The sequence below is a fragment of the Helianthus annuus genome, chromosome 9 (assembly GCF_002127325.2).
Source record: "Helianthus annuus cultivar XRQ/B chromosome 9, HanXRQr2.0-SUNRISE, whole genome shotgun sequence".
Lineage (NCBI taxonomy): Eukaryota > Viridiplantae > Streptophyta > Magnoliopsida > Asterales > Asteraceae > Helianthus > Helianthus annuus.
The window spans coordinates 163,170,411-163,314,589 of NC_035441.2; the positions used below are offsets into that span (position 1 = coordinate 163,170,411).

At 35.3% G+C, this 144,179-nt stretch overlaps 12 protein-coding genes and 1 long non-coding RNA gene across 17 annotated transcripts; 9 read left to right on the forward strand and 4 right to left on the reverse strand.

Annotated features, from left to right (window-relative positions):
• The first annotated feature begins 24,568 nt into the window (after nucleotides 1-24,568).
• Nucleotides 24,569-28,658, forward strand: LOC110876666. Its single transcript, XM_022124831.1, has 2 exons — nucleotides 24,569-24,925; nucleotides 28,638-28,658. The coding sequence occupies exons 1-2, from the start codon at nucleotides 24,569-24,571 to the stop codon at nucleotides 28,656-28,658; spliced, it is 378 nt and encodes a 125-aa protein (XP_021980523.1).
• Nucleotides 28,659-29,315: 657 nt separating this feature from the next.
• Nucleotides 29,316-32,095, forward strand: LOC110879364 (protein NRT1/ PTR FAMILY 4.4). Its single transcript, XM_022127812.2, has 5 exons — nucleotides 29,316-29,485; nucleotides 29,584-29,801; nucleotides 30,067-30,498; nucleotides 30,598-30,746; nucleotides 30,883-32,095. Exons 1-5 carry the CDS (start codon nucleotides 29,362-29,364, stop codon nucleotides 31,754-31,756), a joined length of 1,797 nt encoding a protein of 598 aa, XP_021983504.1. The 5' UTR covers nucleotides 29,316-29,361; the 3' UTR covers nucleotides 31,757-32,095.
• Nucleotides 32,096-35,572: 3,477 nt separating this feature from the next.
• Nucleotides 35,573-36,444, forward strand: LOC110876665. The gene is made up of 2 exons (XM_022124830.1): nucleotides 35,573-35,609; nucleotides 35,699-36,444. The coding sequence occupies exons 1-2, from the start codon at nucleotides 35,573-35,575 to the stop codon at nucleotides 36,442-36,444; spliced, it is 783 nt and encodes a 260-aa protein (XP_021980522.1).
• Nucleotides 36,445-50,964: 14,520 nt separating this feature from the next.
• Nucleotides 50,965-53,867, forward strand: LOC110874889 (GDSL esterase/lipase At1g71250). Its single transcript, XM_035977795.1, has 5 exons — nucleotides 50,965-51,211; nucleotides 51,315-51,442; nucleotides 52,875-53,117; nucleotides 53,197-53,455; nucleotides 53,537-53,867. Exons 1-5 carry the CDS (start codon nucleotides 50,965-50,967, stop codon nucleotides 53,761-53,763), a joined length of 1,104 nt encoding a protein of 367 aa, XP_035833688.1. The 3' UTR covers nucleotides 53,764-53,867.
• A 12,129-nt stretch (nucleotides 53,868-65,996) lies between these two features.
• On the forward strand, nucleotides 65,997-69,610 carry LOC110879363 (DNA repair RAD52-like protein 1, mitochondrial). Its single transcript, XM_022127811.2, has 4 exons — nucleotides 65,997-66,359; nucleotides 67,513-67,550; nucleotides 67,646-67,740; nucleotides 69,066-69,610. The coding sequence occupies exons 1-4, from the start codon at nucleotides 66,073-66,075 to the stop codon at nucleotides 69,204-69,206; spliced, it is 561 nt and encodes a 186-aa protein (XP_021983503.1). The 5' UTR covers nucleotides 65,997-66,072; the 3' UTR covers nucleotides 69,207-69,610.
• A 1,412-nt stretch (nucleotides 69,611-71,022) lies between these two features.
• Nucleotides 71,023-72,461, forward strand: LOC110879362 (phytolongin Phyl1.1-like). Its single transcript, XM_022127809.2, has one exon. The coding sequence runs from the start codon at nucleotides 71,357-71,359 to the stop codon at nucleotides 72,185-72,187; it is 831 nt and encodes a 276-aa protein (XP_021983501.1). The 5' UTR covers nucleotides 71,023-71,356; the 3' UTR covers nucleotides 72,188-72,461.
• Nucleotides 72,462-72,966: 505 nt separating this feature from the next.
• LOC110879361 (glycerophosphodiester phosphodiesterase GDPD4) lies at nucleotides 72,967-76,492 on the reverse strand. Its single transcript, XM_022127808.2, has 9 exons — nucleotides 76,002-76,492; nucleotides 74,639-74,725; nucleotides 74,303-74,400; nucleotides 74,108-74,168; nucleotides 73,908-73,967; nucleotides 73,717-73,809; nucleotides 73,525-73,614; nucleotides 73,317-73,444; nucleotides 72,967-73,236 (listed from the first exon to the last, which is right to left on the reverse strand). The coding sequence occupies exons 1-9, from the start codon at nucleotides 76,182-76,184 to the stop codon at nucleotides 73,065-73,067; spliced, it is 972 nt and encodes a 323-aa protein (XP_021983500.1). The 5' UTR covers nucleotides 76,185-76,492; the 3' UTR covers nucleotides 72,967-73,064.
• A 2,179-nt stretch (nucleotides 76,493-78,671) lies between these two features.
• LOC110879360 (eukaryotic translation initiation factor 3 subunit I) lies at nucleotides 78,672-81,786 on the forward strand. Its single transcript, XM_022127807.2, has 8 exons — nucleotides 78,672-78,968; nucleotides 80,062-80,277; nucleotides 80,345-80,472; nucleotides 80,803-80,922; nucleotides 81,025-81,114; nucleotides 81,220-81,306; nucleotides 81,384-81,463; nucleotides 81,553-81,786. The coding sequence occupies exons 1-8, from the start codon at nucleotides 78,785-78,787 to the stop codon at nucleotides 81,629-81,631; spliced, it is 984 nt and encodes a 327-aa protein (XP_021983499.1). The 5' UTR covers nucleotides 78,672-78,784; the 3' UTR covers nucleotides 81,632-81,786.
• A 345-nt stretch (nucleotides 81,787-82,131) lies between these two features.
• LOC110874888 (peptidyl-prolyl cis-trans isomerase FKBP43-like) lies at nucleotides 82,132-85,479 on the reverse strand. Of its 3 annotated transcripts, none has more exons than XM_022123254.2 (8): nucleotides 85,200-85,479; nucleotides 85,028-85,107; nucleotides 83,835-84,070; nucleotides 83,644-83,735; nucleotides 82,987-83,062; nucleotides 82,782-82,877; nucleotides 82,566-82,664; nucleotides 82,132-82,487 (listed from the first exon to the last, which is right to left on the reverse strand). In XM_022123254.2, the coding sequence occupies exons 1-8, from the start codon at nucleotides 85,210-85,212 to the stop codon at nucleotides 82,385-82,387; spliced, it is 795 nt and encodes a 264-aa protein (XP_021978946.1). In that variant the 5' UTR covers nucleotides 85,213-85,479; the 3' UTR covers nucleotides 82,132-82,384. The 3 variants fall into 3 exon arrangements, with proteins under 3 accessions (XP_021978946.1, XP_021978944.1, XP_021978945.1); XM_022123252.2 differs by having other exon boundaries at nucleotides 82,987-83,128; nucleotides 85,200-85,477; XM_022123253.2 differs by having other exon boundaries at nucleotides 82,566-82,661; nucleotides 82,987-83,128; nucleotides 85,200-85,476.
• A 9,416-nt stretch (nucleotides 85,480-94,895) lies between these two features.
• Nucleotides 94,896-97,418, reverse strand: LOC110879358 (endoglucanase 9). The gene is made up of 6 exons (XM_022127806.2): nucleotides 97,170-97,418; nucleotides 96,566-97,069; nucleotides 96,174-96,323; nucleotides 95,978-96,089; nucleotides 95,446-95,609; nucleotides 94,896-95,353 (listed from the first exon to the last, which is right to left on the reverse strand). The coding sequence occupies exons 1-6, from the start codon at nucleotides 97,383-97,385 to the stop codon at nucleotides 95,030-95,032; spliced, it is 1,470 nt and encodes a 489-aa protein (XP_021983498.1). The 5' UTR covers nucleotides 97,386-97,418; the 3' UTR covers nucleotides 94,896-95,029.
• A 3,776-nt stretch (nucleotides 97,419-101,194) lies between these two features.
• Nucleotides 101,195-106,553, forward strand: LOC118482209. The gene is made up of 3 exons (XR_004867722.1): nucleotides 101,195-101,365; nucleotides 106,138-106,227; nucleotides 106,293-106,553. It is a non-coding gene; the product is annotated as an uncharacterized LOC118482209 (long non-coding RNA).
• Nucleotides 106,554-113,692: 7,139 nt separating this feature from the next.
• LOC110874887 (queuine tRNA-ribosyltransferase catalytic subunit 1-like) lies at nucleotides 113,693-118,389 on the forward strand. 3 transcript variants are annotated; one of them, XR_004867724.1, is made up of 8 exons: nucleotides 113,693-113,836; nucleotides 114,398-114,498; nucleotides 115,060-115,251; nucleotides 116,132-116,225; nucleotides 116,362-116,612; nucleotides 117,172-117,399; nucleotides 117,502-117,631; nucleotides 117,991-118,389. XR_004867724.1 is itself a non-coding variant. In XM_022123251.2 (3 exons), exons 1-3 carry the CDS (start codon nucleotides 115,938-115,940, stop codon nucleotides 116,502-116,504), a joined length of 270 nt encoding a protein of 89 aa, XP_021978943.1. In that variant the 5' UTR covers nucleotides 115,258-115,937; the 3' UTR covers nucleotides 116,505-117,165. The 3 variants fall into 3 exon arrangements, 1 of the variants encoding a protein (XP_021978943.1); XR_004867723.1 differs by having other exon boundaries at nucleotides 113,693-114,498; XM_022123251.2 differs by lacking the exons at nucleotides 113,693-113,836; nucleotides 114,398-114,498; nucleotides 115,060-115,251; ... (1 more) ...; nucleotides 117,502-117,631; nucleotides 117,991-118,389 and adding an exon at nucleotides 115,258-115,970 and having other exon boundaries at nucleotides 116,362-117,165.
• A 9,605-nt stretch (nucleotides 118,390-127,994) lies between these two features.
• LOC110876664 (mannan endo-1,4-beta-mannosidase 5) lies at nucleotides 127,995-129,688 on the reverse strand. Its single transcript, XM_022124829.2, has 5 exons — nucleotides 129,320-129,688; nucleotides 129,048-129,242; nucleotides 128,843-128,965; nucleotides 128,550-128,752; nucleotides 127,995-128,472 (listed from the first exon to the last, which is right to left on the reverse strand). Exons 1-5 carry the CDS (start codon nucleotides 129,686-129,688, stop codon nucleotides 127,995-127,997), a joined length of 1,368 nt encoding a protein of 455 aa, XP_021980521.2.
• Nucleotides 129,689-144,179: the final 14,491 nt, after the last annotated feature.

Consider the following 144,179-nt stretch of genomic DNA (forward strand, 5'->3'; position numbering starts at 1 on the left):
GACGAAGCCACGACAGCGGTCGTCATACCCGATAGGGGAGCAATGTACGCCAGTGGGTCCGCTGGCACAGCGGGTAGAAGGAATTGCTCCAAATGCACTTTCAGCACATCAGGCTCCCCTTCATCCAGCATCCGGTCGGCGGGTTTCAACGCGAGATGACGGGGTGGATCGATAAAGTCAAACATCCCCCAATCCCCTGCGCGAAATAAGTAATTAAAAATAATAATAAATATGGAAAAAACACCATAAAAGTTAACCCGGTGCGATAATGTCAGCATACCTCCATCTTCCCGTTGAAATGAGGGATAACGCTTTATATCTGGCCATAGCAGACTCATGCCAGCCATCACCAGTGCACCTTCTGGAATGATGGTGCACTCAAAAGGGCGGCCACATAACTTTACATATAACGCGTTCGACGCGTACAAATCCGCAGGAGGAGCATCATCTTTCACCTTATCCTTTGGTCCTTTCTCTTGCCAATGCATTTCTCCAGGAATAGCACCGGCGTCTAGATAGAAGAACTTTTTCTTCCAATCCTTGTCCCTAGAACTAGTGGGGATTTCCCTCAGGCACGACACATCTGTATCCCTCCGATCAAAAGTAAAGAAAGGGGATTTCCACACCAGCACGAAGAAAGCCCTAAAAACAATTAGTTCTGGGATATGGCCCAGAGCTACGCAGGCATATTCGAATTGTCGAAGTTTTACAAGGCCAAGGGGGTGTACTTGTGAAATGTGGATACGGTAGTAATCAAGCACCAATTTCAAAAATTTGGTGATGGGTAGTCGGAAGTTGCAAAATTTGAAAAAATCACTGAATAAAGTGATTTTACCTACTTTCAGGGGAAAGGCGGTGTCGGTTTTCGATGGCAACACAGGATTCCACTCAGCCCTAATACCGTAATCATGAACTAGATTGTTGAAGGATGTCACACCCCATTTGCACAGTAGGGCGTCCGTGGAAGTGGCAACGGCGGAAGATGATTCGGTCATTTTTGAAGCCATGGAATCGAGAGGATGACGACGGTGTAATTTGGGGGAGATGTCTTGAACCCTCATATAAGGTATCGTCCTTTATAAGCTACGGAAACTTTTCAAATTCAAAAATGTGTACGAATCGACACACGTGTCAACCAAGGGAATCGACAGCTGTCACTAACACGGTGATCCAACTGTCACATCCTGTATTTTCGCCGTATTTTGCAAAGGTCGTTGTAAAAATCATCATGAGTTTACCTTTTTCTTTTTCTCTTAGTCCGACCTAATGGATTCCCTCCGTGAGCTCGGACTGGGGGGACATGACGAGGTGTGACCCGCATCGGCCACCCGACCCGGTTACAACCTTTTATATTAATATAAATACAAAGATTTATTCTAGAACCTTCCATATCTGCATGGAAGGTGCACAACTAAATCTCCCACTTTTTGGGAAGATCGCATAAATCTCCAACCTATCGGAACGTATCCTGAAACAAAGGAAACCCTAATGAAAAACCTATAAATAGAGACAAATGCGTAAGGTATGATCATCTAATTCCCCTACGTTTTCCTCTCCTATACTATACTTCTCCCAAGAACAAATACTTATTCTCACGCCGGAGGGTGGTTACAGGAATAACCCCATTCCTGTAACGAGTCCTAACGGTGTTTCTGTTTTGCAGCTACTCGTTCGAATCACTAATCATTGAAGCCATTGGTGTTGTTAAGGTCAGAGTTTCTTCATACACATATATCAAATTAAAGTATAATTAAATATGAAACCATCCTATACATTTAATCCAATAAAACGATAGTGGGATTATAGCCGTCCAATTAAGAATGATGATAGTGGTTCAACAAAATGAGTGGATAGAAGGTAAAGCGTTTCAAGTGTTGGGAGACAGCAGCGGCCCATGTCCCCCCAAATCACCAGCCTAATATCAATCAATGTGTTAATTAATTAACATGATCACCTTCTATTTTGTTTTTTATTACATTTTGGTAAGAAAATATACGTATGTTTAATCTTGTTTTTTATTACATTTTTGGTAAGAAAATATACTTATGTTTAATCATTCCATTTAAAATATAGGTCACATATATTGGTGGCGAAGTGAAGCTGGATTTTGTATGGGAGATCTAAACAAAATATAAGTTTTTTTTAACGGTTAGTTTTTCCCTTTAATACTAAGGGCATACGGTGTGGCTTTCGGTAAACCATCTTTACCGATTCGGTAAAGTGTGGCAAACCATTGCCAACCTTTTGCCACATTAAGTGTTTGACGAAATTGTTGTGAAATCGGTGAGCTAACACCGATGCGGCAAAGGGAGGAAGGAGAGAGAGAGAGGGGGTGTGGGGTGGGGTCCATTCCAATCTCAACCAATCACATTTTTTTTCCTTTTTTTTATTTAAAAAGTTTACCACTTCACCAAATGTTTAAACCATTGCCAACACTTTTCAGTAAAGTTTAAACATTTTTGACTGATTGACATGGCGCACTCTGATTGGTCGGTTTTTTGGTTTACCACTCCAAAGTGTTTAACCACTCCTTACACCCTAATAGTGTTTACAATATAAGCAGGGCGGACCCACTACGGTCTGTGTGGTGGTCTGGTGGACGCCCACCTTGAATTTTTTTAATATATTATTTAAGTAAAACTCCCGATCACATCTCTTAAAAATATGATGAAAATCTTCGAGCGCAACCAAAAAAACAAATCAACGGTCCGTGAAAAGTACTTATTTGAGAAAGTATGTTTATCTTGCAAGATTATAAATCTTATCTTGTGCAACCAAAAAAATAAATCAACGGCCCGTGAATATAAGTACTTAATTTGTGCTTTAATTTAAGATTGATTTTGTTTTATATTTCACGTTCATTAATATGTATTCATAATTATGACAATATATATTACACAATCATTGCATCAAAAGCATGACATAAATGCTATTATGCAAGTAAAAATAAAAATATCAATCGAGCTTGGACTTTGATCACAACTATTATCCGATCTTTGTTTTCATTTTATTATCACCCCCAATAATATATAAACAATTAGAGAATTGTTAGTGAATATCTAAGGGGTTAACCTTCTGAAAATTGAACTTTTGGTCCTCCGTAAGGCTCTTTCCAGAGTAAGCCCACACCAACTCTACGTAGTGTCACGGTGTTATCTTTTGAGGCCGTCCCTGATAAAGTCTAGGACTAACCAGTAAACCCAAGCGTTCTAGTACAACTCATAGCATTGCGATCTTCAAACATTTGGTCCGTAACAATAGGCTAACATAGATTTTGGGAGTTCTTTGTATGTACAAGAGCGAAAACTTAGCATACTGCACAAATGCACACAAGTTCGAATAAAAGTGAATGTAAAATACATTTCCTGAGAGTGTTGCTACAAACTTACAAGCGCTATGGAGATACTTTGATCAATGTTAGGGGATCTATCCCTAATGTCACTAATTGCATTCGTGGCTAGACACCAGATTCATGAATCAGTCTTCAAAGTTCCTTTTCCCATAATTTATTGCCTATCATTGATACCATGAAGTCCCCAAAATCAATTAAACAATCAACAAGTGGCCACTTATAATTCTTTATGATGTTTAAGTTACCATGTCATCACAGCTTGTGGATGTGTGTTATCCTCTATGTGACCCAAGTTCAATATTTAGCATATAAATAATTAAATATGAATGTACATAACTCAACTTACCCATACTTAATCATAAGCCAATAAGGGAGCCATACACAAATTATAATTCCATATAACCAATTAGAAAATATTCCATCTTCTAAATAAAAATGATGGTTTTCCAATCTAACATGCACATTAGATGTACACTCTTCTATAGAAACAACACGCACTCACTTTAGATTTGCTCCGTAACGTGTTCACTACCAAAATCCCAAATCTCATCAACTTTCCAACTTTTTACAACAACAAATCATGAATCAACGATTAGGGTATAGGGTGTGGTCATGACCCTCATGAACACCATGACCCTCCATGTCAGCTCCATATCATCTCTCTCTAATCCACCATCTAAAACCACTATCCTAAAGATGTAGTCATGATCCAAACCACCATCCATCCATTTTTTTGCGTGGAATATATTTTATTTATATTAAATAAACAACAAATAAAATTAAATACATTTTAGTAATAAAACTACATAACATTCAAATTAATAAAAAAATAACATCCAAATTTAAACTACATAATTTAAAGACACCTCTTTTTTGAGCAATTTTCGCCTTCGTTTTTTGCAACACTTCTCTATTTTTTTCGGGGAGTGAGTCGATGCTTGTCGCCATTAGCTTAAAGTCTTCACGATCGGTTGCTTCTTGCATTTCTTTTTCTATCAATTTAAGTCTCGCCGCTTCGGTGATCTTGCTCATCAACTTATCCACATTCGTTTCACCGGGAGATTCATTTTTTGTCGACGCCTCCTTTTTTTGGAGGCCGCTTCCTTTTTTGCTTTGCCTCTACCATTTGGGCGTTGCAATTCCGGAATCTCCATCACTTCATCGTCAAACTTGGGTTCGTCATTAATATTAATATGACAACGCGCATCCGAATGGTCGGCGCTATGCTCTATCGACTCATATGTTTTAGACCTCTTTGCTCTTGCCACCTCGTTAGGAACCGGCGCCCACTTAATATTTTATTATGTTATCTTCTTCTCTTTCAACTTCTTAAAAACCATTGTTTCTCTGCAATTATGGAACTAGGTTCACTCCTTAAAATTGCAATATTGATATATATGTGTGCTATTCTATTCGCTTTCAAGAATAGAGGACAAATCTTAGAGGGTCAAAGACTCAAAGCATGCATTATGCGTTCAATTTTATGTCTCCATTCATTAGTTTTGCCACTGTATTATTTAGCATGCATATTTAGTTAACCGCGGGTTTAATACTACTGTTATAATAAATAGGTTAGACTCAAAGAAGCCGCATGTTTAATACTACTGCTATTCAAAGAAGCCACAGGTTCGATAGTCAATACTATTGCTATAATAAATAGGTTAAACTCAAAGAAGAACATGCCTGTTGTAATCCGTATTAAGATGTGTCTGGTATTTAAAAACTGAATAAGAACAAACCTGGTATACTTGTCGTTGTTCCTGTTCTTGTTGCCGGTATTGTTGATGTTGTTTTTGATATCGTTGCTGCTAGGGTTTGTGTTAGGGATGATGGGGGAATAGAAAATAAGGAAAACTAGTAATAAGACCCGCGCGCGTTGCGGCGCGGGTACTTCGCAAATATCGAACGGATTAGTCCAAGTGTTATGTGATGTGTTAACTATATGAAAACGCACGTTTTGACGTATCCGATTGAAGTCAATGTATCCTATAGTTGCATTGCGATTGGATTAAAGCGTAACGTAAATCGAATTTATATCATACAATCATAACGTATTATACGCGACCCGACTAACTCGAATTTATATCGTCAAGCCAAAAACTCTAGAGCGGTCAAAGTGACATTTACAAAGTTCATAAAAAGTTAAGTGGTTAAAAATTGCATTTCCTAAACTTAAGGGCTAATAAAGGGTAAAGATAAAATTTGATAAAGTTTTGGGGTAAGAAGGAAACTATAACAAAGTTGGAGCTGAAAAGGAAATTACCACAAAGTTGGGGTGTCAAAAGCAAACTATTTGTAAAATGGAGTAGTAGTTTAGGGACTAAATTTGCTATTTTATGAAACGTTGAAGGTACCAAAGTCAAGGGGCTAAAATTGCAACATCGTGAAAGTATGGGGGATGGGGAGGCAAATCCAGTGAGGTTTCCACCGACTTTGTCTTTTGACGGGTGGAAACATATAGAAAGACAAAACACGATTCGTAAAACACAGTGCGTAAAAGAGAATTACAAAAAAGTGTAAAACAAAAAGGTAGACACAAAGTGTAAAACACAATGCCTAAGACATTTTCGTAAAACACAATGCATTGGCATTTGCAAAAGTAAGAGTTGTAGTCTAGGGGTTACAATTGCAATTTTTTAAAAGTTGGACGGTTGTAACAATGGAGTAATAGTACATGGGGTTAAAAAAAACAAATTCTAAAAAAGACAAAGTTAAAAGTATATGGGTGGTGGCGAAAATGTGTAAAAGATGAGGGGGTGTTGGTGGAAATGTAAAAGAAGAGGGTTGGTGTGTAACCACGTAAGAGCTAAGGGGTTGATGGTGGAAAACCAAAGTAAAGGGTTGGTGCTGACAAAGTTTGAAAGATAAGGTTGTGGTTTTGAAAATTCAAAGTAGAAGTTTTAGGGACTAAATTTGCCATTTTATGAAACTTTAAAAATTACAAAGTCAAAGGGCTAAAATGCAATATTAAAAAGAATAGGGGGGGGGGGGAGGGCAAGGAGGAAAGCCGGTGGGAAACCCACCGACTTTCTCCTTTAAGATTGTATACACTATGTTTATATTTATTGTTCCCATCACTAGAAAATAAGAAAAGTGGGACGTGGTTATCGTGGATTAATCCAACGCTCACCACGACATGAAGCTCCAAGGGGGTGGTGTAGGTGTAAATCATGTTCCTACGTGGCGATTAATGATCCAACCCATGCCCCCACACCCTTTAGCCTTAGAGAATGCCCAATAAGGGGTGTTTTTTGATGTTTTTATTGTGCCAAGGTGACATTGCCCCACCAATCACACACATTCTCTCTCTTGCCCCATATAATCATCCAAAATAACACTCTCTCTCCTCTCTCCTCTTTCCTACTTCCCTCTCACAACACATTTCTCTCTCCTCAAACACATGTTTTTTCCTACATACACCACCACACCTTCTCTCCTACATCTCACACCCTCTCTCATCCACCTCACCTTTCTCTCTCCTTAAAAACATCAACATACATCCTATTGTGGATGCTCTTATGACCAACTCGTGATTTGGTTAATTTCATCAAGATTAATTATTGAGTAAACTGTCATTTTGGTCCTTGAGGTTTGGTCACTTTTGTCTCTTTAGTCCAAAACTCAAACCTTTTGCATCTGGGTCCCTGTGTTTTCAGTTTTATTGCCATTTTGGTCCAAAAGTGAAATCAGATCATATTTGTCTTATAAAATCCTGTTTTTTGTCATTTTCCTCAGGGAAAAAATGATCATTTTAAATAAAATTCGATCTAAACTTAATTATTATTTGGTGTTATAATACACACACTATCCTCTAATTTAAACTTAATTACAAAATTGTGTATTTTGTATGTTATAACCCAAATTCCTGATAAGTGTAAAGGTTATTTTAGTAATTTCATTCAACTCAGAACAAGATATCAATATCTTTCTATTCATCTCATTAAGAGCACCTCCAACAGTGTCGTCCGTTAGAGGAGTTGGAATCCGGACCAACACATTTCGGACAAGATGCTTTGTGGGGCGGTGACGAGGAAGTCTTGGTCCGTTCCAGCGGACTGGTCTAGTGGGTTTGGGTGGGGGCCAAGGGTGGGGGTTTTGTATTAAATAAATGTTTTTTTAAACAAAACTTCATTAGAAAAACACCACACACCCACAAAACAGGGCGGCAACACCAACACACATTACATAGTTACAAAGCTGCACCACTCGGTTCACGAAATGGACCTCTTTCTATCTCTACTATTAATCCAAAGGTAACCTAACGATTTAATATCACTGATAATATCTTCCACCCGGACCGGCTTTTTATCGAACTTAAGATTATTCCCCGCGCGCCAAATGCTCCAGCAACCAACCAAAAGAATACCTTTGAAAACCTCTTTAGCTGTGCCTCTTAACCTGACTTTTTCGTCATATTTACTCTCACGATGATACTTTTTGATGTGTTTTCTTTGTTTTGTAGGGAGAAGATGGGTACTTCTCTCCTAGGGCATACAAGACACAGGTTATTGGCAGCAACCCGCCATATTTAACATATAAAAAAACTTTATATGTTAAATATGGCAGACTCCCGCCAATAACCTGTGTCTTGTATGCCCTATGGAGAGAAGCACCTATCTTCCCCCCTACAAAGCAAAGAAAAATTATAAAAAATCATTTTCATGAGATTAACAAAGAAACAAATTGTTGTAATTATTGTTACAAATTTATAATGTTTATTTTTTATCGATTAATGTTTATCGTTGTAATTTTGTTAGCAAATTTATAATGTTTAGCATATTGCATTTCGTATTTGTATCGATTAATGAATTATGGTTAAAGCATTATGTAGTTATGATTGATTTGATGCAAAGATTGATAAATTAGCAGCTAAAAAAATTAAGAAAAGTATATCACCAAAGAATCGATAAACTAACAGAAAACGACAGACCAACGTATCTTAGAAGCCTATAACTTTTTTTTCCGATATTGTAGTTAGATACGTTGCTGCAAGTTTTTGACACGTTTGTTCAATAAAAAAAGAAACATGTTTGTAAAGTTTAAGGTGTGAGTATATGTAACAACTGTCACTAAAATCGATAATTAGGACAATAATTAGACATTAAGAAAACCTTAATTAAGACACCCAAGTAATTCTGCACTAGCCCTAAAATTTTCAGGACAATCGGAATCAGGATCAGGACCCCTAAAACTCAAGGGGGGTAAACCCTAGTTGGACGTTTATCCAAATTAAACGTTATGTAGATCTGATTGGTCAATTTCATTGACTCAGCTAGGCTAGTCCCACGCGTGGCAACCTATAGTCGGTTTATATCCTTTACGGACCGTAAAGGGTTAGGCTTACGGTCCGTAAGCGATCCCAAATTCGTGTATAAATAGCAGACATTGGCACTTGATTTCTGTGCTTGAAACGACGGAAATTTTCTGAACGTACGTCGAGTTATATACAAATCAGTTCACAACACACACACCACGAGGTGCTGCCACAATCAGGGTAATAACTCGATCGCTATTACGATTCAACGTCCGATCGATTATAACTATCCAACGATTGTCCGAGTTCTGCTCAAATTGAGCTAATACTTTGATTATTCGTCGTGATTTCGACTTGAATATTTGAGTGCTGTTCGAATTCGGACTATGCTCTGTTATTCGTTGTGAATCCGATTGAATTATTAAGTATTGCACTTGTTAATCATTGTGAGGGTTTGATCTCGTGAATTGACGTAACTGCTGAATTAAGTTACTAACCTATTGTGTGTGCATTATTATTAAATTAGGTTAATCAAGGCTAATCAGTAGGCTTATACCTTGCCCGTTAAATCTGCAATGTGAGTCATTCTCTTTTTATCAACTGTTTTACAATACCTCAAATTATTTTCAAAATGTTATAATTACAGGGATTAAGTCATGGTTATCTTGACCGCTGGTTAGTGGGGTATTGTGCACATTACTAATTTCTCACCGTTAGGCAATAAGCCCTAACATGGGTTAGGCTAATAAGACCTAACAGTGACAAAACGTCACTATTTGGGTGACTGGACCCAATAGTGGTATGACCATCGTCACACGGGTGGCAAGACCAGATACTAATTAAGATACTGCCATAGTAATCGCTCTTATGCTGTAATTCATAACTATGTGTCATTTTATCAAAATGAATGATTCACTCAGTATTTCCCCGCTGACAAAACCTTTTTACAACATGTTTCAGGTGACCTACGGTGAATTCAGTACACGTGCTACGGAGCACCATCAAGCTTGAAATAGTGGCTCAATTAAATAAATAAACATGTTTGTAAAATAATGAAATTATGAGGTTTACGGGATTTATCCTGAAATGTAAATAAATAATATTCGGGCATTTTTCAAGTTAAAAACGATCCTATTAAGACTTCCGCTATAAAAATAAATACCACGGGATTTTCTGTCCCGCGGCTCCTGAAACGGGTCAAACCGGGTCGGGGGCCGTGACAGAAAAATGTGGTATCAGAGCCACTGATCAAGCCACTGATTTAAGCCTGTTAAGTATTTAGAAAATACTTAAAATTTCCAACTGTCATTCTGTGAATATATGTTTTATTATCTGACTAATTGGGTATAGTATGAGCAAAACTTTATATGCTAGCCAATGTAGCAAATAATGCAATTCTTGACCTAAGTTTTAGTACCTTTATTATTCATAGTCTAGAAGTCTTATTCAGTAAGTAAATAAACTTACAAATAAAACCTAGGGTATTTTAAATTTTAGTTGTTTTGGGTAGTTAAACAGTATGAAATGATATTTCAAAGTTGTTATAACTTCTGACTTAGTAACTATGTTATGTTAAACAGCATGAGTGACTTGTCTGACGCCCTTCAGAACTTAAATCTCTATCCAGTAAAAATAGAAGTTTCCAGAGATTTCAATAGATATATACCAGACATAGAGGAACCTATAGAATTCACCACTGTACCTCTCGAAAAACCCACCCCTAAGAAAATAAAAATCGGGGAAAGCTCTAGACAAATTGAGGGGTTACCATCCCAGGAAGAATTTGATTTTTCATTGACAGATTATAATTCTATCAAGTCTGTTAATGAAAAACAACTAGTAGAACCAGCTTGTCAGGGCCCCCGACCCGGTTTGACCCGTTTCGGGAGCCGCGGGACAGAAAATCCCGTGGTATTTATTTTTATAGCGGAAGTCTTAACAGGATCGTTTTAAACTTAGAAAATTTGCCCGAGTATTATTTATTTACATTTCGGGATAATCCCGTAATTATCATAATTTCATTATTTTACAAACATGTTTATTTATTTTATTTGAGCCACCACTTCAAGCTTGATAGTGCTCCGTAGCACGTGTACTTAATTCAGGAGGTCACCTGAAACATGTTGTAAAAAGGTTTTGTCAGCGGGGAAATACTGAGTGAATCATTCATTTTGATAAAAATGACACATAGTTATAAATTACAGCATAAGAGCGATTACTATGGCAGTATCTTAATTAATATCTGGTCTTGCCACCCGTGTGACGATGGTCATACCACTATTGGGTCCAGTCACCCAATTAGTGACGTTTTGTCACTGTTAGGTCTTATTAGCCTAACCCATGTTAGGGCTTATTGCCTAACCGTGAGAAATTAGTAATGTGCACAATACCCCACTAACCAGCGATTAAGATAACCACGACTTAATCCCTGTAATTATAACACTTTGAAAATAATTTGAGGTATTGTAATACTTACTCACAAACGGTGAGAAAACAATTTAAAAAGAAGAATGACTCACATTGCAGATTTAACGGGCAAGGTATAAGCCTACTGATTTGCCTTGATTTAACCTAATTTAATAATAATGTACACACAATAGGTTAGTAACTAATTCAGCAGTTACGTCAATTCACGAGATCAAACCCTCATAATGATTAACAAGTGCAATACTTAATAATTCAATCGGATTCACAACGAATAACAGAGCATAGTCCGAATTCGAACAGCACTCAAATATTCAAGTCGAAATCACGATGAATAATCAAAGTACAAGCTCAATTTGAGCAGCACTCGGACAATCGTTGGATAGTTATAATCGATCGGACGTTGAATCGTAATAGCGATCGAGTTATTACCCTGATTGCGGCAGCACTTCGTGAATTGTGTGTGTTGTGAACGATATTCGCTATAACTCGATGGTTACAGAGAATTTGGACGTCGATTTACCACCAAAGTTCAAGTGCCAACGTCCCCTATTTATAGCTGGAATTTGTCCTCCCTCGCGCCACGCGAAGAAGACATGTGTACCCGTCGCGTGGCGCGACGGGTCTACTTTCTAGCCTAGGTTGCTTCGTGTTTAAGTAGCCTTGCTGAGTAAGTTAAACGAACAAATTTCGTTTCTACAACAAATTTAGAGGATAAACATCCACTAGGGTTTAACCCCCCTAAGTTTTAGGGGCCCTGATCCTGATTCCGATTGTTATGAAAATTTTAGGGTTAGTGCAGAATTACTTGGGTGTCTCAATTATGATTTCCTTATTGACTAATTATCATCCTAAGTATTGATTTTAGTGAGAGTTGTTACATCCTCCCCACCTTAAGAAAAATCTCGTCCTCGAGATTTACTAAAATAGATGAGGGTACTTTCGCTTCATTTTTGATTCCAGTTCCCAAGCGTATTCTGGTCCTTTCTTTGCATCTTACTTGACTTTTCTATCTTCTATCTGTAGTGGTTTCTTTATGAACTTAAATTTCTCGTTTACCTCTACATCTTGAAGAGATACTACCAGGGATTTGTCTGGTAAACATTTCTTGAGATTGGATACAGGAACACATTATGTATTCCAACTAGGTCTTCTGGTAGTTATGGGCGATAAGCAACTGGTCCTATCCGTTGGACTACTGGAAATGGCTCTACGTATCTTAGACTTAGCTTCTTTTCTTACCGAATTTATAAATTCCTTTCCAAGAAAATACTTTCAATAGCATTTTATCTCCAACTCGAACTTCGACGGCTCTTGTTTATTATTTGTATAATTCTTCTAACCGTCTTCAGTGTTTTCTTCGTGATACTGAATATCACAGGTGTAGTTACTGAGGATTTCCTTATCCTCATGTTTAATCTTTGCTCCAATATATATCTTAAATTCTTATGACCCATATGGATAGTAAACTTACTTAGATAATGTTTCCTAATCTTAAAGGTAACTTATGGTTTCTAATTTTTTTAAGCTTACAAGGGGTAAGGCTTTCTTCGTGCTTTTGCAATTGCCTTGATGCATACACAATTACCTTTTTGTGTTGCATTACCATACACCCAATTTCTAGCTTTTGAAGCATCACCGTATACCTTTTAAAATCTTCTGTTCCTTCTGGTAATGCTAGGATTGGAATTTTTTGTTAATTTATGCTAGAGGCTTCTTTTTTTTGTTTAAGTTCTTATTTAGGATTAACTGTTTTAGCTTAGTTAAGGATATATCTATCTAAGAGAATCCTTAATAAACTGCCTATAGTATCTGGCTAAATTTACAAGATTCCTAATTTCCATTTAAGGATTGCGAAATCTTCCATTTTAGTGATTTGCTGCTATCTTAGCAGGATCTAAGTGAATACCTTCATGATTCATCATGTGACCTTACGTAATTTATTTCCTGTAATCATAAATACTTCTCCGGCGGGTGCCTGGATTTTCTATAAAGTTCTTATTACAGAGAATTCGAGCAGGGTTGGTTACTACTCAATCTATTTCTAACACACATCAAACTCGGCTAATTTCATAGGGATTAGATTGGCGAAAAATTCTATGACCTGAGAGTTCTATATTTTCCTTTTTGCCTATTTCGACTGTAAAGATTTGCCTAAGTTTGATTAATGATAGGTTAAGAGTTTGACAGAATGAAGTATTTATAGAACCTTGGTTTGTACCAGAGTCAAATAATACTCGTACCAACTATGATGTCAGGAATGAGTTCAGCTTCCTGAGTAGTTAATTGAAAAGCTCTTGCGTTTTTCTTGGTAGTCCCTTCTGCAGGCTTCGTCTTTTCGTTTGCTGGATTGCCTAATTTCGGGCAGCTTGTTCTGAAGTGTCCAGGTTCTCCACAATTGTAGCAAGTTATTGCCTTCTTTTTCCTGCAGTCTTCTTCTTGATGTCCTGGAATTTTGCAGTAATTGCAGCATCCTCTGCATTTTCCAAAATGTTTTCCCTTGCAGGTATTGCAAAATGGGATAGTGGAAAATCGCCCGTTTTCTCTTTTCTTGAAATTGTTACTATTACCTATATGGAATTCTTGGGAAATTTTCTGGGCTAAATCCTTCCTCCTATTTTCTTCCCGAGTGCGTACCAATCCGTCAGTTAGAGTGTTAGCTAATTCTACCGCATCGTCAATCGTGCGGGGTCTCGCAGCTTTGACAATGTCACGAATCTCACTAATCAAACCCCAGATATAGCGAGAGATGAGTACCGGTTCTGGCGAAGCCAAAGTAGGTACAATTCTGGCATACTCAAAGAATTTTGAAGTATACCCTCGACAATCTACATCTACCATTCGGTGACTTAAAAACTTATTCGCCATCTGCTCTTTTTCATATTCGGGACAGAATTTTCTTTCTATTAATTGCTTAAATTCTTCCCAACTTATGGCATAGGCCACGTCACTTCCTTTAGCCTGCAGTACTGTATTCCACCATTCTAATGCTTCTTCCTTGAAAAGGTGTGAAGCGTACATAACCTTATCTTCCTCAACACATTTACTTATTCTGATCACTGCCTCGGTTTTCTCTAACCAACGCAGTGCCGCAGTTTCCCCTTCATTGCCTGCGAACTCTACAGGTTTACAGGCAAGGAACTCCTTGTAAGTGCAACCAGGCGTTGCAGCTTTCTTTTTCTTAGAGAGCGGAGCTTGTCCTAGTTCCTTATCATGATTAACATGATCATTGCCTCCATTTACGCTATTACTGAAGTTATCTTCAGAAATACGTTTGCTAGGAATGATTTGCTGTGGTTCTATTGGATTTTTAACAGCAGCAATGATTGCTGGAATAGCGTTGGCTATCCCTTGAGCTATCATTGTTGGAATAGTGTTAGCTATCCTTTGAGCAACAATATTTTCTATATCCTGCCTAGTCCTATATTGATCCCCAGGTTGTTGCTCAGATTGATTAACCTCATTAACTGGTTCATTATTTGCGTTTTCCATCTGATAATTAATTGTATATATATATATAATTGTATTAGTATCAAATAAATAACAAATATACACAAAATTATTATATAGGTCCAGATAGCCAAACTATTGATTTCTCGAAATAATAATATGCCTTATTATACACCATTATCTTACAAAATTTTATTCGTAGAAATTTTACAGACTGATTTTGACTATTATTACACAATCCTTGTTCCATAAATTTCCTATTATTTGGTAAATGATATTCTAATAACGGTGTTTCCTCTTAGGAGATCTATCCCTCAATTTCTTAGATCTTATTCCCAATATTTATTAGTTCTTAGTCAAAGTGGCGGAGTCTAGCTATATTCTCGTTACTTATTGGTGGATTTTGGTTCTGGATCGAACTGAGGAAAAAGCTTATAGGAATTGTTTTGTAACTGTATTTCATTGGTCAACCATTCGTCTATTTTGAAAGGTCGCGAGTGGGTTGAAGGGTTTGGAATAGCTGGTTTTACATTTATTGGCAGTTGTATTTCATTATCAGGCTTAATGGTACTATAGTTGGTCAATATAAAATCTAATTCTTCCTGAGATGGTAATTTCTCAATTTGTCTAGAGTTTTCCTCAATTTCTATTTTCTTAGGCGTGGGTTTTTCGAGAGATACAGCGTTGAATTCTATAGGTTCTTCTTTGTCTGCTATATACCTATTGAAATCTCTGGAAACTTCTATTCTTACTGGATAGAGATTTAAATTCTGAAGGGCGTCAGACAAATTACTCATGCTGTTTAACATAACATAATTACTAAGTCAGAAGTTATAGCAAATTTGATAGAAAACTTTGAAATATCCTTTCATACTGTTTAATTACCAAGACAATTTAAAATACCCTAGGTTTTATTTGTAAGTTTATTTATTTACGGAATAAGACTTCTAGACTTTTGGATAATAAAGGTACTAAAATTTAGGTCAAGAATTGCATTATTTGCTACATTGGCTAGCATATAAAGTTCTGCTCATATTATACCCAATTAGTCAGATAATAAAACATATATTCACAGAATGACAGTTGGAAATATTTTCAAAAGACTTAACAGGCTTAAATCAGTGGCTTGATCAGTGGCTCTGATACCACCTTTTTCTGTCACGGCCCCCGACCCGGTTTGACCCGTTTCGGGAGCCGCGGGACAGAAAATCCCGTGGTATTTATTTTTATAGCGGAAGTCTTAACAGGATCGTTTTAAACTTAGAAAATTTGCCCGAGTATTATTTATTTACATTTCGGGATAATCCCGTAAATATCATAATTTCATTATTTTACAAACATGTTTATTTATTTTATTTGAGCCACCACTTCAAGCTTGATAGTGCTCCGTAGCACGTGTACTTAATTCAGGAGGTCACCTGAAACATGTTGCAAAAGGTTTTGTCAGCGGGGAAATACTGAGTGAATCATTCATTTTGATAAAAATGACACATAGTTATAAATTACAGCATAAGAGCGATTACTATGGCAGTATCTTAATTAATATCTGGTCTTGCCACCCGTGTGACGATGGTCATACCACTATTGGGTCCAGTCACCCAATTAGTGACGTTTTGTCACTGTTAGGTCTTATTAGCCTAACCCATGTTAGGGCTTATTGCCTAACCATGAGAAATTAGTAATGTGCACAATACCCCACTAACCAGCGGTTAAGATAACCACGACTTAATCCCTGTAATTATAACACTTTGAAAATAATTTGAGGTATTGTAATACTTACTCACAAACAGTGAGAAAACAATTTAAAAAGAACAATGACTCACATTGCAGATTTAACGGGCAAGGTATAAGCCTACTGATTTGCCTTGATTTAACCTAATTTAATAATAATGTACACACAATAGGTTAGTAACTAATTCAGCAGTTACGTCAATTCACGAGATCAAACCCTCACAATGATTAACAAGTGCAATACTTAATAATTCAATCGGATTCACAACGAATAACAGAGCATAGTCCGAATTCGAACAGCACTCAAATATTCAAGTCGAAATCACGATGAATAATCAAAGTACAAGCTCAATTTGAGCAGCACTCGGACAATCGTTGGATAGTTATAATCGATCGGACGTTGAATCGTAATAGCGATCGAGTTATTACCCTGATTGCGGCAGCACTTCGTGAATTGTGTGTGTTGTGAACGATATTCGCTATAACTCGATGGTTACAGAGAATTTGGACGTCGATTTACCACCAAAGTTCAAGTGCCAACGTCCCCTATTTATAGCTGGAATTTGTCCTCCCTCGTGCCCTCGAAGAAGACATGTGTACCCGTCGCGTGGCGCGACGGGTCTACTTTCTAGCCTAGGTTGCTTCGTGTTTAAGTAGCCTTGCTGAGTAAGTTAAACGAACAAATTTCGTTTCTACAGCAAATTTAGAGGATAAACATCCACTAGGGTTTAACCCCCCTGAGTTTTAGGGGCCCTGATCCTGATTCCGATTGTTATGAAAATTTTAGGGTTAGTGCAGAATTACTTGGGTGTCTCAATTATGATTTCCTTATTGACTAATTATCATCCTAAGTATTGATTTTAGTGAGAGTTGTTACACAGCTATTCCAAAACCTTCGATCCACTCGCAACCTTTAGGAATAGACGAATGGTTGACTAATGAAATACAGATTCAAAATTATCCCTATAAGCTTTTTCCTCAGTACGATCCAGAACCAAATCCACCAATAAGTAAACGAGAATATAGCTAGACTCCGCCACTTTGACTAAAGAATTAATGAATGTTGGGAATAGGATCCAAGAGATTGAGAAACAGATCTCCTGGAAATACGATCAGAGGAAACGCCATTACTATAATATTATTTGGCAAAAAGATAGGAGATTTATAAAAATAATTGTATAATAGTAAATAGTAAAATTAGTACGTGTAAAATAAGTAATGGGACGGTTGTATATAGAAGCATAATACCATGAAAATTTTAGAAAATTTACAACTTTTGGCTGTTTACGTAATTATGTGCAATTAAGGGTGACATTGAAATTACTTCTACTAATTATTTATCTATAAATTAGTTATCCGATGGAAAACACTAATAATGAACCTGTCAACGAGGTCAATCAATCCGAGCAACAATCAGGGGATCAATATATGACTAGGCAGGATATAGAAAATATTGTTGCTCAAGGGATAGCTAACACTATTCCAACAATGATAGCTCAAGGGATAGCCAACGCTATTCCAGCAATTGTTGCTGCTGTTAAAAATCCAATAGAACCACAGCAAATCGTTCCTAGCAAACGTATTTCTGAAAATAACTTCAGTAATAGCGTAAACGGAGGTAATAATCATGTTAATCATGATGAGGAACTACGACAAGCTCCGCTCTCTAAGAAAAAGAAAGCTGCAACGCCTGGTTGCACTTACAAAGAGTTCCTTGCCTGTAAACCTGTAGAGTTCGCAGGCAATGAAGGGGCAACTGCGGCACTGCGTTGGTTAGAGAAAACCGAGGCAGTGATCAGAATAAGTAAATGTGTTGAGGAAGATAAGGTTATGTACGCTTCGCACCTTTTCAAGGAAGAAGCGTTAGAATGGTGGAATACAGTGTTACAAGCTAAAGGAAGTGAAGTGGCCTATGCCATGAGTTGGGAAGAATTTAAGCAAATAATATCAAGAAAATTCTGTCCCGAATATGAAAAAGAGCAGATGGCGAATAAGTTTTTAAGTCACCGAATGGTAGATGTAGATTGTCGAGGGTATACTTCAAAATTCTTTGAGTATGCCAGAATTGTACCCACTTTGGCTTCGCCAGAACCGGTACTTATCTCTCGCTATATCTGGGGTTTGATTAGTGAGATTCGTGACATTGTCAAAGCTGCGAGACCCCGCACGATTGACGATGCAGTAGAATTAGCTAACACTCTAACTGACGGATTGGTACGCACTCGGGAAGAAAATAAGAGGAAGGATTTAGCCCAGAAAATTTCCCAAGAATTTCATATAGGTACTAGTAACAATTTCAAGAAAAGAGAAAATGGGCGATTTTCCACTATTCCATTTTGCAATACCTGCAAGGGAAAACATTTTGGAAAATGCAGAGGATGCTGCAATTACTGCAAAATTCCAGGACATCAAGAAGAGGATTGCAGGAAAAAGAAGGCAATAACTTGCTACAACTGTGGAGAACCCAGACACTTCAGAACAAGCTGCCCGAAATTAGGCAATCAAGCAAATGAAAAGACTGCAGAAGGGAATACCAAGAAAAACGCAAGAGCTTTTCAATTAACTACTCAGGAAGCTGAACTAATTCCTGACGTCATAGTCGGTACATTTTAGTTCACAAACATTTATGCAAGTATTATTTAACTCTGATGCAAACCAAAGTTTTATAAATACTTCATTCTGCCAAGCCCTTAAATTACCAACCTTAGGCAGACTTTTTAAACGGCAGATGGGAATTCCGTTAGAATAAATAAGATTTTGCGAGAATCAAAGAGAGAATTAGGATATAAATTTTCTGCGAAACTTGTTACTAATTAATTTAGCCGGATTCGATGTTGTATTAGGAATAGATTGATTAATAGCCAACTATGCTTAAGTTCTCTATGATCTAAGTTCCGTAGAAATCCATACACTCACAAGAGAATTAATAATAATAACCAGGGATAAACCACAAAAGTCACTGAAATTTATATCAATAATAAAGCTGGCAATGTCCTCAAGGAAACCAGGAATAGTATATATGGTATCTATAGTTGTTGATACCAAAGATAAGAAAATAAAAAGACATTCCGATTATATCGGAATATCCTGACATTTTCCCCAAGACCTACCAGGATTATCACCTAATAGAGGAGTAAAATTTAGAATTTATCTAAATCTAGGAACTGTACCGATAGCTAAGGCACCCTATCGGTTAGCACTCACTAAAAATTAAAGAAACAATTAGATAAATTACTAAGTAAAGGATTTATACGACCAAGTTCCTCCCCGTGGGGATGCTCCAGTATCATTTATAAAGAAAAAGGACGGATCAACAAGAATGTGTATTGATTATAGGAAATTAAACAAAGTTGCAATTAGGAAACGATACCCATTACCTAGAATTGATGATCCATTTGATCAACTTTAGGAAGCTAGGTATTTTCTAAAATCGACTTACACCCCGGACACCATCAAGAAAAAGACATACCTAAAATTTGTTTTTAGGAACTTTGGCTACAGGAAGTACAATTTCTAGGACACATGATGAATCATGAATGCATTCACTTAGATCCTGCTAAGATAGCAGCAAATTACTAAATGGAAGATTCCGCAATTCCTAAATGGAAATTAGGAATTCTGTAAATGAAACCAGATACTATAAGTAGTTATTAGGAATATTTCTCAGATAGATATATCCCTAACTAAGCTAAAACAGTTAAGTTTAAATGAGAAACCTAAACCAGAAGAAGCCTTTAGGATCTTACAGCATAAATTAACAAAGGTTCCAATTCTAGCCTTACCAGAAGGAACAGAAAATTTTAAAGTATACGGTGATGCTTCAAAGCTAGAATTTGGAGGTATAATAATGCAACACAAAAATGTAATTGTGTATGCATCAAGGCAATTAGAAAAGCATGAAGAAAGCTATACCACCCAAGATTTAGTATTAGGAGCCATAAAGTTTATCCATAAGTAAATACAACTGTAATATTTAGTATCACGAAGGAAAGGTTAAAGACGGTTAGAAGAGTTATACAAAAGTCGTTGGAGTTCGAGTTGGAGACAAAAAGGCTATTGAAAGTATCTCCTTGGAAAAGAGTTATTAGAGTTGGTAAGAAAGGAAAGCTAAGTCTAAGGTACGTAGAACCATTCCAGTAATTTAACAAATAGGACCAGTAGCTTATCAACTACCAGAAGAGTTAGCAGGAGTACAGGATGTGTTTCATGCATCCAACCTTAAGAAATGTCTATCAGATAAATCCCTGGTAGTACCTCTTCAAGGTAAAAAGGTAAATGGCAAATTTAAATGATAGGGAATCTATTACAAATAAGATAAGCAGATCAAGTTTTTCAAAGCACAAAACAACTAGTGCTGTTCACAGCCAAAAGAGGACCAGAATACACGTAAAAGCTAGAATCAGAAATAAAGTGAAAATACCCTCATCTATTTCAGTAAATCTCGAGGACGAGATTTTTCTCAAGGTGGGGAGGATGTAACAACTGTCACTAAAATCGATAATTAGGACAATAATTAGACATTAAGAAAACCTTAATTAAGACACCCAAGTAATTCTGCACTATCCCTAAAATTTTCAGGACAATCGGAATCAGGATTAGGACCCCTAAAACTCAAGGGGGGTAAACCCTAGTTGGACGTTTATCCAAATTAAACGTTGTGTAGATCTGATTGGTCAATTTCATTGACTCAGCTAGGCTAGTCCCACGCGTGGCAACCTATAGTCGGTTTATATCCTTTACGGACCGTAAAGGGTTAGGCTTACGGTCCGTAAGCGATCCCAAATTCGTGTATAAATAGCAGACATTGGCACTTGATTTCTGTGCTTGAAACGACGGAAATTCTCTGAACGTACGTCGAGTTATATACAAATCAGTTCACAACACACACACCACGAGGTGCTGCCACAATCAGGGTAATAACTCGATCGCTATTACGATTCAACGTCCGATCGATTATAACTATCCAACGATTGTCCGAGTGCTGCTCAAATTGAGCTAATACTTTGATTATTCGTCGTGATTTCGACTTGAATATTTGAGTGCTGTTCGAATTCGGACTATGCTCTGTTATTCGTTGTGAATCCGATTGAATTATTAAGTATTGCACTTGTTAATCATTGTGAGGGTTTGATCTCGTGAATTGACGTAACTGCTGAATTAAGTTACTAACCTATTGTGTGTGCATTATTATTAAATTAGGTTAATCAAGGCTAATCAGTAGGCTTATACCTTGCCTGTTAAATCTGCAATGTGAGTCATTCTCTTTTTATCAACTGTTTTACAATACCTCAAATTATTTTCAAAATATTATAATTACAGGGATTAAGTCGTGGTTATCTTGACCGCTGGTTAGTGGGGTATTGTGCACATTACTAATTTCTCACCGTTAGGCAATAAGCCCTAACATGGGTTAGGCTAATAAGACCTAACAGTGACAAAACGTCACTAATTGGGTGACTGGACCCAATAGTGGTATGACCATCGTCACACGGGTGGCAAGACCAGATATTAATTAAGATACTGCCATAGTAATCGCTCTTATGCTGTAATTCATAACTATGTGTCATTTTATCAAAATGAATGATTCACTCAGTATTTCCCCGCTGACAAAACCTTTTTACAACATGTTTCAGGTGACCTACTGTGAATTCAGTACACGTGCTACGGAGCACCATCAAGCTTGAAATAGTGGCTCAATTAAATAAATAAACATGTTTGTAAAATAATGAAATTATGAGGTTTACGGGATTTATCCTGAAATGTAAATAAATAATATTCGGGCATTTTTCAAGTTAAAAACGATCCTGTTAAGACTTCCGCTATAAAAATAAATACCACGGGATTTTCTGTCCCGCGGCTCCTGAAACGGGTCAAACCGGGTCGGGGGCCGTGACAGTATATATGTAAATTACTTGTGATCGTTACATGTTCTGGTGTATACTCTTAAAACCTTTAAGGGCTGGTCAGTTGTTAGGAAAGTGGTTTGGTTAACAGCATAAACAGTTGGTTATTAATGTGGATAGATTAAGTCTATTCCAGATAATAATGTTTTTTCCAAATAAAAAAGTTATAAGCCGCAAACTCTTAAGTTGAGCATATTGGTGCTAAGTGTCCTGGTGCAAGAATATTTTGTTAGGGCCTGTTTGCACCAAGAAGCCACTGCATACCAAATTTTAGTTATCATTCAACGGAATTAGCTAATATACGTTGTCATTTTATTTGTGACATAAAACACAAAGGGTGAGTAGTTATATTAAAAAAAAATTAAGAAAATTATCAATTATTAGTGAAATATATTTATCATCTTATTAAAAAAAAGAGAAAAATGCAATTTGCGTCCCTGTGGTATGAGTGAAACATCAACCTGAGCCCCTAAATTCTTTTTTTTTTTGGTTTTTTGAGCCCCTGAGCTTATAAATTCATAACACTTTGCGTCCCTCCGTCAGTCTTCCGTCTGTTTGACTGTTTAAAAATTGTGAAATGTCCTTTATACCTTTAATGATAAACATATATAAATCCTTAATTTCCTAAATTGATCCAATTGATTCATAACACAACTGATTTCATATGAACCCTAATTCCCAAATAGATCCAACCTGAGCTATTGTGAAGATGTCTCAAAAATCCGCTGCAAGCTCCAACAAGAAATCATCTCAGGGCGGGGAAGCTTCTCAATTCCTCTGTTCATGTGGTGCAACGACTTGGTACAAGGTTTCAAAGACTGAAGCTAATCCAAATCGATGTTTCTTATGTTGTGTAAGTTAAAATTATAGAAGAAAGATTGTGGTTTTATACAGAAGAAATATTGAAGTTAATTATATGGCTATTTCCTGATTGTTGTGTTTTTACAGAAAAAAGATTGTGGTTTTATACGGTGGGCTGATACACCTTCATCTCCACCTTCATCTCCAACTTCATATTCATGCCCTGGTTGTGAGAAGGTAATACCAGTATTGTTAAGGAGCATGGAAAACAAAGATGATTTGGCAATCAAGAAAGCTAAGGAAGTGATGTTTATTGTTTATTTGGTATTAATTGACCAATTGAAAATGGGAGGTATGAGTCACTAACATGACCTGTATTTTTTCTCTTTTTCCTTACATTCTTCGCAACCTTGTCCAGCAGTGTACAGTTATCATCTTTATCACTAAAATCCTCATAATCACAAGTTATGTCTTCCTGCCTAAGTTCTTCTTGACTATTCTCATTTCTAGCATCCTTAATTGTCTCATTGACTTCATCAGGATCAAAGTCAACACATACCTTGAATTGACTCATATCTACTTCATAATCAAACGCCGGATTATCCGGTTCCTGATCAAATGTGTAATATGGATCCTCTTCATCACTACTTTGTGACTCACCCTCAGAAACTGGCTCGCTACTTTGTGACTCACCCTCAACCACATTATCTAGTAAATGGCTCATTGCAGTTGAATCCTTGATTCTAGAGTCTCCTATTTCAACATACAAATATACTAACTTGCATCCTTTTCTAAGTTGGTCATATACATACTCTAACTCATCATCATCAGTCAAGTGTCTAAGACCAAAATCCAAACACACATTAGGATCTTTAACAAAATAGTTGAACAAATCATGTATAGAGTAACCTATATTTTTCAGCATTTTACCAAGAACACCAACACTTACCTTTTCAAACTCAACCCAGTCAATGTAACTAACCTTACCGTTGATATACTCCCTTCATGGATAATCAGTAAACTCACCTCCATGGTTAATCTTTATCGAAAATAGTGTGGGTTCATTCTCTGTTAACACAAATGATCAAAACATCAAACTCATTCTCTGTTATCGAAAACAGACTATACATTGGCTCAATAACAAATGTAAAAGACACAAATTTACCATATACAGTAGAAACTCTATAAAATAATACACTTGGGACCACCAAAATTTATTAATTAAAAGAGTTATTAATTAATCGGTAAATTAATAATTATTAATTTATATATTAATATTTTATTAATTTATAGTAAAATACTTAGTTTACAAACACCTTTCAAGCTTCCACTTAATTATTGTATACAATGCATGTATATCAAATGAACGGCCCAATTTGAAAGAAACCTTCAATCTCCCACCTTATTATGCTTCTTGTGTTCAATGTATCACTTTATGGACATTAAAAATATTTTCTATATAAATACAAGATCAAAATAGGTTAACACAAACAAATCATACACACAACATGGCTTCCCATCTTAAAGGTGTGAAAAAAACAACAATGACAGACGAGATTCGAAGAGCATTATGCAAGCACAACAAGGATAATCCAAGTCTCACTCAAAAGCAATTGCAAGAATGGGTTCATAATAACTATGGTTCATAGTAACATGACTTTTGAGAACTCAGATGAAGGTGGTGAAAGCACTCAAGAACTCCAGAATTTGATCAAAGAGTTGGGTTATCGCAATGCAATGGATGTCGAAGATGTTCTGACTCACCTAGAAGAAAATGTAGTTGCACTGTTGTTGACTGATGAAGAAATTATTGAAAGCGTTATTGGAATTAATAAAGATGATATCGATGAAGAAGATGATGAAAGTTCTACAATGGAGCCCCCTTCGCGAAATGAAGCTATTAAAGCGGCAATCACATTGAACAATTTCTTGTTGAGCTACGAGAAAACAACACCAGAAGTTCTTACCATGCTAAGGAAAATTAGAGACGAGATTCAAGGGGAAATTGATGTCAACAAAAAACAAAAGACAATTGAGTCATTTTTCAAGAAACCTTCATAAATCATTCATGTAATATGCTATATATAAGGAATTATTAATTTATATTTTATATAGGGTCTAAAGAAATTATCAAAAATGTATTATCTTATAATTTTAGCGAATTATTAATTTAGCACCCTATCCCCGAGTCGGGACCGACAAAAAATATTATCTTAGAGAGTTTATCAAATAATCGAGTATTAATTTATCGAGTTTCTACTGTATATGTTCCGGATCGTAGTATTCACCTTCAGGATGAACTCGCCATATGAACACCATCGATTTTGGGGTTTTTAGAAGTTTGTCTCTGGCTCCTATCAACTGTCTTCTGGCGGGACAAAATTAGGGTTTAATAGTGTTATTTGGGGGGTTTTTAGAAGGGACGCAAAGTGTTATATGCCAAAAGACGGTCTTACCCCTGGCTCATACAGTCAAACAGACGGAAGATTGACCGAGGGACGCAAAGTGTTATGAATTTATAATAAGCTCAGAGGCTCAAAAAACCAAAAAAAAAAAGAATTTAGGGGCTCAGGTTGATGTTTCACTCATACCACAGGGACGCAAATTGCATTTTTCTCAAAAAAAAAAAAAAAAAAAAAAAGCAGAGCTGCAATTACAATTAGCCAACATGATGTATGTCATTTTGATTACTAGGATTTGTAATATCATATATTCTTATATATTTACTCAAATCCTTTTTGATGATGAGATATCTGACATTTGATTAACTACGACCACTAGCACATAAAACTCATAAACTTGAGCTATGATGCATGCTTGTATATGTATGTATACTTATATTTTGTAGTATGATCATGTTTAGATAAAGACCAAAATCAATATTATAAAGTTAATTTGTCATGTATTAAAGTTTGGCAATCATATGTTACAAATAAATCTATTAAGTTTCTTTAAAAAAGTGTGTAAAATTGAGTTGGTTTACGCTTATCTTTATCAAGTTCATCCGCCTTGTGTTTTCCGTTGCATCGCGAATTTGGTTTTGGTTATGGCTCAAAACCGAACCGCCTCGTACATAACCCTCAACTCACCAACCTAAGTGATATGTTTCCCGTCACATCACGGATAAAAAACTAGTTCAATATCTGGGCATAAAAAATATGAATGCAGATAACCCAACTTACAAGTATCTAATCTCAGGCCAATGAAAGGATCCATGCACAAATTTTGATTCCAATTAATCTGTTAGATTCTAAATAAAAATGATAAGTTTCCAATTTAAATATGTACACTCTTTTTACAAAAAAAAAAAAAAATAATAATAATAAATAGATAAATAAATAAAAATAAAAAGCCATGCACTCGCTTTGTGGTGTGTTCACTACCAAAATCCCGAATCTCATCAATTTTCCAACTTTTTACTATAACAAATCATGATTCAACGATTACCAATTCATACTTTGGTTAATTTATTAAGATGAATTATTCTAAGATTAGTTTTCTAACTCTAACTAGGAGAAACATGTGTACACACTAGAATTGGGTTATTGTTAAAAAAATCACAGTACAAGAAACTCTTATATGTCTTAAGTTTATTATGATAATAAGAAGTGGTAGAACAAGCGTTAAGAACATGGAGAAAAAAAGGTAATATTCTTGAGGTGGAAGATTAGCTAAAGAGTTTACTATTAATTGTGACGGGATAACGAATTTTGAATATCTTGAATGAAGCTCAGAGGAGGAGCATCGTATGAAGAGTAAATTACTTTTTAATTCCATGTGTTTTAGTTATTTTAACCACTTGAATTCAAAATCAAAAAGTTGAACATCCTGACTTCTTAATTGCTTATTTTATAACAATTTGAGTCCAATTTTTAACACTTGTACCATTGATTTTGGACTCGAGTGGTTAAAACCACTAAAACACAGGGACTCAAAACGTTATAAAATGAGCGCATAGGTACTCGAAGCATTAAATTTTTTTATTTTAAACTCAAGTGGTTAAAACTACTAAAACACAAGGACTCAAAAACTAATTTACTCTTGTATGAAATATATAATGCATAGGGCAATTTCTGTGCAAAGAGTTTTTTTAGTATAAAAAGTGTAAGTAGCAATAAGATACGAAACGTGCTTTATGACAAAGGTATTTGAGTTCATTTATGGATGCAACTTTCTAGCATAGATAATCACACAATGTAAAATGATATAATAGCGTCTTGTTCATGGACTTTGATCAAAACTCATCTCATACCAGAATCTGCTTCTTGAAAAATGGTATGAGCACATAATGTAAAATAACTAATATCACACATGTGTTACATCAATCGAAAAGTATAAATTTAATATATCGATAATAGCGATATCGGTATCAATGTTGTTCAGTCATAATCCGTTCTGACGATATCTGCACTTGATATAGCTTACAATACTAATGAAATACTCTAATTTGAATACAACTACATTCAACAATGTTTATGCTGGAATATGAAGGAAAAAAATAAACACAGTTCACGTTGCATATTTAGGTTTTTTTAAGTTAACGAATGTAAATTATTGAAGAAAAATCAAATTAAATAAAAGTTGTATGGACGCAAAACGTGTATTGTCGGTACACGTAAGCCCAACCTGCAACCATTGCCCCGATGATTGAGGTAGGCGTCCCCCCGTCTGAGACTAAGGAGGCAGGAGCTACCCAGCTGGGTAGGAACCGGTAGGGAGCAGATTCGAACCCGGAATGCTTGTGGATGCAACACAACCAGGTTCCTAGCCAACTGCGCTACACCCCTGGAGGCAGGGTTGTAATCGAACCAAACGAACACGAACAAGGCCATGTTTGTGTTCGTTCCTTAAGAAATTTAGTTGTCCGCAAACAGTTTGTGAGCACGGGTCTCGAACACAAACGAATAAAAACAAATGTAAACGAACATTTAACTTGAAAATAAAAAAAAATAAATACAACCATCAAACGATTAATCAAAACACAACAAGTCTACTACAACCTCCAAATAATGAATCAAATTTAACTAACTTATTACCTAGGTATAATTTTGCAAAGTTTAACTATCTTAGACATAATTATCCCAAAAGAATGTCTTAAATGTCCAAATTTTAACTAACTTAGAAAAATAAGGTTTCAAGTTTTTAACATGTTTAGATAAAAGGTGTATTATTTATTATTGTTTGAATATAATCAAATGAACGTAAGCGAACATATTACGGAACCTTCACGAACGCAATCGAACGAGCGAGACCTTTGTTCATATTCGTTCGCTAAGCTAACTAAACAGAATTTTTTGTTTGTGTTCATTCGTTAAGTTAATCGAACGAACATAAACGAACTTCCCGCTTAATGGTTCACGATTCATGAACTGTTCGATGAACATTAAGTTCGTTTACAGCCCTACCGAGACGCAAATAATATAATAAAAGTTATAAGTTCAAAGCATATTAACTATAATACAATTCACAATTTTCTGAACAATGTTCTCACTTTTTGATCATTCTTTTTTTTCTTTTTTATACTTTTATCTATCGACTTTTAGCATTAACACTTACAACCCCGTAACTTTTTAAAGACTTTGTAATCGAGTTTTACGTGTTTAAATTTATGTATATGGTCAATATAAACTCAAATTGACTTACGTTTTGATGTAATTTTTCCTAGAAATGAGTTGGGTCAAATACAATATGTTTTTATGCTTATTATTGTGTACATTTTCAGTTGATTAACGTTTTGGCGTAAAAAAAATTCCGGAAATGAGGCGGGTAAATATAATTCGTTTTCGTGCTTATCTTTATGTACGTTCTCAATTGGTCTATGTTTTGACGTAAATTTTGTTCGAAAACAACTCGTTTTATTTATAGTACAAAACATGGAATTGAAACTAAAAAAACTTACTGATCGTCACAGCTGGTTTTTAATACATAAATAGATATAATTTATCGGCAAATATATATATAACGCACACACAAACACACAGAGTTGGCCAGTATATCGATCTATTTATTTATATTATGTTTTCTGGTATTTCATCAATTGACTTTCTGAAGCTGAATCATACTTTTGTAAAGGTATGAAGGAGTAGAAAATAAATGGTGAGGGCTATGATTAAAGATGACGAGTGTGTCTTTCAAGTCTAAAATTAGTGGGCTCATTGTGGGCCACACCATTGCACTACTACAAAGTCAACCTCCAGAAGTCAACATGGCGCAGTATGAGAAACATAGTACTCATCTGTTCATTTAACGTGGTTCACTCTGGCTCAATCGGGTTACCATCACACCTTGCTTTATCCATTAAAGTATGTATTCTTCAAGGATTTGGTCAATTGTGGATCCACAACAATGATGCATCTCCCAACCATTGCTAGTATTATAAGTAGCAAACCAACCACACTTCCTCCCTTAAACTCTTAAACTATTTCCTTTCTTCTAAACTAGAAAATATGAGTTCAAATAAGGTGAATAATTACAACGATGAACCATGTGTCGATGACTATGTCGATTGGAGAGACCGACCATCCAAGCCAAGCAAACATGGTGGCATGCGTGCTGCGCTTGCCATCCTCGGTAACTATATAATTCTCTTGATCATGAAGAACTTTCATATCATATGTATCTTGTTTAACTTGTAGTTTAATATATATGTGTTGAACGCTTTAAAACAGGTCTTCAAGCATTTGAAATGATGGCTATTGCTGCAGTTGGAAACAATCTCATAACATATGTTTTCAATGAGATGCATTTCCCTTTATCTAAGTCCGCTAACGTCGTCACCAACTTTGTGGGCACTGTCTTTCTTCTTTCGCTACTCGGTGGCTTCCTTTCTGACTCCTACCTTGGCAGCTATCGTACCATGTTGCTTTTCGGCTTTATTGAGCTCTCTGTAAGTCAAACGATTTCTTTTTCGAAACGAAATATCATAAAAGTTGCTTCATACATACGTAAAAGAATTCAAAAGAACTGAAAAACTGTATCGGTAAATAATATTGTCTTTGTGTCAGATATTCTGAAAATTATATCTCTTTACACCAGAGAATACTAAAAAAATAGATGAATGATAAATCAAATAATAACAACTATAATAGATAATAAACTTTGCTAACAATATAACATAAGAGTTAAAGATCGTGACGGTTTTGTTTTCTTAGGGTTTTATACTACTATCTATACAAGCCCATCTGCCTCAAATGAGACCACCGAAATGCGATATGGTGTTGAGCTTTAGCGAATGCGAAGAAGCACATGGGCTAAAGAAGTTCATATTCTTCACAGCGGTCTATCTGGTGGCTCTAGGAAGTGGCTGTTTAAAACCGAACATAATCTCTCTTGCAGCTGACCAGTTCAGGAAAAAAGAGTCCAAGAAGCTATCAACTTACTTCAACTGCGCTTATTTTGCATTCTGCATCGGTGAACTCATAGCACTAACGGTTCTGGTATGGGTGCAAACACATTCAGGGATGGATATCGGGTTTGGTGTTTCGGCTGCGGCCATGGCTGTTGGATTAATATGCTTACTATGTGGAACTCCACTCTACAGAAACAAACCTACTTCTGGAAGTATATTCACTCCAATTGCTCAAGTAATTTAAACATAATATTTTCTATTTTAACTATTTACTTCACCTCAGCTTTCTATGTGTGTATTAATCAATCTCACAGCCACCCCCTTAAAATTTCAGGTTTTCGTTGCTGCAATCACGAAGAGAAAGCAAGTCTGCCCTTCCAGCTTAGAGATGCTTCATGGAAGCCAAAGTACCATCGTCTTACACCATAATGTCTCCACTCAGTCACCTGGTGGTAGCAGCCTCCTTCATACCGATAAGTTCAGGTCATATTCGGTTAACTTACGATGCTAACAAGTATCGTAAACTACTTGGAAAAAAGTTGATATTTAGTACCCAATATTTATATATGTTTCATTTGTCTCACTTAACATAAACAGAAATAATAACATTTATATACAGGTTCTTGGATAAAGCATGCATTAAGATTCAAGATGATACTCGTAGCAATGAAAGCCCATGGAGGTTATGCACGGTGTCACAAGTTGAGCAAGTGAAGATACTCCTTTCAGTGGTTCCTATTTTCGCCTGCACCATCATCTTTAACACCATTTTAGCACAACTCCAAACATTTTCGGTTCAACAAGGCAGTGCTATGAACACTAAACTCACCTCAAACTTCCAAATCCCACCGGCTTCCCTCCAATCCATTCCTTATGTTATGCTAGTATTCCTAGTCCCTCTATACGAGACCGCTTTTGTCCCCATGTCCCGCAAAATCACTGGCCGTGAATCAGGGATCTCTCCTCTACAACGAGTTGGCGTTGGTCTCTTCATTGCAACATTCTCCATGGTTTCAGCCGCGATAGTTGAGAACAAACGAAGAACAATGGCTTTAAGAGATCCAAAAGACACTATATCAATTTTTTGGATTGCACCACAGTTTCTTGTGTTTGGGGTTTCGGAGATGTTCACCGCGGTAGGGTTAATTGAATTCTTCTATAAACAATCGGTAGAAGGCATGCAATCGTTCTTGACCGCAATGACATATTGCTCATATTCATTCGGGTTCTATTTAAGTTCTCTTTTGGTGTCCCTAGTGAACAAGGTCACCTCTAGATCCGGCCATGGCGGATGGCTTAGCGACAACAACCTCAACAACGACCGACTAGACCTTTTCTATTGGTTATTAGCCGGTCTAAGTTTCATAAACTTTTTCAACTACCTTTTCTGGTCAAGGTGGTATTGCTACAACCCGTCATTGGTGGGCCGCCACGCCAGCCCTAGCGATGTTAAGGATTCAAAAGTCTCAATGAACGATATCGAAACAGGCTAACAACATCACCATGGCTTGAAAATAACAAGTTTTTATTAAGTCTATGCATTATGTATACTACTAGTGAAAGAGAAAAAAAAAAGTTTAGCTAGTGATTATTGTGATAAGTAACCAATTGAGCACCAAGTGCACCATTTAGGGGGTTTGACTTTATTAGTGTTGGATTGTATGTCTATGTTTGACTTTGAATATGTAAGGGTCACTGTGAAAGCTTTAGCTTACCATCAATAATGTTAGGTATAAACCCATCAACTATATGCTTTAGTGATATTGTCTCCTAATTTGCTTTCATTACCTTTGTACATGTTATAATATATTTTTAATTTTGGGTGGAACCAACACATTTGTTAGTGGTTGTTTGGTGGGGCTCACCTGTCCCATATTCTCTTTTTATACTCAAATTCATTATTTATGCGTCATAGATGTATGCATTTAACTACTATAACAAATCTCTTTTGTATACACATTTTTATAACACATACAATTTTATTAATTTGTCACACTTGCAAAAGTCAGCAAGATAGTTAATTTATAACTGCGTATGAATTATTATAGAAAAAAAAATGATAGTTTATGTCTATATAAGTGTATATAAAGATGCAATTTGTCTACACTTAAATATATAAAGATCAATTCGTTACACCTTATTTCTTTACACAAATTAAGCGTCATATATTGACTATAAGGAAATTATTTCTATAATAATATACATGTAAAATTTTTTATGACTTTTCATATTTCTTATCACTCACTAAATTAAGCATCTTGTAAATGTTTATAATCTGGCCGACTGGCCTTCCTTAGGAATCCTAATTTAATGAACAAGACCCTAGAAGGCTAGAAGTGTGTTGGTATCTTGAATATAGTAGTTTTAAATTACTTTCGATCTAAAGTCCGAATAGAGGACTTTTAGACTAAGGGAATGGTGAAAGGCCATGGTTTATTGAGTCGATTATGGTTCTCACGCAAAGATGTACCACATGAGCTAAGACACGGCTCCAAGCGGCTCGCAACGATGCGCCATCAAAACGGCACATTACGCTCATCGTCCTTGTCCCAGTCTCGTGCCCGGGCGCGCGTCAGGTGCTTCGCACCCTCCTGGCTACCACTGGGTGTGAATTGTCACATAAGAATACATTCGTATAGAGAATTCTAATTATAAATCAACAAAAGATTTATCTCTCTACCAATTTGAGACAAACACAATTTCTCATACATTAAATTTCCAACATAATTAAAGCTTATGATGTCTCATTCATTTGGTTTTAATTACTTTTTTTTTGGAAGGTTGATTTTAATTATACTAAATAATCATTATAGTATTCAATAATATAATATTATTTATTAAATTTCCAACATCTGATGTAAATATGTAATCTTTTATTTTTTTTTTAACGGCAAATTTAGATCACTGACGTGCCACCGGAGTATCATCGTGTTACCAGCAGAACTATCTGATCATATCCATCTCCACTAGGCATAATGCAAATACACAGTTTAGGAGGAAACCCAATAAATATGGGAAAACCCCCCTTGTGGGAATCAAACCCAAGACCTATTGGTCCTAAAGTCTTATCCCACCCAAAAAATGTCACTAGGCTATAGCGCCTTCAAACTAAAACCTTATTATGTGTATTTTATTAGACATTGGTAACTAGTATTAAAGAACGTACATTGCGGGATGCTAAACCGTACAAAAAAAATGTGTCCTCAAAACTTTATTAAAAAAACAAAACGTTTACGTAAACCCACCCTGCGCGCTGGTGGCGAGTGCGTTGAACCACGAAAAAACTTGACATCGAATATGTATACAACAACTTTAATGACGTGTACGCAAGTGTTTAAATGACTTATACATTGTAACGCGCAACGGCGTTTTGAATGATGCTTACATTGAAAACGTAAATAAAAATAAGTACGTCCAGTGGTGAAGCTTGAGATTTTCTACCGGGGGGTCGAAAACGTATATACCGAAAAAAATTATAAAACCAGGGGGCCGAAAACGTATATACCCAAAAAATTATATACGAAAAACTACATACCGGACACTACAGAGAAAAGTTCGGAGGGTCGGGCGTTCCCTCGGCCCCTTCTATCCTGCGCCCATGAGTACGTCGCAGTAGCATATTTATTATTTATATAAAATATCATATTTTAAAAGTTGAAAATGAAAAAACGAAAAACAAAAAAAATGAACCGTAGGGCACGTTCAACATGTGGTTGGCCAAAAAACATTTAGAAAATTTTAATGTTTAAATGGTAGGTTTACTTAAATGGACTCTTAAGTTTTTGAAGGATCATAATATAACACTTAAAAGGAAGGCCGGCCCTAAGAATTCGTGTATTTTGTTCGAGCTTGAAAAAATGTGCCTCTAAGGCCTTAACGAAATTGGGTATTTGGCTCACTAAAGGTCTAAACTTAATGACAAAGTGGTTAATAACTAATCTAAACCATAAGAATAGTTTTGTAAGGGGACCTATGTTGGTGTTTGTATGGATGTACCCGATTAAAAAAATATTTTACATATATATATCGAGTTTTTCATAAAAAACGTGCCCCTCGAAATATCAGGCCTTGGCCGGTGGTCCTCCCCGCCCACCCCCAGGGCCGGCCATGCTCAAAAGTAATTTTCAAAATTAAACTTTTTTTTTAAATGTGGGACTTAAACCCAAGATCTCCCTCTTTCAAAGTGTTTAAAGGCTTTGCCTTTATCAATGGTCCACTACCTCATTGATCAAAATCAAACTTTTCTACATCAGTATATAGAGTTGTAGTCATTGATGAGACGCTATGAATACGCTCACAACGCATCTAAGTTGATAATGTATTACTATATATGTGACATGTTTATTTAACCTAAAAGTCTTTCTTTTTTTTTCAAATTAATGTGATTTAACTATTTCTTGTATTTTACTTTAAACTTACTTAAAAATCTAAAATAACTGATTTTATGAAGAAAACCTAATAACAAAATTCAATTATTATTCTTAAAATGGTTGAGATAAATTTCATAAAAACCGGTTGTCCAATTTAGGTGTGTAAATATAATCAAAACATATTTGATTTTTCATTTAGACTGGAAGGTATGGGGGCCGGCTGATGCCCGGCTAGGCCCGGCGTCGGACCCCCACACCGCCCCCCTGGGGCTCGGCTCGTCCAACCCGGCACCCCACAGCTGGGGTTGCCGCTCCATTCTTTCAAAAAATAGCCGTTGAATAACGACAGTTTAATAAAAAAAATCATTTTCATTTTAAATAAATACCACAATCCAATCCATTTTTATATCATTCTCTCTCATTCTACTCCCATTCTTCTCCAATTCTCTTCCTTTTTTATAAAAACACTCTATACTTTTTATACCATTCTCTCCCAATCATGAATCCATTCAACCCAAACAACCCCAACCCAAACAACCCCAACCCGAATAATCCCAATCCGAACCAACCTAATTTTTTTTCGAGTCCCGCTTACACTCCGACTATGGATCCTTCGTGGGGGGCTTCGCAATTTCCGTTTTCGGGTTTCCAACAAACACCCAACGCCTTCTCTCAAATGTCTCAACTTCAACAAGTTCAACAATATCAAGCGCTCCAACAAATCATGCAACGCAACACGTTTGAACAACTCCAATCGCAATCGCAACCCCCGGTTCAACTTGAAGATGATGATGAAGAGGTCGTCCCCGAATCACCACCGCAAGAGCTCACGCGCAAAAAAAAAACAAGGGGAAGGGAAAGAAGGTTGAACCCGAAACCGCGCCAAAACCGAGAGCAAAGGGGAGACCTTGGACGAAAGTAGAAGAGGAGGCGCTAGCTATGGCGTATGTTAAGGCCTCTACTTGCCCGATAGTCGGTATAATTTTTTTTATTTTTATTTTCGGTTTCTTTTTTTTTAGGAAATTTAATTTTTTTTTTACTAATGCACTATTTTTTAAAATTTAGAAAACAACCAATCGGGTAGTAGTTTTTGGAAGAAGACAACGGATAGATTTAACGCGATTATGGAGCATGGTCCGGCTCGTGATGTCGAATCCGTCTCGGGCAAGTGGCGAAAAATGATCAAGGTCGTCAACGCTTTTAACCAAATTTACCTTTCTCCTCCAAGCGGGAGTAACGACGAGGACATTCTTAACCTTGCTATCGCCAAGTGGGACTCTCAAAATCCAACGCCTTTCCCGCACTTCCGAGCATGGAACGTTGTAAGGAAAGAACAAAAATGGAAGCCGGTTCCAAATGAGGTCGCAACGACCAAACGCACTAAAACTTCCGAGTCCGGAAGTTATAGTGCGGGAGGCTCCACCGCTCGATGTCAAATCGACATAAACGACGACCCGGAAGATGACGAGGATGTGTTGCCCGTTCACGAGTCGGAACGTCCCCCCGGGAGGGACAAAGCAAAAAAAGAAGCGGCCGGAAAGCGAAAAGTGGCCGGCTCGAGTGGAGGTGGCGGCTCGAGTGGAGGTAGGGGCGAGAAGGCATCGTCAAAAATGGACGACTTGATAAACGAATTCCGTTCGTTCAAAGAGTTCGCGGCCGAAAAGTATACTCACAAGAAAACCGTGTCGTCCGACTATGCTCGAGCGGAAGATTTTAGGATTATGCGGTTGGATCTCGACTCGGTTCCGGAGGATGAACGCGAGGTTTATCGGAGGATGAAGGAAGAGGTGAAAAAAAAATGGACGTCGTAGGTTTTTTTTATTTTTTATTTTCGGTATTTTTTTTTAGGAAACGTAATTTTTTTTATTTTTATTTTCGGTTTCTTTTTTTTTTAGGAAATGTAATTTTTTTTTATGTTATGAAATGAAATTATTTATGTTGTTTTATGTTGTGTTTTTTAAATTTTATAAAGTTTTTGTTAACTTGGGTTATTAAATTAAACCATAAAATAATGAGGTGGGGGCCCCATCCTCCATCTCCCTCCATCCTTCATTTGGCTCATCCCCTACGAGCCGCTTACGTGACGCCTGGGGATGAGCCGAACCATACCCTTTTGTCTTATATGCTTTAACGTTTGGATAATATAAAGTGATTGTGTCCCCCAATCATCTTCCTTCAAAAAGAATTAGGGTAAAATGTAAGACAAGACATGCTTTTATGTTCCTCAACTTTTTAGCGAATATAGCAAACATTCTTCATCACTGCCATCTATGGTTCTCATGACAACAATTTCAGCTTGTGGGAGAAGTCTTTTTCCATTATATTATTTATATACTTCCGTATTTAATTTAACAAAAAATCTTTTCTAATATATTAGTTAATTATTCTTAGAAGAATCCACCAGGGTTAGTGGCAAAGTAAAACCTTTTAAAACACTTAATTATTAGGTCTTGAGTTTAAGTCTTAAAAGGAACAAGAAAATTCATCATTTAAAAAAAGTAAAAAAAAAAAAAAAGAAATTAACGGAGTAAAGAGACCGTGTGAAGTTGTAATATTGTTATTTTTCAAGAGAAAATGTCCGAATAGTCCCTGTGGTGTGCTCCACTTTCATATATAATCCCTAACTTTCTAAAATTACAACTATAGTTCTCAACGTTTGCTCTCCAGCTTCTCAGATAATCCCTAGCATGGATGAGGGTTTGTTTTTGATGTTAAGTGAGTGAGAAAAGACCTAAATACCCTTACTATTAAATATAACAAATTAACAATTAAAAGATGAGGAAAAAAACATATATATTGGGGCCCACCTTTTCCCTCTTCATCACCCCAACCCACCCCCAACTTCACCCATAGAGCTTCACCATCTATATATTAACCCTAATACCCAAATCACTAATCCACCCCACCGTTCACCATCTCCGCTAACAACCACTACAAACCGTCGCTACATCCACCTGCACCGTACAATTTTATCATTTTTTTGCTTCATTCTTTACTACTACCACAGTAGTAGCTTCAATTAAGTTGTTGACTTCTCATTTTATATCTTTTTTGCTTCATTTCTTTACTATCTACCTCACAACGCGAATGTCTCAATACACTAAGAAGTGCAAGGGATAACTAATGAAAAAACTAGAAATGATATAAAAAAAGTTGTATAATAATCAAACAACAAATACTACTACCGACAATCAAACAAAATAATACTATAAAGCCTAAATTTATTCAAGGTTAGAAAAAATTTTCGCATACATATCAATCAGGATTTTCGCATACGTATTACACTAAAAAAACTAAGGGGCCCCCCGCCCACCCAATCCAAGCTCTAAATCCGCCCCTAGGTATAATGATAGGTGTTGTTAGTTGCACCAAGTTTGCTATGTAAGGTGTAAATGAGGGGTCATAGAAATATAAAGGTTGTTAATAAGAGGGTGATTATGTTTAGGTATGAAAGTTAAAAGGGTATGTAGAAACTTGTTAAATTTTTATAGGAAGATTCTTTTTATACTTAACTTTTTACTATTTACACCAAATGATGTGATATTAATAAATTCAAATTTGTTTTTTTTATAACTTCTTATGTATAATGTATTATTAAAAACTAATATGCTTATGCGATGTACTTATTTTTATCTACGTTTTGAAATAAATTTTATGAAAAACGGAATATAAAATTTTATAACAATCTATAAAACGCTATATTTGATACGGATCCTTTTTTTATAAAATTTATATTAAAACGTAGATAAAATAAGCACATCATAAAACTATATTTGTTTTGTAATATAACATTATATATTGAAAGTTATACAAGAAAAACACACAAATATAAATTTGTTAATGTCACATCACTTGATACACATAACAAAAAGTTTGGTATGAATAGTAGGATCTTTTATATTTGATGGGCTCAGGTTAGATGTAGTTTAAAGTACCTTTGTTATCCTTAATTCATAACAAACTAGACACAAACAATAAATGCATGTGCAAATAAAGAACATTTTATTTGCGTATCAAACTACAACTTTTGAAGCCCATTTTATAGGATTTTTATTTGAAATTTAACAATGAATATTCTGTATGTATAATCTTTTAAAGAACATAAGTAAGTTTATAACAAAGAGATATTCGTATTGATATTATTTTTTAATTTAATTTTTCCTTGAGAGCTATAGTGTGCATAAATTTAATATGCTATCTATTTTTTAAACGAAACAAGTTAACTAAAGTAGTTGATTTTAATATGTTTGTCTTTGGTTTAAAATGGTTAATTGCCAAGTGAGAGATATATAAAAGATGTAACAACTTCTCCCAATGTGAACACTTTTTGTTGCACCTTTCATCTCATCATAACACATAACACATAGTCTAGCCTCATGTACTTCTTCATACAATTTACATGTATTTTTTTCTTTTCTTTTCTATTTTTAATTGTCATTTAATAATCACTATCGTTTTTCATTAATAATTTATAATATTAAATATAAACATAAATATACAATTTTGTTTAGTTTATTTTCTACCTTTTGATATAATTTTATTACAAATTGATTTCTATCCAACACATGGTATATAGGATATTACTATATTAATAAATACTTAGTATAGAGGTAATTTACCCAACCATATCCGGACGTGTAAAATGGTGCTCCTCACTAAGAGGTCGAATATTTGAGTCTCATAGTAACTAAATGATGTAAAATTAGGAGTAGATTAGATTATTGTAAAAAATGTAATAAATACTTTATTTTAAATATTAGATACTAAAAAGTATAAACTATATATAACTAATATACTTTTTATAAAATGTACAAGAAGAAGAAAATATTTAATATATATTACAACATAAACTCAGTTGTAATATTTGATACTCAATATAGATTTAATTTATGTTTAAATATTTCAAATTATCACATGAAGCTAATAAACTATATATAACTAATATACTTTTAATAAAATGTACAAGAATGATTTCTAGATCAAGTGGTGGAGGACTTGCATTTCTCTTGAGAGATGCAGGTTCGACTCTCACTTGGTGCAGAGTGATGCATTGGTGGGCAATGATAGGAGACCCAGGGAAACCTGAGTTGGATCCTTGAGCCAAACGGGTTTTACCGGTAATTTCACCGTCGTGCCTACGGGCGGGTGGATTACCGGGTTTTTCCCGGAATTGGTGGTGGACTCGGGTTACTCTCGGAGTACTCCGTTTGTCCAGTGGGTGCCCCGAGAGTACTCGGGATTGAGTTTGTTTGCCGTTCAAAAAAAAAACAAGAAAATATTTAATATATATTACAACATAAACTCAGTTGTAATATTTGATACTCAATATAGATTTAATTTATGTTTAAATATTTCAAATTATCACATGAACAGTGGCGAAGCTTGAGATTTCCGACTGAGGGGGCGGAAGTCACTGGACCTAAAAATTTCTATAAAACCGGGGGGTCGAAAACGTATATATCCAAAAATTTCTATACGAAAACTACATACTCTCCACTTGTAACGCCCTGCGTTTTCAAACTTCCTACATTTAGAAACCTGGCGTGAAATTCTAACTTTGGAAATCTTGTGTTCTTATAACCATTCTTTCATTGTAATCGTTGTAAAATACGGAACTTGCTTCGTAAATAAAACTTGTACATTACACTTTTTACCTAGTTAAATCATGTTTTATTTCATATTTCACCTTGTTACAAGTGAGGGGAAACATTGTTGCACATTATTACACAACTTAACTAACAAAATTACTCATTATAATGTTTTAAAAAAAATAAAAAAATAAAGAAATATGGCAGCCCAATTCAGCAAAAATTCAGCCCCATATAGTTGGGTTTTGTGGGCTAGTTTCAAGGTGTAACCCCTTCTAAACACTTCCAAAGCCCAACCCATTGAAACCCTAATCCTTCCCCCTATAAATACCACTTATAACCAGCCTCCCTACCACTTTTGCAACCCTAAAAACTCACAAAACATCCACCAAACCGTAGCTGAAAGCAAGGGTTCGAGTAGATTGACACCCCTTCACGAAAATGAGCATAACTCACTCAATTCTTATCCGATTCACTCGATTCTTTTTCCTACTTGCTTGTATAATCATGGGGTTCGATTCCTAGACTTCTCCTTGGAGAAATCAGACCTGGAAATGCCCCGAAATAGTCCATAAACTTTCTGTTTGTTTTTATGTTCATCAAAAACTTGTTTAAACCTATGCAACTTGTGTCTAACACATCTCATACCTATGTCCTAATGCTTACAACTTATCCCATGGTTGGTTAAGCTTAAAAACAAGGTTGAGACATTTAAAATCAGAGGATTAAACCTCATAAACTTGGTGTTTTGTTTAGGGTTTTTAACCCACAAGTCATGTCAAACTTTGTCTTTGATACATGAGTGATTATGGAACAACTTGGGTTGTCCAAATATACAATCCTCACATGATTTGATGATTTCTCTTAGTTAGTGTGTATATTTCTTATTCTTTATTGTATGTTCATGACCCTCCTTGGTTGTTTTTTTTACATCAAGTGTAGTGGTGAACACATAGAGGTGCCTAAATGGATGACTTGATCTTCCTACCTCCTACATGACTTCTATGACATTTAGAGGTACCAAAATGAAGATTTTAATCTTCTACCTCATGCTTGAACTATTGGACATATATTATATAACCTAAATATATTATTCGAATAATCGAATCTTTGATGATGAACTAGTGTTCATATGTCGGGGTACTAGATTACATCATCCTAGACTATGATAACTTGTCACGATTCTAATGGAACCTTGTTCCATGAAAACATCTAAACTCCTTCGAGTTTCCTAGTGTCAAGAACAAGCATCATATGTACTAAATGATTATTTTCCATGTTATTCTCATATCTTATTTTTATGTTGTTTTAAACACCGAATCTCGACTCTAAACATACTTGAACTTTAACCCTTATACATTCAGACTCTAAATCTCTACTCGTCAACAATTGGATAATCGGAAAACATGTGCAAACTTTGTGAGTATACTCGTACTTTCCCCCTTTTTACTTTTACCACTTTTGGGGTGTAACATGTTTACCTATTGAAACTTACACATGAACTTTTGTCTAAACACATGAACATTCCTATAACATGCTTGTATATGTGATGACTTGATACTTTAAATTTGGGTGATTCTTATGTGTTGAACTTATCATTAACTTCGTACGAGCCAAACCTTGACATATGTAGCGCTATAGGATTAACGACCCGCCTCTACTGAAACTTTGGTTATGTCATGAGCAAGTTGCGTTTTCTTGGTTTGATATGTTATACACATGCCATATTTAATGTTTATCTTGAATCGCATGCTTGCTATGAGGAATTGTTCACACTTTTATCTTATGCTATGTATGTACCAAACTTGTATACTCGCCTTTGCTTTTGCATTGAATTATTTTAAACATGTTACAGGTTGATGAGGACGATGCTAAGAAAAGAAATAGCGTTGATGCCTAGATACACATATAGACGTTAGGGTTTAATATGTTGTATCAAATTTTGTTATGTTATCATGTTGTTTCGTTAAACTTGTTGTATTTGAATTTCTTGTAATGTTGACTATTTGAAGTTATGAAATGAAATGAATTTGGATTTTCTAAATATTGTCACAAATAGCGTTATGATGTCTCTAGCAATCTTCACACTTCGTCTCATCCCGATGTTTCCGCCATTGGTTGGGGTGTGACAGATTGGTATCAGAGCCATAACTATAGGGAATTAGGAAAAGTAGGAATGCTTTAGCCTAGTCTATAGTTTTAGAACCTTATTCGTATGCTTTGCTTGGACTACTACATGATACTTTATTTGTTACTTATTTATGCTCTTTTAAACATGTATGTTACTCATGTGTAATATTCGACATGTTATTCTTACGCATTAATGCTTGTTTTATTATGTGTTAACACTTGTTTCGTTGTTCGATTCTTTATGTGTTATTCTTGACATATTTCTCTATGTGTTAATACTTGTTTTATTTCATTATTTAAGTATCATCCTTGATATGCTTTCTTATGTGTTTATACTTGTTTGTGTATCTCCTTCGACATACACTTCCCTCATGCATTTTACTCGATTATTCTAAATCCGACAACACTCATATTGTACAAATGAGACGAATTCACCAAAATAGGCGTGAAACCCACAATTTGGTGAACGACTCTCAATCTACCTATTCTTTTTTTTACACGAGATATCGCGATTAAGCTAGGAGTGAAATCCACATCTTAATGGTAAATCTCAAATTTCAAGTTCTAGTGGACCCTCGTCAACACGTCGAAATTAAATTTTGACCCGACGAGTACCAACCACACTTAGGATACGAAATCGTCAAGTTAGGGGTGAAACCCGCACCTTGTCGATTAGTTCCACTCCTTGGCATTTTTTTCATAAATCCCGCCAAGTCTCGAAATTTCGATTGATTTGGGACATGTAGTAACCGGAAGGGTAAATACCGTTAACCGACTTGTCGGCGAGAGTATTTTACCTATTAGGCCAAAACATGCTCCTCAAATTCAAAAGACTTTTCGACCACTTTGGTTAGTCAAAGTTCCGTTTTGGAACACTCCAAACTTTGGTCAAACATGTGTTTCTATTGTTCATTTTATACGATGCAATCTTTCAACCTCGAGTTTACCTTTGATTTCTCTTTTCACACGCACAACATATCGAACCTTTTCGATACACTTATATACGCATGATTTTCATATAATTTAAATTCATATTCCTTGTAACAACTAGTGGAGATGTATCATCGAGATTGGAGTGACTTCCTTACCTTGACGATTGACTCCACCCCTCTTCCCTTAAAACGACTTCACCAACGAGTTAGGGGTGATTCCCTTACTTAGGTGACCGTTACCCAAAACTTATCTTTCAAAATATTTTATTATGCAAACCCGATCATGTTTTATACCTAAATCATTTATCATTATTCAAAATACCTACTTATACCGATTACAAAATACATTGTTTATCAAACGTACTTCTTATTCTACCATCCATTTTCACTCAAATCATATACACGAGATTCTTAATCATGTCTTTACCGTTTTACTACACGAATTTCCAAACCTTACGAAATGCTACCTATCAATTTAATCGGTCTAATGAATCTCTTGCCCATGAACTTCACATCTGATTTATTAACTGAAACACGTTCACATTATATCATCATACTAGAGACTTCCACTCTTAATCGAAATCAAACTAACCTTTCTCAATTACTTATAAGACCTCATAGATGTTATATGACCGTTTACCAAATACTCTTTCCAACATCAATAAATCCTTTGTTAAAATTATTTTTAAACAATCACTAAGTTCTTTTACTAAATTTCTTTTCTAAGGGTCGACGTTTTCACAAGAACTTTCAAAGTCCAAAATTTTCATGTTTTGATGCAAATGAAACAAACCCGTTATTTAAAAAAAAAAAAAAAAACCTTCTCTACATCGCTTAACTCGTCATCCAAATTTCAAAACACGTGGGCTAGAAGACTTCATGGGGACCGACAATTTTCAACATACGTGAACTCTTTTTTTTTAAACAAAAGTAGCATTTCAATCATTACAAAATACGTTAAGCATGACCAATGAGTACTTTATGTTCCTTTATGTCACACCCCAACCAATGGCGGAAACATCGGGATGAGACGAAGTGTGAAGATTGCTAGAGACATCATAACGCTATTTGTGACAATATTTAGAAAATCCAAATTTCATTTCATTTCATAACTTCAAATAGTCAACGTTACAAGAAATTCAAATACGACAAGTTTAACAAAACAACATGATAACATATCAAAATTTTGATACAACATTTTAAACCCTAACGTCTATATGTGTATCTAGGCATCAACGCTACTTCATTTCATAGCATCATCGTCCTCAACCTGTAACATGTTTAAAATAAAGTTCAATGCAAAAGCAAAGGCGAGTATACAAGTTTGATACGTACATAGCAAAAGATATTTGAACAATTCCTCATAGCAAGCATGTGATTCAAGATAAACATTTAAACATGGCATGTGTCTAACATATCAAACCAAGAAAACGCAACTTGCTCATGACATAACCAAAGTTTCAGTAGAGGCGGGTCGTTAATCCTATAGCGCTACATATGTCAAGGTTTGGCTCGTACGAAGTTAATGATAAGTTCAACACATAAGAATCACCCAAATTTAAAGTATCAAGTCATCACATATACAAGCATGTTATAGGAATGTTCATGTGTTTAGACAAAAGTTCATGTGTAAGTTTCAATAGGTAAACATGTTACACCCCAAAAGTAGTAAAAGTAAAAAGGGGAAAAGTACGAGTATACTCACAAAGTTTGCATACGTTTTCCGATTATCCAATTATTGACGAGTAGAGATTTAGAGTCCGAATGTATAAGGGTTAAGGTTCAAGTATGTTTAGAGTCGAGATTCGGTGTTCAAAACAACATAAAAATAAGATATGAGAATAACATGGAAAATAATCATTTAGTACATATGATGCTTGTTCTTGACACTAGGAAACTCGAAGGAGTTTAGATGTTTTCATGGAACAAGGTTCCATTAGAATCGTGACAAGTTATCATAGTCTAGGATGATGTAATCTAGTACCCCGACATATGAACACTAGTTCATCATCAAAGATTCGATTATTCGAATAATATATTTAGGTTATATAATATATGTCCAATAGTTCAAGCATGAGGTAGAAGATTAAAATCTTCATTTTGGTACCTCTAAATGTCATAGAAGTCATGTAGGAGGTAGGAAGATCAAGTCTTCCATTTAGGCACCTCTATGTGTTCACCACTACACTTGATGTAAAAAAAATGTTAGTACATTTATGTCTATCGCCTCCGTCATCTCAGTTCGTAGCAGAAACAGAAGATCTTTAGTGATTATATTGTTATATCTTGTTACTAAAAGGCAAGGTGGCATGATTGTAAATAAGGAGAACTCTCCTTATACCTTGGCCTATAAATAGAAGCCTTAGGCTTTTAGTTAGAGACTTTTGCCATTTTACATCTTGGAGCTTAGAGGTTAGAGAGAGAAAGTAGAGAGAGAAAGGCAAAAGGTGATTCACGGTTCTTGTATCTTTTCAGATCTATCAAAGAATCACGTTAATAGTACGTCTCGTGTGTTTCGGTTTTGCTCGTACACGGATTCCGCACGTCGTACGAGTTCATACGCAATCGTTTCGGAGTCAAACCGGTCCTAACAAAAAACAACCAAGGAGGGTCATGAACATACAATAAAGAATAAGAAATATACACACTAACTAAGAGAAATCATCAAATCATGTGAGGATTGTATGTTTGGACAACCCAAGTTGTTCCATAATCACTCATGTATCAAAGACAAAGTTTGACATGACTTGTGGGTTAAAAACCCTAAACAAAACACCAAGTTTATGAGGTTTAATCCTCTGATTTTAAATGTCTCAACCTTGTTTTTAAGCTTAACCAACCATGGGATAAGTTGTAAGCATTAGGACATAGGTATGAGATGTGTTAGACACAAGTTGCATAGGTTTAAACAAGTTTTTGATGAACATAAAAACAAACAGAAAGTTTATGGACTATTTCGGGGCATTTCCAGGTCTGATTTCTCCAAGGAGAAGTCTAGGAATCGAACCCCATGATTATACAAGCAAGTAGGAAAAAGAATCGAGTGAATCGGATAAGAATTGAGTGAGTTATGCTCATTTTCGTGAAGGGGTGTCAATCTACTCGAACCCTTGCTTTCAGCTACGGTTTGGTGGATGTTTTGTGAGTTTTTAGGGTTGCAAAAGTGGTAGGGAGGCTGGTTATAAGTGGTATTTATAGGGGGAAGGATTAGGGTTTCAATGGGTTGGGCTTTGGAAGTGTTTAGAAGGGGTTACACCTTGAAACTAGCCCACAAAACCCAACTATATGGGGCTGAATTTTGCTGAATTGGGCTGCCATATTTCTTTATTTTTTTTATTTTTTTAAAACATTATAATGAGTAATTTTGTTAATTAAGTTGTGTAATAATATGCAACAATGTTTCCCCTAACTTGTAACAAGGTAAAATATGAAATAAAACATGATTTAACTAGGTAAAAAGTGTAATGTACAAGTTTTATTTACGAAGCAAGTTCCGTATTTTACAACGATTACGATGAAAGAATGGTTATAAGAACACAAGATTTCCAAAGATAGAATTTCACGTAAGGTTTCTAAATGTAGGATGTTTGAAAACGCAGGGCGTTACACTTTACATATACAAACTATATTCTACCTTTCAAACCAAGCTCAATCTAATTTTGATTCGACAAAGTCAACGTTTTGTTTAAACAACTATACATGCACATCATCATACACATTTTAGTCGATATCTCGCGATAACATCATTTATATCGTTCGTATCTACATACTTAACCTTTTTTTTTTCTCTACAATGTCTCAACGTACACCATATACGCAATATTTATTTTTCATACCTACACCTATGTTCATACGTTTTATGCTTGTACTCATACACATACTACTTATATGTTTTACGCTTCTGCTTGTACACATACTACTTACACGTTTTATGTTTATGCTCATACATACACGCGTATTCATACTTAAACTTATGCTCATACTTTCATCCTTACTCATGATTCGTACATTCGTACCTATACGCGAGCGTAATCCGAGGGATTCGCTTACGTGGGTCCCATACATGCTTAAACATAAACATGCTTACATACGACATTCTTCTACGTACACATTCTTATTTTCAAATTCATGTATACCTTGATTCATACATAACTAGTACAAGCTATGTGGATCATGCGACAATCAGTATAATCGCGGGTGCACACGGGATTATAGTGATAGGCGTATGAGAACCATAGAGTGTACTACTGTGTATGGTAAGACACGGAACGTAACATGACCCCAAGTAACGAAACGGACGTAATGTGGTTAAAACATGGTGGATACGCCGCTGGTACTTCCTATATATAAGTGTTTTCACCATGTTACCAAACTTTCGTAAAACGTGCCATGAGAAATTCAGTGTGTTGCAGACCTTTTGGACCTAATACAACTTCACGCAACTCACAAACGCATTATATCCGATTATTCATGACGAGACTTCATCCTTAACACACTACGTTCATCTATCCAACACTTATGCTATTCACATACTTGTACTCTTTAAGAGCCATTCTTTCATTCTATACTCGTATTATTTTATACAAAACTCGTTCGCAATCCAGCTTGTTTAAACATTTGAGTCCTAACTTACCTCATTACCTATAAAATAGCCTCCCTATTCTTGATTCTTGTGTAACTATACTTAGTATCTCTCTATTGCTTTATTTAAAGTAACAAACCTTTTCGTTCCTCTCAATAAACAGGTTTTACGAAAGTATGATTTTTTTATACTATCCTTAAAAACTTCCCCTTGCAAATCTACCTTGAAGTTCTCCAAAATTTGGTACTTTTCAAAACTTTCAAACTTCCCAAGTTTCAATTCTTAATGATCACCTTTATGCCAAACACTCTTTCAAGCCTTCCTCTTGAATAAATTTCGGGACGAAATTTCCTAAAGGAGGGGAGACTGTAACGCCCTGCGTTTTCAAACTTCCTACATTTAGAAACCTGGCGTGAAATTCTAACTTTGGAAATCTTGTGTTCTTATAACCATTCTTTCATTGTAATCGTTGTAAAATACGGAACTTGCTTCGTAAATAAAACTTGTACATTACACTTTTTACCTAGTTAAATCATGTTTTATTTCATATTTCACCTTGTTACAAGTTAGGGGAAACATTGTTGCACATTATTACACAACTTAACTAACAAAATTACTCATTATAATGTTTTAAAAAAAATAAAAAAACTTAAGAAATATGGCAGCCCAATTCAGCAAAAATTCAGCCCCATATAGTTGGGTTTTGTGGGCTAGTTTCAAGGTGTAACCCCTTCTAAACACTTCCAAAGCCCAACCCATTGAAACCCTAATCCTTCCCCCTATAAATACCACTTATAACCAGCCTCCCTACCACTTTTGCAACCCTAAAAACTCACAAAACATCCACCAAACCGTAGCTGAAAGCAAGGGTTCGAGTAGATTGACACCCCTTCACGAAAATGAGCATAACTCACTCAATTCTTATCCGATTCACTCGATTCTTTTTCCTACTTGCTTGTATAATCATGGGGTTCGATTCCTAGACTTCTCCTTGGAGAAATCAGACCTGGAAATGCCCCGAAATAGTCCATAAACTTTCTGTTTGTTTTTATGTTCATCAAAAACTTGTTTAAACCTATGCAACTTGTGTCTAACACATCTCATACCTATGTCCTAATGCTTACAACTTGTCCCATGGTTGGTTAAGCTTAAAAACAAGGTTGAGACATTTAAAATCAGAGGATTAAACCTCATAAACTTGGTGTTTTGTTTAGGGTTTTTAACCCACAAGTCATGTCAAACTTTGTCTTTGATACATGAGTGATTATGGAACAACTTGGGTTGTCCAAACATACAATCCTCACATGATTTGATGATTTCTCTTAGTTAGTGTGTATATTTCTTATTCTTTATTGTATGTTCATGACCCTCCTTGGTTGTTTTTTTTACATCAAGTGTAGTGGTGAACACATAGAGGTGCCTAAATGGAAGACTTGATCTTCCTACCTCCTACATGACTTCTATGACATTTAGAGGTACCAAAATGAAGATTTTAATCTTCTACCTCATGCTTGAACTATTGGACATATATTATATAACCTAAATATATTATTCGAATAATCGAATCTTTGATGATGAACTAGTGTTCATATGTCGGGGTACTAGATTACATCATCCTAGACTATGATAACTTGTCACGATTCTAATGGAACCTTGTTCCATGAAAACATCTAAACTCCTTCGAGTTTCCTAGTGTCAAGAACAAGCATCATATGTACTAAATGATTATTTTCCATGTTATTCTCATATCTTATTTTTATGTTGTTTTAAACACCGAATCTCGACTCTAAACATACTTGAACTTTAACCCTTATACATTCGGACTCTAAATCTCTACTCGTCAACAATTGGATAATCGGAAAACATATGCAAACTTTGTGAGTATACTCGTACTTTCCCCCTTTTTACTTTTACCACTTTTGGGGTGTAACATGTTTACCTATTGAAACTTACACATGAACTTTTGTTTAAACACATGAACATTCCTATAACATGTTTGTATATGTGATGACTTGATACTTTAAATTTGGGTGATTCTTATGTGTTGAACTTATCATTAACTTCGTACGAGCCAAACCTTGACATATGTAGCGCTATAGGATTAACGACCCGCCTCTACTGAAACTTTGGTTATGTCATGAGCAAGTTGCGTTTTCTTGGTTTGATATGTTATACACATGCCATATTTAATGTTTATCTTGAATCGCATGCTTGCTATGAGGAATTGTTTACACTTTTATCTTATGCTATGTATGTACCAAACTTGTATACTCGCCTTTGCTTTTGCATTGAATTATTTTAAACATGTTACAGGTTGATGAGGACGATGCTAAGAAAAGAAATAGCGTTGATGCCTAGATACACATATAGACGTTAGGGTTTAATATGTTGTATCAAATTTTGTTATGTTATCATGTTGTTTCGTTAAACTTGTTGTATTTGAATTTCTTGTAATGTTGACTATTTGAAGTTATGAAATGAAATGAAATTTGGATTTTCTAAATATTGTCACAAATAGCGTTATGATGTCTCTAGCAATCTTCACACTTCGTCTCATCCCGATGTTTCCGCCATTGGTTGGGGTGTGACACCGCTACTGAGCGAAAAGTTCGGAGGGTCGGCCGCCCCCTCCCGCCCCTTAAAAGCTTCGCCCATGCACATGAAGCTAAATTTTATATTAGCTAAAAAAGAAAAGATAAAAACAAATTTTCATTCAACTCTTGTGGAGAAAAACCTCAATTACACACATAGTTTTAACGTTACTTTTTTATAATTTTATTTCAAAAACTACCGTAGTTTTAAAAATTTATATATTTGTTTACGTTACTATTGGAATCCGTAAATGGCCGTCCTTTGGATTTGTCACATGACTTTTGCTATACAATGATAATCATCATGACATAAAAAGTACTAAAAAAAGTTCCAAAAAAGCAGTATTTTAGGACAACAACTAGCACATTGCAAGTCTTTTTTATCGGTTACAAACGGACAGTCTTCAACATATCTGTCCAATGATTACAATGTCTGTCTATATATAGCCATGCAAATGCATTGTCCATCCTCAAGCTGAAAATTTGTGTTTTATTAAACAAGGTAAAAATGAGTGGTCATAGGTGGTGGTTCATGGCGGTTGTGGTGGTGGCGTGTTGGTGGAAAGGTGTTGCACCACAACAACAGCCACAACAGGCTCCGGCGATATGGGTGATGGGAGATTCCTTGGTGGATAGTGGGAATAACAACTTTCTTAGTTCTTCTGCTAAAGCTAATTATCCTCCTTACGGCTGTGATTATTATCGCGGTCCTACTGGTAGATTTTGTAACGCAAGAACGTTTAGTGACATACTTGGTACGTGTTTAATTTACTTGCTACATTTTCCTAATTAACAACTTTGATTTGGTAGTTGTGTTTGTGTAATGTTACCAAATAATGTTCGATCGGATGGATGCAGGAGATTGGTTGGGAATAGCTGCTCCACCTCCATTTGCAGATCCCAGCACAACTGGAGACAAGATCATGGGTGGTGTCAATTATGCTTCTGCTGCAGGGGGTATCCTTGATGAAACTGGCCAACACTATGTAAGTTCATACATTTTGACTTTTCTAAAGTCAACCTATTAACCTTTAGATTAACAAGAAGTCATGATATGCTAAAAGAATTGAAGAACTAGCTCTTGATGATGATGATTTTATGTGGTTTAGGAAGTGCAAAAGTGTTTGCAGGTAGTTTTTTAGTTTATTTTGTTTCTAGGTAGTCCGGTTGTTAAGCAAGCGGACTCAACAAGTCCGTTTGTTAAGCGAGCGGACTCTAAATATAATTAACTGGTTTTATTTTTATTTTTTAATAATTTATTTAAAATGCCGTTCGAAAAAAATACAGTAATTCATTTAACATATAAATTTGATTTTTCTAAAATAATTTGTAATATATAGGTTTAAAAAAATCGAAATACGTGGTTTTTGTTTAATTTTATAAATTTCACCAAAAACTGAGTTGTTTCAATATATATATATATATATATATATATATAGAAAAAGTATATCGTACATTACGGCTTAACGTACTTCACGTACAACAACGTGCGTGATTTTTTCTATAACATGCGTGATTAATGTTTTCAATATGCGTGATTATTGTGTTTCAACAATTCAACATGCGTGATTTTGGATTTTTGAGTTATAACATGCATGATTCTAAAATGAACGTGCGTAATTTTAAAATGAACGTGCGTAATTTTAAAATGAACGTGCGTAATTACCTGTCGTACGTGATGAACGTTAAGCCGTATTGTACATTAACCTTCCCCTCTCTCTCTCTCTCTCTCTCTCTATATATATATATATATATATATATATATATATAGAGTCACATTGCTTAGAAACTAATTAACAAATAAATCCAAAAACCACTTAAAACACTATTTTCATTTCCTAAGCATAAAAAATACTCTTAGACATAATGAACCATGGATCAACAAATAAATCCAAAAACCACTTAAAACACTATTTTCATTTCCTAAGCATAAAAAATACTCTTAGACATAATAAATGAACCATGGATCATGTTGATAATACTAACTTAGGGGAAATTTACCAAAATCGTCAAGTTGTGTAAGAATAATTTCAAAAAGGACATTAAAAATTAGAGCTTAGTCTACAACTAGAGCTTTTTTTAGCATTTAGCCGGCGGCTAAGGGCATCTTTTAGTGTTTAACCAGCGGCTAGAAAGCTTGGATGACATCATGACACTTTTTAGAGCTTAGCCGGCGACTAGGGGCTATTTTTAGTCTTAGTCAGCGCTTTAGTGTTTAATCGTATCCAAACTTAACAATTTTTAAAAATTTTTAGTCAAATTGACTATTTTGGTATAAAAAAAAGGTTGGTTAACTTGTCTAGCTTGGGAATTTTCACAAAGCTTTTGACTTAAAAAACTTATAAGGAGTTTTCTCCTTGACATTTGAATGATAATTGCATAAGCTGTGAATACTTCTAGTAATTGTTTTGATTGCAGGGAGATCGATACAGCTTGAGCCAACAAGTTGTGAATTTTGAGACAACTTTAAGCCAATTGAGAACCATGATGAGCCCCTCAAACCTCTCTCAACTCCTCTCCAATTCCATAGTAGTTATGGTTTTCGGCAGCAACGATTACATCAACAACTACCTCTTGCCAAACATATATGATACAAGCCGCACTTACACGCCCGACGCATTTGCAAACCTCCTTCTTAACCGTTACGCCACCCAAATTCACGTATGACCCGCCTACTATTTTTTATTTTCGTGTTTTGACGCCAACTTTAATGCATGTTTTTCGTATGATGTGTATATAGGCACTATACAGCCTAGGACTACGGAAATTCTTTCTACCAGGACTCGGACCGCTAGGGTGCATACCTAACCAGTTAGCCACTGGTCAAGCCCCTCCTGGGAGATGTGTGGACTCGGTGAACCAGATGTTGGGACCTTTTAACGAGGGGCTCAAAAGACTTGTTGGTCAGTTCAATGGTGGCTCGCACCCTGGAGCTATGTTTGTGTATGGAAACACATATGGTGTGTTTGGTGACATCATGAATAATCCTGCTGGATATGGTACTTATACAGTCACAACTTACAAACGAATTAATAATTTGTGAACACACATGTATCATGTAACTCTTTCAATGATGACAGGCTTTACAGTGAGAGATAGAGCATGTTGTGGGATAGGAAGGAATCAAGGACAGATAACGTGCCTCCCGTTAGCAACACCATGTTTCAACCGCGATCAATATGTGTTTTGGGATGCTTTTCATCCGACTCAAGCTGCGAATGGTGTGCTGGCTCAGAGAGCCTACTCGGGATCCAATAATGACAACTTTCCTATGAACGTTCAGCAATTGGCTCAAACTAGGTTGTGAAACGTGTAACATGTTTTGGGTCATGGTCTTGGTGTTTTCTAGCTGGTTTTTACAGACAAATTTATGTTTGTGTGATTTGTTGATTATAAAAAATATTTATTACTTTTGAAGAATAAAAGTTTGTGATGGTGTAAGATGCTTATCGAAATGTGATTTCACTGTGTGAATTTCATGTGATGGGGATGCAAGGTTGCTTTTAGAGCACCCACAACGCATATATATCCCATCATTTTAAACCACCTTAATTCCAAAATCTCATTTTTCCGCAACACTAAATCATTACAAACCACCACCTCATTACAATGGCGGAACTAGAAAAAAAATTCAGTAGTATCCCAATTTTTTTTACCTAAGGTCGTTCATGCGAATTCGAGGGCATTTAGGGGCATGTGCGGGATTCACTACAAATGTAACTTCTGGATTGTGTTGCTGTTTCATTCACTAGTGAGATTCCTTGGTGCTTCACAGCAGGAATTCGTTCACAGTTTGTTTCGTTATGGTACCAAAACTTGTTATAGCAATTAAAAGAGATAACTCAAATGCCCAAAAAATAACTACATATATTTGGTATCGATTGAAACCACATAAAAGAATGCTATAGGCATGATATTAAAAGATATTATTTTCAATACAGCTTTGTTTTTCAACAATAATTATGAGATAGAAAAATAAAAACATATACGTATTCAACTTTTTTTAAAAGTTAACAAACATAAATTATTAAAGAAATATTAAATTAAATGAGTATAAAACGTATATTATTTAACGTATAAGATGTAAAAATAGAAATTCAGAAAAAAAAAAAGACAACCGTTGTATAATAAAAGATACAATTTATTTATTATTATATATAATAAAAGAAAATGGAATCGTTTATGAAGAACTTTCTGTGGGGAGGAAATGAGGATGTTTGAAACATGCATTGGGTCTCGTGGGAAACCGTCACTAAACCTAAGAAGAAGCGTGGTTTGGGGTTATCGAATTTGTTTCCTTGTAATAGGGCGTTGATTGCTAATGGCCTTGGCGATATCGAGTTAATCCGGATTCTTTATGGGCGAGAGTAGTTAACGCCGTACATGGAACTAATAGAACATGGGACGTGTATCCGGTGAGGAAGAATATGGTTAGCGTATGGTCGAATGTGATAAAGGAAGTGTCGTCGCTGAACAGAAACGGTGCTGATTTCTGCAGCTTAATTGGCTGCAAAATTGGAAGGGGGACGACGATTCGATTTTGGTTGGACAGATGCTCGACGACAGTGTGTTAAAAGATAGGTTTCCTGCTTTGTTTCGGCTAGAAACTAAGAAAAGATGCTTTGTGTCGGATGTGGTTTCGATGGAGAACATGGAGATTCAGTTTAGTTGGAACTGGAAAAGGACGCCTCAAGATGAAGAATCGCTGCTGCAGCTTAACAGTCTGCAACAGCTTCTGCAGCAGATTTCGGTTCGGTTGGGGCAGGATGATTGGCGATGGAGCGGTGATAAAGATGGTTGTTTCTCGACGACTGCCGTGCGGAATTGGTTGGTTGGGGATCTATAGGTTACTCGGCAAAATGTATTTGAATGGTGCAAATGGTTACCTAACAAATGTAATATCTTCATGTGGCGCGCCTTGATGGATCGGATTCCAACTAATGTTGCCCTTACAAAGAGGAATATTTTTACAGAAGATATCCGTTGTGTGCTTTGTGAGGAAGGGAGGAAACGGTGGACCATGTATTTTCTGGATGTGGTATCTCAACCGGGGTGTGGGATATTGTATCTAAATGGTGTGGTATTCCTAATTATTTCACTTTTAGCCTTAAAGATGTCATGGAGCTTCATAACGTGCAAGGTATGTCGACAACACACAAAGTGATTGTTAGAGGGGTGATTATAGCGTCTTGTTGGAGGTTATGGAAAACTAGAAATGAATTGATATTTGAGAACAAAGTGGTTAAAGTCGTGGAGATAGTGGCGGACATCAAGGCGCTAACATATTTATGGTTTAGTAATAGTAACAATAGTAAAGGTTTGGATTTGGAGAATTGATGTAACTTGTATTTGATGTAACGTTTTGTGGCGGCCTCTTCTCTCCGCCTTGGAGAGTTGGAGGTTTTCGCGTTTAGTGTTAATGAAGTTCTCTTTTCAATATATATATATATATATATATATATATATATATATATATATATATATATATATATATATATATATATATATATATATAACTACATTCTAGTTCTAGTATCTCTAATTTTTAAAGGTGCAAATAGTTGATAAAAAAATAATGCTATAAATAATATGTAAAGTTTGAAAATAGTCATCATTAATACAAGTAAAGTTAAGAATGTTAACTTTGATCAAAGACTTTTGATTAAAATCGAAAGATATTTATTTAATATAATATCACAACCACCAACATGGCTAAGTACATTTGGGTTGAGATTCAAAATATGTCAACATATTAATTATTGTCTTTTTAGCTTCATCTTCTCCAAGTTGCTGCTGCAACTCCAAATTTGTCCATCGGAACTTTAGTATCCTGTTACCAGAAAATTTCGTTTTATCTTATCTTCACTACTCTTAGGGGAATCCTAATCTTTGCTAAGGGGTATCATTCATAAAGAAAACAAAGATGAAAAAAATTGTACTTCGCCAAAAAAGTTGAGAGGGTATTCCGGGCTACACGTCGCTCCACGTAGACCCCCTACCTCATTATCCACCTTATTACTTACTTTTTCTTTTATTTAACTATTTATAATCTGTATAATCTATTTTTGATTTATTTTATATTAATTTATTTCATTGTTTACTATTTTTATTTAACTAGTATTAAGCACCCTCATGTTGCGGTGGGAGCGTAAAACCGTATCAAATAACCTTAATGTCACACCACCGCGAGCGACCCTCAACACTGAATTTACAAGGTGCTAATACGAAGAAATTAGACCGAGACGTAAGACATAGAAAATAATAAGTCGATCTAGCACTCACACGTTATTACGAACCTGTCAAATGGGAAAAAATAGACGACGTAAAAACGTTGAACCACACACGCACATTGTGTCGTATCAACTCGCAAAATTTAGAACGAAGCGTAAAACGAAATTTTGCGAAATATGAAAAATACAAGGGATCAAAGTCGAAAGTAAAAAAAGTTGTGAGTTTAAATTGGAAAAGATATAAAATTGAGTTAAAAGTAAAAAATTCAAATAATTTTGAGTAAAAAGTAATATATCAAATACTTTTGGGTTAAAAGTAAAAAATCATTTTTTTTCAAAAACTCTCTAAGCATTTGGTACAAAACCTATATGCAAACCTATATTTAATTCTTACAACAACTCCTTTTTCAAACAACCACTTTTGGAACAGCTAGTTTTTACTCGCTATAAATTTCATATGTATTTCAAGCCAGAGGTTTTCAAAACCGGATAACCGAAATTTTCGGATACCAGATTTCACTATCCGAATCTGTATTCGAAACTCGGACATCCGATCGGATAGTGTATCGGATATCCGAATATCTATTTTTTAATTTAATTTTTATTTTTTTATTATTTTTTAATATTCGGAAACGGATATTTCGGATAGTTTCGGATATCCGAATATAAATTTTCGGATATTTCAGATATTTTTCGGGTATTTCAGAATTTTTCGGATATAAAAATATCCGAAAATTTTTAAAATTATTATCCGAATCCGAAAATCCGAAATTTCGGATATCCAAATTTTCGGATATTTTGGATTTGGATATCGGATAATTCGAATCGGAATTTCGGATACGGGTAGTTTTGAACACCCCTATTTCAAGCAACATGTACATTTCTCAACTAATAATTCACTACAAAGATTCATCAAAAATGGCGATAAACAAGTGGACCGAAGAAGAGATGCCTCTGATCAACTCTTTGCAGCCTGTCAACTAAAAGAATACAAGATCTTTTCACATGGCAACCTGGCAACTAATAAGAAACTATCCTCGTATGCATCCAGCTCCCCCTCCGGATGCCGACTCTGACAGTTTGGGGGTTGACGATTATATGTTTAATTATCCCGTTTTGTTTAAGTCTAATTATCTGGTGTGTCTAGGTTTAATTATCTCTTTTTGTTTAGGTTTAATTATCTGGTGAGGCTAGGTTTAATTGTATGGTTTGTTTAGATTTAATTATATGGTTTGTTTAGGTTTAATTATATAGTTTATGTATTTTTCTTTAATATTAATAAATTTGTTTTATATATTTTATGTTTAATTTTGTTTGGTATATTTTTTTATTAAAAACATAAGAAAAACTTTTTTTAACTAGCAAGAAAACATTTTTTTTATTAATTAAAAACCCCATCAAATGGGCCCCACCACAACCCAACGGACTAGTCCGCTGGACCGGACCAGCTGTAACACCCCGTGTTACCGAATGTCAAAGTCAAAGTCAAAGTCAAAGTCAAAGTCAAGATTGACTTCTTTGACCATAGTTAGTCTATTTTACGTTTGCAATTACGTTAGTTGTATTATGTGGAGTAAGTGTTGTTAATCAAGGTAATCGAATGATCAAATCAATGCGAAACGCTAAACGGCTGTGAATGATAGGAAGTAACAATGCGATAAAGTTAATAAATCGACAATCGAGCTAATCTAATCATCATCGAACTCGAGACTCGAACTACGCGAATTCTGGTGTTAGTATACGTGTGTGTGTGCCTTATGTGTTACTTGTGAGTGTTTACTTTATGTTATGTGTGGTAATCAATCGAAACTCGAAACTCAATCGAACTCAATCAAAATCGAATTATGATAATTGGTGGCGAAAAGACAGCGCGAGACATAGGTGATTGTATGGTTGGGATTAAAAGTAATTTGAATAGGAAACTCTATCGTATTCTCATCAATCGCAATCGAAATCGAAATATCGAAAATCGTCGCACCGAACGCTCGAATCAGGCAGCTGAACGATCAGGCTCCCAGCCGATCGAACAGCCCAGCCGATCGGACTGCTGTCCGATCGGGGTGCCTGACCCATCAGCCAGCCCTTTCCTCTTTTGGAAGCCTATAAATACCCCTTGTCACTTTCAAACTTTCTACTTTTGGAAACCTCTGACCGACCAGCTCGTGCTCCCCTCCTTTTCTCAGATTCCTTCCGATTCCGGTAAGATTTCATCCTAAATCTTGTACTTTCTTGATCTATGCACACTCCTACACCTTTCTATCTTTCAAATCTTACTTGTTAACCGTGAAATCATCAAGATTCAAGTGTTCAAGGATGATGTCATCATGGTGTTCTTGAAGAATTCCATGTTTTGGCTTCAATCCACCAAGATAACTTGGATCTAGCCGATTTCAACATAAACAAACAAAGATCTATCATAGATCTAAACATTTATACGGTGAAAAGGACTGAAAGGATGTTTTCCAACTTTCTTTCAACTCCTTTACACTCAATGCCTTCAAACCGGTAGAAACGGAGTTTGAACCGACTCACTTATCATCCTAGTAGTTGTGCGGTTCAAGATTCGGGTTCTATCCACGAGGTTCACCAATTTCGGGTTAAACGTTAAACTCCGTTCTGAACAGTCCACCGGCCGGATTTGGGTGATTCCTGTCCGAGCAGGAGAAACAAGTAAGAACGAGGGTTCTATTAGGGCTGTAAATGAACCGAACGAACACGAACAAGGTCTTGTTCATGTTCGTTCGTTAAGGAAATAAATGTGTTCACGAACGGTTCATGAACACTTACCGAACGAGATTTTATGTTCATGTTCGTTCATTAAGGAAATAAGCGTGTTCGCGAACGGTTCACGAACACAAACGAACACAAACAAACACAAATAAATTTGGCGAACGCGACGAAGGATAAAGATAGATGGCCCAGAGAGTAGCACTCGAACTTGAATCCCTTATTGTGGAACAGCGGTCGATCGTATTCGCCGATGTAAATAATGAGGAATGAAAGGGAAATGATGCATAAACAAGGTGAAAGTGGGTTTCCTAGTTTAATTGTTAAGGTAATAAAATAAATAAAAGTTTAATAATATAAAAAGTACAAATAAAATATAAAAAAGTACAAAGATCTTCAATTAAAACACAAACATACGAACATAAACGAACGCAAATCAACGAATGTTCATGAACATGTTCACGAACACGTTCACGAACACCTTACCGAACGTTCACGAACACAATCGAACGAACGAGACCTCTGTTCATGTTCGTTCATTTAACTAATCGAACGAAATTTCTTGTTCATGTTCGTTCGTTTATTAAACGAACGGACATAAACGAACTTCCCACCGAACGGTTCACGAACTGTTCGCTGAACGTTCGGTTCGTTTACAACCCTAGGTTCTATGGTTCAACTCGTTGTCAAAGTACCTCGATATAACGTCAAGCAATCAAAGCAGCCAAGTGTTAGACGAATCGGCCGACCAGGTCAGAAAACTGACCGATCGGGCTGGCTGTCCGAACGGACAGCCCAGCCGATCGGATAAGCCAACCGATCGACCAAGCCAACCGATCGGCTAGCACATGGCCCCATACTTTAACAAATTTATGAAGTCTAGTATTGAACGAAGTGCTGTTCGATCGAACTACGGTCTGATTTGAATTACTCTTCGGATCATGAGATACTATGCTTAACACGTTGGAGTGCCACCCGATCGGTCGAGCTGTCCGACCAGGTGACACCCTGATAAGAACTGTTGTAGAAGTACCTAACCGATCGGTTAAGCCGGCCGAACGAACGGTCCGTTCGATCGATCGACCTGAAAGGTAAGGATACTTCAATGTTTCCAAATACTACAACGAAAACCTCAAAAGGTCAAGCCATCATACACAAACACATCCTTCTCAAAGGAAGAAACAATCCACTCGAACAATCCATCCGATCGGCCTGCCGACCGACCGGACAGACTGTCCGAACGGACTGGTTAACCGAACGATCAAGCTGTCCGATCGGACCTACCGTCCGATCGACCAGGCTGTCCGACCCTCCGACACTTGTTTACGTTTTACGCGTTGCTTATCGTTATGCTATCGAACTATTCAGGCTAACCCTACTCTCAAGTGCTCCCTTCAATCCATCAATCACTGTGAGTATACTCGACCCCTTTTTGCTTTTAGCACTTTTGGGTATTACATACGTTACTTATTCTAAATCACAATTGAACACACTACTCAATTATTTCAAACGCTAACCGTTACCGCATGTATTACGTGACTAAATGAATGCTTGTTGTTATGTTTACATGTGGAATGTTGTCTACCTGCCTTAACGACGATAGTACTATAGTTTGGACTCAGCACTTGTTCACACGTGGGTTGTTAAGGACAATTACTTGCATGGATTACGGTGGTAATCATGTATTGCGAACTGCCTCGGGCAGTCAACCCGCAGTCATTGGTATCGATAGATCCATGTCGATAATTAACATGCTTCGTTTTTCTCTGTGTATGTGCTGGTTATGCGTAAACTATTTTGAACTCTATATGCTATTATCAAACTTGTATGCTCACATTTACATTTTATGTATTGACTTTATTTTAACGTATGTGACAGGCAATTAGGATGCTTATCTGCTAGGAAGGCGAGCTTAGAATAAGCGTCTAGAGCATAGTTGTCTGTAGATCTTGCAGATCGAGTCTCTAGAAGCACTTGAACAATTTTTATATTTAAATATGAGTTGTCGGAACAGAATATTTGACTTGATGTTATCTGTAATAATTTGTTTACTATTTAAGGTACGGTATGGGACGTATTATATAAATTGAATAGTAATAATAATTGTTATGGAGACTTCTGGACAATCTGTTTCGCACAGTGCCATGCCCCGATGATTCCGCCATCGGTTGGGGTGTGACACCAACCCACCTCCAAACCATGCCAACTTATCTCCTACAACACTCTGGTTGTCCAAAATAATATCCGCATCACCGGACCTGGCGATGTAGGTGCTTTTAAACTACTCAAGCATGATATGGAATTGTCTAGTCAAATCGAGTTATATATGTTTTGGTTAATGATTTGCAAAATCGAGTTTAACAATTTGGCTCATGGTTTTTAAGACCTGTTTTAAAGGTTTTATATTTATTGTTTTACCCGGCTTGAAAGTTGAAACCAACTGTGTATCCTTATTATTTATCTTTCTTAATTTTCGCTTATATAGAACATTCACATTGGAGCTTCCATCTCCATATATATAATTTAACTAAAAAACACTTTACTTCTAATTTATGTTCAGTTTCAAAAACCTCTCACATGATCACATCCAACTCTATCTATATCTTTATTTCATCTACAAACACTTATTTTAATTTTTTTTCTATTTACTACACACTCACAGTAAAAATATAGATATTTGAATATGAGCCTTTAAATATATCTTTCAAATTTTCTCTATTATAGAAATTCAACAAAGTGGTGTTTTTGTTGTTTCTTCTATTTATTCCTCTATATTATATAAAACTAACTAGGTTAGAACCCCGTGTAATACACGGGTTGAATAAATGTAATTTTATATACCAAATAATAAAAAATATATCTTTAAAAACCTTTTCTATTACACTGGTTGAATAAATGTAATTTTATATATCAAATAATAAAACAATATATCTTTAAAAATCTCGTTTATTACATGGGTTGAATAAATGTAATTTTATACATTAAGTAATAAAAAAATTATATCTTTAAGAACCTCGTGTATTGTATAAGTTGAGTAAATTTAATTTTATATATTAAATAATGAAAAAAGTTACATTTTTAAGAACCTTATGTACTATATGGGTTGAGCACATGTAATTTTATATACCAATCGATAAATAGCTATATCTTGTTATATCTTTAAAAACCTTGTGTATTATAAAAACTTTGGACTAAACTGACAAAATGACCCAAACCACAGGAGCTAAAATGACATTTAACTCTTTACATTATATTAATTTATATTTAGTGTACGTATTTTGTTAATTTCAAGTTAAATAATTTTGAAATCTAATAAATATTTCAAAAGACTATATTATCTCCTATATGAATTGTCTAAATTTATATTATATTAAATTTTTATTTTATAGTTATCTTTTAATTAATATTAATTAATTAACTAGGAGATAGAGATGAGAAAAACTAAAAAAAATAGATTGCGCCAATAAATGACATTTGTCCACCCATTAGTTTTTTTTTATTATATAGTATAGATAAAGATTATTGAGTTAATTACATAGTTAGTCCCTGTGATTTGCACAAAGTAACATACTTAGATAGTAATAGTTTAAAAACACATTCTACGGTATTAACTTTTCATTTTGTAACGTTTGGAGGTATTAATGTTATTTGTTATTTTAAAATCGCATTCTATTAGTAGCTTAGTATGTTATTTTTTACAAACCACAGGGACTAATTATGTTATTACCTTCAAACGTTTCAAAATTAAAAGTTAATACCCTAGAATGTGATTTTAACTATTAGTACCTAAGTATGTTATTTTGTGCAAACCGTAAAGACTAACTATGTAATTAACTCTAGATTATTTATATTATAAAATTAAATTATATTTATTAAACAGTTTATAAAATTATATTAAAAGTTAAATATAATGTATATCACTAATTTAATATGTATATTAATATGATAAGTATACTATATTAATAAAATGATGGATTAGGATCAAATACAAAGGATCCTAATTGTAAGAAGTGTAAGAAGGATTTATAGAGTGACAAGTGTCCAATAACCTAAAAAAACCCACTACACAAAAAAACCCCACTACAAAAAAAAAAAAAAAACCTTAAACATCCACCACCACCAAAAACCTAACCCCCCCCCCCCCACATCACCCACCTCCCAAAAAAAAAAAAAATTTGGCCGAGGGGGTGGGGGTTTAGGTTTTTGAGTGGTGGTGAGGGTGGGTGTTTAGTTTTTTTTAGGTTTTTTGGGGGGTGGGGGGTTAGGTTTTTTTTTAGGTTTTTTGGGGGTTGGGGTTAGGGGGGTTAGGCTTTTTGGGGTTTTTTTTGGTGAGGTATAGTTTTTTTTTTTTTTTGCCCGGGGGGGGGGGGGGGTTTAGGTTTTTGGGTGGTGGTGGGGTGGGGTGGGGGTGGGTGTTTAGGTTTTTGGTGGTGATGTAGTGGGTTTAGTTTTAGGTTATTGGACACTTCTCACTCTATAAATCATTCTTACACTTCTTACAATTAAAAGCCTTTGTAGAATAACTTGACCCATAAAATGATAACGTAAACAGATGTTATAAATATTATAAAAGGGTATTAACTTTTTATTTTGTAACGTTTGGAGGTATTAACGTTATTTATAGGTTTAAAATCACATTCTATTAGTACCTTAGTATGTTATTTTGTACAAACCACATGTACTAATTATGTTAATACCCTAGAAGTTAATACCTCCAAACGTTACAAAATGAAAAGTGAATACCCTATAAGATGATTTTAACTATTAGTACCTAAGTATGTTATTTTGTGCAAACCACAGGGACTAACTATGTAATTAACTCAAGATTATTTATATTATAAAATTAAATTATATTTATTAAACAGTTTACAAAATTATATTAAAAGTTAACAAATATACTGTATATCACTAATCTAATATGTATATTAATATGATAAGTATACTATATTACTAATTACTAAAATGATAACGTAAAGAGATGTTATAAATATTATAAAAGGGAAAAATTAGAAGAAAAGTAAAAAATTATAAGATTAAATTTTATATCTAGCGAAAAGTATATAAAAAATTAGTACATTAATGTAATAGCAACCAAAACATTTATAGTTATCTTTTTATTAATATTAGTTATAATTAAGTAGGAGATAGAGATGAGAAAACTAAAAAATAGATTTTTTTTAAAAATAACTAAAAAATAGATGGCTCCAATAGATGACATGTGTCCATCTATTGGTTTCTTTTATTATATAGTATAGATATAGAGGTTCCGCTCCAATGTATAGTATTCTTAATCAATCATTTTTTCATTTGAAAATTGTGATACAACATAACATTTTGATATATATTATTTAAAAACAATAAATAAATCTAATCTAACTTATAATAAAAGACTCCAAATAATGACACATAGCATTCTCTCCTTCAAACTCATAAAATTTATTTATATTTGTTTAATAAATTTCTTTTAATATTAATATTAATTAATAACTAACATATACATATCACTTATTTTTATATTTATCTTTATCTAAAATTAATAAATAACTTCAATTTTGCGATTTAGACCCTTTGTTTTTTTTTACTTTTAACCCAAAGTTTTTCATTTTTTACAATTTAATCCAAACTCTTTTTTTTTTCAATTTGTCCACCATACTTTTCATCTTTCCCAATTTTTTCGTTTCGTTCTAAATTTTGTGAGTTAACGCACTGCAGCGTGTGTGTGGGGTTCAACATTTTTTCGTATATTTTTTTCCCATTTGACTGGCCTGTTGCGTCACATCTATTTTTCTGCGTTTGACAAGTTCGTCCAACACGCGGGTCCTAGATGGACATGTTTTACGTTTCGGTTTAATTTCTCAGCAACGAGCATGCGTGATTCAAAGATTTTACGTCTGTTTTTCACTTTGGCGTTATTTTTTTCCCATTTTTATTTATTTTGTTTTTACGAGCTTTTCCGGTGTTGGTGGTCATTGACAACGATATAGTATTTCTACTACTTAGCACAGTTTTATGACAAACGCTGCAATGCAGGGGCTTAATACTAGTAACACAAATAAAATATACATGATTGTGAGAGATGATAATATTGAAAATGATGTATATATTTACGATAACATTTAATAATTGTAACATTTGCTTCTCGTATTACTATACACGTTGCCTCTAATGAGGTTGTCCATCCAGAAACTCACATATGTAGTCGGCACGTTTTAAGTTGAAAAATAAAATATACAATAACCTTTTCATTCACACAAGGTAACGTTTCAAGCCTATTAAAAAATGTTGTTTTGCAAATAGCTTCAAGAGACTATTATGGAACCACGCACAAAACCACCACTCATATCAAAGCCACATTGACGCAAACCACCACATCCTCTTTACGCCTTCCCCAACCCCTGCAAGTGTGACTAGGCTCACGCCCCACCGGCACAATGTCTCACACCCCCATGGTGCCATCTAACGGCTGGCCCGGATTCCTCACGCTTGTGACATGGACCCATCACACTCCGCTTTAAAAAATAAAAAAACGTAAAAGTCCAAGTTAGATAAGAAATTTGCAAATATGTGAAAGTTGAGAGGTTATTCCTGACAACCAGCTGAAAAACTGCTTTGAAAACCCTGGAAGCAAAGCAAGCAAAGGGGTTTTGATTCCTAAAACAATGGCGTTCTGTCTACTGAAATCACTGACTCGAAAATCATCACTACCGACAGCACTACGGTTGAGATCACCGGAGCTAATAGGAACATTCTGCATTCAAACTCTACCGTATTCTACTAAAAGAGTGAAAAAAGAAGAAACAGTGACCGCCGATGAGATAACCGCTTACGGCGTTCCGTTAAGCCGTCCGATTTCGGAAATTCTGAAAGAATTGAACAAGAAAGTTCCGGATTCTCTTATCAGAACTCGAACGGAATCCGATGGATTCACTCTCAAACACTTGCCTTGGTTAATTTCTCTCTCTACTTCTGAGCCTAGGGTTTCAGGATATTAATAAGTTTGGAAATGATTTTAGATTGATGTGTATGTAATTTGTGGTAGATTTATCATGTTTGGCTCTGTCTGGATGTTACAGTTTTAGGTTACCTGGTTATTTAACTTCTGAATTGGATCAGTAGTATAAATGCTTAGATAAAAGGTACATAGTTATTGACCTGAAATGTGAGATCTAATTTGGAACTTTTTCTCCAATTTTTACAAGATTTTTTAGCTTTTTTAACTAATAGTACATTTTTGTTTATAATGTTAGTTAGTTATATGATTAGGGTTTACCATTTTTTAAGTTGATTTAACACAGAGATTTATAACTTCTGATTATATGATTCTAATGAGTTGATTCATATGACCGCTTTCAAAATGCACTTCTAAAGTCTCCTTAGTGCATATTTGTATTAGATGAAAAATGAAAATGTTGTTTCAAGCTTTTGAGTTTGGATATAGAGTGTTGGTGGTTCTTGACACATAACCTGACTCATGTATTTGGTAGGGAACTGAGAGTCTGAGATGTTGTATGAAAATGTGAGTAGTGATCGAGATCTGAGAAAGAATGCGTTCTTCTTGGCTTCTTGCCACTAGTGGCTTGTGTGTTGAGGGGCTTCACTAAACTATTTGGACTTTATGGCTTGAATGTCACATACCCATTAGATGTTAATGTGCATAAGCACATTCATAGTTGTAAATAGTGATCGCTATAGCGCGCTACGTAGCGTATAGGTCTAGTGTCGCTATTAGGGTTGTAGAGATTGATAGCGAGAATAGCGACTCCTTATTTATTTATTTATTTTTAATATAAATAGCAATTAAACATAGCTAGAAATTAGCTGGATTTTAGGTTTTTGTTAAATATACATGTAAAATAGCATATATACCAGGGTATTTTGATATAATATACATATAAAATTTTAATTTTTTTTTTTTGATAGTGTATTGCTATTTATAAAATAGCGCCCGCTATTTATTGCTATTCGCTATGTAGCATATAGGTACCTTATCGCTCTTTGTCGCTATTCGCCATTAACAACTATGAGCACATTCTAAATTATATATCTAACTTTATAGTGAGATGAGGGACTAATATGATTATTCAATTTTTGACTGCCAGGCATATAGTGAACAGGATTATGAATTTGCATGCTCCAGGTACATCTAAGATATTAAATTATAATTTATTGGATTACACTTCGACTCTACTTCTGTTTGGTTAATATAGTTTCTTTAATTTCAACGTATTGTAGAATGGTCTGGAGAAGTGCGAAGTATTACTTATTCAGCAGATGGGAAATATGTGACTGTTACTTATCGAGTAACAATCTATGGTACTGATGCAGAGGTATAACTTTTACTTCTCACTTTCTTCAAATCTTATCCTCGATAAGCATGTGTGATGCGCCTTAAACACTGCATAGTGCTGTTTTGCAGTTGAGATGACATTTCTAATCCATTTACTTTTACATGGATCGATATGAGTTTTGTTTTATTTTTTATGTGAAACCGTTCTAATCAAATGTTTAGATTTTCAATGTATTAATACTGGCATTTTTCTAGCACTATCAAGGTGTAGTATACTAGTATATAATTTCCCTTAACCTTGGTTTTAAACTTTTAAAATGCGAGATGCGCTCCGATGCATTTTGATCCCAAAAGCCGAAGCGCAATGTTTTAATTTGTTATTTAAAACAATATTATAGATATATTATAATTTGTTAACTTTAAACACAATAATTTTAGAGATTAAAATTTAAAATAAATAAATACAACAAAATAGCTCTAGTACCATGAAAGAAGTTCAATATAACCAAAATAAGCCTTGAACCCTTTAAGGGTACAAGTAGTATATGCAAAAGGTACAAGTAATCTATGTAGGAACTCATATAACAACTTCATCAGCTCATTGTACAATTTTACTCTATAGTGGTCGATTTCAGAAAAAAAAGTGTGCATCAGGGCGCATCATGCGAGTGCATCAGAAGCACATTATATGATTTAGGGCGCATCATCCTCGCATCATGTAATCGCATCGCATTACCTGATGCGATCTCCTCAGCGCATCGTGCGCATTACGCATTATGCATGCATTTAAAAATCCAAGCCCTTAACCAAATGTTTGGTAATAATATGTGGCTTTTGGCTGTTAATTTGCCTATAAAAAAGTACTATCTTTATATGTAATCATAATTAGTGAGTATACATCTATAAAAAGATTAAGGATAATGTATCTGGAGACCATTTAAGTATTCAACTTTTTTCATCATATATTGAAACTACCTTATTGGCCACCTAAGTATGTATTAGGTTTTGTTTATACCAAATCTGAAAAAAAAAAAGGCAAGAACATCGTAAAACTTTGTTTTTTATACATGGAATCATCGCTTTTTGATGCAACGGTATATTGTTTTTTTTAAGTTTTAAGGGTATTTTTGTAATTACGTGTTTTTGATCGAATTTGTTAGCCTATACAGTGGTTCTACTAATATGTGGGTAAGTTAAATACATGGGTGGCATACATTTTACCTGATACGTAGTTTAATAAAATATTTAGTTGTCACTCGTATATAAAAAAGTCTCTCCTACAAATAAAGTTCATCATGATCCAAATAAAAGTTCGAAAAGATCTAGTCAGCACGTAAACTTACTCATGTTTTTGTTTTTAAACAGTTATTTAGGGAGTCGACTGGAACTTCATCGGTTAACGAGTCAGGATATGGTGATCCGGTGCAGAGGGCAGAAGCCATGGCATTTCGTCGAGCTTGTGCTCGGTTTGGTCTCGGGCTTCATCTGTATCATGAAGAACTGTAGCCCCGTTAAGATTTGATGGTAACATGTAGGTAACCTTTGTGCTGTGGCAGCAGGTGTTATGCTTTGACCCAATTTTTGCTTCTTACTTTTGGGGTTAAAGACATGATTATTGATACAGGCTTTTGAGGGCTATCAACTGCCCTGCACTATTTTAAACTTTGAAGGGTACCAATGATCACAATTTGTACCACAATTGACCAACACCATGTATTTGGTTTGTTCATAACCAACCACAAAGCTGTATATGGTTTGTTCATAACCGACCACATAACTAAAGGAAGTGGTTTGAGATTTACACGGGTCGGTTTGCGGTTCGGTTTTGGCGGTTTAACGGTCCAGCAAGCACTTTTGACCTTTGTACTTGGAACCGGACGTGTAAACTAAACCGATTTTGTTTATTTTTAGAATATGCACTTTTATATATAAATAATATTCTTAAACCATTCTTACTATTTTTAAAGTTTAAATACAAACTAAATGGTTTAAAAAAACAAACAACAATCGTAACTAGTAAATTCCACGAATATCAGAGCTATGTTCGCGAAACTTGTATTTATTAATGGGAATAGAGAGGTTGCTTCCAGTGAGACCTCAAGCTCTAGAATAAACAACAAACAAATGGTAGATGATGAAAACAATCAAATAACAAAAGAAGTGGTAAAAGAGTATCAGACTCGAAGACTGCTAAAAGGTTCTCAAATCAAACTATAAAATTGCTAAGACCAATTATTCGGGTCAACCCATTCAATTCAGCTAGTTTAGTTTGTTGTTTTATATAATCTTTATTAGCCGAGCCGGGGGTCTTACTGGAAGTAGTCTCTCTATTCCTATGTTATAGAGGTAAGGCTGTTTACATCTTACCCTCCTTAGACCCTATCTTTGTTTTGCTATTGATAGGATTTACTGATGATGATGATATAATCTTTATTAGCGGTCGAAATAGATTCTAAACACCTCTACCATGTATTTGCTTCACCAAACATATACTATGAAATTGTAATTTGTGAGGTATTATTAAAATAAAAAAATTATATCAAAATGAGATCTGTTAAAAACACTTAACTGATTGATTCATGTTTATTCATTTCAAATTAAAATAAAAACACTTATTCGATGAAATCTCACTCGTAGCAAAATAAATGTTGCTGGATTCATCTTACGGATATGGTTTTAGGTCATCATGATGATTTGAAGTGTAAAAAACCATGTATGATGAACCACTTATTTAACCTATATCTTTATATTTAAAAAAATAATTACTTGTGCCACATGACACAATTCTATGACCTCAACTTAACATTACTTTCGTGATTTTTTATTAACCTTTTTTTGAAAATTAAATTTCTTTAATCTTGTTGTATGTGAGATTTAAACCCAAAATCTCCAATCCTAAGTGTTTTTAAAGGCTTTACATTTATCAATAGGTTACCAGTCTCATTGAACCTAATCTGATCAACGACTTATGACCCGCTTCTTTTAAAATTCCCAAGTCGTTTCCTTATTTTCCTCAGCAATCAAACCATCATTTCCTTATTTTTCTCAGCAACCAAATTAGCGAAGAGATCGTTAATATTTTCCATACTAACCCGTGTAATCTATCCTAGTTATAATCAACTTCTTTGATCAAGTGGGTAATTTTCAACACAGAAATCAAATCAACACTAAACATCAACCTTCTAAAACCTTTATTCTCATAAAAAAAAAAAGAAGTATAAAATAATTTTTAAACAAAAAAGGAGAGAGAATACGTGTATATGAATTCTTTTTTCTTTTGAACGGCGATGTATGCGAATTGAAAAGTTGAAAAAATAATAATAAGATAAATAATAAAGGACAAAGAGGTATATGTTGGAAAGGGGAGGAAGGGGTCCATTCATGATCCGGTCAAAAAATCATCTCTCAAATGGAACACAACACCAACACCAGCTGTTCTTCCATTTTTACACTTTGACTTCCATTTCCTCCTCCTTAGATCTGGAATACAACTGGTGATCATCTCTTCTTCTTACTTTACATTCATCATTCTTCTTCAATTCCCAACTTTCTTTAATTAGGGTTTTCTATTTCTTCAACTCAATTTGGGGATCTGAAGTTCAATTCTTTTGTCACTTTTGGATCTAGGGTTTTTGGCTACTTAGGGTTTCAATTAGATGGGTAATAATACTGTGTACTATTGTTGTGTGTGGAATGGGGGTAGGGTTTTGTATGCATATAATAGTAATGGAGATCATGAGATTGAAAAGCTTGCTGCTTTATGTTTGGAAAAAGCTCCTTCTCATCACAAATGGTATTTTCAGACCATGTTCAACAAGACTTTTGGGTTTTTAATGGAAGATGGGTATGTGTATTTTGCTATTATTGATGAAAAGTTGGGTAATCCTGGGAATCTAGAGTTTTTGGAACGGGTTCGGGACGAGTTTAAGAAAGCGGCGGCTAAGAAGGGGTCGAAGAGGATCTTGTCGAACCCGAATTCGCTTGCTTTACAAGAACAGTTGTTGCCGGTTATTCGAGGGTTAATTGCGTCGCTAGAACATGTGACGCAGAATAGTGTGCCTTCGCCGTATAACGATGGTCTTTCGCCTTCGCCTACTGGGAATGATAACGCTGGTCAGCTTGATGTTGGGGCTTCGACGAAAGCGCCTTTGTTAGGGAAGTCTAGCAAGCAAGAAAAGAGAAAGATGAGAGATCATGTGATTTCGGTTAGAGAAAATGGGGTCGTGGAGGAACATAGGAAGTCTGCGGATAAACAGGGGACTAAGGTGGATTCTTCGAGTCTAGATCTGACGAATCAAGGTGGGTCTGTGGCGGCGGGTCTTTCTTTGTCAAAAGAAGTAAGTTCGATGAGCAGGTCGAGTACTCAAACAATAAGAAATAAGTGGTGTCGCCAAGTTCGTATTGTTCTTGCAATTGATGTGGCTGTTTGTTTGATACTATTTATTGTTTGGCTTGTGGTGTGTCGTGGAACCGAGTGTATTCGTTAAGATGGGATTCCTCATTGAATGGATCAGAGAAACGTGTCTTTGTTCTTTGAATTTCGTTGCGATAGTATATGGAAGCTGCACGTGATTCCGGATTTGAGATTTAAATATCCCGAGGTATTGGCTCGCGATTATTGTGCATAACAGCTTTGTTGTTTTAAACATTTTTGTACATCTTTTTCCCAAAAAAATCTATTTAATGTACATTATTATGTTGAGAACACCCAAGTTGCTTAATTTACAGTATATGATATATCATATTTTATTTCTGGTTGAATCTTTTTGTGTTTTTGGTTTGTTAGTTAAACATGAAACAAAGACATCCAGGGTGATTGATTATTCTTCATGTTTATGTCATCTGAATATGGGATAACCCAACAATTTGAATGGGTTGATGTGGCACCACTTTCATTTTTATGATAGTCGTCGTGTATTTTGATGAGCTGAGGTGGGCATTAAAGGTCATCTGTAATTTCTTTTTCAGATTGATGACCCACCACCAACAGCATTATTTTCACCTTTTACTTTTGATTGGGTTGGTGAGGGAAAACATGCAAAATCACTAACGGCCACAGGCAAAATCATATCCCCAAAATTGCTTAGAAACAACCAGCAAAACTAAGATGATAACATCAATACATCATGAAAGTTGAAATCGGTTCAAGCAAATTAATTCTTTCATAAAGTGACTTGTTTTGATCCAAACTCATTTCGCTTGGAACCCCTTTTTACCGGCAGGCTGATAGATAACATTGTATATTGTATCATTGACCCGACTTGACTCAACAACAAAAATGAGAAAATATTATTCCAATTAGATCGCTTCAATCAAAGATGGAAAAAAAATCAAGACTTTCAAGCATTATCAGTATAATAGTTCTCACAATCCTTCTATAGAAAACCCATCAACAAGGCATTTTTTTCTAATATCTCGCATGGAACTCTGAAGCAAAGATGGATGACTTGTGATAATGGCATCCACATTTTCATTCAACATTTTATGCATCCCTGCTTCATCATCAACAGTCCATGCATAAACCTTCTTCTTCCTCCTGTCAATTATATAAACATGTATTACTACCTTAGTACCGAAAATGTCGTTTCAATTTCTGGGGCTACCAACAAACCATACCTGTGCAGAATTTTCACAACTGATTCGTCAACTAGACCGTGGTAAATTCCAACAACATCAGCAAGTCTCATCCTCAACAACTTTGTTCTGACCCCAGTAGAAAAATTCATCATAACAATGTAGCCTACCTAAAAAAACCAGATACTGTAAGGGAATATAAACCAACAGTTACATGATAGTTTCCAAATTGTGTGTATGAGGATCTTACTGTCATATCTGATGACTGTAAAATTACATCCATCACTAAGTTGTCACTTTTAGCCCATATAACACAATTATTGCATTGTGTTCTCTTGACCTAAAATTATGGTACCGTTGTAAGATGCAACAGAAGTCATGTTGTGAACTATATGTTGACCAATTTGTATCTCGTAAGTTTAAAAGATAGATGAAGACTCACAACCGATATTAGATCATGTGCAAGACCCTTTTCATACGACGGAGGTCCAATTTTTGCATCAACGACCACCTTCTGAACGGAACTTGAAATCAACTGTACAATATACCTTTTTAAAAAGATTTATCATGGTATATTTACACACGCGCTCTCTCCTATTTTCAGTTAATACATAAAGATGGATGTGAATGTACCTGGAGTGCCTCTTCCATTGTAGGAATGGTTATATTGTGAGAAGCATCCAACTCTTTTATCTACATCAAAAGGCTAAAATATACTCTCATTCAACGCTAAACTTTCATAAAAAACGTAAGCGCTTTAACTTTTTTCATTTGTAACAAGACACGCAAATAGCTTATAAACGAAAGGAAGAAGGAAAGAAAGAAAGGCTCACCTCCTTTGCACTCAGGTATCCAACCTTGGATGAACTGTTCCCCGATAAATGCTGCAAATCCCTGCCTGTTTCATATCAGAATCAACTCTACAAATACCTCAGACTAATTCCTATATGCTCCTTATTTTCACATTAAAAAAAATATTAATCATGTTGAATCTTTTAAGCATTACAACAAGGGATTAACAGATTTACCTGTCATGAAGAGCAAACAAAACCCCATCAGCAGAACGGGAAACATCAATCTCAATGCAGTCTACTTGAGAACGAAGAGCAATATTGTAAGCAGTCATCTGTTGCATGAAAAATAAATGGAAAAAACACAAAACCATAAGAAGAAGATCGTAGAATGGTATATTGTACACCAAGCATAGTTAGATATGGTATGTACATCATTCTTGTTATCATAACATGCCTTGTAGTTTTTATAAGAAATCCAATATAATATTGTATTGGTACACATGTATACACATTAAAATAGGGGAAAGATAAGTAATAACTTAATATAATATAGGCACACAATACACATACTGTATTAGGGAAGGCCTTGGAAGCATCACCACCATGAGCACACACAAGAGGAGGATTGTTTAGCCAGCTGCACTTTTTCAACTCCAGCTGCAAAGAAATAGACATCATTGGGGTTATTTGGACTCTGCCAAAAATCAAAATAACATACTTGCCATTCTACAGATTGTAGATTGTATAAGCACAACATGATAGCAAAATCATGTTTATGGTCAGAAAAATGTAAAGCTTTGAAGCCTGATCTATATCTATATAGCCTACATGATGCTTAAAAATATACAGACTAAGCATTGGCTTTGCATTTAATCTTATTGTTTTCACCCTGTAGTTTAAAGCTCCATTTGTCTTTTTTCTAAAGAGGGAATGTGTTGAATTGTTTTCCATGATGATATCTGTTTATTATCCTATTCTCGTAGTCGTACACATCCATTTTTATCTCATTGAGCATCCTTACTAAAAGTTATGAACTATTTAAAAATTTTCAAAATTATAAAGAACGGTAGATTTGAAATAAAAAAGACACACGTAGGTGCTACATTATGCAGTTGCCATTTAACTCATAGAACACCTGCCAAACTATATTCACTCAATCACTCCATTCCTGATATCAAACATAAGACTTTTTGAATTAAAATGTTTATAGATCTTTTTCAGCTCAACGGTCAACACAATACTTATCTTTTGTAGTGTTGAATACTAACTACATAATACTTATCATGCTATTTTAATCCTCTACAAAACTAGAACATTTTCTAAGTGCTACTGAGGCCAGAAACCAACACGTTGATCATACATGTATTGGTCATTCAATGAATAATCAAACATAGTATATGTATACAAATAGCAGAAAAGGACGATGAATTTCCCCTATTTCATAATACGAAAAAACAACTTTAATTTCCAAAAATAATTACAAAAGATTACTCAAAAGAGCTTTAGCGATACAGGTTCATCCAACTCACTAATTGTAACATAATCCCATCAGATCTTAACCATATATCTTTTTTACTAACAAATTATGGAAACAGTAAGAACATCCAACATTTAACCATCGAGAGAGACGACAATCAGCTGCAGACTAATTAAACACTTTCTCCACATAGTAACTAATTTTATAAACCAATAACTACATCCTTTTTAAGGCAATAACTGATTTTAGCAGTTTGCAGATCACACCAATCTTGTGTTATACGACAACACAATGTTATTGTTATCTCCATGCTAATATTACCAGAAGAACAAACCTAACTTACAAAAAGCACAACAGCAGTACCAAATTCAAGCCCTAAATTACTTTTCCACAAGCGTATAACATCAGAAATCAAAATAAGTTTCGTAAACTGCAAGAAGAAAAGGAAAGAGATACCTGATGAAAACGACGGAGAGTGAAGTGAAAGTAAACCGGAGGAAGGATAGCGATGAGTGCGAGGATTGAAAGGAGGTATCGGAAGATGTACTTTCTGGAGAAGAATACTCTGAATCTCCGATCGAGGAAATGTGACGGTGTAACGCCGGTACCACCACGCCGTCGTTTGAATGGTGGTGCCATGGAATGGTAAGGTAGGGTAGGAGAGTGTGTTCACGATCTGCAACTGCAATGGTTGAATATGGTGGTTGGTTACAAGTGTGTGATCAGTTATTCTGATCGCCAATCGAATCAACGTAACAGAATTTAACCTAACCCGGTTCGCTCTCGGGTTGGCCGGTTGGTTAACAACTATTTCTTTGGTTTTTATTTTTGGGGTAAACTTGGGTTCAGATTAGTTCGGTTTGGTTCGGTTTGATTCACCTGATCGTGTGTTTTAGTTATGAAGAGTTTTGATTCAACGTTTATATTGTGTTCCAGAGTTTACTAATGAAAGGAAATGAAAGGAAAGTAAAAATATTTTGTGTCCTACACTTTCATTTAAGAAAGAGAAAGAAAGAAAATAAAACATGTCGTGTTCCCGAGTTTCATTTAAGGAAGAAAATGAAAGAAAAACTAGGCTAAATTCTTTAGTTTTTCTTTCCTTCCGATTTGGAACAAAATGGAGGGAAAAACTTCTTTTTTTATCATTTCTCGTCTTTTCCTTTCTCACTTTTACTTTCTTTTCTTTTCCCTCGTTAAGTTAACTCGAGAACAAAGCGTTATTGTGGATATTGTCTCGTTTATTTATTTATTTTTTTTTATTTTTTTATTTTTTTATTTTTACAAATCATCTTAAATTTTGGTAGAACATAAGTTATTTCGAATTCAATGTTTTTGGCACAAACTGACCCAACCGAGAGAGACCGATGTTGACTTATCCGTTATAAAGTTCTTATCTTTCATCAAATATCTAAATGGTAACTCTGAGTCAGGGTTTAAGTCACATAAAGTGGATAATTAATGTATTTTAAAAGTAGATTTTAGGAGTTTGTGTGTGAGCTATTAAAAAATAGAGTAAAGTGCAATTTGTCTCCTGAGGTTTGGTTAACCACGATGGGGAGTCAGAGAACAAAGCTTGGAAGAGAGGAAGTCAGATGACAATCTGGACCAAACTTCAGGGAGACAAATAAAAGAGTAGGAAACATGGTCATCTATAAATTTAACAAGTAACAACCACTTAAATAACATGATAGGCATAAGATAAAACTTATCGATGCAATTGTTGATAACCATAATACATAAATGATAAATCTATAACAATAACTAATTATTTTATCCAATTATAATCAGTTTTCAAACGGGTTGTTAACTTGTTATTAGAGGTGTACAACACCTGGTATTGTTCCAAAACGGTTCAGATTATAAACCGACCCGTCCTTTTACCTTGGGCTCAAACCGGTTCGGCTCGTCAACCGATTTTAGGGTTTAAAAACTCAACCTCTCAAATCGATTCTATAAGGTTCAAAACTGGTTTGGAGGGTTTATACTAAATTTTTTTGGGAGCAAGCCCGAATCGGTTTGGGTTGGAATCGGTTCTCAACACAAAATTCCTGAACCTAATTCCCGAACCTATGCCAGACTGTCGGGTAGTGGTGCACAAAAAACCCGAACCCGGACCCGGACCCGAAAAAAAAACCCGGAACCGGGTATTATAAAACCCGGGTTTTTTATACCCGAACCCGACCCTACCCGTAAGGTAGGGACCGGGTATGCATATTTGATCTAAAACCCGAACTCGGAACCGGGTTTTTTTATACCCGGTTTATACCCGAAACCCGGTTTGATAAATACCCGAACCCGAACCCGGAACCGGGTTTTATAAATACCCGGAACCGATTTTTAAAAAAACCCGATTTTGATGTAATCTTGTTTAATTATGTATGCATTAAGACTTCTAGTTCTTATGATTTAACAAAATTATGTATGCACTTTGATGTAATCTTGTTTAATTATTAGGTTTCTAATGATATTTGCCACCGCTACTTAATTATTTAGTATATTTCATTACAAGTGAAAACAAATATGCCAATATATGTTGGCCCTTCTATTTTCTTTGTTTGTTTAATATCATTATTAGTTTTTGTATTTAATAAATTGTGCCTCTGTTTATAAAGTTCAAGAATAACCACATGAAGAACTATAAATTGTGCCTTTGTTTATAAATTGTGTCTCTGTTTATCAATAGATTTGATGTCTATGTGTGAGAGTTATGTTTGATACATTTTATAAGCATAGTTCCGGTCGGGTTTTTTTAATACCCGGTGCGGGTTTTTTCCCAACCCGATGCATACCCGAACCCTACCCGATGAATACCCGAACCGGACCCGAACCCGGAAATAGGGTATTATAATACCCGGGTTTTATAAAACCCGACCCGAACCCGGGTATATAGGGTATACATTTTTGGTAGAGAACCCGGACCCGGACCCGACCCGGTTTTTAAAAAAACCAGATTTTGTAAAACCCGATCCTACCCGAACCCGATCCTACCCGAAACCCGGTTTTTAAAAAAACCCGATTTGTGCACCACTACTGTCGGGTTGGTTCGGGCCCAAACCGTTTTTTTACACTTCTTGTTATCATGGATTTCGTTGATGGGCTTAAAAAGTATAAAACGGCCCAGCTAAACCATCTAGGGTTTGAGTAGTGTGGTGGTTTCAGGTAAGAATCCGTTCGAAGAACACCGGTGGTTGTAGTAATCTCTTGTTCACACCGAGATACAGTAATTCCGAGGAATAATCATGAGGCCGATCTTAATGAAAGGGCATGAGAGGCCTCTGACTTTCCTCAAGTATAACAGAGACGGAGATCTTCTCTTCTCCTGCGCTAAAGATCATACTCCTACCGTCTGGTTTGCCGACAATGGCGAGCGTTTAGGCACCTACCGTGGCCACAACGGCGCCGTTTGGTGCTGCGACGTTTCAAGTAATTTTCACTTTTCGCTAAGTTAACAATTTTGTTGTTGTTTTCTAAAATTGAGTAATATTCATTTGTATGTGTCTACAATGTATTTGGTTAAAAATTCGACAGTAATTAATTTTGCACCAATTAGCTAGGTACGAGCTCATTGCATTTGTGGATATTTATATATAACTAGGTTAGAAACTTTGTAGTTAATATCCGATATCTCAGCGATATGTTGGTTATCGGTCCCAGGCCGAGATATCGGTGCAAAATATCGGTCAGAATATTGATACCGATTCTGCGATATTGACCAATATTTGACCGATATTTAACCGATGCATCACCGATTTTCCCGATACCAGTACCTTTCTTCTTAGTTCTACCATTCTTCTTTCTTCTTATTGTTGCTATTAGTGTTTTAAGTCTTAATTGTTACTTGTTATTGTGTTAAATGTTAGTGTTTGAAGTCTTAGTCAGCTCCTACTTGCTACAATTGTGTTTTGCGAGTTGCAAAAGGTTAATTTGTTAATGGTAGGAGAGTATACTTAATTGTTAGTGTTAACTTGCTATATATATAAATTTAGCATGATATTAAAAGTACTGATATCCCACCGCAATAGTCGATATCTCAAATATCGGTCCTTGAGATCCAATATTTTATTGCATTAACTACTTAGGTTAGAAATCGGTGCAAAGGAAATACGAACTAGTTTGCAACTAAGATTTTTGAATTATAAAACGATAAATATAAGATATGATTGTAGTTACGAATAAGCGGGCACTTTAAACATTGAAAATAGAATACGAAGGGTGAAATAAGAAAAACTAGAAATAGAATTTTGGGTTCACGGGGTTGACACGTTGCGTAACCAGTTACTTATTTATTAGAATATATTAGGCATAGATGTGAGTACTGATTCAATATCATTGTTCGAATCAATTTTGTTTATATATTTGATCTTTCATCATCATTTGTTTCTCATTATTGTAGGATTTGATTTTGTGTAATTTTGCAAAAACAACAGCTAATTGACGTATATAAACTGAATTATGGACTGGATTTGTTAGTGTTTTGATGTAGTATTGATAGGTGATTGATTACGTCTGTATGCAGGGGATTCAACGAGATTGATTACAGGGAGTGCAGATCAGTCTGCTAAGCTCTGGGATGTTCAAAGTGGAACACAACTTTTTACTTTTAATTTTGATTCACCTGCTAGAGCTGTTGATTTTTCTGTTGGTGATAAGCTTTGTGTAATGACCACCGACCCGTTTATGGGTCTGCCTTCTGCTATTCACGTGAAGCGAATTGCTGCGGATCCTGATGATCGTGAGTTTATTGTACATACATATGACAGTGAGTTGGTTTTCTTTATCTAATGTGTGTCATTTTGCAGAGATTGGTGAATCTGTTCTTGTGCTGAAGGGACCTCAAGGAAGAATAAATAGAGCTGTTTGGGGACCTTTAAACAGGACAATTATTAGTGCTGGTGAAGATGCTGTGATTAGAATTTGGGATACAGAGGTATGATTTGCATTTAACTAAAAAATAGCTAGCAGCATGCGGTTGTATCCTGGAGAAACCCTATAGCAGATGTTATCAACCTGTATATACATAAGAATATTGAACTTCTGTTACTAGAATTGATATTTATTGCCGGTTTCTTAAAGAGTTATACTTCTAATAGTGATCACATAATCCAAAACCGTTGATTTTATTGTTTTGTTTTCATTATTTGTTAGCCCATCTTTTTTTTATATTTCTATTTGCAGTTTTATTTATTTTTCTTGTGCATACTTAATAATTTTCACTTTTCAACGTAAAAATATGCATTTACATTCTTTAAACTGGCAGACAGGAAAATTGCTACAAGAAAATGATAAAGATGTTGGTCACAAGAAGACAATTACATCGCTTGCTAAATCAACTGACGCCTCACACTTCCTCACAGGGTCGCTAGATAAGTCAGCGAAGGTAAAATTGCCTATGTGACTATGTTATATTCATTGTTACTTAATAACGTCGTATTCTTTAAATCAATCTCCTTATATACCCCATCTTATTGTAAATTATTAGCTCTGGGACAGTAGATCATTGACATTAATCAAGACATATGTTACCGAGCGACCAGTCAATGCTGTTGCGATGTCTCCACTTCTTAATCATGTAAGAGTAATTCTATAATATCTTACATGACAATCACTTTAATGATTTTCATCCTACTAAAGAAATAGGAAATAATTTGATTGCAATCTATTTGGTACTTTATAGGTGGTTCTTGGAGGTGGTCAGGATGCATCATCTGTTACCACAACTGATCATCGTGCTGGGAAATTCGAAGCCAAATTTTATGACAAGGTAAAATAAAATATTATATGCATGATCTTGTTTTTTAACTGTTTTAATGATCATTTACTTTTAATTGTGACAAGTAGATTCTTCAAGAGGAGATTGGAGGCGTGAAAGGACATTTTGGTCCTATAAATGCTTTGGCATTTAACCCTGATGGTAAAAGGTACGTTTTTATCTTTTTTTCACCCCATCCTTTCTTTCATTGCGATTCCGGTATGATTTTTAATCTTTTGTTGTTTGAATGTATTATAGTTTCTCTAGTGGAGGTGAAGATGGGTATGTGAGGTTGCATCACTTTGATCCAGACTACTTCAAGATCCCATCAATTTGATATGTGACATCGAATGACGGCAGGATAATATTTTCTGAATCATTCAGTTTAGGATTGAAGCGGGAATTTTATTGTTTCTTATGTAATGTGATCGTGATTTTGTTTAATTAGATTTTGGGCAGTTTATGAGGTAAAACTATCTTGTTATTCTATCATGCAAGGGGATTTACCATCTTTAAATTTATTAAAAAAATTACTGTACATTTTAAAACTAAGGTGTCTTTTACTATTGAATAAACACAATCACACAACTTTGTTTCTAATAAAATTTATACCAACCAAAAAACTAAATAACACTGTATGTGTGAGAAGACCGAAAAGATTACAATGAACTTAAAAGTACTAAAATGAAGTTATACATAAAAATTTAAATAAAAGTTTGAAAAACTTTCCCTCTTCAAATATGTGTGGAACCTGGTTTACTATACTTTCAAAGAACACAAAAAATACCATGGTATTAGCAAGTACATATCATCATCCTGCTTGGCCTTGTGTTCTAATTTTCTAATTCAACATACAAAAGCATCTATTTTATAGTACTTTTCTAGAACAAGTTATCAAATTATGGACCAAAATTCCCTCCCTCAATTCTAAGTTCTAACCATTGATATGGTCATTACAAGACATTTGAGCAAAAATGAACTGAATCTACTCATGACCACAAAAACAACTGAAAGGCAATGTGACACTTAAACAAAAATCTACTGAACCAGAGTCTGTAATCTGATTGATCCATTTACAACCCGACCATCTTCACAAACACAAATTTTCTTTTCTTCCTGCTACAGTCTTTGCCTTACGTTTCTTCTTCCTCTCCCTCAGATTCTCACGGTTTCCTTCATGAGCACCAGAACCCCTGTTACAATTCATAACATGCTTGTAAAATCCGGTATACACATGATTATATACCACCATCATACACTAGACGAATTACCATAAATCAACATATTTGCTGGCTGTTGCTTCTGAACTACTCTGTTTCCTTTTCCTTTTCCTATTCTGATTCATCTTCCTCCTTTCAGTAGCATGTCTGCTTCATTAAAAGAAAAAATATAATCATGCCATTATTCCCATGTAAATAAATAGTAATATTTATCGGCCACAAGAAGACATTTTCGCTTCTAAACTGATTTTAACCAAAACATGATACCTTTTCTTTTCAAGAAGTCTACCAAACACTGAATGTGTTTTCACAGCAATGGTTTTATCTTGATCTTCATTACTAGAACCTTCATTGCCATCCTTTCTGATCACAATATTCAAACCAGATGATATGTTCAAGCATATACATTTTTGGCTCATTAAAATTAACTACCACGAACAGAAGCAGAGAATGAAGAAGTGTGAAAGCATACCCTGTTTTCTGCTTAAGAGTTATGATGTTTCCGTCTACGTTTTTGTCCCTAGAACATTTTAGCAGACGTTTCCCACCTTCAATGTTTTTATCAGAACGTTCAATGCGTGTGTTTTGAACATCGATTGATTCTTTAATGTGACCTGACAAAGTACACTCTTACTATACAACTTGAAAAAAAAGGTGCTGCTAAACGTACCTTCCACTTCTCACACACTTGGTGAGCCCCTCCCCTATTAAAAAGTAATATCCCTCTCACATAGGGGTACATACATGCTATGCAGTTAATGCGGTAAAATATCGGATATCGGTCAAGGACCGACATTTGAAATATTGGTTATCTCGGTGAGATATCGGTAATTTTAATATAATGCAGAATTTATATATATAGCAATTTAACACCAATAATTCAGTGATATTTCTATGATATATCGGTTATATCAGTCAAAATATCGGTGATATATCGGTTATATGGGTCAAATATCGGTGATATCGGTCAAATATCGGTCAATATCGCCGATAATATCGGTACCGATATTTTGACCGATATTTGACACCGATATTTTACTAAGGGACCGATATAACCGATATATCACCGATATTAACTGCATAGCGTACATGAGAGGTACGTTTAGCCAACCCCAATAAAGGAACATACCTGTTTTATCAGAATCAAGTTCATCCTTGCGTAAATCATGATCGCTACAACCAGCTATCTCCATGGTTGTTTCCTCCTTCCCCTTATGATCGCTAACAATCATATCAACAACAGATTATCCAATCAATGTCAAACATTAACACCAATTATCCGAGCTATAAATGGTTGATTCGTGTCCTTAGGAAACTCACATTGAGAGCTGATGAGCAGCGGGAGCAGAAGCGACTAAATAACCAGCAAGATACACTCCTCGTGGGCCCATGACAGAGAAAACAACATCATGGGATTCCTCAAATTCAAGCTCTAGTTGACAACAAGTCAACTCTTTTATTGACAATGAACAAATAGCTATTGCAGGTTTATCACCTACTGAACATCTTACAATACTCCTCGCTGGTGAATTACGTGTAGCATCTCCAAGTGTAGCCTGTTGGCAACAGATTACTCACCATGAACCCATTCCAAATTCTCAAAATAGATAAATAATGAGCTACTCAAGATCGGCTCGTTAAAAGCTCTAACTGAACCGAGCATAAACGAGCTCAAGCCCAAGCCTAAAGATAAGCTTGTTTGATAAACGAACCCGACCCAAGATTTACTTATAGAGCTTGAGCGGGCACGCGAACCTAACCGAGCCTATTATTTATATAACTTTAATTTAACATAAACTTAAGATAAAAATAACTAAATAAAGTATATTATGTTATAATAATTAGAGTAAAGATCCCGTACAAATAAGCTTATCGCACAAAATGTACAAATAGGGTGGAAAAGTAAAACACGGTGGCATTTTCGTAATTATTCTATTTTATTCGTGGAGTAATTATCAAAATTACTCTATAAATGTATCATAATTACTCTACTAGCTCATCAAATTAACATAACATACACAATTACTCTACAAGTGCATCAAACAACATAAAATTTAAAATTACTCTACAAGTGTATGATAATTACTCTACCAGTTCATTAAGATAATTACTCTACGAATAAAATAGTTACGAAAATGCCACCACGTTTTCTTACTTTTCCAAGCCATTCGTACGTTTTGTAGTTTTGTACGATAACTCTATTTGTATTTGATCTTTTGTCATAATAAAATAATTATAACTAAAATATCTAACAATGTATACAAATTAATAAATAATAAATGAGCCGAGCTCAAACTTGAAAAACTATTCATTAGCTGAACTTGAGAAATAGAGCTTGAAAATGAGCTCGTCTTGGCTCGTTTACACACCTAAATTTGAAGACCTAATTACCTAATAAATGAACATGTACTGTGTTTAAAAAAATGACCAAGAATCTTAAACCCATGTCGTACAAATCATCATGACCAAAAACACAAACAAAGAACATCTAAAAAATGAGATATGATTCGTACCTGAGTAATGCGAAGTCTGTTCGGAACAGCGTCATAGTCATACCGTAGTGTGTAAGGTTCATTGGGCTTCAAATAAACCCCTGTTGGATCATAATTCATAAACAATTACTGGTAATAATGATGATGATGATTATGAAAGCTATTAAAATTTAAAACTATGAAGATCACATACCCCAGAAGGCCATCTAATCTGAGTAGCAGTTGCCAGAACACGTTTGAATGTGGTGGAATCAGTTAGTTTTGGGGGTGAATTTGAAATGAGTATTTTGGCGGGAAAGAAATTGATTATCGAAACCCTCTTGGGAAGTTGATAAACAATCAAATCAAAGATAGAGGTGACAGTAGATGAGTACGGATTGATGGGTTTCATTGCCTGTGTTTTTCTTCAATACCCGAACAGGTATGAACTGGTCGGGTCGGGTCGGACTGCGCATTTATGTTGATAGGAGACATTAGCAAATATAGGAGGCTTAATTCTCAACTTTATTTACTTTCTAGGTTTAGAATTTTAGATCTTTTAATTTCTTTTATTTAATGTTATAATCCCTACAAGGTTTTTCTATCTTACACCAATTCTTGTTTTTTTTTTTTTTTTTCTTTTCTTTTATGGTAACTTATTTTTCAAGGTTAGTGAAAGGTTAGGTCACATAAGGTTTGTACCACAAGTGTTCGAACCGAAACAAAGAGGATGTGAAAAGGAGTAAAAAAGACATGTAGAGCCGGATTGACTAATGTATCATTTGATTTCTTTCGGTCGGTTTTGCTTGGCGGACTTCATTCAATTTGATCAAGACCGAAATGCGCAAAACAATGTAGCGGTTTTATAAATTTGGTAGAGACCAAAATGCATAAAGCAATGAATTACTTGCGGGCCATTTACATAATTCAAATGTTGTTAATACATTTTTAACATAAACATTGTTTATATGCTTACAGTTTTCCAGTCCATCGTTCACAAACAAAAGTATGCAATTGCAAGTTGTTGATCTCATCTAGATATGAGATTGTTGGGGATCGATACGGGTCAAACACGAACACAATCACAACACAGAACTCACGCACACACTCTATTTAGAACACAAAGATTTATAGTGGTTCGGTCTGATTCTGACCTACATCCACTCTCGGTAACTAGGAGTATTTGTTATTAACCTTGGTACAATTTTACAGATACATAACAATCTCATATATATAAGATTGAGGAAAGAGAAGAATGCCCCAAAACATGATCCTGTGAAATCTGGATCATCAAGACTTTTATTCTCTTATCAACCTGATCAGCTTTGCTGACCTCAGGTTGATCAAGTTGTCAAGTGGCTTGGCTTCACACTCAACAATCTCTCACTTGAAACCACGGAACAATCTTCACCTGTGCTTCAACTGTGCATCAGTATCTCTGTAAAAACATTGATCTTATTACATTCCTAGTTACCTGGCCTTCTATTCAATTATCCTGAAGGTCAGTTGAAGCTATGCAAAGCTTCAGCTTCTCTAAGGTGACAACCTTAGTCAACATATCAGATGGATTTTCACTTCCTTTGATCTTCTTCAACTTCAGAGTGCCTTCATTAACTTGCTCTCTGATGAAATGATATCTCAGCTGTATTTGCTTTGTCTTCGAATGAAAGACAGGATTCTTTGCAAGATGAATTGCACTTTGATTGTTACAGAATAGTGCACAATCAACTTGTTCCTTGCCGAGCTCTTTAAGAAAATTCTTCAACCATATAAGCTCTTTGCTTGCTTCAGCAACTGCCATATACTCTGCTTCTGTGGTTGAAAGAGCAACACTTTTCTGCAGTCTGGACATCCAGCTTACTGCAGTGCCTCCCACTATAAAGACATATCCGGTGGTGCTTTTGTAAGATTCTTTACAACCACCAAGGTCAGCATCCGCAAAACCCTTCAGAATAACATTTTTCCCCTTAAACTATAATGCAACTTTTGAAGTTCCCTTCAAATATCTTAGCAACCATTTAACTGCTTCCCAATGTTCTCTCCCTGGATTGGACATAAACCGACTAACAACTCCCACTGCATGAGCTATATCTGGTCTCGTGCATACCATTGCATACATGGGGCTACCAACTGCCGATGCATACGGAACTTTAGCCATTTCCGCTTTGTCTTCATCTGATCTGGGTGACTGAACTTTAGAAAGCTTAAAGTGATTTCCCAAAGGTGTGCTTCGAATCTTGGCATCTTTAAGGCTGAATCTTTCTAACACTTTCTCAATGTACTTCTCTTGAGAGAGTGTCAAAGAACCATCTTCTTTGTTTCTGAAAATACTCTTCCCGAGTATTTGGTTTGCACCTCCCAAGTCTTTCATCTGAAAATACTCATCTCGAGTATTTGGTTTGCACCTCCCAAGTCTTTCATCTCAAACTCTTCAGACATCTGCTTCTTCAGCTTCTTGATCTCTGTCATGTCTGAACCTGCAATCAACATATCATCCACATATAGTAGTAGAATGATATAAGAACCCTTAAACCTCTTGATGTAACAACAATGGTCATTGTCACATCTCTTGTATCCGACTCTTCCCATGAAGTTATCAAACTTCAAATACCATTGTATGGGCGCTTGTTTCAGACCATACAAACTCTTCTTCAACTTATACACCAAGTTTTCTTTGCCTTTAACCTGAAAACTTTCTGCTTGTGTCATGTAGATATCTTCTTCTAGGTCACCATGTATAAAAGCTGTCTTGACATCTAGCTGCTCTAGATGCAAGCCTTCTGCTGCTACAATACTGAGAACACGTCTAATGGTAGTCATCTTCACCACTGGAGAAAATATTTTATTAAAATCAATTCCCTCTTTCTGCTGAAATCCCTTGACCACTAATCTTGCTTTGTACCGTTTGGTACCATCATGTTCATCTTTGACCCTGAAAACCCACTTGTTCTGAAGAGCCTTCTTCCCAGCTGGAAGCTTTGTTAAATGCCAGGTCTTGTTCTTCTCAAACGACTTCATCTCATCTTTCATTGCTAACTCCCACTGCAATGAATCTTTCAACCCCATGGCTTCTGAGTAACACTGGGGTTCACCATTTTCTGTCAAAAGTATGTAATTGACGGATGGTGAATATTTGTCTGGTGGTCTAACAACTCTGGAGGATCTTCTTGGTTGAAATTGAGGAGTTTCTGGGGATTCTGGAATTTGAGGAGCAACCTCTATTTCTTCTTCTTCTTCTACAGAATCATTACTAGAATCATCCCCTGAGCTCCCACTGTCAATTGACTCATTCCCATTTTCTGGAATGTCGACTGAAGCTTTTTTTCTTGTTTCACCACTTTCAAATTCAACATAGTCTTTCTGAACTTCTGGTCCTTTGGTGTTTCTATCTTTATACCATTCGTTTTCATTGAAGACGACATTCTTGCTTCTGATTACTTTTCTGCCTTCATTATCCCAAAGCCTGTAACCCATATGTTCTCACCCATAACCAATGAATGTGCACTTCTTGGATTTTGAGTCTAACTTATCCCTGTCACCAGCTTCTAACAAATCGTAAGCACTACAACCAAAGACTCGTAAGTGTTCGAGACTTACATCCTTTCCTTGCCACATTTCTTCAGGCAACTTGAAATCTAAGGGACCGGTTGGTGAACGGTTGATCAAGTAGGCTGCAATGCTAACTGCATCGGCCCAGAATGTCTTGGGCATCCCGGCATTTAGCCTCATGCTTCTAGCCCTCTCATTTAGAGTTCTATTCATTCTCTCAGCTACACCATTCTGCTAAGGAGTTCCGGGAACTGTCCTGATCATCTTTATCCCTTCCTTGGCGCAATTGTCAGTGAACTGCTTGCTTATGTATTCACCACCATTATCAGACTTTAAGCACTTTACCTTCAAGTTAGTTTCATTTTCAACAGCAGATTTCCATATCTTAAAAGCATCAAATACAACAGATTTATGATTAAGAAAATATACCCATACCTTTCGTGTTGAATCATCGATGAAAGTAACATAATATCTTGAGCCTCCTAGAGATAAAACTGAGGTTGGTCCATATACATCCGAGTGAACAAGCTCTAACTTTTGAGCTTTCGGTGTCTTCCCTGTCTTCACAAAAGTAACCCTTTTTTGTTTTCCAAGAACACAAGGTTCACAGAATTCAGTTTCCACTTTCTTCAAGTCTGGAAACTTACCTTTCTGAGCCAACATCTTCAATCCCTTTTCGCTCATGTGTCCGAGTCGGTTGTGCCATAAATTTGATGGACTCGGACCGGTGGTCATTGCATGAACACCTTCAGCAGAAACTTCTGCCATGTATAAAGTACCTTGCTTCTTTCCCTTGGCAATCACTAAATTGCCTTTGATCACTTTCCATTGTCCACCTCCAAAGTGAACATTAAACCCTTCATCATCCAGTTTACCAACTGAAATCAACTTTCTCCTCAAATTAGGAATAACCCTGACATTTTTCAATGTCCATATAGTTCCTAATGAGGTCTTCAAGTCTACATCTCCAATACCTGTGATATCAAGCATCTGATCATCTGCTAAACGAACTTTACCAAAGTTACCTGTTCGTAGATTCTTGACCATATATGGGCATGAGATAGCATGGAAAGAAGCACCCGAATCCATAATCCAAGATTCAACTGAATCTTCAACTGAACAGATGAGAACATCACCTAATTCTTCCGAGGATACACTGTTTACTTCTTTCTTTGCAACAGGTTTTGTACATTGGCTTCTATAGTGACCTTTTTCTTTGCAATTCCAACATTCAACGCCTTTTCTGTTCTTTCACTGTCCCCTCTTTCTGGACTTGGACCTGCCTCGACTATGTCCTCTTTCGTTTCTTCTTCCTCTAGTTTCTGTATGCAATAAAGAACTAGAATTAGAAGTCTCACCATTGCTTCTCCGTCTGATATCTTCGTTTACTATCAAGTCACGAATACTATCGAAAGTGAGTTTGGTAGTGCCGGATGCACTACTAACAGCTGTGACTGTGCCTGACCAACTGTCGGGCAACGATGATAAAAGGAGTAGTGCTTGTACTTCATCTTCAAACTTTATTTCAACTGAGGCTAAACGAGAGATAATCGAGTTAAACTCATTTATGTGAGCCGTAACCGACATGCCTTCCTTCACAATTGTGTTAACCAATTGTCGGATGAGGAAACTTTGTTTGAAGCGGATGATTTTTCATACATGTTGGACAAAGCTTTCAATACACCATATGTGGTTGTTTCATTGACAATGTTGTAAGCAACACTCTTTTCAAAGAAAGCCTAACCACACCAAAGCTTGTCTATCCAACAACTTCCATTCTTCATCATACATGTCATCTGGTTGTTCACCCGACATTGGCAAATGCAAACTTTTCTGATACAATAAATCTTCAATTTGCATTTTCCAAAATCCATAATCACTTCCATAGAACTTATCAATCTTGATTTTACTATATTCTGCCATTAAAAAAATTACCAAATTACTACTAACCAAACGGGTTTATACTGCTAAGTGGTAATTTATATGAGCGAAAGCAATAATCAGAAACAAATAACTTATATGTTTCAAGCTTGAATGGCAAGGGACAAGTATTGATGGATAATGAGATCTTGTTCAAAGTTGAGGGACCTTTCTTGATAAAACTGAGAAATTCAATTTTCTTCACCAGAAATAAAAGTTGAGGGGCTTTTCTGATAAATTGAGAACTTCAATTTCTCCACTAGAATAAAAGCACGTACGTCTGTCTTCTTCTTCTTCTTCCTACGCACAGAACAAAGAAAAGCTTCTTTCTCCTTCTGAAATCCAGCGAACCCCAAGCAAAAAACCCTAGACCTTCGATTTTGAAACCCTAGGCGGCGGCGGCTGGCAGCAGGAAGATGACCCGCGGTTCTGCCGGCGGTTCTGATGGCGTTGGAGGCTGTTCTGATGGCGGTGGCCGCGGTTCTGATCGGAATCCGGCGGTGTGGGCGGCAGCGGCTTCGAACAGAAAATGGCTGACGTGAACAATTCGGTAGAAACTGATGCAAATCGGAACCCTAGTTCAGATTTCTGCACCTTCAGGTATCTTCTTCTACACCTTTGTTTCTGTTCAGTTTCTGTTCGTTCTGTTCGGTTCAACAACACGAGCCTGAGCTCTGATACCAGTTGTTGGGGATCGATACGGGTCAAACACGAACACAATCACAACACAGAACTCACACACACACACACACTCTATTTAGAACATAAAGATTTATAGTGGTTCGGTCTGATTCTGACCTACATCCACTCTCAGTAACTAGGAGTATTTGTTATTAAGCTTGGTACAATTTTACAGATACATAACAATCTCATATATATAAGATTGAGGAAAGAGAAGAATGTCTCAAAACATAATCCTGTGAAATCTGGATCGAATCAAGACTTTTATTCTCTTATCAACTTGATCAGCTTTGCTGACCTCAGGTTGATCAAGTTGTCAAGTGACTTGGCTTCACACTCAACAGAGATTGCATGTAAAAGGGTAATAGATGTAGGTTGGTAGACCAATTTAGATGAACAAACTAATAAGCATTTGTAAAATGTTTGATGTTCTAATATAATGTCTTAGAAAAGAAATAGAGTGAGACTGAGTCACTCAGACATAGTGATTATCATTATTATATTATATATTAAAAAAGTAAAATTTTGTTTGGGTTCGTTTAAGCTCGCGAGCCTAAACGAGCTTCGTATTTCAGACTCGTGCTCGGGCTCGATAACTAAACGAGCTCTATTACAGGCTCGAGCCCGAGCTCGTTAAAGCTCGGCTTGTTCGAGCTTTTAACCGAACCGATAACGAGTAGCTCTCGAACCTTTGGGCGTGTTTACACCCCTAACTGGCGTCTGAACACTCGTATTAGCAACACCATGCATATCCTTAATTATCTCCATGAAATCTCTCCAATCTTCGGACTGTCTATTCCAAAGTACTCGACAGGACAAGGGTGTAGCTTTGTGGTGGCGGTCGACCTTCCGAACTTTTCGCTTGTTAGTGTAGAGTATGTAGTTTTCGTATAGAAATTTTTGGGTATATATGTTTTTGACCCCCTGGTTTTATAGAAATTTTTGGTATATACGTTTTCGACCCCCGGTCGAAAAAGCTTCACCACTGCGACAAGACACATTGTCGTAAGAGTTTTCAAGATCAGTAAATGCCATATACAAATCATCTTTTTAAGACTATTTTTCCATTAATTTTCTTGTAATGGCCATGGGTAGTATATATGGATTGTTTTTACTTTAACCACATGGCAATCGGCGTGAGTCTAGAGTTAAAATATGAAAAGAAAACCAACCAAACATGAAGAAATCATGGTTTTGTCTTTATAGAATCTATCATGTAAATCATGTTCTTTTATATTAATTTTTTTTTATTGCAAATTTACTACACTTTAGCTTTAGGTGAAACCCACATGTCCCCACAAATCGCAATCCTTATGGAACCTGCTTTATACCTTCAACCGTTAATCTTCCCAACTTTTATTTTCTTGTACAAACTTTAATCATTCCAATGCATATTTTAAGTCAAGAGTCGCTGCCAAAATCTCACGCCACTCAACTAAACAAAGTGAAAAAAAAAAAAGCACGACTATTTTAAGTTTTTTGACTTTCTTTTTCTCACATAAATTCCTATTTATGTACCCATTTTTGCTTTTTTAGCTGAAAATTGTGTCGATTTTGGTTTAGAGCTGACATTTGATTGGTTGCTCGTCACGCCGTTTTTAATTGGGTTACACTTTCGTATAAGTCCATGTGATGTCTTTTGATTGGTTACATTTTTGTATAATCATTTATAAATTGTAAAGGTGAAATGATTATATGTATAAAAACTGGTCGTTATTTAAGATTAAAAGTTAATATATAAATCAGTCATTTTGGCTCAATTTAAGTTTTTGATACGATTATTAATCATCTACTGATTTTCTCAGTGTTTTGCGGTGGACATTCAATCGGTATTGATTCGGTTCAATTTGTTATAGTGCCGTAAGATACCGACAATCGGTATAGCAATCGAAACAGATATGTGAGGAGGATATTGACACGTGTTTTCATCCATAAAAATGAATGAATACATGAAAGTTCAGATATATACCCATACAAAAATAAAATGTTATTAAGTTGGAATCGGTACGGTTCACTGAGTGAAAAAAAAAAACAAATTTTATTGAAACGTGGATAAAAATAAAAACGTCGCAAGGCTATATTCAGAATTCTATAAAGCATTATACTATATTATTAAAATAACGAAAAACGTGAACGACATTTGTCTATATAAAAGAATATGAATCGTGAAGCAGCTTTGAAGACATATAAAACATTACGATTCACAACTCTAGTTTAAATAAAATTTATATCGAAACATAGATAAAAATAAACATGTTGCAACGATATATTCATAATTTTATAAAATTTTGGATTTTAAAAGTTATAAAAAAACGAAATACGCTTAACAACATTCATTCACACTAAACGAAACATGATAATCGTATTATGTATAATATGACATGTCTCATTTAATTAACATTTAAGACGAGATAAATAATCTTATAGGATTACGCTATTATCCAAAAATAATATCATAAGATTAAGGGGTTTTCACTAAAAAAGGTATAAAAAAATCAGGAGATATAATTAACTTAGAAAAATTAAACAATAAAAACGATAGGACATAGACATGCCAAAAGGCAACTACATATGATGCCACATACTAGTGGCCACTATTCAATATTCATAATGTAGATAATTCTCAAATTACCTAAAGAAGTTAGTTCGGTTGATAGCAAATCAGGCTTTGATCACGGATATGGTGGGACCACTTTTGGTCCAAAAACATGCTTAGGAGACTTCAATCATCATTACTAATTCCCAAAAGGAAACATGGTTGGACGGAGCCACACTTTGAACAATGGTGTCGTCCGACACTATTGAATTTTGTGTAGCAAATACAACGTATAATAGGAAAAATTCAAGCGACGTCACTATTTTTTTACGAGCGACACCATTGTCTTTTTACAAACGGGACCATTGTTTTGTTTTCTTCTAAGAGAATTACATAATAAACACATTTATATTTCAAAAATTAAGCCAATTACTTGAATTAAATTAGTATACTTTAAATCATTAAAGGTCCATGCTTAATTTTTATTGTTTCTAATCCAGTAAGCATTATAGCCCCATGTCTAATTGGTTTTGTTTCAATTGTTTAACCTAACATGATGTTTGATGATCATTTGAATGATGTGTGCACTTGTTTGTTACAATGAAAAACAGGTTTTTTTTGTAAGTTGCCATTTAAAACGTTATGAGATCATGAAAATGTGTATAGAGCAACTATTAAATGCATTTTTTATATATATTTCAAATGACTTTGTAATTTTATTATGTGTTTTTATTCAATGACATTGTACTTTTATTGTGATATTTGTTTTTATTATGTGATTTGACCCGACTAGATCCAAAAAGTTTGACTCCGGGTTACTATAAACCGGGGTATCCATAAAATATGACACCATAAGAAAAAATTTCTAGCTCCGCCACTGATGGTGGGACCACTTTTGGTATCAAATACCGATCCCGTTCCGATACCGTCCCGATCCAGATCCCGAAAATGCCATACCGAATTTTTCGGTACCGGAAACGGTATCCACTTTTTGGTATTTTCGGTATCGGTATTTTCGGGATCGGTACCGGTTCGGTATGGTACCTGTAAAATACTGAATTTTACATTCAAATACCGCTACCGTACCGATACCATACCAATACCGATACTGTACCGACATATTTTGGTATCGGTATTGGTACCCAGTTTTGGCAAAATTCGAGATCGGAATTTTCGGGATCGAGACAGGATCAGGATTTGCTCATCCCTAACATGGAGATATGATTTCAAGTCTTTTGCAACTTAAACATTTGTATTCATCACCTTCATTTTGAGGTGGCAATTACTTGATTTTAATACAACAAACACACATAACTAATACATGCATTTTGAAATTCTAAATCTATAAGCCAAGGACCTTATCTCCCTGATAAGAATGCCAAAGGCCCAACTATAGCTCCATTGATGTATGTGGCAGGTTCCGAGTGACTATAATCGGTTCGCTCGTCAGGGTAGAAATCATTGTTGTTTGGACCACCGACGATTGCACCGACCAGTATGTTTGGGTTCGGGTTAGAAGTGTAATAGAAGGGTTGGAAACCGCCTTCACATCCAAATGACTGGGGATGAGTTGTTTTTGAGGGTAGTGAGGACCCTCTGTGATGAATTCTTTTTGGGAAGTTTGTGCCATATCCTACCATATATGACATCCTCATTGGGTTATCTCCCAATATATAGTCCACCTGTAAAAATATTATACAAATTTATTAGGTTTTTTTTTTTTTTCTATTTACGTTTTACCCGCCAAAATTAAAAAAAAAATCAAGAAAAATACCTGTTTCCTTGCAAGATTGATTAGGGTCTTTGGGGTGACTAATATGTTGCCACAATTGAAGGTGCTTTTGGCTGATTGCATGTACTTGGCATAGGTTGTGAGCAAGTTGGTTATGGATGCCACATATTGGAGATTATTATCAGGTAGTTTGAACATTAGACCCCCTGCAATAACATCAGAATATGTAAATATTGAAATGATAATGTAGAAAAAAACTAAAGAGACTAACCATTTTTTCTACATCTCTAATGGTCGTGCGAGAATCGTTTCACGCATATAGCGATGAGATACACGAATCTTTAGTCGCGTATTCACTATATATTAATTATGTAAACAATTAATAATATGTACACAAATCTATAAACGGTCTTGTGTCACGTATTATATTAGTTTAAGTCATTACAGATGTAAAATGTTTCGTACTTGATTAAATCGCGTATCTCATGACCAAATAAATGATTGTTTTGTATGATTTTATCTGATTATAGTATGTGATTTCTAGAATAGTACTCTGTTCTTGTACAAACTGTACCGCTAGTATATTGTGTAGTGGAATAAGGGGAATTGGGTAGAATTCTGCACATGAAATCTTGAGCTTGTTGTTTGAATGGCTCATATGACTTATCATTTGCCACCAAACTCCCCTGATGAATATAAACCAATGGATATCAATAACAGGGGAATCAAAAACTCAAATCACTGACAACAATTGGATTATTACAACTTACCCTAGCTAGAAGAACTCGAGCACCTGCAAGTTTGTCGTCCCAGCTGAATATATCCGTCGAATCATGAGCACCTAACGAATCAATAAAATTGCGGTATGATACATCTTTTGTTGCCCTTAGCAACCATGCAGCTCCCCACAACAATTCATCCTGATGTTTCAAACAATAATTTTTAGTTTTAATAAAAGATTTTTCCGTTACTCAAATTCAGGAACAGCTCGACCGTAAAAAAAAAATAAAAAATAAGTTGAAGCTTGGGGCCCGTAATTTTTAGGGTTTAACTTCGGTTAATTTTCAGATATACAAAAAGGGCCCCAAATTTTGAATTTTCTTTAGTTCAAAAAAAGGTTGAGTCACCCTGCTGAAAATGAAAAAAAAAAAAAAAACAATACCTTATAACCTGAATAAGAACAATAAAATGGACAAACTGCTGAACCAAGTGAATCACTATAAGAACCCCTGTACTGTGCAGCAAACTGAAACACAGACTTTGCTGTTCTTAACAACAACTTGGAGTACGCAGAATCCACTTTTCGAAACACTAAGGAAGCAGCGGCTAAAGCGGCTGCAGTTTCAGCAGCAACATCAGACCCAGGTTTATTTCTGGAGACAGAGTAGACGGTTCGAACGGTGTCCATGTCCTCTGGTCTCTCCCAACACTTGTGGTCTACATTCGGGTCTCCCACGCCCACATAAAGCACACCCGGGGTTGCTGTAGCACACTTAATAAGGTAGTCCGTCGCCCACCTGATCGCCACTCGTACATTCTCTAGTTGTGGGCCCAACCGCTTTGAGTTCTCCAATGCACTCCATGACAACATAGTAGTTGTGTAGGCCATAGGGAAGTTAAATTTCACATTGTCACCAGCATCATAATACCCTCCAACCAAGTTCACCTGCACATGTCATATTATTTAGATATTTGTCATTTTAGCGCGCGCGCACACATATACATTAATAAGTTCAAGTTTCGTGTTTATAATTTTATATACATACTCGCGCTTGGGAACCATCGCCCAGGCCAGAAGCGGACCGCCAACGGAGATTTTGGGACTGGGACAAGGGCAGTCTACCGGACCGTTGACCCTGGAAAAACAATATGGATTTTGCGAGCGCGTCCTCGTAATTCTGGCTGGCTTGAACAGCATTGCTACAAAGCAACAATGCCAAGAAGAAAGAATAGAACAGAGAAGGTCTCTTTAGGGAATCCATAAAAAAATGTGGAATATTAAGAATGCTGGTTAGTGTGATACTTGTTTGAATAATGAGCAAGTCTCTCTTTATAGGGGTTTTTCTCATTCCAATAACTGTTTAATATTACGTAAATTAAGGCTTTTCTTGTAAAGCTTTCTTTTGTTTATTGTTGTCCAAGTAATGTTTACCACTTTTATCGTAGTATCACAATTTAGGGGTTATATTGCTTTTCACTAAAGAAATTATTATTACCGTATAGTAGGTTTTTATATCATTTTGGATAAATAAACGAACCTACTTCCACCCTCAAAAGTCAAAATTCACTGGTTTCACAGAACCCGTGTTAACTCATGCTAGTTGCTACCGAATTTGTACATTTACTAATTAAAATATTTTTTCTTGTTAGTATGCATTTTTTTTTACTTTTATTATATTACCGTTTATTGATCTGAAAAAACCAAGAGTTACATGGTTAATGTGCTAGTCTTTAGTTTATAGTTTTGTTGTGCTTTTAATTTGAATGGTTTGTGTTTATCGTTTTGTTGTGCTTTTAATTTGAACAGTTTGTATTTTGGTTATGAGAGTGTTGTAAGAATCAGTAGGCGCAAGTCGGCCAGTAAGGTACCAACTAGCGATTAATCGGGATTAATAAGGATTAGTTGGATTGGGATTTTATATGTAATTTGTAGTTTTGTATATACACAAACATTTTTATATGTAATTTTTTTAAGTAGACATGTTTTAACACCTCGTTGACCCTTTTTTTTGTAATTGGAGGGAATTTATAAGATTTTGTCAAAATTTGGCTAGAATCTGGCCAAAATTTGGACTAAATAGGACCACCGTTGACCGCCTAACGATTAATTGGCCGTTACTCGGTGAACCTGTTATTAGTGATTAATCGACGATTAATCGGAGCCTAGGCGAGAATTTTACAGCCATGGGTTACGATAGTAGGTTCTTTTATTTTATATGGAAAATATGGTGTAAAAATGAATAGAGGATTGAAATCATCGTTGCATGTTTTTTAAGGCATTGCATGTCTACTACGCTTCACTTTAACCTTAGGGGAGGGGTGGTGATCACTCATCACTTACTCATCACTCACAACACCCAATCAAGTTCCGCCATGTCATCAACCATTATTCCATCACTCACAACCTTTTTTAGTGGCAATGCACATCACTCACAACACCCAACAATAAACCCTCACACCCCCTCACATCCTTTCCTCCATCATGCATTGATTTTATCACGCAAAATTGCTTCACGCGTTAAACATGTTGGCGGCGGTGGAAAAATGGAAACTTCCACGCGTGAACAAAGTTTATCACGGGGAAAATTTTAATCACCCCGCCTACCCTTACGTAGTCTCTGGGTGAGATTTATAAACTTTGGCAGCAATTTTTAATATGCTTTAATTTTGGTTATTGTTTGATATGTTGTCTACTTAACTTAAAACTAATGAGTTATTTTTGTATACATGTTAGGTAAAGGATCTTCTCGTGAAGCCAAGTAGATACATCTTATGTTGCTTATTTTCGAAGGATACTTCACAATGTTCTAGTACGCTAAGTAACGTTGTATCGGCGAATCATCTCCGTCTTGTATATTCCTAGACAGCATTTCGAAAATATGGTATTCGCTTATGTTGATTAATATAAAGGAATGTAACCAAGCTCATGACTCTTCTTCAAGTCATCCGTATAACTATTTAACGTCATTCAACTATCAAAAAACGTCTTTAAGAATTTTAGTCGATATAAAAATTGACATTTTTTTAGAAATTGTGTTATTTCTAGGGCTATTACCTAAGGTGCAGTTTGTTTTGTAAGATGTAAAATGTCTGCAGTTTGCGGACTGCCAAGTCCAATTTTTGTTTCTTTCAACCAATCAGTTTAGGTAAAGGATCTTCTCGTGAAGCCAAGTAGATACATCTTATGTTGCTTATTTTCGAAGGATACTTCACAATGTTCTAGTACGCTAAGTAACGTTGTATCGGTGAATCATCTCCGTCTTGTATATTCCTAGACAATATTTTGAAAATATGGTATTCGCTTATGTTGATTAATATAAAGGAATGTAACCTAGCTCATGACTCTTCTTTAAGTCATCCGTATAATTATTTAACGTCATTCAACTATCAAAAAACGCCTTTAAGAATTTTAGTCGATATAAAAATTGACATTTTTTTAGAAATTGTGTTACTTCTAGGGCTATTACCTAAGGTGCAGTTTGTTTTTTAAGATGTAAAATGTCTACAGTCTGCGGACTGCCAACTCCAATTTCTATTTCTGTCAACCAATCAGTTTAGGTAAAGGATCTTCTTATGAAGCCAAGTAGATACATCTTATGTTGCTTATTTTCGAAAGATACTTCACAATGTTCTAGTACGCTAAGTAACGTTGTATCGGTGAATCATCTCCGTCTTGTATATTCCTAGACAATATTTTGAAAATATGGTATTCGCTTATGTTGATTAATATAAAGGAATGTAACCTAGCTCATGACTCTTTTTCAAGTCATCCGTATAACTATTTAACATCATTCAACTATAAAAAACGCCTTTAAGAATTTTAGTTGATATAGAAATTGACATTTGTTTTAGAAATTGTGCTATTTCTAGGGCTATTTACCTAAGGTGCATTTTGTTTTTTAAGATGTAAAATGTCTGCAGTCTGCGGACTGCCAAGTCTAATTTCTGTTTCTTTCAACCAATCAGTTGGCTTCCACTTGTTTCGGGTAAAAGCTTTGTTGAGTTAAAGTATCCATTTGTTTTGAAGAAAAGATTTTGGTAAATATCTTTTTATTTCTTAACATTTTTTTCCACAAGAAATGTACTATCAAAACCAAATGTCAACTGACATCGTTTTCATTACTGATTTTCGAACCGTCGTGCGTAGAATCTAAATTATAATAAAAGACTCTAAATAATGCCACATGTCATTCTCTCCTTCAACTTCATAAATTTTATTTAGAATTATTTAATAAATCTCTTTTAATATTGATATTAATATTAATAACTAATATATAGATATCATTTATTTTAATCCTTATCTTTATATAGGATTAATAAATAACTTCAATTTTGCAATTTAGATCCTTTGTTTTTCTTACTTTTAACCCAAATTTTTTCATCTTTTGCAATTTAATCACAACTCTTTTTATTTTCCATTTTGGTCCACCATACTTATCATTTTTCCCAAGTTTTTCATTTCGTTCTAATTTTTTTGAGTTAATGCTCCGCAACGTGCGTGTGAGGTTCAACATTTTTTTCGTATATTTTTTCCCGTTTAACTGGCCCGTCGCAGCACATCTATTGTTCTCCGTTTAACAAGTTCAACCAACGCCCGAGTCCTGGATTGACTTAGTTATTTTTTTTCTATGTTTTATGTTTCGGTTTAATTTTTCTGCAACGAGCGTTCGTGATTCAACGATTTCATGTCTGCTTTTCGCTCGGCGTTATTTTTTTCGTTTTTATTTAATTTGTTTTTACGAGCTTTTCCGATTTTGGTGGTCGCTGACAGTCGTATAGCATTGGTACTACTTGACACAGTTTTACAACAACCGCTGCAACGCAGGGGCTTAATACTAGTTATATTATATTATAGTACATTATATTATATTATATTATAAAACAAAACATTATTTCTTGCTATAATAATTCTTATACCCTACATATACAAAGGGGATGTACAGTAGTTTTTCCCCCTTTTTTAATATAATATAATAAAATTTTAGTTATTAGCTTTAAAAATAATATATTAGGTTTTTCTTTACCAAGTTGGTTTAGATTAGCCTCTTCTTTACCACGTTCCGATCTAAGATTTAGGGGTTAGGTTTAGCTTGTAGACGTATCTTCTCTTTGTGTTGCCACCGCTCTCTTTTATTGTCATAATCTGCCTCTTATTTCTTTAAAAATATTTCTTTAAAAAGCATGTGTCTTCATCTTCTCCTTGCTATCATCCTCTTCACCATCTTCACTAGAGGCTTTTATGGTAAGTAAAAGTTCCATCTTTAGTATTGAATTGTCGTATTTTTGGTATGCAATTGTCGAAATTTTTGTCAGTCGTCTTCAACTCTTGTAGGCAATGTTTTAAAAACCGGGTTAAACCGCCCGGTATACCGAGTTGAATTGCCCGATACACCCGGTTAAACCGTTTCTGACCGGTACGGTATAAAAACCGGTTAAACATTGGTAGCTAACGATGTTTAACCTACAAGTTGTAGGTGATATTGTGTTGTTTTTAGGTTTTTCACTTGCGCTCTTTATGATGGGTTTAATTTCTAAATTGCTCTTATACTAATATGTAATTCAAACTGAAGCTCTAAATTCTTATGAAAACTATGATGTATTTTATAATTTTAAAGTACATTTGGAACAAATTGAAGACATGGAGTTGTTGATACCTTTTTCAATTTTCCCCCTTCCTGTACACCATTTTTTATTCTAATTTAAGGAGAATATAGAAAATAGAGAGCTCTAGCTCATTGGTTAAGGTTTGTTTATTAAACTATACCCACTCAAGTCATCAAGTTTGAGCCTCTAGCTAGCATCACCAAACAATTTAGGGGCTGTTTGTTGGTGAACTGAATTTGTTCGATTCAATGCTAAAGTTCGAACTACAAGGTATACATCGTGTCTTACACGTTTTTTAAATCTGGTTCAAAGAATTGTTTCTTTGTTCGTGTGATTGATTTGTAGTTCCAAGAGTTGATTGAGATTTGAATGCCGGTTCGAGGTGGGTCGAATTTTTTTCTGTTACTTTTAATGATTTCTATAGATCTTTGTCATGTTTTCGGGAATCCATCAAATTTTGAAATGGTGTTTCAGGGTGTTCATTTCCAGCAAAGAAATCTTTTTCCTGTTCAAGAGAAGCAAAATATTAATGTATATTCTTAATGCTTATTTACATATTTTCAACAACAACAAAAGGAAGAGTCGGCGGCAATAGTGCCAGCCGGCTATTGGATTAAATGGGCGGTAGGGAAATAGTGTCAGGCAGCTGCCTGACACTCCCTTATTGGCTCAACAAATTTACGATTTTATCCCGCTTTAAAATTACGATTTTGCAATCAGTTCAAAAATATGTTTTTACCCCCACTTAAAAATAAATTTGCGCTTTTACTCCCAGCTAAAAATTTCGATTTTGCCCCCGGTTAAAAATTACGACTTTGCCCCGTTTCAAATTACAGTTTTGCCATTAGTTTTTCCCCTTATAATTACCATTTTGCCATCAGTTCAAAGTTATGTTTTACCTCCACTTAAAAGTAAATTAACGCTTTTGTTCCCAGCTAAAAATTCCGATTTTGCCCTTGGTTAAAAATTACGATTTTGCCCCGTATAAATTTATAGTTTTGCCATTAATTTTTTTTCTCACAGCCAAGTTACGATTTTGCCCTCAACTTATATTTACATTTTCTCCATCGTTTTTGTTTGTTTTCCTGGTGAAACTACAATTTTGCGCCCAGTGTAAAATTACAGTCATGCCGGCAGATTCCTGGCACTCTCCCATTGGTCCATTTAATTTACGATTTTATCTCGGAATTAAATTTATGATTTCGCCCTCAGTTAAAAATTACGTTTTCCCAATCGTTTTGTTTTTTTTTTAGCAAAAGTAGAAAACTTTTTTTTAATTGGTTTACTCGATTTAATTTTTTTCCGTCTCAAGGAGCCGCCTAACACTCGCTCATTAGTCCTGAAAAATTACAGTTTTGCCCTGATCCGAAAAATATCGTTTTAGTTTTTTTTTTTCCAAGCAAAACTATAGTAGTGTGTTTTTGATTGATTGAGAATTATTCGGCTATCGCCCCACAATGCGGGCGGGACATCAACTAGTTCTTGAACAAATACAGGGGGTGAGATGGCCTTTTATGTAATTTAAAGAGTGAATTTCAAGTATTGTCCTTTATCTTTATGCCCATTTTCAGGCGCTGTCCTTTATGTTCAAAATTAACGAGTTTTGTACTTTATGTTTTCGAATCATACACGTTTTGTCCTTTAAGCCAAACTCAGTTAGTTTTTTCTGTTAAATCTGATCATGTGGGCATTTTTACCAATTCATATTTAACAGGGACTAATTGTGTAGATAATATAAATAACAATCCTTTTAAAAAAACTTTAAAAAACGTTTCAGTAAATATTAAAATCTTACAAAAAGCCCACCTTCTTCACCAAACACTCCCACCAACACCTAAATTTGAACAATCCGGCAACGCTCGGAGCTTCAGGCGCGTGAAATTCCGGCAACGCTGAGAGAATAGACCAAGTCCGTGATGCTTACAGATCTACGGTCGCATTTCAGAGAGAGTTTGGTTACCGAATCGAATCGAGAGAAGAGTGACGTTACGACGGAAACGAGTTCCGATTGTACGTTGAGAGTGAGATGGTGACGACTCTGTCCTTCGATCTCTAGCCACCGGCGGCACACGAGTGAGCATTGTTTCCGGTCGCCGGAACTGAGAAACTGGAAGATGCACACGAGACACGCGTCAGGAAGAATCGATATATCTCCGGTAACTGTAACACATTCTTCGTCTTCAACGTCTTTTTCCGTTAGAAATGAACGTAATTCCTTTGGATCTTCGTCCGGCATCGATCTGCGTAGGTGGTCAACGGTGTTATCTCGACGTCGGTTGATAACTCTACCGTTAATTGACTGTGAGTGGCCCATCCACAGCGGAGATGATACAGTAACTGTCTCCGGCGACGGTAGCAACTGCAACCGGCGATGGGTTGTGTAATTATAAAGTGAATTTCACAAATTGACGATGAGTGGTGGTGGTGTTTGATGAAGAATATGGGTTTTTGTAAGATATTTACGGAAACCATTTTTTAAGTATTTTTTATTTTTTGAAAAGGTTGGTTATTTATATTATCTACACAATTAGTCCATGTAAATATAAATTGACAAAAATGTTCAAATTTAACAGAAAAAATTAACTGAGTTTGGCTTAAAGGACAAAACATGTATGATTTGAAAACATAAAGTACAAAAACTCGTCAATTTTGAACATAAAGGACAGTGCCTGAAAATGGACATAAAGATAAAAGACAATCATTGAAATTCACTCTAATTTAAATGTGTAAAGTTCCTAGAAACAAAAAGTTAAAGAGTTCAAATTCTTAGCATGGCTTAGAGATTCCAGATTACCCTTTGGAAGTCCGGTTTGATGCTAGGCCTCTTACACCCATACGTTCCGACTTTAAGAAAACTCACCAGGCCCAGAGCAAGTGCCAGGTGGGGGATCGCTCTGGGCCCAAAGCGAAACAGGGCCTGAAAAAATTTATAATTTCTTATAGATATATATTTAAAAAAATCTATATGTTTTTAAAGAAAAAAACTTAAAAGGTCTGGATTTATGAACCAAAAACGTTAAAGCCTAATTGTTTGGAAACCCAACTGTTTTTTCCAATCAAATTCAGAAGCTCAATTGTTTTAGACTTTTAGTGTGTAATGGATTAATAACTTGGCCCAAATCAATAAAAAACATAATAGATTAATGAATGGGGCCAAAATTTTTTATCTCGCACGACGCCATTTTTTCTTCTTTTTAGGATTTTCGAAGATGGCCCTGAAACTCACTCCACACTTAAAAAGTCTGGAGACACCATACCATTTGTGAAAGAAATATAATTTTGGACCCATTTGTGCAATAAACCTACAAACTAACACCATTTTATGGAAATTTTGTTCGAGATTAATTTAAACATTTTTTTATCAGTTAAGTTTCAATTTATAACAAATTTGATACAAAGTCAAATCATATATCTATACTATATTATAATGCATGAGAGAGAGATATTTTAAGATACCAAAAAAAATAAGAATTTTTCACTCTCTTTATTTATAGAAAGACCCTTAAAATGAGGGTAGTTTGGTCTTTTAAACACTATTTATTTTTAGCCCCTACACTTATTACATTTAAGTTCCTAAGGTTTGAACAAAATTATAGATAATTAGTTACAATTCACCCCCTCCACAACAAACTTATAATTTTTTGATGTATTCTTTACATATCTTATAAACTATACAGTTTAAAAAATATCCAAAGATAGCATGATGATCTACACATTTTTGTCGACGTTTCGGTAGTTGTCTTGTTCAATATCGACGCACGGATTAAAAGGTACAAGTCGATAATGAAGATATTATGTGTCACGTTTTATTTATTAAAACTGCCTAATATCTATAATGCGCCTAATCTACAAAGATGGGCTCCATCTATGCAAACAAAAACAAAAAGAATTAAAAATACCGTAACATAAAATGAAGATATTATGTGTCACGTTTTATTTTTTAAAATTGCCTAATATCTATACCTAGATATATCTTATAATAATATTTTAAAACTAACCACAACAAACTTCCTAAATAATCACCTAAAATTAAACACTTATGCACTTCTATAGTTACTACTATAAATACACAGCAGGACACCCCTATATATATTGCTAAATAAAGTTAAAAAATGGATCCAGTTATGAATTCAATTGTCACAAAAACCCAAGCACGCGAGATTGAAAATTCTAATGTCAGTTCTGTTATATCGCTGCAGTGAATAATTGTTTTCTTTTGTTTACTTTTATGTGAATGTTAACTTATTTGATTTTTCGGATTTAGTTGCATGATGAACATGTCAATTTAAACAACTCAGTTGTCGAACAAGCTTTTATGGTATTGGTTTTGCTGGTTTTTTAGTATTATTTTTGCGTATATCTTTCATATTAACATGTTCGTTATGTTATTATATTTGTGTTTTATTATAGGTTGATGGTGATAAAAGTGTTGATATTATTTCTTATGGTGCAATATTTAGTCCATACAAGACTAATATTCAACGTGAATTTAGTGAATAGGTAATTTTAAGGTTTATTTAATCTTTTTTTTTTTACTTTTGTATTCAAATTTTGTCCTTTTTAAGGATCAGAAGTTTGAGACTCAAAGGAAGAGATCCAAAAGACTCCCCGAATGTAAATGGAATGATGTTATTAATTTAGACGATTCTGAGGACAATGACAAAGAAGAGGAATTAGAAGATACTTCCGATTCAAGCACAAACCTGAAAACCCGATTAAAAATACCTCAAGTGTCAATTCAGAAGCGGAACATATTTCATGCAGTCTAATATGAAATCTATCAAGTGTTTTTATGATTTTTTGCATTTTCAGTTGTTATGTTTGATCTAGACGTATAAATAAAGTTTATTTTATATTTGAACTTTATTTTTGGTGTTAATATAATGCAGTTATTGACCATATTAATAAGTTTAAAATAAAGTTAGTATCATAAATTTACAAGTCAACTGAACTTATATAAGTTAATATCCTAAAGTTGCAATAAATAGATAATGCGGTTAGATATAGTTAAGCTGAAATTATAAAATATTGTAGTTATACTTGGATATTAATCTAATAATTTGTATTTATTAATTAAAAAATAATAAAGTAATAAACTTTAAATCTAAACTAAAAAACTGAACTTACTATGATATAAAGCAAATAAAGATATAAACTCTTTACATCCTATTTTTTTTATAAAAACTGTTTTTAAAATTTTATAAAAATATAAATTTTATATATATATAAAAATGAAATTTAACAATTAAAATTAAAGGTGTAAAACGTACTTACGAGTCAACTGCTGTTTTTTTTATTTTTATAAAAACAAAAATTTTAAACTTAAAGTTTATTGGATGAGTACCATGTGGATATTTAAAAACAATTATAAACTTTAAAGAATAAAATTAAAAACTTTATCATTTAACCAACAAAATAAACTTACTTTACAACTATAACAACTTATCTTTTATTTTTTGTCTTTCGATTATTATTTTTTATGAAAAAAACAATATTTTTTGTCTTTTGATTATTAATTTTTATAGAACAACAAAACTTTACATATGTGTAACACTCATGAAATATATTCACCACAATAATGTTATCATAAAACTTTCTAGCTTGGAGGGCGTTACAAGGGCGGGTTGCGTCGAAGATCGGGTTAGCGGCCAGAGGAGTTCACCTCCCAAATCTGATGTGTGATAGGTGCGGGTATGAATTGGAGAGCCCAGACCATATTTTTGTTTCATGTCTCTTTGCGCGATGTATTTGGTGGAATATTTTCCGCTGGATAAATGTTCCGGTGCCACCGGAATGTACCTCGCTAGGCGATCTGCTCGAGTCCTTGCAGAATACCCCCGGTTCCCAGAAATGGAAAAGAATCGTCCACATGGTAGCTTTAGCCTCGATATGGAGAATTTGGATTGCTCGCAACAAAAAGGTGTTCGACTGCAACTTCATCACGGTTCAAAAGACTGTGGAAGATATCAAGGAAGATGCGTTCGTCTGGATCTCCCACAGAGCCTACAACACGGTCCCGTCTTGGGATGACTGGATCAGTTTCGATGTTTCAATTATGTTGTAACTGTTTCTGTTCTGTTTTCGTTTGCCTTTGTTCTTCTCCCAGTTTCTTGCTGGCTCTATATCTATATCTAGATGGTTTGCCGTTCAAAAAAAAAAAAATATTATACGAATAAGAAAACTATCAAGTGCTGCAATGTAAAGTGCCACCCCCGCCGTATTGCACGGGCACCCTACTAGTTATGTTACAATATAAAGGATTAGACAGAATTTATAAAATAAGGAAAAAGTGAAATGTTATATTATTTTAACAACCAATTTTAAGAGAAGGAATGTAAATTATATTTTGTAAATGGGGAGCATGCATTTGATTTCATCCGGATAAAAGGAGGGTATTGTGTTGGCAGTTGGGTGAAAACAAACAGCATATTCATGCTTAAAAAGGGAGGCGCTGATGTCGCTGTTTAAAGTTAACTACCTAAGATGGCGCAAAGAAATCGGCGCCTCATTTTTTTATATTATTCTTTTTGTTTGATAAACAAATAACAAATTTGACCAATCCACATAAGTTAGTTATTTTAGTTATAGATATATAATCAACAATAGATATAATAAAATCAAACTTGGTTAATCGAATAAATAAAAGTCGTCTGAATTCTAATAATATAATAATAATATATAAAACAAATTACTATTATAAACTTAAAAAAATAAAATAAACAGAAAACATATGTCTAGTCCACTTGTCAATGTCCGGTTCATCGCATCTAGGTTTGTAAACGAATCAAACGTTCATAAACTGTTTGATGGAAAGTTCGTTTATGCTATAGTTAATTTAATAAATGAATGAATATGAATACACACTTTATTCGTTCATTTATGTTCATGAATATCTATTTATTATGTTCGTTCGTTTATGTTGATTTAAATTTTAACAAAAACAAAAGTCGTTATATTTATATAGGGCTAGGATATAATAGGAAGTTTATTTGGGTAGAAAGTCTAGGAAGTAATCTTGACCATCTATTTATTTAATCAAGGGCTAAGATAAAATGAATGAAATTGAAGGAAAAAAAGGAGGCGCGTGGGTTTGTTAGGGGCATTCTAATCAATCCAGCACAATAAGATCTCTCTCCTCCAATTCTCGCCCATTTTTTAAACGTTAATAACTTTTTCATACGGCATTATTTTTTTATAAAAATTGCAACAAAAGAACGAGCGTTTTTTTTATCTTTAAAACGAGTATACTATTGCTATATTTTCGAATTTTTTTTTGAAAACCCAGTTGCGTAAAACGCAATGGAGAAAACCCAGTTGTGTAAAATGCAATTAAAAAAACGTAAAAAATGACTTTTTTCTAAAACGCAATGCACAAAAAACACAAAGAAATGTCTTATTTCTAAAACGCAATTACCAGAAAACACAAAGAAATGTCTTATTTCTAAAACGCAATAGCCTAAAAACACAAAAGAAAGTGTACTTTTTAAAACGCAATGGACTGAATGTGTTTTACCTAAAACGCAATGCACCCAAAGCACAAAAAAATGTCTTATCTCTAAAACGCAATAGCCAGAAAACACTTAAAAATGTCTTTTTTCTAAAACGCAATAGCCTAAAAACACAAAAGAAAGTGTACTTTCTAAAACACATAAAAATGTGTGTTACCTAAAACGCAATGTACAAAAAACACAAAAAATGTCTTATTTCTAAAACTCAATGTCAAGAAAACGCTTAAAATGTCTTTTTTCTAAAACGCAATGGCTAGAAAACACATAAAAATGTCTTATTTCTAAAACGCAATAGCCTAAAACACAAAAGAAACTGTTCTCTCTAAAACGCAATGAACTGAATACACATAAAAATGTGTTTACCTAAAACGCAATGAGTAAAAACACTTCAAAAATGTTTTATTTCTAAAACGCAATGACTAGAAACTGCTGTTCACAGAACCAGAAACTGTTGTTCACAGAACTAGAAGATGAGGCAATTTTTTGAAAATTAAATTTTCTGATGCATTTTTATTACGCTCTGCCCCTTGGACCCCGCCAGGGGCTGCCGCTAGGGGTGTTCATCGGGTTTTTTCTTCGGGTTTCGGGTTTCTCGGGTCGGGTTGTTCGGGTTTTTCTCTGGGAAAACTTGACCCGATAACCAACCCATTTAAAGTTCGGGTTAGTCGGGTTTGGGTTATTCGGGTTCGGGTTAGTTTGGGTCGGGTTATTTGGTTTTCGGGTTTAGATGTAAAATGAAAATAAATGTTTTTTTTTTTTTTTTTACAAAATATCATCAAAATTCATATTGTTACTTTATAAATATCATCAAAGTTCAAAGATTAATTGACAATATGCTATTATAATATTTAAAAAAACCCAAAACTTAGTGTTCTATCTATTAAAGACTCAAAATCTAAACACTTTTATAAGAAAAAAAAACAATAAATGTTCGGGTTTTATTTTCGGGTTTCATGTTTCGGGTTTTTCAGGTCGGTTTGTTCGGGTTTTTGGCCTGGAAAAAGTGACCCGATAACCGAACCATTTAAAGTTCGGGTTGGTCGGGTTCGGGTTTCTCGGGTTCGGGTTTTTCGGGTATTTGCTAATTCGGGTTCGGGTAGCTTTGAATTCGGGTCGGGTTTCGGGTTTTGGATAAAAATGAACAGCCCTAGCTGCCGCCCCTTGGACCCTGCAACCAGGGGCCCTGCCCCCGGACCCCCGCAAAGATCGTAAAACGCAATGACTAAATCAAAAACCCAGATCATAAAAATGAAATTAAAGAATTTCTTACATGGATCGAAGCCGATTTCTTCAACGATTAATGAAATTTGAATGATAGGAACACTTATCAGCGATCGAATCGAACGGATCAAGTGATTATCTTCAAAATCACGGGAAAAAAGAGATTTTGAATGAAATTAAACTGGGTTTTCTTCAAAAAAGCTGAAGAACACGTTGATCGGGTGTTTGAATCCTTGATTGATGACGAAAATTGCACTATAATGTAGTGATTATTGAGATAGTAAGTGAAGAAAAGGTTGAAGATGGTGGGTTTTGAAGTTACTGGGGAGAAGGAAGAAGAAATGATATGATTGACTAAAATACCCTTCTTCTTTATTTTAAATTTTGCCACATGTCATAATCCTATTGCTTTTTATCCTTCCTAGCTAAAATAAACTTCCTATTTGATCCTTACCCTATTTATATAAATATAAACATAAAAGAGGCTTTCTAATTACTTTTACAAGTATAACAATTAGTAATTGGGCTTTCTAGTTATAAAAATAAACTTTTCACCGGAACTTATAGTAAATGATTAATAATTACCCATTACCCAATACTATGTTTCTCAACATATTTATGCATAAGGTGTTGTACATTATATTTTGGGTGTTTTCCGAAAAACAATTTAGATTTTTTTACTTTTAGTCCAAAACTATTTAATATTCTTTACTTTTAACCCTAAACTATTTATTTTTTTTACTTTTAACCCCAAAACTTTTCATCTTTTGCAATTTAACCTCACAACTTTTTTACTTTCAATTTTGGTCCCCTATACTTTTCATTTTTCGCAAAATTTTCGTTTTACGTTCCGTTCTAAATTTTGCAAGTTAACATAGCGTAACATGCGTGTGTGGTTAAACGTTTTTACGTCACCTATTTTTTTCCCGTTTGACAGGTTCATCGTAACGCGCGGTTCCTAGATCGACTTAATTATTCTTTTATATGTTTTACGTTTCGGTTTAATTTCTTCGCATTAACACGCGCAACTTTAGTGTTGGTGGTTGCTGACAGTAGTGTGCCATTGGTGTTCGCCTCTGCTGCAACGCGAGGGTGCTTAATACTAGTTTATATATAAAATAAACTACTTATTGTTGGTATGTATGAACCATAACATCACATTGTAGGCAGCTGCTCTCAACTTCTTTATATGTGTCCGTTTATTTTTGTTTTGTTATGTCTGTTTAAGTTTTTTTTTTTGTATGTTATGCTCATTTGTGTTAGTTTACATTTGTGAACTTTTCGTTTAGGTTTAATACGAAGGGACACGAATGTGACTATTAATGAACAAACATGAACTAATAAACCTATTCAATTATGTATTGGTGTTCGGTTAAATTTAAAAACGAACAAACACGAACATGCGCTTCGTTCCGGTTCGTTTACAGACTTGATCACATCTATTGTTATCTTTAATAAGAAAGATTCTTATGTTAAGGCCATAAATTATAGGTGCAGGAGATAGGTGAAAGGAGATGATGTGGCAATGTAGGGTTGAGGTGAATACTGCCTCCCCCCACGCGAAAAAAAAATCTTTCTCGTTCTCTATCCTCTTTATTTAATTTTGTTAAAAAAGGTGAGAGGGATGGATATGAGTGATTTGATATAACAAATGGTCTAACAACCAAGTTTTAAGTCATTAAGTACTACATTAAATAGTGGAGCATACACTTAGTTTCATTTTAGAGTTTGTTCACCTATGCAATCTCTTGCGACAAGCCTAAGGGCGGTGGGGGCGCTCACGGGATGAAGAGGATACCATGGGAACACCGCTCCAACCACTATGGAATTGGCTTGTGAGTTGGATTCCAAGGTTTTGAACCCGTGCTAAATGGACCTGATATACACAAGTTTCAATGTTGTATTTGTTTAGTATTGGATGGTGATGTGACATGGTATTAGTGTATGGTGAGTTGAGATGTGTAGTGGGTTCAACTAGATCATAACCCCCTCCCTTTAGATTCTCACATTCAAAACCTAACCCAAGCCATCCTTTCAATTATAAAAAATAATCTCTTTTTTCACTTAAACAAGCCAATCCTATACAAAATTTCACACCCATTAGCAACCCAACCTAAAACAATTTTTTATTAATAAAATATAAATTATGATAAATAATTAATAAAATATAAATTATGATAAATAAAATCGATAAACCAAGATTCAAATAAAAAGTTGAAAACGAATGATCCATGAGAGAAAATACGAAACCGAATAGAGAATCATAAGTTAATATGAAAGTATCACAATATTGTACAATATAAAATCAGAAGTGATTATGAAAGTATGGCAACATTGTACGATAATGTAAGATAATATGTTCCTTTAAAAAATTATGAACCAATGACAAGCTGGTAAGTAGCAAAAAGATATGACAATATGGATTGTCACAGAGACCGGGTTGCCAAGGTTGGGTTGCAAAATTTTCTTTTTTATTTTTCTTAAATTGTAAAGTTTTTGTCTTATTGATCATCATAGATCACTAATGTGGGTAGTCTGAGAAAAATAAAGTGAGTTTAAATAATGTGGCATCATTCTATTTATTAGGTTCATGGGTCCAAAAGATTACTAGATATGTGCCACCTTCATCTTTTTCTTTTTATGCAGTTGTAGTATGTGAATGTGATCAATCCCGGTTAACAAGTCCAGAAGTAACAATTCACGACATCCGTGGAACTAGTTCAATAAGAGAAATGAGAAAGCTAGAAAGACAATAGAAATATAAGTATTATTATTTATTTCATTAAAATTAATTTTATTTATTATCAAAACAATGTATTTTATTTAACACATAAAAATAACAAAAAATAAATAAATCTATACTAATAAATGAAAATCTTTTTTGAACGTGTGTCAATTTCTGATGCATTATTACTTTATTTTCCTATTTATCTAATAACAAGGGATAATAATTATAATATTGGATAAACAATTACTTTAGAGATAAATAATAATACTTTATAATAATCTATATATATTAATAAATGAGATGATTTAGGTCATGTGGTATGTGATGGTGGAGCCATTTTGCTGATGTGGCATCCTATGGTGGAGTAGATGGAGATTTTGAGAGGGAATCCGTTCTAAATAACATCTTTTCTTCTTGGACGCGGGATCCGTTTTATTTCGGGTCATACCACACCCGTGATATAAATATGCTTATTCTCTTCATGCACCTTAAACCCTAATTTTGAAATCCTATCATTCTGGCCGTTTCACTTCGTTTCGCAAAGAAGATAATGATCGTTCATCCCCACAAACCCTAATCGCATCAGCAATCATCAAGCATGAGCATAATCCGGTGTAAAACTTTGATTCTTGCTTCCAATTTATGATTTTCGGTATGTTTCTTGCTTCCAATTTATCGATCAATTGTAAGTGCTAATCCTAACCCTTTCCTTTTCATATTGTTATTCTCGGTATATTGGATCCTTGATTTTTGATGTTATAAATGTATTCTTTGTTGGATCTTTGTTTCTGATTTCACCAGATTCAGATCCTTTGTCCATTGAAGCTTCATGTCCTCATTTCTTCCATTTGTTTCAGGAAATATTGCCAATTATCTACAGATTTTTTGCTGAATTTTTAAACAATTCTTTATTGCTAAAGTGTGCTACCGATTAGGGTTTTATTGATAATTTGATTCTTCGTCGCCGTAGTAAATAGGAGAGAAAATAGAATTTCTTTCTAATTATAAATGTCCGGTGAATCAAATGTGCTCCGATTTTGGTGTTGAATATGTAGTATTGATTTTTAGGTTATGTTAACTGAGTGCGATTTACTTGCAGGAAGAGACAGTGGAATATGTAACATCCAACATGTGGTTTCCAATTTAGTAGTTTTTTTTCTTTTGGAAGTTTGAAGATGTATGCTCTACTGATTTGAATATTCGATTTATGCAGTGCTTTTTCACTGGCCAACGACGGCAACAGAGCTTTTTGGATGTTCTTATGCAGTGCTTTTTCATTTGCCAGCAACGACAACAGAGCTACAAAGACAACTGGTATATTTATTCAGTCAGTCAGGTTTGGTTGTTGGTAGATCGGGTCGGGTTAATCGGGTCTCTAAAATTTTGATATTAAATTCGAGTGCTGACCCGTATGTTTTTTTATTTAGCTTTTTGGATGTGGTTGTGTGACAGAATAAGATAATCAGTCAATAATCAGTCATCACAAACCGATTATCCTGCACAATCCAAAATTTATTTTTTCAACAAATTTTGACAGAACAAAATGTATCAAAGTTTCATTTTGATACATTTGGGTATGTTACATATTATGGTTTAATCTGGCAATATGGTACTTATGATTGTTTTGAGTTAAAAGCTATACTAGAGTTCCCCAGTAAATATTTATGCCGATCTGTAATAAACATCTTCATTTATGAACCACTAAATATTTATGAACCACTTTTTCAATTTATTTGTAATAAACATCTTCATTTCATCGTTCTTTTTGCCGATCTGTGTTTTATATATAATCTGATATGCTATTTTAATGTAATCTATATTTGTAGGTTTTCTTCTTATTCTTTGATGTTGTAAACGAATTTTCTTTGATGACAGTGGCGGCGACTAAGGGTGATGTTGATGACAATTTTGGTACACAGCAACAGTGGAATAGGGTTTCACTGTGACCCTGACGGCTGCGGGTGTAGTTTCCGCTGGTGACGTCCTGACGATTTTGATGGTTCAGCATGTAGTAAGTGGTTCGATTTCAAGAGGATACACTGTTGCACGATGGCTCTTTGTTTTGAGGTATCAATTTGGATTACAGATTCATTGAATCTAATTGAATTTAGAGTTGTGACATTAAACTTTAATGAAGTTAGGAAAGGTGATTGGTGGTGTGTGATTGATACGAATGTGAATGAATTAATGAGGTTTATTTGTTTATGTTAAGAGATGTTATTTGTTTTATTGGTTTTGTTATATGTTATATTGGAAGTAATTATATCATAATAAAAAAATAGGTATTGAGCAAAGTTTTTGCATTTTTGAACTTTCCGTAGCTTGATTTATATAGTTAACAAAGTCGAAAGTAAATGAGAATTGACTTAGTCTGCTTAGTTAACATATGGTTAAATGAATGAGCCTAATTCAAGCTCTGAATGGATTGAACCATGTGTATAAATTTGACACATTTTGGAGAAAAACGATTGTTGTAATATGGATTTGGAGCTAGGGGTCTAACTGGAAGCAATCTCTTTATCCCCTGTGACAGAGGTACGGCTTGCCTACATCTCACCCTCCCCAGACTCTACCAATAGCCTGGCTATGGGTGGGATTGTTGAAGAAAAATGAGTACTTTTTACGGAAAACATTTTAGTTTTGTGGCATCGTTGTGACAGGTGGATGTTAAATCGGAATCTGAGGCCAAAAAGTTTTTGGATTGTTTCCAAACAGAATGAAAATTAGATGCAATTCTTTCTTTTTGTTCATTTATGGTTGTGAAGGGTGGAGAGACCACATGCCAGGTACTGTAAAATGTCACAAATGAGGGTGGTTGTACTTTTATGTAAGATAACAAATGATTGGTTGCATAACAATTTATAAACTTCACATGTATTTTTGCCAATTATAACTTTACAGTTGGAATTTTTTAACTAAAAAACATGTTTTTGATTTTTCTTGCTAGATTCTCGGGAGGTTCAATCGTGCTCGTGCAGCCCGGCTAACTCTCCCTCACTTTGTTTGTGAGACACCACTATTTATGCCCGTTGGAACACAAGGTCATAATTTTGAGTTACAGTACATGTGATATGTTTCCTATTTTGAGCATCATTAATCTGGCACATAGACACACAAACACTGCATGTTCATATCTTATATATCATTTGTAACAGAAGTATGTTTTTACGGCTACAGGGACAATAAAAGGTTTGACCACCAACCAACTTGAGGATATTGGATGCCAAATTATACTCGGAAATACATATCATTCAGCACTCCGTCCGACTTCTGAGCTTATAGATGAATTAGGTGGTCTTCACAAATTTATTGACCTTTAGAATTTCTTCTGTAGGTGCTGGGTAAAGTGTGGTCAATAGCCTTCAAGTATAATTTCCTCATGCCACCATATTATTCTCTTCTGATACGATCTCTAGCTTCCTTTGAAGGTATTCCAATCATGTATAGAATATATTTATATCCAGCTTTATATCTTTGCAATTCATCGGATTGTCAATGGCTAGAGATCCAAATTTGAATACTTTTGAAGATTCATACCCATATGTCGTTCATAAACTTCTCACATATAATTCACCTGATACAAGGGAGATTATGCACGCGGTGCTCAATTTTTAAATGTTTTCCTTTCTATTTTCCTGAACTGAAATATATGGCACTTAAATTTATCTGAATGTAACTCATTGATATCAATGACTGTATCTGATTTCATAGATTCCTCTTAGATTGTGCTAAACAAAAGATAAGAACTACAATGGAAGAAGATTGTTTTTTTCTTGAAGGTCGGGGAAACAAGTTATGTGACAATGTCATTTGGTTCAGGGTTAGGGTTTTACTGAGCTTCGCTGATGTAATTTATCTACTTGGATTATTGTTTGTATGCTGAGATGTATCATGTACTTTACTATTTCGTGTTGCATGAAAGTTGATAGGAATTCCCATAATTAATAGTATTAATTTTATTTAAAAGTTTTTTTTTGTGGTTGGCAGTTGTTTTGTCGTTTTACGGGTGCCGAATAGGTGGGCCGGAGAAGACAATACACCATTCCGAGACACTAAAATTTTTGACCTGAAATGTTGACATGTCCGAACGAACGTGTTTATCTTCTGACCAATACGAACCCACCTTTGTTAAGCAATAGAGAAATCGAGTGTTGTTGTTTCCTAAGGCTTCTATCAAGCTTCATAAATGTATCAACTATTGTGGCCTATTTACAGGTTCTTAATTTGAGTTTTAATGATTATAAAAGTTTTCAAATTAACAGCATAGTTTTCTTTTTAAACTCATGTAGCAAATCTAATGTGCTATTGATAATGCAGACATATTTAATTATACCTTCTAATAAAGGCCATAATATAGAAGCTTTAATACATGGTCTGAGCAAAGAGCACATGAAGAAAGTGAAAGATTGAGGCGAGTAGTCGGTTGCGGCTCAGAATTAAATCGATGGTCTGAGGAAAGCTTGGGTTTTTTTTTCAGTTTTTTGTTTTAAAAGTTAAAGCGATGAACTTATTCATTAATTTTTTTTAATACTTAACTAAATACTAACGTAGCAAGTTGGTGGGTCGATGCGGGTTGGGTAATAAGTTAAAACACTTATTTATTAGTGCGGGTTGAAATGGACCTGCCTGGGTTGACCTACAACCATGACTGAGTTATTTTTCTAAATACAGTTAATGTGTTATTTATTATTATTACAAACAAATTATTTGTACAATAATGATCTTAAATAAATGATTTAGGAGGCTCTGATACTATAGATCTGAAATAGTGAACTTATCCTTTTCTCTTTTGCTCTGATACTACAGATCTAGATGAAAACCAGTTGTCAACTACATTGCTTGTCAACTACATTGCTGATGAAGTTTCTGTACATGCAACCAAGTCAGCTAATGTTTGGAAAGCACCGGGTGCACCTGATTAGGTAATATTTTATAACATGTTATATCACATTTTATTTTGTAACACGTTATATCACATTTTAGTATGTTCCTATCGGACATTTGTCCGAAAACCTTATAGACTTTCATTGAATCTGCATGTAACTCCATGTATTTTATTTTTGTGAGAACCGTAGACTTCTAAAACTTAGTGAAGAAGTCTTTTTTATTCAAGTTTAGGGACTTAATCATGAAAAAAAGACTTTTTCATTTATATTTTGATATGTACAGGGATTTTATCTCCCAAAATAGAACTTTTATGCGAGTAACAAAGTGTGAGGACTTTATTGTTGAGTAATTTCAGGGATGGGATACATGTAAATCTTTTATTTATTCAAGCTTTATTCTTCACTCACCTTTTTATCCTTTTATGCTTCATTTTTATTTTGTCCTTTTTTTTTTTTTTGCTGTCACTCTAAGCACAAGTAATTGCCTTTAATTAACTAGGGATTCAAAATGGGATGTACACTCTTGGCACTCATGTTTACACTATGTTATAGATAGTTTTTTTTATGGACATGTTGATGGCCATGATATTGGTCTCAGTTTCGACTAATTATTTACTTCGGAAATTGTCAATTGATGTAGTGTTTTATCTCTTACAACGTAACCGGTTAGATGGATAAAATAAAAAAAAGTTTGACTAAAAAGGAAACACGCCAAAGGCTTGATGATCTTGAAATTTCTTATTCTTAAAATGGTTAACAATATGAGATATTTGGCAAAGAAAAAAAAACGATGGAAGCCGGAAGAACAATACATGACGAAATGGTTAAAAGACAAGAAGCTCATGAAAATTTTGGTCAAAGAGCACATTCATTGTATATAATTAAGAGATTCCCTGACGGGAATTCCGTCACTATTAGTTCGGTTCGTTAGTGCACTACTTTCAATTAATGACTACAACTTTCAACTTAAAACAATTATAAAACAAGTTTCTTTGCAACCCTAATGACTACAACTTTCAATTCAAAATAATTATAAAACAAGTTTCTGACATAGTTCGATTAATAAAAAGTAATTTTCTCTACCCGCGAAATTCGCGGGTTATAACCTAGTTAACTAATAAATAAAAAGCTTTTGAGTTTGGTATATTAATTAATAATCTAATATTAACATATTAAAAAAAGGCGGCAGCTTTTGAGTTGGTATATTCAGGTAGGTAATTGATGGTTTATGTCTAACTAGGTTAGAACCTCGTGTATTACACGGGTTGAATAAATATAATTTTATATACTAAGTAATAAAATAGTTACATCTTTTAAAACTCGTGTATTGTACGATTTGAATAAACACATGTCTTACACGAATAATGTAATTCGTTAAAACATTTAGTCATCAAGATGTGTTTTCTAACAAAAGGAACTTTGAGGTACTATTTACTTGTTGTAACATCTCACTTTATTTTTTATTAGGTTAGAGAGTTGTGTATTACATAGTTTATAACATTTTACTTTGTTTTTTTTTTTTTATTATTAGGTTAGAAACTTACGTATTACCTGATGTTGGATAATCAGCAGAAAAAAAAAGAAAATAAATATTTTAGTAAAAAATATTAAATATACAAGAGATAAGCTGGATATTATGATTTAATATTATTATTTCATTAGAGTGTAAAACAGGATAATAAGATCCTTTATTAGAAATAGGATTCTAAATATACCATATATAAAAAATATATATGTTCTACATGTATTGAATAAAATATTTTTATTTTAATATGTGATTATCAGTTATCCTTGTTCTTATCATAAAAATATAAAAACAATTAAAACTACTAATTAAATAAAATCTTTATCTTTATCTTGTCCCTAACATGGTTTCTTTTATTATATGTATAGATTATAAAAACTTTTATTAAAAACACCTACGGATAGCATACTTAAGAGTAGAAATTAAAACAAAATAAATCAAATTTAAAATTATTTATAGAAAAACTTATATTTATTCTTATCTATTTTTTTTAAATTATTATCCCTTATTGCTTTATTATTATTTTATATAAGATATAAATAGGAAAATAAGGTGAGAATGAACCAGGAAGTGACACAGGTTCAGAAAAAATTTTCATTTATTAGTATAGAAAGACTTTATAACCAATATATAACATATTATTAAGAATTCACAATACTTTATTTTGGGTTTGGTATTCACCCTAATATTGTTTAAATTCCATACAATTTGAATATTATAGCGATAGAGCTATACGTCTACCTACAAATGATGTTGTACAGGAGTTAATGATTGTTTGCTTACACTATTACTTGGCGAAGAAAAAGAATATCTAAGTTTTGATACTATATGAGAGTTAGAGTATCTTTATAATAATTTTGATGCAAATTTATACTAATCAGATATCCTTAATGGACTTAGACTTTTAGGCTTGCCAAAATATAAATCATTACTAAAGGTTGATGTTCCAATAACGTTGTTAAGAAATATTGATAAAAAGATATGGTTTATGCAATGGAACTCGACTAGAGGTCCTATGAATGGCAATCATGTTATGAGGCACAAACCTTATGTGAAAGTAAAATTGGCACTTGAAGGTTTATCCTTAGATTCCAATTAATGACTGTTTATATTGAAATTAAAAGAAGGCAGCTTCCTCTCTCCGTATGTTTTGTCATTACGATAATTAAAAATCAAGGACATACACTATGTAAGGTTGGTTTGTTTCGAAAAGTGTCGCTCTTTACACATGGCCAATCATATGTAGCATTGCCCAAAGTATAAAAAAAAAATAGTTATGTAAACTTGTGCAGACGTTATTAAAATTATATAATTTCTATCCTTAAACCCGTGTAATACACGGTCTAATAACCTAGTAAATAAATAAACAAAAAACGTGTGTAATTAACTTGCCGTCTCCATTTTATCACCTCTATTTGAAATATATTATTCTATTCGAACGTATGTGACGATAAATTCAAACGTTATATACAATATCATGTTAAAAATATTGAAATATATATGGCGTGTAAGTATGTAACGTTAGGTTCGAGATTTAGCTTTTCAACTCTCCATTAATTCTTTCCCAAGCTTTATGACCAAGTTTTTGATCCTTCTTGTTTCCTCCTTTTCACAAAATCTCAAGGATACCATACCAAACAATGCACATCTTTTCATGCCATCATCAATAGCAACTATGAATTGTCTTATGTATGCTATTTTTTTTGAAATACGTGAATTATTCGCGAATGTCGAGAGGTATATCATACGTTGTCGGTTGTCTTAATTGGGTTCGCGTTAGAGAGCCCTTTCGCACAATAGATCCCCAATTTAAACCACTCTATGAGAAACCCTTATCACCCAGACTCGAACTATTATGTATGCTAATCAACAATTATGCTCTAAATTATTTATAAAAAAGATATTGCCAATACATGTAAATCTATTGGGCAAGTGTTTGTTATAATGTTTTAAAATAGTATTATATCTTTTTGAAAAAACTGGATTAGAGGATCACCATTAGAGCGTCTTTGGATCATATAAATCATTGTTTAAAAGTGGGTGTTTGTGACGGATTAGTCTAATCCGGAATTATTTCTCTTATTTAACGACATATGTAGTACTCAAAGGTCCTCGAAAAGGATCCGTTCCAAAACAATTTTCTGTAGAAAGGATTGCAGTTGATTTAGTCTATCGCTAAAATGGCCATTTGCAATACATTTACGACTTTTTCCACCACAAGTAAGTGGTTTGTAGTCATGACACAAGGGTTACGTAAATTTATATATCTCAGTAGATTTTTTTAACTAAAATAATTTCACTTTACATACCATATTTCAATAATATATCAATACGGTCGTGTTTCAATTATAATTTAGATTAGAATGCGTGTATGCACGTATCATCTTCTTAGTTATTGTTTTCTTACATTATTGACATGACATCAACTTTATCTAATTCAACATGCATAGAATGAAGAAATTGCTTACACGTTTGTAGAAGATTACAATTTACAACACCAAAGAAAACGTGAAAGTGAAAATATTGTTAGTTACTTGTATGTAGTCCAATCAATTATTTGCTTAACTTTTGAGTAAAAACTAGAAGCCAACATTTTAAATACCAAAATTATTAGTACAACCTTATCTCAGATATATTCAGTGATCTATACTGACCAAGTTGGTATCTATTCATGCATTTAGAATCACATAATTAAAATCGTATGTGATTAGATATATTATTTGTTCTATACTTATCGTGTAGCATGTATTTGCTTTCTTTGTAATTGTTTAAGTCAACTAATATATCTAATCGTACGTGATTAGATATGTTTGTATATTTGCTTTCTTTGTAATTGTTTTAAGTCAACTAATATATCTAATCGTACGTGATTAGATATGTTTGTATATAAGTTTTCAGAGGTGCCAGTTTTTTACCGATTTAAACTCTGTTTTATCTTCAACGAATTAGAAAAAGATAAATTAAGGACCTTGCTTATGATAGAAGTTTTGCCCCAATAATTTAAATCAATTAACAAACACTGCTGATAAAGTCTCTCGAGGTTGAGATTTTTAAGGTTTTAAGGGTATTTAAGTAATATTATTATGAATGGACTTGCGTTTGTCACTATAATTTAGAGGTGTTAGGAAAAGTTTATAGGTTTTATTTGGGCCCGGCCCAGTCCGGGCTTTGTGAACTTTTCAATTGGGCTACGTTGAAATAGACCAACAAGTCATGCGCGTTATGTCTTGGGTTTCTCTCAGATTTACAAGTTTGATACATTTCGTATGCTTCTGCTTTTTTTGAACAAGATAATTTTAATAACGACCAAGCGAGCAAGTTAGGTAGCGTTTGTTTTATAGAACGAAATACATTCTATATAGAATTGAAATACAAATTTCAATTCTTATTATGTTCGTTTAAGAAAAAGAAGGAATTAGAACTAAATCTCAAGCTTCGCCACTTAGAACTAAATCTAAATCGCCGGTTCACAAGTATGATACATTTCGTATGCTTCTGCTTTTTTTGAACGACAAGATAATTTAAACAACGACCACACTACCAAGTTGGGTAGTGTTTGTTCCATAGAATAGAATAGATTCTAAATGGAATTGAAATGTAGATTTCATTCCTTATTATGTTCGTTTAAGAAAAAACGGAATTGGAACTAAATCTAAATCGTCGATTCACCTCCTTCTTTCAAGATACAAGTTGTTTATCTCATTTTACATATTTTAAATTCTAATTGTGTTGATAATTATACCAACCAAACACATCATGAGATTTAAAATACATTCTTTAAAATTCAATTCCAATCTCATTACATTCCACGAAACAAACACTGACATACTTGGGAGAGGCCAAACAAATTCCAATTTCATTACATTCGGTTAAACGACACATTGCACGTGTCGCAAGTTAGTATTCTTTAAAACCATAATAAAGTACTAAATATAACGGCATGTATCACAAAAATTATTTTCACTGAGTTCACTAACAGATTATGCGTCATTACACGCGGTTTCACGAAAGTTCACGAATTAACATATAAGTCACATAACATATAATTTACATATTTATATTTATTTAATAGTCCGGGAATAATATATCGATTTTTAACCAACGTTCGGGGACAGTTTCTTCTGTGTTTCCTTCAATAACCAACACACTTAATTACCTCTAATCAAGTGAAATGCATGGATGAATGTTTGAGTAACAAAGTTTGTGTTAACGGTGTTAACCTGAAAATGTCGGGTGTCACATCATCTCCTTGTTGAAAGAATTTTCGTCCCGAAAATTGATTAGTGTCTCTAACGTTTGGATAATGTTGCCATTGTTTGAAAAAAAATCAGGTGTCACATCTATTGTAATATCCCACATCGATTGTGAAGGAGAACGGAGGCTTTCTTATAAGGGGTTGGATACCTTCACCATCATGACGCGCTTTAAAACCGTGAGGGCGAGCGCCTAAGGACGTGTTGGCTGCCAAAGCAGACAATATCATGGTGCGGTTACGTTTGGCTGTTACAGATGGTATCAGATCCAGGGCCGGATCTGTGGTGCCAGGTCCTGAGAGGACGCTAGACCCCTTAAGAGGGGGTGGATTATAATATCCCACATCGGCTGTGAAGGGGAACAAAGGCTTCCTTATAAGGGGCTGGATACATTCACCATCATGACGCGGTTTAAAATCGTGAGGGGCAGGAGCCTAAGGGCATCTTGGCTGCCAAAGTTGACAATACCATGGTGCGGTTACGCTGGGATGTTACACCATAGGGATGAAAATGGTAGTTTACTCAAATAATTTTTTTTATTTTATAAAACGATGTCATTTTACCCTTTTCGTTATTCTAATAAAATAATGTAATGTTTAATATACGGTTGCAATTTGCTTCTTTTTATCTAAGTTTCAATAAAAGTTTTTTCTTGTTAAATCGAACGGGTCAAGTATAATTGATTTTCTTGTTAATTAACGCGGCGAATTAAATCGATACCGTCCAAAAAACTTCGGTACCGGTAACACCAATATTTATTTTTCATTTTTTGTGGTATGAATTCTTGTTGAAAACTAATGGGGTGCTGGTCCATTGACAAAGAGAAAGGCATTAAATACTTTGAGAGATGGAGGTCTTGAGTTTAAGTCTCACAGACAACAGGGAATAAAAGAAATTTTCCGTTAAAAAAAATCTTATTGAAAACAGAGCTGTATTGTAACTAAGTATCTTTTTGGTAGCGTAATCTACAACCTGAACAATATTAATACCAGTACTTGTCATACATTTTAACTAGGCAATTGTTTTTGTTTTTAGTCTTAACATTAGACCATCTAGTCTTTCTTTCATGTATATTTAGAGAAAGAAATACTGTCTATAAGCCACAGTTCTATTTATAAATTCATTATTTAAGTTGTTCCTTTTCTCTTTTGCTTTTATAGATTTTTGAGAATATTGAATCAAATTCATATGCTTCTCATGAACCAATATTAAAGTCGATTTCGATTTTCACTCGACTTGTGCTTTATGAAGGATTAACCTGGTTGATATACTCTTGCTCCTGAGGCGGTTGGGATTGATTTGAACGAAAGCGACATATTGCATATCCGTTGTACGAGTTCTTCGTACCGAGGATTTGAATCCCTGCTTGCCCCGAAATGACTTGGACAGGAAATCCCAGTTCATAATTCAAATCACCAGGACTATTATCTAATAAGGAGTGCGAGTATTGAAAAAGATTTGTTCTCTCCACGAACCTACGAACATTTTTTTTTCTAAAAAGAGGAAATACTTAAGTCTTTGTCGAAAGAGACGCACTGAGAATAGGCAGGAGTAATTACTTAAATAAAGAATCAAGACTAATATTTACCTATGCATTTGATTGGCAGTGATTCTATGCATTTGTTTAGCCGATCATAAGATAGAAATTCAGCTCGCGGAAAGCTCACATAACATAAATTCGACATGCATAGTAATTCACTAAGCTCTTAAGAATCGTTGCTATTTACTATTTGATTTCTTGGCTATCAACGTAATTTCATAGAGTTATTCGATCTGAATGCTCCTTGAAGAATATAAGCCATATGATGGAACGAGAAGTAAGAAGGACTTGGCCGTGGACTTGGAAACCCCGTATTTTCAAATAAAAATGTTGGTCTACTTTCACACCAGATAGATTGTATATGTCCATATGTTAGAAGTGTTCTGGAAATGTCCGCAATCGTGTAAATAGCTCTACAAACATCACCTACTTGAAAGTACGGTACCGATATTACAATCTTACTTCTCTATTATATTGGTCAATACATTCATAACTAATTTCACTAATTATGTCGGCTTTAAAGGTTACTATGAGTATTTCTTACTTATTTGATTCTTTTGAAAAAAAAAATCCTTCACAATGTCCATTATAACAAAAAATAATAAGTATAGATTTTTTCGAGAATGAATCATTCTCTTAATAGATCAGGTCTTGTTCCTTAATGTTCGAAGAATGCGACGTGTTATTGTAATGCCTCAAGGTCAAGGAGTCATTACCGCGACATCAACGGGGAGGTCATAAGCGTCTCTACCGTAAAATAATAATACCATGAGGCTTGAGGGTGTCCTCAAGACAAAATTTGCCCTTAACACGCAAATCTAAGCCCTCGCAACACTCGATACCTACTCTAGTGCTCACACTTATTGATTAGGGTTAGTCACTCAAGTCCCTTGTTAACATTTTGGGGAAAACATATCTACAATTTTTTTTATTCCAATTAGCAAGAGAGATCTTAAACTAAGAAATAGACCCTATAAACTAAAAAAAGGGTATCCTAAGCAATTGCAATAATCAAATTCGTTGATATTCTTGGTATAGTAGGATTCTTGTGGTTCCAGAGTATGCAACTACAGGAGAACCAGGAACGGAGAGCTTTCCCACCATTTTCCGCCGACTCTTTGGCCACAAAAAGATCTTTTTTTTGGTTCTTCTTCAGCCCTATGTCTTTTATTCCCTAGGTGGTCGTTTTTATTTACTTTAGTTTCTATTTCGAGTGTCGTTACCATACCGATACTGTTCTCGCCGTAACATGTGAATGAATTCTGCTAGTTTATTTCAATCATTACAATTTCTTGGTATTTATAAAATTGTCACTAAACTCCTATCTTTGTTTCAAAAGAAGGCAGACTTATTAGGCATTTAAAGAAGTATATATAACCGTAATATCTAGTGTGTTTTTACATGCAACAAGTGAACCAGACGATCTAGGTGATGCATTTATGATTGGTCACAATGACAGTCGCAAACAGTTGCAAAAATGGTCTCGCAAGCAAAATCAGTTAATCTGTTGTAAATATGTTCGGTTGCATATATTGAGATAGAATTTTTTATTTTATTTTTTATTTTTTTGTTGCTAAAATCTAAGACGAATTATTTCTTTTGTTTGTTAGTTGGTCATGACTTTATAGCTTAGTGGCATCTTGGTGGTGTGATAAGGCTTTAGGACCAATAGGTCTTGGGTTCGATTCCCACAAGGGGGTTTTCCCATGTTTATTGGGTTTCCTCCTGAATTGGTGTGACATTATGCCTAGTGGAGATGGATATGATCGGGTGGTTCCTCTAGTGGCAAGATGATACCCCAGTGGTCCGTCAGTGATCCAAATTTGCCTTTAAAAAAAAAAAAGTTGGCCATGCAATTGGTTGGTTGAAAAGTGAAACGTACGTGAGTTGAGGAAAAGCAGAAATTAGTTTTTTTCTATTTGTTTCCAAATGAAATATGTGATGTATTGTATTATACCTGAAAACTGATATTTCATTTTAGGGCACGTTTCGTCTTTTTGGTTGTTAACTGCATGCCTCTAGAAAGTTCTAAGGGTGTAAGGGGTGCTCACCTAAGAGGTGAGTCCCCTCTCTTACGCCCAACCAATCCTCGTGTGCCACGTCAACTCCCCTCTTAAACTCCCCTAACACCCTAAATTGATGGCGGCACTCCCCTCTTAGGTGACTTGTTTTTTTTTTTTTTAAAAAAAAAAAGAAAACTTTTGATTGGTCCCCTCATCCCTCTCTCCTCCCCCTCTCTTCGGTAGCTTCCCATCGGTTTCCTCCCTCTCTCTATCTCACCGCCTTGATGGCGGCACCCCACCTAAGCGGCAACCGAGGTCACCGAAGGGGTCACCGAAGGGTGCCCCGATCACCCTAAGGCTTACATTACAAATCACAATATTAGCTTAAAATTAAATTGTAACTTGTAACTTGTGCAATCCCAGTAGAGGTTTTAAAATATTAGCTTAGTTTATTAAATTGTAACTTGTGCAACCGTTACCGGGAAACACCGCAATATTTAACTTATTTATGGGGAACCTGCGTTACATCCAAATAATAATCACCAGTAACAAATTAAATCACATTCTTAAGATCATAAGTGAATCTTCATTCGACACACTCTATCAAGGACCAGCCTTCCTCATTCCCTTTCGATGGTTTACCACATATGAAGGACCTCTAACTTGACCAAACTCAACTTCACTAGCTTGATTAACAGCAACATTTTCAGGTCCACTTCTTAACATATGTGCTAGAGTGCCCATGGCATGAGACTGTTGCGAAATGATACTATCCGTGGACGGGTTTTCCGACAAGATAATTTCGTATCCATCACCGTAGGAACCCATCCCGTCTGCCATAAGCTGCCACACTAAACCACCACCAACCGTCCCTCCACTCTTTGCCTCCATGTAAATGTTTCTATAAACAGCATTCATGTATGAATTTCTTTTGTTAATGTTATAATCTGGATCTTTGCTTGACTTTCCAAATTCGGCTATTACCAATGGCTTCTTTAGGATAGTTCTTGAATCTTCGTAGTGACTTGACATCCATCTTTGCATAAATGCCATTTGTGAATCATCATTTTGTCCGGACAACCTGTAATTAGCATAAATGGATTATTATTTTTATTAATAGACACAATATTATTATTATTAAGTCACAATAGTAGTTACCATTGATCAGGATATGCATGTATAGTGGCGAAATCGATTTCCTTAACACGATTGCTGCTGATGAAATCGGTTCCAACCTGGTAACCGGGGTTTATTTGTTTTCGTTCGGGCATCGTGTCTCCATAAAACCCTTCCATTCCAATCTCCAACAAGTGATGTCGATCCAATGATTTAACAAACAAAGCCATTTCTTGAACCCAACCCTAAAGAGAAACATAAGCTCAAATTCATATATTCATATATAGCTTCATTTATAACATCATGCAACTAAAACAACTACAATATTTACTCACATTAACCATTCGTCCCGAGTAATCTAGTTGGCAACGGGGTTCGTTAATAAGTTCCCATGCCATGATTGTAGTGTCATCACTGTAAGAGATTTTGGTGACTGTATTCACTCTTGTAATAACTCTCTGAAGTCATAATAATACATATAAGTCACTATAAAACATATTTACATACATTAAACACATATTTTGTAACTTTTTTACTTACTTCAACATGGTTCTTGTAATACCCTTTAACTACAGGATTTGTGTAGAAATCGTCATCGCTTTTGAGCTGAACGCCCGAGCTTCTAGCCCACTCAACATATTGTGGTCTCCCTCCAAAGTCCTTATAATTGTTAACAAAACTTAATATCAACCGGAGACCGTATTTTCTTGCTTCTGCTACCACAAAATCCAATCCCTGCGTATAAAAACCACATCTTTTGTTAGTAAAAACATCATTGTACAATATAGTAACGAAATAAAAATGGAGGGTACCTGAAATACACGTTCATCATATACTCCTGGTGAAATTTGTAATGCTTTATCATCAACACCATCAGCGAAAGCCCATGTGCGACATACTGAAAGACCAGCATTCGTAGAGTCTTGTAGGACTTGGGACACCTTGTACCTCTCACTCGGATCGGTGGCTACATTCATCATCCAGTACGCATTAAAGCCGTTGAATAGAAACGGTGAACCGTTAATGACAAAGTTAGGTCCCTTTATTTGAACAAAGCCACCTCTTTTACCCACATTAACTGAAGCTACACAAAGTATGCAACTAAAAAGAGACAAGTATAGAATAAAAGCAAGAACGATAACACTTCGTGAAAGATGACAAGATTTGATGTAAGTAGCCATTGTTAGTGGAAGATTTGAATGCATGAAATGTATGGAAACGATGGTATTTATAATCGGTTTTGGATAAGGAAGTTTGCTGAATAGAGAAGTAAAGATATTGGAAGAAAATGAATAGAGCAAAGAATTGAGCCGTGTTTTGCTTGAAGATGGCCACTATGGTGTTTATAATAAATAACTTATTGGACAAGCAAATAACCAACAAAGGGTTATGGAGCGTTTAGATCTTGGATTCTGGAAGTTAACTTAGATGTGAATTTTATTGCTCGTTTAATATGATAGCAACCACATTCATGTTCTGTTGAGGTGAACTTAATATATTGTTAGGGTATTCGCACGCGGAAGCAACACACACAATCAACGATTATCTTCATAAAATAAACGAACACGAGAAGACAAGGATTTACGTGTTTCGTCGGCTGACCTACGTTCACGGGTTGCAACTAGGATTTCCATTGCTTTCTGCCTCCCACCACTTGTGATGAGGAATTACAAGTAGAAAGACATATATTTATAATAGAGATTAGAGTTCTAACTTATTCCCCCAAAATGCTAAATAAAACTATATAGGCCAATTTTGTCCCAAACCAATCAAGCCTCCATAACCCAACATATATGATCACGCGCGTTCTTATGAAGTTGGTGTTACTAGTGATCGTATTTTTGGGATGTTAAAATTATATACTCATATGTTCCCCTTAAGAAAAAAAATGTTTTTGACTTAATCATGACTGTATGGCCGGATTGCCTCCAAAAGACATTGATGTCTCATAAATGCGACCGCCGTTAACTGTCGATCTGATCTCCGATGATGACCACTTTATTGTTGAATCAAAAGTGACTACGGATGTACTCTTGAAGACATCAACGTCACACTGATGCGTTTGAAGCTCTTGCTCCACACATGTGCTACCTCCGGTTATAGCTAGGTCAAGCTATAAATGATAATAACTGTTTCTTTTCACAAACTGTTTGTTGATTACCATTTTAAGGTTTTCTGTAATGAGATAAAACTATTTGTTTCTTCTTTCTTTTTCAATTTTGCTTATAGCTCGACTCGGTAAAATTTCAATGCAGGTGAATGTTCCGGCTAGCAATTGATGCAACTTCATACAATGTATTTACACCTAAATTTAACTCCAAAGCAGAGGCTACTTTTCTTGATCGTGTGGATGTTTTCTTGATTTCTATTGGTATCATATTTTACCTAATGGATTTGGACGTGATTATTTCTAAGGATGCCATTTTGTTTGTTTTGTTGAGTTTAAAGTGTGAGTTAGTATATTAGAGTGCGGTGAAGCTTTTTGCAGTTTGGGTGAGACTGGAGGGTATGGGGGCCGGCCTTAGCCTGGCGTGGCCCGGCGCCGCACCCCATAGGTTCGTCCCGGCGTCTCCGGCTCTCTAACAACGTGCTCGACGGGGCTGTTTTTCAAATTATAGCCGTTATTAACGGCTAGTTGCATTAAATAAAAAAATACCCCCTTTTCTATAAAAACTCTCATTTTATACCATTCTTTCACCATTTTCTTCCCATTTTCAACCCAAAACACTTTCATTTTTATATCATTCTTTTATAAAAAATATCTTTTCACCCACAATGCAATCTAATTCTTGGTGGTCATCGTCTTTGGAGGAGGAACAGGAGATGTTTTACGCAAACACTGTGCTAAGGGCGGCGCAGATTATTATGGAGGAGGAAGAGGAAGAGGATGACGTCTCATCTGAAAGCGTTACCAGGCGACAACGGGTTAACAGAGACCACCAAGGTTTATCATTAATAAATTTTCTTATCCTTATTCCTTATTTCCTCGTATTTATATTTTTTTACGACAGGAGCGCACGAGAGATTGGTGAACGATTATTTTTCGGATGCACCCCTTTACAATGCCGAGATTTTTAGACGCAGGTTCCGAATGAGTCGCCAGTTATTCACACGCATTGCTGATGATTTGGCGGGACAAGACCCGTTTTTCACGCAACGATACGATGCTCGTGGTTATAAAGGGTTCAGCACGTTACAAAGTGTACTGCGGCCATTCGCCAACTGGCGTACGGGACAGTGGCCGACGCTTTGGACGAGTACTTACAGATGTCGGCAAGAACTACGCGGAATGTTTGTATCGGTTTTGCCATAATGTGGTGAAACTGTATAACAAAAAAAATTTGCGGAAACCAAACGCGTATGATGTTCAACAGTTGTACCAAGCTCATGAAGCACGGCACGGGTTTCCGGGAATGCTCGGTAGCATTGATTGTATGCATTGGGCATGGCAGAACTGCCCGAATGCGTGGCGAGGCCAATATACGCGAGGTGATCACGACCATCCAACCTTAATACTTGAGGCCATGGCCTCACAAGATTTGTGGATCTGGCATTCATTCTTTGGTCTCCCTGGTTCACTTAACGACCGCAACGTGCTATACCAATCGGCGATCTTTAGCGATGTCGTTAATGGAATCGGTCCGGACACCAGTTTTTTAGTTTCTGGGGTTGAGTATAGACGCGGGTATTATCTTGCTGACGCAATATATCCGTCTTACTCTACAATTGTCAAGACTATTCCATATCCCGAGGACGAAAAAAGGAAAAAATTCGCCAAGCGTCAGGAAGCTGCAAGAAAAGACATTTTGTTTTGGTGTTCTATAAAAAATGGGCCATCATTGAACAACCGGCCTGTGCGTTCACACCGAAGAGGTTGCGCCTTTGTATGTACGCTTGCATTTTGCTCCATAACATGATTATTGAAGACGAAGGTCAGGCGATTTGTGAGTATGATGAGAATGCATCTATCGGGAATACTGTCCCGGTAGATCCGGCGCAACAGGATTTAAACTCGTTCTCGCTAACCAACGACTTCACGCATGCAAACCTTCAATCCGATTTGGTAGAACATATATGGAACAACGCAAACGGCAGGGAAATAAATTTCTGTGAGAGGAGTTTTTATATTATAAAAAAATGGTTGAAAAGTGGTTGTGAGTGATGGGGAAAGAAAATGTTACTATTCATCTGTATATTTAAGAGGACACTGTTCACCCTCTATAATTTTTTTAATATATTTTGAAAGTGATTGTGAGTGAAAGAGTGAGAAAAATGTATGATAAAAATATAAAAAAATATTATTTGTTTGAAAGGAGAGAGAATATGTAGTTTTTTTAGTATAATTATAGGGTAGAAAATGATGGATATGATGTGAATGCTCTAATAGGCTTTCCTTACAATGCGTTGGTCCCAAGCTTGAGTCTGAGTGTTAGCGTTTTTTTATAGAATTTTAGTATTACTTCTGTTTGATGCTCAGTGTTTCTGCCTAAGTCATCCACTTCAGTTTCCTTTTTCTATTCATTGAGTTTTTCTTTTTTTAAACAATCAAATTCTTAAATTGTTTTATATTATTATTATTATTATTATTATTATTATTATTATTATTATTATTATTATTATTATTATTATTATTATTATTATTATTAATTTTAACTAGTATTAAGCACCCCCCGCATTGCGGCGGGGCTATCAACACTGAACTTGCAGCGTGTTAATGCGAATAACTTAGACCGAAACATAAAACATAAAAAAGAATAACTAAGTTGGCCTAGGACCCGCACGTTGCAACGAACCTATCAAACTGGAAAAAAATAGACAACGTAAAAATGTTGAACCGCACACACGTTGCGCCGTGTTAACTCGCTGAATTTAAAACAGAAAGTAAAACGAAAAATTTGCGTAAGATGAAAAGTATAAGGGACTAAAGTTGAAAGTAAAAAAAATTGTGAGTTTAAATTACGAAAGACGAAAACTTTTGGGTTAAAAGTAAAAAAAAATCAGATAGATTTAGGTTAAAAGTGAAAAATCACGTTTTTTTTTCTTTGAAAATCCCCCTAAGCATTGGGTACAACCACTCTTTGCATACAAATGTTAAAAATTTATAGTATGGAAATTATAAACATATTTTGTTTTTCTCTTAACTCCTAAAATCTTTTTAACGAATTATTCGAACTGAATTGAATCTGTTCGGTTCATTAGAGTACTTGTAACGGGGTTCGATCGAATTGTTGAGTGACACAAAAACAACGCAACAACCGCCCTGAATTCTTGTTTTACTAGGACGGGTAGGGCCCAGTTTTTTATATCGCTCATGGCCAATTTTTTATAACATTTTCAAAGATAGGTAATTACTTAGAGGGAAAGATAATTTTGTGTGGACTAGAATGTGATTATGGTTTCTTTAAGTAGGGGGTTCGGTCAAAACCCTAATTACCCTAAATTCTGTGAGAAGAGTTTTTATATTATAAAAAATGGTTGTGAGTGAAGGGGAAAGAAAATGTTACTATTCATCTGTATATTTAAGAGGACACTGTTTACCCTCTATATTTTTTTTAATATATCTTGAAAGTGATTGTGAGTAAAAGAGTGAGAAAAATGTAATGATAAAAATATAAAAAAATATTATTTGTTTGAAAGGAGAGAGAATATGTAGTTTTTTTAGTATAATTATAGGGTAGAAAATGATGGATACGATGTGAATGCTCTAACAGGCTTTCCTTACAATGCGTTGGTCCCAAGCTTGAGTCTGAGTGTTAGAGTTTTTTTTATAGAATTTTAGTATTCTTTCTGTTTGATGCTCAGTGTTTCTGCCTAAGTCATCCACTTCAGTTTTCTTTTTCTATTCATTGAGTTTTTCTTTTTCTTTTTTTAAACAACCAAATTCTTAAATTGTTTTTATATTATTATTATTATTATTATTATTATTATTATTATTATTATTATTATTATTATATACTATCATTTTGTAACATTTGTGGGCTTAGCAAGTTGTACCATGTGCATTTAGGGTTGTACCAATTTTGAAGCTTTTGTTGTTTTATTGGTGTAAGTGGGCTAGGGGTGTGCACGCTTCTGTTCGGTTCGGTTTTAAAGCAAAATCAAAACCGAAACCAAAATGTCGATTTTTGGTTTTTCAAAACCGTTCGGTTTCGGTTTTTACACCAGTTCGGTTCGGTTTTTTGGTTTTTGAAACAAAAGTAAGTAAGATTCAAAAATAAAAAAAATATGATTCAAAATTTAAGAATCTTTCTTATATGGTTATATTTAGTTATTATACTTAATTTTTTTAACTAATAATGTTCACGTAAACCTAACCTTCTAATTTATGTTTCTTCAAAGTTTTTATTAGGACTTTTACTTTTATAATACTTTGAAGATTATTTAATTTTTAAATTAAATTTGTTATTTGTTATGCGCATAATAAATCATCTCAATTATAAATAAACATCTTAATGTTTTTTTATTATAAGTACTTAATATTCAAGAATAAAATTAATAATTTCTAATAGCATTGGTTAAACGCTTAACCTGAAATCGTTTCGGTTCGGTTCGGTTTTTTCGGTTATTGAAAATGGTTACCCGAAAACCGAACCAAAATTTTCGGTTATTAAAAATCCAAAAACCGAACCATCGGTTATTGTTTCGGTTCGGTTTTGTCAGTTATTTCTGTTACGGTTTGGTTATTTTGGTTTTCTGCTAACCCCTAAAGTAGGCGGTGGGTACACGTCTGACCCCCCACTTTCACCCAAAGCCATGACAGATAACCACTTCCATCCCAGACAGAGATGCCACTCTCCCAGACACTTCAATACTCTCAGATGCTTTGCTTACTTACCCAAATCAATCGTTGGTTCTACCTCGGCAACAATGGAGGTTAAGGGTCGTTGCATATGGGTTAGTCTCTAATTTTTTGGTTTTGATGTAGTGGTTTCGTCTTTAAAGATGCTTTTTATCAACGTTCTTGCGATTTGGTTTGATTTCGTCTACGCCATTGTCTCCGATTGCTGATTCAGTTGTTGGTCGTATGTGTGAATTCTGTTTGCTATCTTTTTCTGCGTTGTTATTGTTTGGTGCCTGATTTTTCCATTGTTTGTGTTGATATTTTGTTGGTTTTTTTGAATTATTTTCAGTTTTTTATATTCAGGTTGTTTGCTGAAGTGAAGTAGTCGAGTCCCGAGTTGTGGGTTTTTCAGATTGAATGATGTGTGGTGATGGCAACATTTTTCTGTGTGGTTGCTCGCTCCTCAAGCGGGCCCTTAAAACTAAGACCCGAGAGTTGAGTCACACGTAGGACGATATCATTCAACCTTGATCGTACTAAGCGGAATGTAACAAACAATTGACTTCTACCTTATGTGAAACCAAACACCGAGCATTCTTCTATTGTTCTTGCTTATTAGGCCGAGCCGCAACGCGGTGGGGGGTTAACCTAGTTATTATTAATTTTAATTATAAACATATTTTGTTTTTTTCTTAACTCCTAAAATCTTTTTTACGAATTATTCGAACTGAATTGAATCTGTTCGGTTCATTAGAGTACCAGTAATGGGGTTTGATCGAATTGTTGAGTGACACATAAACAACGTAACAACCGCCCTGAATTCTTGTTTTACTAGGACGGGTAGGGCCCAGTATTTTATATTGCTCATGGCCAATTTTTTATAACATTTTCGAAGATAGGTAATTACTTAGAGGGAAAGATAATTTTGTGTGGACTAGAATGTGATTATGGTTTCTTTAAGTAGGGGGTTCGGCCAAAACCCTAATTACCCTAAATTGTGTGAGAGGAGTTTTTATATTATAAAAAATGGTTGAAAAGTGGTTGTGAGTGAAGGGGAAAAAAATGTTACTATTCATCTGTGTATTTAAGAGGACACTGTTCACCCTCTATAATTTTTTTAATATATTTTGAAAGTGATTGTGAGTGAAAGAGTGAGAAAAATGTAATGACAAAAATATAAAAAAATATTATTTGTTTGAAAGGAGAGAGAATATGTAGTTTTTTTAGTATATTATAGGGTAGAAAATGATGGATATGATGTGAATGCTCTAACAGGCTTTCCTTACAATGCGTTGGTCCCAAGCTTGAGTCTGAGTGTTAGCGTTTTTTATAGAATTTTAGTATTCCTTCTGTTTGATGCTCAGTGTTTCTGCCTAAGTCATCCACTTCCGTTTTCTTTTTCTATTCATTGAGTTTTTTTTTTTTTTTTTTTAAACAACCAAACTCTTAAATTGTTTTTATATTATTATTATTATTATTAATTTTAATTATAAACATATTTTGTTTTTCTCTTAACTCCTAAAATCTTTTTTACGAATTATTCGAACTGAATTGAATCTGTTCGGTTCGTTAGAGTACCTGTAATGGGGTTTGATCGAATTGTTGAGTGACACAAAAACAACGCAACAACCGCCCTGAATTCTTGTTTTACTAGGACGGGTAGGGCCTAGTTTTTTATATCGCTCAGGGCCAATTTTTTTATAACATTTTCGAAGATAGGAAATTACTTAGAGGGAAAGATAATTTTGTAAGGACTAGAATGTGATTATGGTTTCTTTAAGTAGGGGGTTCGGCCAAAACCCTAATTACACTGTTGTGATAGAAAACCTTAACACACAAAGAGACTTGACACCCTCCCTCTCCCCTCTATCCCGTCCGCGACCGGCTCGCCGCCGCCGTGCCACTGCTATTTGACGGCTGCGACCTACCACTGTCGTGTGCCACCTCCATCGCCGCCCCACCGGGACACCACTTGTCGCCCCATGCCACCGTCTCGTGTTTTTCTTTTCTTTTGAACGGATTTGATTCGTTTCGCGTGTGGATCTCGTGGTGTTTCGGTAACTTGTGATCGGGCTTACTATCGGACCCGTTTGTCGCATCCCTCATGCGAGTTCTTGGTATTCGTCAAGGCACATCTCTAAACCCACTGTGGTTTTGTCTATATAATTGTCTGAATAACTTGTAATTAGATCATTGGTGAGAATATTGTTTATCCGTTTAAGTGTTATTATTACTAAATATAAAATTGGAGTTTATAAAAGAATTAAAATTAAACTAGATATCTGGATTCCCTACAATAGTATCAGAGCCACTTTTACTGTTTCAGATGTTATTATTTAAAGTAATCTTTAGTTTTATTTATCAAAACTTTTGTTTGACAAAAAGATTAAGACTCTATCGTTTGGATGTAATTGTGATAGTCATGAATAGAGCCCAAGAGACTTGTGGTTGTATTATGGTTTGTTTGTTGTTTTTGGTTGCTTTTAATGTAAGTTAGGTTTTTATTTTATGCAAAAGTTTTTTTTATTATAAAGCTATAAAACCTGACGAGACGAGACAATGAAGACCAAAGAAGTAAACGAAAAAGACCTGGAAGATCAAGATCTTGGACTAAGTGGGAGGAATGCCAGCCTTGTGATTGTTTGTCCCTTTTTAGACCTGTTCAGTTTATCGTTCACTAGTTTCAATAAAACTGAACAAATTACCACTAGTGGCCGGTATCTATATTTATTATTCGTGTAGTTGTGATTGTTTAGTGTAGATAATATTTACCCACAAAACTATTTTTGGCAATTTAAAATGACGAGATAAATTAAAAGGAGTTTTAATTTAACTTGGAAAACTGAATAATAAAAAAGTGGTTTTTATAACGAGATAAAACGTTTGATTTTAAATTAAAGTTGTTAATATGGCAAAACCATAAATTAATAAATGTTATTTAAAATCAAGTTCGTGATTAGGGGTGCAAACGAGCCGAGCTGAGCCTGAGCTCGATCAGGCTCGAGCTTGAGCTCGATCAGGCTCGAGCTCGATTAATTTATGAGAGCTCGGCTCGTTTGTATTTTCTCAAGCTCGAGCTCGGCCCAGGCTCGGTTCGTTTATTATCTTTAATTAGTATATTAAATAAAATAATATAAATAATAGACTTTTTAGGCTCGCGAGCTCGATAAGTGAAGCTCAGGCTTGGGCTCGTTTAGTAAATAAGCTTATTTTTAGGTTCGAGGCCGACTTGTAAACAAGTTTAAATAAGCTCGGCTCGACTCGGCTCATTTACACTAAGGCTCGATAAGGCTCAACGAGCCTAACGAGCTTCACATGCAAGGTTCAAGCTCGGGCTCGATAAACAAACGAGCTTTGTTTTAGGCTCAAGCTCGGCTCAGGCTCAGGCTCGATAAGGCTCGACTCGTTTCAAGCTTTTTCTCGAGGCGATCTCGAGGAGCTCGCGAGCCCCGCTCAGCTCGTTTGCACTCCTATTCGTGATTAACGACCAATATAGTTTTAAACAGGGTATTTAAAACTTAATCGTGTAGAGAGTTGTAAGGAGGTTCAATTATTATCATGAACATAAAGTAAAATTAGATTTTACTAAAATTGCACGACTACCTCATGCTACAAGTCTTCCATTATATTTTAACCCTACTTGGTAGTTAAATATTTCCACACTATAAATTAGTATAGTTTGTTGCTTAATGGCGATATACCCATGCATTCGGAGTTTTTCAAAAAAAAATGAATTTTCACCTTTAACCCAAAGGTTTTCACATTTTGCATTTTAACCTTTTGATTTTTTAATTTTTAATCTAAAGTTTTTCATCTTTGGCAATTTAATTCCAACACTTTTTTGATTTTCGGGTTTTTTTTACATATTTCCCCTTTCTTGATGTAGGATCAAATCGAACCAAAAATCTGATTTTGATAAAGAAATCAACATGAACACACAAAATAAACCTTTAAAACCCTTAAAGTAATTTGCAAAAGATGAATACAATTTAGCCCCTCAAATCACTCTCTAAGGCTAGGGGGTATGGGGTTCGTCCCCACCCCGTCGAGGAACGGCGACGGCCATCGCACCATGCCGCCCCCCACGTCCCGTCCTCAACATCGAGATCTTGCCGTTTGCGACGAACCAATTATGGTGGGCCCCCGTCGAGATCTCAACCGGATACTTTCCACACCCTCCTACTCCGCCGTCGATCTCACTACCTCCGCCGCTGTCACACCCCCAAAATCCACACGCGGAGTACCACCGCTTGGGAGCGTGACATGACCAGGATCAAGCCATCAATCATATTGAACATAACATAATATAAATAAGATAGTCTGTAAAACCCAAATCAATACGATTGATGTTCCAAACCAAACATAGTATCAATAGCGGAAGCATAAGTATGAAATCCCAAAGTAATCAAAAGTTCAAATATTCGAAACGTTAAACATAGCATTCTTGATCCACTGCCCACAACGACCCGCTCCTCCAGTGCAAGCTCCATAAGTACCTAAGGTCCTGCAAGGCATGCAGCAGAGAGTCAACAACTAGTTGAGCGAGTTCACAGTTATCAGTTCAGTAATAGTATGGTATGAGTAATAGTATGTTCGTTCATTTATAACATGTATCATATTTCCATCGCGGCCTCCCAGGCAGGTGTGCGAAGATATTAGGGGATATTCCTCCCAAGTGTTCTAGACTAGGTTTATTAGTATCGCGGCCTACCAGGCAGGTGTGCGAAGATGTTAGTAAGTTCAGTTCGCGGCCTTCCAAAGGCAGGTGTGCGAAGTCAGTCATAATATCGCGGCCAACCCTTGGCAGGTGTGCGAAGATCAGTTCAATAAGTGTTACTAGTCTAGTTGGTTCGTATTCGTTAGGTTCTACCATCTGAGTATACACAATAATCCATCAAATCCCATTCCCACCCGGGAACCCATGCCTTGGCTGTGTGAACTCACCTTGGGTTTGCTCGGTATGCTAAGTATGTGCTCAAATAAATCAGTCACGTCCTAGAGTATGCACGTATACACAATCAGTTTATATCCAAGTTGTGCACGTATAGGTAATCATACAAGTACCAGCATGTAGTCGTTATCACATAAGTTATGTACAACACTTAACAGCAGTTAAATAATCCAGTTAACTTTTAACAGGGTTAAATCATGTTACTGTGCAAAATAACCAAGTTGGCGAAACAAGGATCTTTGGCGAAACACATAATTGACGAGACACATTCTGTTTCGCCAACTACCCTTGGCGAAACACCCCTCTAATACGTCAACATATCCTTGGCGAAACACTTTCTGTTTCGTCAAGATCCCCTTTGGCGAAATTAAAGTTCAGTTTCGTTAATATCATCACAGTAACAAAATAATGATTTCCAAATATTTGGTTGATACCCATGTATAAGTGGGCCGACAAAAGTGACCAATGCCCTTATAAGGCCGCCCGTACCCACCAATTAGGATAAGTTGGCCGCTTAACAACATTAATCAAATGAGGTGAGTGGACCGATTAATTGTGTTAGTCAACAAGGTGAGGTGGTCTTGCAAGAATGGCCGCCATTTTTTATTATTCGGTTCCCTATTATTGGGCCAAGCCCACAACCAATAGAATTTGGGTGACCGCCCCATCCCTCCTATCACACAAGTGCATGACTTGAAAAATAATATCTTAACACACACACATATTATATGTCACAGACATTGAATCATGAAGCATGTGCACTCTATTCCATATTAATCATTAAACTCATGACTCCTAGACTGTTGCTAGCCGCCAGTAACCACATGTAATATTTATATAATCCCACGCATATACAAGAACATGTTGGCTGACAGTCACATGCAAATGCACTGCACATTAGTCATTAGTCATTCAATGTATTTAAGTGTGTTATGCCCTTAATTTCGATTGGGCCAATTTTTAACAAGCCAACACTTTGCCCAATGCCATACAACATCGATAAATCCCCATATAAATTACCAAATCATTCACTAAACAATTCAACAATAGCCGACCATATGTAATCACCTCAATAGGTGATTGGACCAATTTATGACATGTTATATTTATTAAAGCAATATATCGATTTTCAATAACATACATCATGCAAGAATTAATATACTGCACATGATAAGCATATATATATCAATCAATTTCAAGCATGTCCTCGGCTAATATGTAACACACATCAACAAGCATCACAATCGATATGCACGAGTAATATTCCAATAACTGTTTTAAAACATATAATCTGATAATGATTAGCACTAACCACGATGGTTCTTTGAGGGTCTCGCAGTCACAAGATTGCCGTCGGTAGGGGAGGGCTCTAGGGTTTAAGTATTTTATAACTGTTTTCCCCTAATCTAATATATATATTTTTTTACGCAAACAAGTTTGGGCCGTGATTTGGGCTTTGGCGGTTTGGCGAATCAAAGCTCGGCGAAACAACATCCATCTCGTCGAGAATTGTATGGCGAATCACATTTGATTCGTCGGGTTCTTAATGGGCTTTATTCAGTTCGAGTTTATAAATAAGCTTTTCACACTATAACACATTATAATAACGAACACTAACACATATTCAAAAATCACAACACGTCTTGACATATCACATCGTGTACCATTTCTAGTCAGTCAAGTCACACACTTTAAATGGTCAAAGTCAACGGTCAAAGTCAACGTGCATTTAATGTGAACATGAAAGTCGAAAGTTCGAGTTGTCACATTATCCCCAACTTAAAAGAAATTTCGTCCCGAAATTTGGTACGTACTTACTGAGGAAGCTAGATAGGTTGCATCATTCACTGGTTTTCCTGGGGTGTCACATCCTCCCCCCGTTGATCTGGAATTTCGTCCCGAAATTCCGTGGTAGTAGCTTCAGCCTCAGCAGTGGTTGTATTGGTTCCGAATAACTGGGGATACTTTTCTTTCATTTGGTCTTCGCGTTCCCAGGTGTACTCTGGGCCACGTCGGGAGTTCCAAAGAACTCGAACAAGAGGGATTCTCTTGTGTTTGAGGACCTTAACATCCCGGTCCGTGATTTCAACTGGCTCCTCGACGAACTGCAACCGCTCGTCGATAGTGAGTTCTTTGAAAGGAATGATAAGGGTCTCATCTGACAGGCACTTCTTCAGATTCGACACGTGAAATACATTGTGAACTGCCCCGAGTTCAGTTGGTAGGTTCAATCGGTAGGCTACTGGGCCTATTCTTTCGATGATCTCGAATGGTCCGACATAACGCGGATTTAGTTTACCCCGTTTGCCAAAACGTACCACACCCTTCCAGGGTGAGACTTTAAGTAAAACCCGGTCCCCGACCTGAAATTCCAACGGTTTCTTACGCTTATCCGCGTATGCTTTCTGACGGTCGCGTGCTGCCGCCATGCGTTGTCGTATTTGCGCAATCTTTTCTGTGGCGTCCACTACAATTTCTGGACCCGTAATCTGACTATTCCCCACCTCTGCCCAACAGAGAGGTGACCGGCATTTACGCCCGTACAATGCCTCGAATGGAGCGGCTTGTATGCTGGTGTGATAACTGTTATTGTATGAGAACTCCACCAAAGGTAGATGCTTTTCCCAGCCGTTGCCGAAATCGATAACACATGCTCGAAGCATGTCTTCTAGAGTTTGGATCGTTCGCTCAGACTGCCCATCCGTCTGAGGATGATACGCTGTGCTCATGTCTAAACGAGAGCCGAAAGCTTTGTGTATTGCTTGCCATAGCTCTGACGTGAATCATGCATCGCGATCCGAAATGATAGATGTGGGCACCCCGTGCCTCGAGACTATTTCCTTTATGTATAGGTCTGCTAGTGTGGGAAAACTTGTCTGTTTCTTTGATTGCTAGGAAGTGAGCAGACTTGGTGAGTCGATCCACGATCACTCAAATAGTATCGTTCCCACGCTGGGATCTAGGTAGGCCTGTAACGAAATCCATGGAAATTTCTTCCCATTTCCACTGTGGTATCCTGGGTTGCTGAAGTAGGCCTGAGGGTTTCTGATACTCTGTCTTGACTCTCGCACAAGTCAAACATTTGCCGACGTAAGTTGCAATGTGGGCCTTCATGCTAGGCCACCAATATGTAGTTCCAATGTCGTGGTACATTTTATCCGACCCTGGATGTACCGAGTAGCGGGACTTGTGAGCTTCGTCCATTACAAGCTCTCGTAAACCGCCATAAAGTGGGACCCAAATACGCCCCGTTACATAGTATGCGCCGTCTTCCTTTTGTTCCATTCGTTGCCTTGAGCCGCGTAAAGCTTCAGCTTTGACGTTTTCGGGCTTTAATGCTTCCATCGGAGCAGTTCGTATTTGTGCAGGAAGACTGGACTGAATAATGAGCTGCAAGGCTCGTACGCGCCTAGGTAGAGTGTCCTTTCGACTAAGAGCATCAGCCACAACATTGGCTTTACCTGGATGGTACTTGATGGCGCATTCGTAATCATTAAGTAGCTCGACCCATCGTCGTTGACGCATATTCAATTCCTTCTGCTTGAAGATATGCTCGAGACTCCTGTGATCGGTGTAGATAGTGCACTTGGTACCGTACAAGTAGTGCCGCCATACCTTAAGCGCGAAAACAACAGCTCCCAGCTCTAAATCGTGCGTCGTGTAGTTTCGTTCATGAACCTTGAGTTAACGAGAAGCGTAAGCAATAAATTTATCCCGTTGCATCAATACGCAACCAAGCCCCTGTATCGATGTGTCGCAATAAACCACAAAATCGTCTGTGCCCTCTGGCAATGAGAGAATAGGTGCACTGCAAAGCCTATCCCTTAAGTACTGAAAAGCGGTTTCCTAGGACTCTCCCCAATGGTAGGTGACACCTTTCTGTGTCAGTAGTGTAAGTGGTTGCGCGATCTTGGAGAAGTCTTTGATGGATCGTCTGTAA

Coding starts and splice junctions, on each gene's coding strand:
- LOC110876666 (XM_022124831.1), top strand. CDS start 24,569: ATGACTTTTGAGAACTCAGATGAAGGTGGTGAAAGCACTCAAGAACTC. Junction 24,926..28,637: donor AGATTCAAGGGGAAATTGAT/GTCAACAAAAAA, acceptor GTACATTTTCAG/TTGATTAACGTTTTGGCGTA.
- LOC110879364 (XM_022127812.2), top strand. CDS start 29,362: ATGAGTTCAAATAAGGTGAATAATTACAACGATGAACCATGTGTCGAT. Junction 29,486..29,583: donor TGCTGCGCTTGCCATCCTCG/GTAACTATATAA, acceptor GCTTTAAAACAG/GTCTTCAAGCATTTGAAATG. Junction 29,802..30,066: donor TCGGCTTTATTGAGCTCTCT/GTAAGTCAAACG, acceptor TTGTTTTCTTAG/GGTTTTATACTACTATCTAT.
- LOC110876665 (XM_022124830.1), top strand. CDS start 35,573: ATGGCGTATGTTAAGGCCTCTACTTGCCCGATAGTCG. Junction 35,610..35,698: donor CTCTACTTGCCCGATAGTCG/GTATAATTTTTT, acceptor TTTAAAATTTAG/AAAACAACCAATCGGGTAGT.
- LOC110874889 (XM_035977795.1), top strand. CDS start 50,965: ATGAGTGGTCATAGGTGGTGGTTCATGGCGGTTGTGGTGGTGGCGTGT. Junction 53,118..53,196: donor GTTACGCCACCCAAATTCAC/GTATGACCCGCC, acceptor ATGTGTATATAG/GCACTATACAGCCTAGGACT. Junction 53,456..53,536: donor GAATAATCCTGCTGGATATG/GTACTTATACAG, acceptor CAATGATGACAG/GCTTTACAGTGAGAGATAGA.
- LOC110879363 (XM_022127811.2), top strand. CDS start 66,073: ATGGCGTTCTGTCTACTGAAATCACTGACTCGAAAATCATCACTACCG. Junction 67,551..67,645: donor TATGAATTTGCATGCTCCAG/GTACATCTAAGA, acceptor AACGTATTGTAG/AATGGTCTGGAGAAGTGCGA. Junction 67,741..69,065: donor TCTATGGTACTGATGCAGAG/GTATAACTTTTA, acceptor GTTTTTAAACAG/TTATTTAGGGAGTCGACTGG.
- LOC110879362 (XM_022127809.2), top strand. CDS start 71,357: ATGGGTAATAATACTGTGTACTATTGTTGTGTGTGGAATGGGGGTAGG.
- LOC110879361 (XM_022127808.2), bottom strand. CDS start 76,184: ATGGCACCACCATTCAAACGACGGCGTGGTGGTACCGGCGTTACACCG. Junction 74,726..76,001: donor CTCTCCGTCGTTTTCATCAG/GTATCTCTTTCC, acceptor ATTTCTTTGCAG/CTGGAGTTGAAAAAGTGCAG. Junction 73,237..73,316: donor GTTGTGAAAATTCTGCACAG/GTATGGTTTGTT, acceptor TATAATTGACAG/GAGGAAGAAGAAGGTTTATG.
- LOC110879360 (XM_022127807.2), top strand. CDS start 78,785: ATGAGGCCGATCTTAATGAAAGGGCATGAGAGGCCTCTGACTTTCCTC. Junction 80,923..81,024: donor CGCTAGATAAGTCAGCGAAG/GTAAAATTGCCT, acceptor GTAAATTATTAG/CTCTGGGACAGTAGATCATT. Junction 81,307..81,383: donor AAGCCAAATTTTATGACAAG/GTAAAATAAAAT, acceptor TGTGACAAGTAG/ATTCTTCAAGAGGAGATTGG.
- LOC110874888 (XM_022123252.2), bottom strand. Junction 84,071..85,027: donor ACAGACTTCGCATTACTCAG/GTACGAATCATA, acceptor TGTTGCCAACAG/GCTACACTTGGAGATGCTAC. Junction 82,878..82,986: donor ACTCTTAAGCAGAAAACAGG/GTATGCTTTCAC, acceptor TATTGTGATCAG/AAAGGATGGCAATGAAGGTT.
- LOC110879358 (XM_022127806.2), bottom strand. CDS start 97,385: ATGGATTCCCTAAAGAGACCTTCTCTGTTCTATTCTTTCTTCTTGGCA. Junction 97,070..97,169: donor GCGATGGTTCCCAAGCGCGA/GTATGTATATAA, acceptor TGACATGTGCAG/GTGAACTTGGTTGGAGGGTA. Junction 96,090..96,173: donor CTCGAGTTCTTCTAGCTAGG/GTAAGTTGTAAT, acceptor TATATTCATCAG/GGGAGTTTGGTGGCAAATGA.
- LOC110874887 (XM_022123251.2), top strand. CDS start 115,938: ATGGTTGTGAAGGGTGGAGAGACCACATGCCAG. Junction 115,971..116,131: donor GTGGAGAGACCACATGCCAG/GTACTGTAAAAT, acceptor TTTTCTTGCTAG/ATTCTCGGGAGGTTCAATCG. Junction 116,226..116,361: donor TATGCCCGTTGGAACACAAG/GTCATAATTTTG, acceptor TTACGGCTACAG/GGACAATAAAAGGTTTGACC.
- LOC110876664 (XM_022124829.2), bottom strand. CDS start 129,688: ATGGCTACTTACATCAAATCTTGTCATCTTTCACGAAGTGTTATCGTT. Junction 128,966..129,047: donor ATTACAAGAACCATGTTGAA/GTAAGTAAAAAA, acceptor TTATGACTTCAG/AGAGTTATTACAAGAGTGAA. Junction 128,473..128,549: donor CATGCATATCCTGATCAATG/GTAACTACTATT, acceptor TGCTAATTACAG/GTTGTCCGGACAAAATGATG.